Source organism: Zosterops lateralis, assembly GCF_965231275.1.
Source record: "Zosterops lateralis genome assembly, chromosome: W".
Classification (NCBI taxonomy): Eukaryota; Metazoa; Chordata; class Aves; order Passeriformes; family Zosteropidae; genus Zosterops; species Zosterops lateralis.
Window position 1 is genome coordinate 3,098,255 of NC_139801.1, and position 144,179 is coordinate 3,242,433.

The following is a 144,179-nucleotide window of genomic DNA, read 5'->3' on the forward strand; positions in this document are numbered from 1 at the left end:
CTTGCTGGCTGTATCCCCTCTCCCTAGCTGGGGACATCGAGCTCTGACTTTGGGGCCTGTGACTTGCACTGGTGCCACAATGTTTTTCCTTACCTCCTCCCTCACCTCCCTAATCTCCTCTTTAAACTCCTCTTTGAGGTCCTGTCCTAGTTTACGGCAAATCTGGGAGAAAACCCCCTAATAGGGTCCCTCTGGGAAGCAAACCCAAATGGCCCCACCCCCAACTGGTCCAGGGAAAACTTCCTCAGAGAAAAGTGGAAAGACCAATTTATTCAACAAACAAAGTGCCCACAAGCATAAAGAATTAATAATATGAAACAATAAAACCTCTCATTCTGGAGTGAGATGGCAAATTGAGAAAGTCCTTGCTGTGGGTGTAGGTTGGCTCTCTCAGTCTCTTATCTGTCCGGTGCTGCTGGAAAATGCCAAAGTCCAGGCCCCGGTGGGCTGCAGCTGCAAGCTCCCAGTGCTCCTCTGTGTTTTTTCAGTCCAGAGCAGGTTTAAACAGTCCCAAGAAAAAGAGAAAAAAACAGTCCAGGAAGCTTCTCTGCCTCAGCTAGCTAAACTAACTAAAAGCAAAAAGGATCTCTGTCCCGCAGTCTATCCGAGCCTCAGCCGAACACACGGTCCAGAGAAGGAATGCATAGGAGTCAGGCAGCTTTCTTAGAAACAAACTTGGTGCTTCTCCTTCTCCTCTGCTTCACCCTCAGAATCAGTCTTAAAGGCACAGAACTCAATATACAGCACAAACAGAATAGGCGATAGAGGATACAAGCATCATAAAGTCACCCTAGGACAGGTCCTTAACCACAGCAGAGACACGAGCATGCATCAGACCATTGACCATACTCTCATAACACCTGAGCCTGTTGGTGATGGAACCCGCTGTCTCTTGGTTGCCCTCGGCATAATTCATTGCAATGATGATGGTATATTGAGATGGCCCTAGATTTGCCAGGCTCCACAACATTTGGCCTGTGCACCTGACCTTGTCAGGGTCCTTATCATGCTGTCCATCCCTTCCAAAGAGTACCTGTAATACCACCACTTCTCTCAGCTGTTGGATCCCTTCCTCAAGTGTCTTCTGGTGCATTCTATGATGGTGCTTCTGAATTCTCTATTTGTGAACAAACCTCTCTCTTACACACATTAAAAGCCACTCCCAGAGAGAAAGGGGCCCTGGCTCCCTCATGAATACCTGATCAACACCCAGGTCCTGGGTCAAGGATCCCAAATACCTTGCCTCGCCACTATCCAGTTCCCCGCCTGTACCCATAAGGCCCCAAACCTGAAGTAACCAGGTTGCATAAGCCTTGTGCCCCTGTTGCACATCTTTTTGCAGATTATGGAGACTGTCATATGACAGGGACTTCGTGATGATTTCAGGCTCCGGCTCCCCTGCTGGTTGTGAGGGCCCTGGTTCCTCATCATCATTAACTGGATGTACTGATTTGGTCTTATACTTCCTCCTCTGCACAGGGGTGACTGCTGCTGGCTGTGGCTGCCCTTGTGGTTTAGCTGGAACCTGGGCGGTTGTAACATCTGTGTTCACTGCTGCACCATCACTCTCCCTCTCTGAGGCAGGGACAGGTTTTTCCTCCAGCTGGGGAGGTGTATTCCCTCAGCATCTGACACATCTCAAGCATCTCCTTCACCAGTATCCCCACCCAATCTGAGTGGTTCATTTTGTGGACAACTTTTTGTTGGAGGACAACTTTTGTCGCAGCTGGTGAGTGAGCCCACCAGGGGAGGGACTATGTTAGACCTGTTGTTCACAAATAGAGATAGGCTGGTGGGAGATGTAGTGTTTGGAGGCCACTTGGGGCACAGCAATCATCAAATTATAGAATTCTCAATATTTGGTGAAATCAGGAGGAACATCAATAAGAATTTTACACTGGACTTCCGGAGGGCAGATTTTGGCCTATTTAGGAGACTTATTCGGAGAGTTCCTTGGGAAGCAGCCCTTAAAAACAAAGGAGTCCAGGAAAGGTGGGTGTGCTTCAAAACAGAGATCTTGAAGGCACAGGAACAGACTGTCCCTGTGTGCCAAAAGAGGAGCTGAGGAAATAAACATCCAGCCTGGATGAGCAAGGAGGTTTTGAAGGAACTTAGGAATAAAAAGAGGATGTATCATATTTGGAAGGAGGGTCAGGTCTCACAGGAAGTATTTAAGGGGGCTGCTAGGGCATGTAAGAAAAAAATTAGGGAGGCCAAAACTCCGAACTAAAATTGGCAACTTTTGTGAAGGATAATAAAAAATGTTTTTACAAATATATTAATGGTAAAAGGAAGGGTAAGACCAACCTTTGTTCCTTATTGGAGGAGGGAGGGAATTTAGTAACTGCCGATGAGGAGAAGGCAAAAGTGCTTAATGCCTTCTTTGCCTCAGTCTTTAGTGGGAAGACGGCTTGCCCTCAGGACAACTGTCCTCTTGGATTGGTAGATGGTGTCAGGAAGCAGAATGGTCCCCCTGTTATCCAGGAGGATGCAGTCAGAGAACTGCTAAGATGCTTGGATATTCATAAATCTATGGGTCCAGATGGGATCCATCCCAGGGTGATGAGGGAGCTGGCAGATGAGCTTGCGAAGTCGGTCTCCATCATTTGCCAACAATCTTGGCTCACTGGTGAGGTTCCAGATGACTGGAAGCTGGCCAATGTGACACCCATTCACAAAAATGGTACGAAAGAAGATCCTGGTAATTATAGGCCAGTTAGCCTGACCTCAGTACTCAGTAAGGCAATGGAACAGTTTATATTGAGTGTCATCATGCAGCACCTTCAGGATGGCCAGGGTATTAGACCCAGCCAGCATGGGTTTAGGAGGAGTAGGTTGTGTTTGACCAACCCGATTTCCTTTTATGACCAGGTGACCCGTCTGGTGGATGCAGGAAAGGCTATGGATGTTGTCTATTTGGACTTCAGCAAAGCCTTTGACATTGTCTCCCACAGCATACTCCTGGAAAAGCTGGCAGTCGACAGCTTGGACAGGAGCACTCTTTTCTGGGTTAAGAACTGGCTGGATGGCTGGGCCCAGAGAGTGGTGGTGAACGGTGCTATATCCAGCTGGCAGCCAGTCACTATTGGTGCTCCTCAAGGATCTGTGCTTGGGCCAGTTCTGTTCAATATTTTTATTGATGACATGGATAAGGGTATTGAGTCTATCATTAGTAAATTTGTGGATAACACTAAGCTGGGAGCATGTGTCTATCTAGTGGAAGGGAGGAGGGCTCTGCAGAGGGACCTGGAACAGTTGGATGGATGGGCAGAATCCAATAGGGTGAAGTTTAATAAGTTCAAGGGCTGAGTCCTGCATTTTGGCCACAAAAACCCCCTGCAGTTTTACAGGCTGGGGACAGTGTGGTTGGACAGTGCCCAAGAGGAAAGGGACCTGGAGGTACTGGTGACAGCCAGCTGAACATGAGCCAGCAGTGTGCCCTGGTTGCCAAGAAGGCCAATGGCATCCTGGCCTTTATCAGGAACAGTGTGGCCAGCAGGAGCAGGGAGATCATTCTTCCCCTGTACTCTGCACTGGAGAAGCCAGGGATACTGATAATAATAAGAGTTGGACTGAAACAAACACAGGTCCGACCACTGTGGTTACTTCTACGTTGTCTGTTTATTACGTGCAGCATGGCAGTTTATATACAATTCCACATAGTTTATACATGTAATAACTTTTTCATTGGCACACAGCAGAGGAAAGAATGCAAACACACATTATTTGGTTTACTCTTAAGGTGGCTAACACGTGCTTACTAACAACTCTATTCAGTGACCTTCAACGCCCTATTATTTTTCCCGGACACCTTAACATTTAATTTTAACTGCGCCACAACTTACTAAGAAATTTAATCTGCGTCACAGGCTTCAAGGCCTCAGGTCAGGCCTCAGCTAGGGTAGTTCAAGGAGGTCTAAATACACATCATGCCCTCCTTTCCTGAGGAAATCTGTAACAAATCCCCCTTTTTCTTTTTAAACTATCCAGACTGAGTCAAAGGCGCGATTAATTGCATTTCGTACACACTATAACACTCAGGGCAAAACTATTAATATAACTATAATAACAATGAAAATAAAAATTCAAAAATGGATCAAATCTTTGATCCAACCAGCAAATCAGAATGAATCGATCCAGTCATCAAACGGAGTACTAACAACTACAATTTTTCCCATGTTACTTCTTAGCTGTTTAAGCTGTTCATAAATTGAATGAGAGTGATCTGACAAATTCATGCAGCACATGCCTTCAAATTCCTCGCATCCATGCCCTTGAGCAAGGAGAATGAAGTCAATGGCAGCTCTGTTTTGAAGCACTGCATGGTGGACAGTAGAAATATCTGTGGTGAGTTCACTCAACATATTAGATGTTATATTAATTTGTTTTGATGTCCAACAAGCTAACGTTCGTAAGTGGGTGAGAGCTTGCGATGTTCCAACACCTGGGGCAAAAATTGATGCTACTATTACAGTTGGGGGTCCCCACAACAATACTGAAGATTTACAAGTGGGATCTAACTCAAGAGCATTGTGTTTAGATCACCGGGGTGTTTGTGAAAATTTCGTAATTTGATGAACGGAAGGAGCAAACAGGGTTAACTTCCCAAAATAACATGGCCCCCCTGCAGCTCTCTGTGGTACTGCAGACCACGCTCGATCCCCACAGATGAGGAAAACTCCAGGTGGTAATTTTCTTGCAGCATCTTGTGGTGATGCTACAAGCTGTGTCCAATTGTTGCAGTACTCTGTATTGCTATAATACAATGGGGATTTAGGAAACAACCAAGTGTTGTCAACTTTGGATTGTCGTAGGTGAATAAACGTCAAGTAATAATTGCTTGGTACAGAACCAAGGAGATCAAATTCCTGTGTCTCAGTACTTATTATTTTAAAATCTTGTGTGATTGCAACAGCTTGTGCTCCTAAGTAATTTTTTGGAATTTTATGGATTTCACACCAAGTTTCAGAATGAATGGAAGTGGACTCAACAGGCTGACGGCACCATGCATTCCAAGCATCCGTCAAATGAGGATATATTTTGGCTTGACTCCAGTTTTTGAACACTGTCATCGAAAGCAATGGAACTCCAATTAGACAGGTGCGAAAAGGACTGGACAGTGTCGCTAAAGACAGACAGAATGAATCTTGTCCAGTTTGATTGGCCCATGTGGCCCACATGTTTCCCCGTTTGTCAATGTTGAGCACTCCAACCACACTTCCTGTCAAAACAATTTGGAGAACAAGTAGTTCAATCTGCAACATTTTGCTGGTACTTTTGGCCCTTACCTTCAATGTTCTATTAAAAACACTTATAACTTCTAACTTCTGTAACTATAACTATACAAACTACTAATTTCACGCACTTAAAGTTACTTTCAGTTAAATTCAGGATCGTCAGAAGGTGTTCCAGGCAAATTGTTGTTGTCCGGGTTGTCTTCACTGTCTGATGGTATTCTTTCTGGAGGACACGCACAGGTAAATCGACTCGGCACCCAGACAGGACCAGCGTCTGTGGACACACACATGTATCCTCGACCATTAAACAACACTTGACTCGGTCCTTGCCACTCACCCGTACGCATGTTTTTATGATAAAGTCCTGGAATTGCCTGCAGCCTTCCCTCTTTTACTGCCTGATGATGTATCACGATTGCAGGTTCTTCTTGACCTTCTGCCAGACATAAGTAATTTAAGGTAAACAATACTTTTGATAGTCTACTAACTACATCAATGTCATCGGTCTGTTTTTGTTTTGCAAGATATTCTTTCAGGGTGCGGTTTGCTCTTTCTAAAATAGCTTGACCTGTGGGAGAATGAGGAATCCCTGTGTTATGTTTCATCCCCCATTTCTGCAGAAATTTTGCGACTCGCTGACTGACATAGGCTGGACCGTTGTCGGTTTTATTTTCCACAGGCACACCCATGACTACAAAACAAACAGACAGATGCCTTTCTACATGTAAAGCTTTTTCCCCTGGCTGTGCTGTTGCCCAAATAAATTTAGAATATGTATCAATTGTGACATGGACGTATTTCAATCTTCCAAACTCTGGAATATGAGTTACATCCATTTGCCACAGTTCCAAAGCTTTCAGTCCCTTTGGGTTTGTACCTAGCCCTAATCCGGGCCCATGATGACTACATTGAGGGCAGGCACGCACAATTCCTTGTGCATCACTCAAAGGAATTTGAAATTGTCGGTGCAAGGCTCGTGCATTTTGATGGAATGTTTCATGACTGTTGTGAGCCTTTTCAAACTTGTTTTGAGGGGGAACATGGACAACACAGCTGACTGCAGCATCAGCTCGCGCGTTGCCTTCTCCCAAACCTCTGTTGCACTGATGGCTTTGGATGTGCATTACACAGAAGACATGATGGCGTTGGTTCAACACACTTCTCAGTTGCAAAAACAGTTCTCCAAGGTGTTGATTCTGGGCTTGTCTGAGGAGTGCATCTTCAATTCCCTGCACAATTCAACCACGTACAAAGAATCTGACACGACATTGAGTGGTTCTTTGTTCCAAGTCTTCAAAGCCCAACACACGGCTTTCAGCTCAAGGGTTTGAAGTGTATCTCCTGCTTCACCCTTAATTACATGTTGCAGCTATTCCCCTTGTTGCTGCCAAACACATGCAGCCTTTTTTGTGTTTCGACCAGCATCTGTAAACACTGTCCTGCCTTCCACTGGTTTCAGCAAACACAAAGGCTTTTCCAACCATCGATGACGTGTGATCAGATGCCACATTGAACGTTTTGGCTGCTTGTTGTGAACCACACCTGCAAAACCCAACAACGCCTCTTGCAATGCAACTGAGTGTCTCAACAGCCATTCCAAGTCCTCATCTTTCATGGGAATGCTGATGTCTGCTGGTTCTTTCCCGTCTATTTCTACAATTCTGTCTCTGCCTTTCCTTATCAGTGCGCAAAAGCGTCTGTTCTGCTCATGACACGACACTTTGGCTGCACAGGCAGAAACACCCACTCAAGTGCAATTGCTATGGAATCGAATTTTCGATCAGATCGGTTCTCCCCCTTTTTCTTTTGCCACTGAAAAACAATGGCAAGTGGGCAAGCTTCAGCGTTGGAAAGGGAGAGTGAAAATGGAAGATGTTCTACACAACGGGCACTCCATCCACGCTGAAGTTTCTCACGTGCATTAAAGCTTTCCGTTGTTTGGGGGGACCAACCCATGAACTGTTGGCATCACTACCACAAAGCCATGGCAGGAATGGTAGTAAGTCATCATTGGTAATGCCTACAATGGTCCGAACCCATTGCAGATCTCCAAAAAGTTTCTGAGCATCATGCAAAGTGGTGATACTGTCATGTAGGGTAACTTTTTTGGGGACTGATCTGCACATCCATGATCAGCCAACCTAAGTATTTCCAAGGGGCTGATTGCTGTATTTTTTCTGGCGCAACTGTCAGTCCTTGATGCTCTAGTTGTGAGATCAGCCAGTTTATTTTTGTTTTCGGCAGTGGTCGCTTTGTGGCAATGAGAATATCGTTCATGTAATGATAGATCAATGCATCAAAAAAGTGTTGACGAATTGGTTGTAAGACCCAGTCGACAAACAACTGACACATACTTGGAGAATTTCCCATGCCTTGTGGTAAAACAACCCACTCATATCTTTTTGTTGGAGCAGCTCTATTAATTGATGGCACTGTAAAAGCAAAGTGTTAAGTGTCCTGTGGGTGGAGTGGAATGGTAAAGAAACAGTCCTTTAAATCAATGACAACGATGCTCCACCCTTGTGGTACCATGGTTGGTGCTGGCAGGCCGGGTTGCAAGGCACCCATGGCCTGCATCTGTGCACTGACTTTTCGTAGGTGGTGCAACAGTCTCCATTTGCCTGATTTTTTCGGGATGACAAAAATTGGAGTGTTCCACGGACTGACAGATGGTTGAATGTGTCCAGCATCAAGTTATTCTTGAATCAGCTGATTTGCAATTTGCAACCTTGTTTCAGTCATGGGCCACTGCTCGACCCATACAGGGTTGTCGGTCAACCAAGTGATTTTTAAAAAGGGTGGCTGCTCTGCAGTGGCCATTAGTAAAAATGCTGATCTGTGGTTAAAACGAAGCCAAGCTGGGACAACACATCTCTGCCCAACAGTCCTGGAAGCTTGGCAGGCAAAGGCATGACATACAGTCATGCTGCAATAACTCGACCGTCTTTGAAACTGATGCAAATTGGATCTGCGCTGATCGCAGAAATTCTCATCCCACCAACTCTGACAATGTGGTTGGTCGGAGCCTGTAAAGGCCAATCCGAAGGCCAAAACAACTGGTTCAGAATAGAAACATAGGATCCTGTGTCTAGGAGCAGCTTTAGCTTAAATTGATGAGAACCACGCTGCAAGCGCACTGTTCTGATTGGGCGATTTGTCAAGTCCAAAGTTAAGATGACATCATGGCCAGTGGAACCAAAGCTTCTATTCATTCTGTGTTTTTCATGTGGCTCTTTTGGATGTTGGCAATATGGTAAAATATTTTCAAGGGCTACAATTTTAGCAATTCTGCTGCCTTTTGGAATTGTCACAGGTGGTTGCAAAGCATAAGCTAAAATTTGAACTTGCCCGGTAAAATCTGCATCAATGATTCCTGGGATCACAATCACACCTCGTTTGGTTGTGGAGGATCTGCCAAGGAGCAAACCTCCAATGAGAGACATGAGACAGTACATTGGGCCACATATGTTTGTAGGAATTAATGTAATTTCTTTATCTTGTAAAGTGACTTCCGCAGTTGTTTCCACATCCACACCAAGACTTCCCCATGTGGCAGGTTTGTTTTTAACTAAAAATCCATTGTCGGGGTCTTCTGGGTCAGGGCATCGATTTGTGTCTTCGTGCGGTGCCGCAACGCGCTGTGCCTGAAATTTCCTGATTTTCAGCAAACCTCAGTGGCATGGTTGTCAAGATGGCGCTTCTGGCACCACATGGGCTTTCGACATAACTGTCTAACATGACCTGTGTCGCCACATCGGTAACAAGTTACATCAGTTGATTTGTTGCAACGTGAAGACTTGTTCTCGGATTTATTATTTGTCAAAGCAGCAGCAATAACGTTTCCTTGATGTTTGATTGCATCGTGCATGGTTGCCATGAATGCTGCATTTTGATTATTTTGTTCTGCTCAAGTTGCTCTTACTAACATTTCATCAACAGGACTTCCTTGAGGAAGTGTGGCTAGAATGGTTCTGGTGTGTGAATTGGCATTTTCAAAAGCTAAAGAACGAAATAGCTGATCTTGCAGACTTGTTGTCAAATCTGTTGCATCCTTTAAAGCAGCTGCCAATCTGTCTATGAATTGTCCATAGGGTTCAGTGGGTCCTTGTTTTATAGTAGAGTAAGGTGGTGATTTCTTTTTATCTTGGACAAGCAGCATGGCTCTGAGAGCTAACGATTGAGCCAATTAATGCATCTCAACAGGGTAGGTGAGCTGCACAGCAGATGAAGCGTATGCTCCATGCCCAGTTAGCATGTCGGGCTGGACTGCATAAAATGGATCACCTACTTGTCGATGCTTGCTGGCTTCCTCTGCAGCCAGGCGCCTCCATTCTCACTCGAAAATGAGAAGCTGCAATGGTGTGAGAAGCAATGATGCAATGCTGGCACAGTCAGCTGGGCAAAGGAGGTCAGCGGTGTAAACATACTGAATAATGTTTTTTGCTGCCTCTGATCTAAGTCCATATGTTGTGACAGTCTCTTTGGCTTTTTGTAATATTTTCCATTCGCAAGGCTCCCATTTAGCTTGCCCATTAGTGAATAAAACAGGAGAGGACAGGGCGTTAGCAGCCTCCCAATCTCCATCCTTGAGTGCTGCTTTGGCAAGAGCAGCTTGGCGTTCATCAATGGGATTTGTTGTAAAAACTGGCATTGACACTGAAGAAGCAGGTGCTAGTGGAGATGGAAGGTCTCTCTGGGCTTTAATTTGAGAGCTTGCAGCTGTTTGTTGCTCTTGTTTGTCATGATGAGGTGACAGTTGAGCAAGTTTAGAAATAGTTTGATGCAATTCAGACGAGTACTGTTCAGGTTGTGCGAAAGTGACATGTCGTTTGCCACGAGCTGCAAAAGCAGCAACCTGACTGTCTGCAGTTTCTGAGTCAGTATCAGAATCAGAAGGAAAAGAATATTTCATTGAATTGGGGCTGCGCGACCACGCTGGTGTCTCTGGGCGCAGCCGCTGCAGCTGTCGTTGCCATGGACGCCATGGTTGCCAGGCGCTGTGGAGCCAGCATCACTCCCGCGGGGGAGAGCGAGGGTTTGGCATCGCTGCGCGCCGCCACGCGCTGGTGAGTGACGTATTCTCTCTGTTCCGGGTCGCTGTGCGCCTGCGCGCGCTGACGCTAGGTTTTCCCCGCTTGCAGCGCCACATCACCCTGGTCTCCGCCTTGCGCTCCGCCTTGCGTTCAGCCTCCGTGCCGCGTCACTTGGGACTGCCCATCTCCACCCTCAGCCCCGCCTGAGTCCCCGCCTGTCTCCACGCCCACAGACTTGGGCGGCCGAGCTAGTTCCGGTTCACTCAGACTGTCTCAGCGGCCGAGGAGAGGAGTCCTCCGCCTAAATCACCTGATCTAAAACATCTGGTGGGGTGGGGCTGACGGAAGCGCTCAAACTGCGAATCGGATGACTGCAAATGCCGAAAAGTTTCTTTTACTCTGGTGGGTTTTTGGGATGGAAAGGATGGATTTTCTGTATTTGCCTGCTCTGCCCCTTCTAAAGCCTTGATCGCTGCCGCAGCCGCTTTTTTCTCAGCTGTTACAACTTGCAAGGTATGATGTACTTTTTTCCACACAACACCAAGGTCGCGGGTGATTTTTCCGTCTTTCCTTCTGGCAATGGTCGCTTCCCAAAGCAAATCTCCAACCTCCTTCCATTCCGCGGCACTGAACAGCAAGGACAGCTTATTTAACTTCCCGTTTTTCCGAGCCCACAGGGCCAACTGCTCTATCTCACTCTCCTTCAGTTTTTCATCTCTCCTAGAGAGAATATTACAAAGCAGCTGCACTGCCGCACCGAGATCGGCATCCATCTTGTCTCTGAACTGTCTCTCCCCGCTGCGGCTTACCTTCTGCCACGGGATGGCACTGACGCTCTTCTGTGGTGTCAAATGGCCAGCCTCGCGACTCCAACCCCCGCTCCTTGTCGCTCAGTCCGTTCAGTCTTGGTCCGCTCTGCTTCCAAGCCGGTTCCAAGTCAGGTCCAAGCAAGGAGGCTTAATGAGTTCTTACTGCTTCTAAGCTAGAACTCTTGCAGGTTCTTCCTGCATGCAAGGTAGAATCCGCACGAGAACTCCCACCACTTAAAACAGAGTTCTCACACACACACGTCTTGACGATTTCTGTATTTAAGCAAACGCATTTAAGCGAAAGTGTCCCTGTTCGGGCACCATTAAGAAGCCAGGGATACCGATAGTAATAAGAGTTGGACTGAAACAAACGCAGGTCTGACCACTGTGGTTACTTCTATGTTGTCCATTTATTACATGCAGCACGGCAGTTTATATACAATTCCACATAGTTTATACATGTAATAACTTTTTCATTGGCACACAGCAGAGGAAAGAATGCAAACACACATTATTCGGTTTACTCTTAAGGTGGCTAACATGTGCTTACTAACAACTCTATTCAGTGACCTTCAACACCCTATTATTTTCCCGGACACCTTAATATCTAATTTTAACTGTGCCACAACTTACTAAGAAATTTAATCTGCATCACAGGCTTCAAGGCCTCAACAAGGCCTCAGGTGAGGCCTCAGGGTAGTTCAAGGAGGTCTAAATATACATCATGCCCTCCTTTCCTGAGGAAATCTGTAACACACTGGTGAGGCCGCACCTTGAGTACGGTGTCCAGTTCTGGGCCCCTCAGTTTAGGAAGGACATTGAGACGCTTGAGCGCATCCAGTAGAGGGAAACAAGGCTGCTGAGGGGCTTGGAGCACAAGCCCTATGAGGAACGACTGAGGGAGCTGGGGTTGTTTAGCCTGGAGAAAAGGAGACGCAGAGGTGACCTTATCACTCTCTATAACTTCCTGAAGGGTGGTTGTAGTCAGGTGGTAGTTGGTCTCTTTTTCCAGGCAGCAACTGACAGAACAAGAGGACACAGACTCAAGCTGTGCCAAGGGAAACCTAAGTTGGATATTAGGAAAAAGTTTTTCACAGAAAGAATAATAAAGTACTGGAATGGTCTGGCCAGGGAGATGGTGGAGTCACCATCCTTGGATGTGTTTAAAAAAGACTGAATGTGGCACTCAGTGCCATAGTCTTCTTGAGGTGTTAGGGTTGGGTTGGACTCGATGATCTTGGACTCTCGGGTTTAATCGGTTGTTTCTCACCCGAGATTCCAAGGCTGGTGGTTCGTGTGGGCTCCGAGGGAGTGATTTTCCCTCTTGACCTCTGAAGGATTTAGGGTCTGCTGTCTGACTCTGTGTCTCTGTGTTCTGTGCTGAGCTTGGTGCGGCGCGAGAATGAAGGGAGTCTCAAGGTCTTGGTTTTCTTGGCTTCTCACGTTCTTTATTAGTTCTTATCTTACAATTCTCTGTGTCCGGCCAAGATGTTCACAGCAGCCTGGACACGAGGCGACTCCCCCCATGTGATGGGATGTTGCTACCTCTTATACAGATAACTACGTACCCATTATTTACAATTCTATGCCAATGTCTATCACCTAAACTAACAGGGTCATTTCTACTCTGATCCAATCCACTGAAACTACTTTGTGCCCTGCAGAAGATGGATGCCAAGGGAGAAGAAGAAGAACCCAGGACACCACCCTAAATCCTCCATCTTGTCCCTTTGCATCTACATTCTAAAAATCCCAAAACTACAAAATCTTCTACACAGTGATAACTACACTACTCTCTGTCACACATTTGTCACTTGCAATTCTTCTCTCTGTTAGATGTTTTTCACATGGACCAAAATCAAAGACTGTGTCTTCCTGGGCCCAGTGCCAGGCAAACTCCCCTGCACAGACCCCAGACCCTCTTTTTTGGGTACCAGGCCTCTCTACCGAGGTTTGTGACTTTCCAGGGCACCCAGAGGGATGCCCCGGACTCCAACAACTCCCCCTTTTGTTTTCACCAAAAAACACCTCTTTGGCTGCTCTGTCCATGGCTTGCCGTATACAGTAAAGCAAACACGGCTCGATCATGAGAAGAATTACAAGTCTCAATAAAATACATGCAATTATTTTCAAAATTTCCTTCCACAACAGTGAAAGGTTGAAAAAATCAAACATGCCATTCATCTGTGATCCGATTTCTTCCCTGAATTTGTTCACTCCATTTTCCAACTGCTCTGTGCTTCCATGAATTGATTCAGAACCATCTGACAAATTCATACAATACAGAAAGAAAAGAAAACCCAAGCCATAAGTCCTTGCACGCAGAACAAAAGTTGTCTGCAGTCTTGACACTGGTTCACATCTGCATGCTTTCTTCTCCACTCTTGAAGCCATCAGAGCTTCTGCGCTTGACATGATTTCCACGTACTTTGCAGAAATTCACTTTTGTTTTGTATCTGCAGAAACACAAGCACGCTCATTGCCATAGGTTAGTAAAAAACTGTACTTTGATGGAAAATGCACAACTCTTGTTCAAACCTGAAATCTATCAGGAAAAGTTTCATATGCAACATCTGTGCTTGTTGATGAACACATCTCTCCTCTAGTTAAAGTCAAGGTGTGCCCAAAACCCTGGCCTTATCTAGAGTAATATTCTTTAATACATTTTTAGAACAAAGCTCTTAACAACAATAATTATGAAATGCTTAAACAACTAAAGAACATAAAAAGAATTCTGAAGTGTATCATGATACAATTCACAGTACTTATTACTTAAAACTTATTGTCTTAAACTTATTTTACCGACTTATCTTACTTATTATCTTATTATTTTAACTTATTTATTATCTTAACTTTAACTTACTTAACTTAAAACTTAATTTATTATCTTAAATCTTATTCTCTTATCTTATCTTAAAACTTAATATACTTAACTTATTTAACTTAACATAAAATACATTTAAAACCTACATACAATAAAACTTTAAATTTATAAAATATAAATCTATCACTTAAACTTTATAAATCCTTATCTTAAATTCAACTTTACTTACTTAACAAATCTTAAACTTAAAACCACATAGAAATCACTTCTAATATCAATATAATACTAAAACACAAATCAACTTGGATCCAAATACATCAACACTATAATCAAAAATCCTTTTCCATGTCATGACAATAAGTCTTTTACTTCTGATCATGCAGCTGCCTTGCAAACATCCAATGATTTCCAGATCTCTGCTTCTGAATTCATAAAACCTATAACTTTAATTGAATTATTATTTTGCCTGAATGCAGCCCCTCCTAACCCAAGGGTTACTGCCTTCCCCGGCATCCCTCCCTCTCCGGGATGAGGAGTGGAGACCTTAAAACTCCTGTGCAGCACATGATCCCTGTGCAGCACTGCCTAAGAAAAGGGTAAACCCAGCATGTAGCCGAAGGATAAATGAAGAAAGGGTGTGTGCAGTCGATTCAAGGGAAACTTGGCTACCTTTTGCTGAAAGGAAAACTTGAGGGAACTGGACTGACAATGTCAAAGTGCCGCTTGTGGGCGCGGTCAGGCTCACAGCACTCGCTCTGAGGGGGTGGCACCCCAGAGAAACTCTCCGCCCTGGCCACGCCTCCTCCCTGCTTGCTCTGCCTTTGCCTGTCCCGGTCCTGCCTGTGCTGGCACTGCCTGCCTCGACACTGCCTGTGCCGCCCCGGCGCTGCCCGCGTCTTGCTCTCAGTTGGGGTTTGTCCCGCCCAGAGCGATCCCGCAGCTTAAGCTGCATCCTGCTTGCTCTCTGCCTGCCGCAAGGCTTTCTGGGATTTGTAGTTTCCCGCTTTGCACTTGCGCCGTCCATCTTGGCTCTGTGTCTGCACATCCGCCAGTCGCAAGGCTTTCTGGGGTTTGTAGTTTCCAACTCTGTACTTTCTCTGCCTGACCCAGCTCCTCGCTCTCGACCCGCGACACAGGCACTGCTCCGCCCGCGCCATGCCTGGCTGCCGCCGCATGCTGTGCCTCCTTCCCCATCGTCTCAGTCCCGAATTCACGCCACTCGCCCGCGAATCGCCTCCCTCCGCGGTCTGCGCTGTCCCGACACGGGGCACTCCCCGGCCGCCCCCAGTCGCGATCGCTTTCGCGCGCACACGCCGCAGTGTTATCTCCCACCGCTGACGCGATCTGGGCTTGTTTTCCCTGTTTTCCCGGTGTCTCCTTCACTCCCCCTTCCCCCCTTTCTCTGTCCCTGTGTGGAAGGGGGAAGGGAAAACTTTCACGCTGTGTCTGAACGCGCTGTGTCTGAGGGGGGCTGCAAAGACTCCTGGATGCACTTTGTCTCACCTCTCCCTCCCCTACTGCTGCAGCAAGTGTCCCGTGCTCACGGAACATGCCTCGAAAACAAGCATGCCCTTATCTTGGGATGGATTAGAAGTTTTGACTTTCCCGAGACGAATTTCTGGGACTGAATTCCTGAGGATCGTGGCAAACCCAGGGAAAACTGGTGACTTTTCTGTGCTAAACTCAAGGAGATCTGCTGACTCTCCTGTCTCGAGGGTTTTTTGACCTCCCTGCGGTAATCCTGAGGGTGCTGGTATCTCTCCTTTCCTATTAAATCCCAGAGGAGGCTGATGGCTCTCCCCTTCCCCACCTCCTGTAAGAGGTGTATGAGACCCGTCTGCTGATAACAGACGACAGGACCTGCTTGGCTGCCGGCCAGCAAAAGAACCCGCTGCTGCTGCTGGTGATTTATTAAAAAACTATGGACATTGATCTAATACCAATATCCAACTATGACGGACAAAGACTCTCTAACAGTTTAAAGTTAGAAAGTGTATGTTTATTACGACGCCGGGCAGCGTGCGGGATAGCTCCCAGAAACACACGCGCAATTTACAGATCATCACAGGGTCTTTTATCTACAAGAATATTGAATACACAAACTACAAATGCATATTCATAGCTCTGATACCTCCCATTCCCCGCTTTGTATGGTAATTAGCCCAAAAAGCCATCAAGCATGAGTAGTTTGTTTTTTGAAATGGGTCAGTGGTCTTTTTATAGGGTGGGGTCCCAAAATGATGAAGTAAGTTTGTCTTCCTCAGCTCTGACTTTTTAACCTTCCCAGGACTGTTTGATTTATGATTGTATTGTGTTCATGGGGTCTATTGATTATTCAGGATGCAGAAGCCTAGTTTGACAGCTCCCATGATTTATCAGTTCCTTATCAGTTCCTTCAGTCTGGCTTCTGTTAGCAAAAGGGAAGTCCTAGCTACATTATCTCAGCACTATCTATTTTGACTACAGTCTTCAATGCCTCACTGGCAACAGACAAACCCGGTGCTGGCTGGAGGCCAGCTGATAAAGTGTTTCTTTCCTCCCTCCCTGCTACACTGCTGCTGCACGGAGAGGGTTTTCCCTTAGTGTTTCCAGGAGAGGTCTCCTCCCATGTTCTAAATTCAACTGTTCTTACCAAAATCGAAGAATGCAGTGCAGGTGTTCTCAAATTCGGTTCGGAGGTTTCCTGATCACCGACCTGCAGATTTCAGGAGACGAGTCCTGGGCCCTTGGAACTCGTCGGTCCGAAGCGAATTTGCCGCTTTCTCTCTGGGTAGAGATTTCTTCCCCTGTCTTCTCAGCTTGTCTTCTTTCCTTCAGAGGCCTTGCTGTGTCCACTGGAAGGCACCAAGGGATGCCAGTTCTCGGCCAGGCACCCAGGGACGGCAATTCTTGGGTTTAATCGGTTGTTTCTCACCCGAGATTCCAAGGCTGGTGGTTCGTGTGGGCTCCGAGGGAGTGATTTTCCCTCTTGACCTCTGAAGGATTTAGGGTCTGCTGTCTGACTCTGTGTCTCTGTGTTCTGTGCTGAGCTTGGTGCGGCGCGAGAATGAAGGGAGTCTCAAGGTCTTGGTTTTCTTGGTTTCTCGCGTTGTTTATTAGTTCTTATCTTACAATTCTCTGTGTCTGGCCAAGATGTTCACAGTAGTTCGGACACTATGTGATTCCCCCTGTGTCTGGCCAAGGTGTTCACAGCAGCCTGGACACGAGGTGACTCCCCCCATGTGATGGGAGGTCGCTACCTCTTATACAGATAACTACGTACCCATTATTTACAATTCTATGCCAATGTCTATCACCTATACTAACAGGGTCATTTCTACTCTGATCCAATCCACTGAAACTACTTTGTGCCCACGTCACTACAGAAGATGGATGCCAAGGGAGAAGAAGAAGAACCCAGGACACCACCCTAAAATCACCATCTTGTCCCTTTGCATCTACATTCTAAAAATCCAAAACTACAAAATCTTCTACACAGTGATAACTACACTACTCTCTGTCACACATTTGTCACTTGCAATTCTTCTCTCTGTTAGATGTTTTTCACATGGACCAAAATCAAAGACTGTGTCTTCCTGGGCCCAGTGCCAGGCAAACTCCCCTGCACAGACCCCAGACCCTCTTTTTTGGGTCCCAGGCCTCTCTACCGAGGTCTGTGACTTCCCAGGGCGCCCAGAGGGATGCCCTGGACTCCAACATTGGACATCTCTTCCGAACTAGTGATTCTGTGTGTGAGCTTCTGTGTGTGATTTTTGAGGTGGGCTGTCAGGCAGTGTCAGGGTCTGGGATAGTTTCAGGCTGTAGGGCAGCATCCCTATTCTCTGGGGTAGGTGTCAGGGTAGTTATCCAAGTCAATCTCACCTTATCTCTGAATGCTAAATAGAATAGGCATATTGGTAACACATGGTTAGCATCTAGAGGAAATTTGAATCCTTTGAAAGCTGGAGGGGTAGGCTGAAAGAAATGGGTGAAGGGCTGGGAGAAAACTTCTGGTATTACACCCCAGTATTACTTCCTCACAATAGGTACCATTATTAATGTAACCCCCAAAACACACTTAGTGTGTGATAGCCCTATATCCATGTGCCCACCTTTCACAGGAAATTAAAAATCCATTAATTCCTCACCTTACTGACCCACAGTGCAAACTGGATAACAGCCACAGTAGCCTTAGTCATAAAGCCCATGTTTAGATAAGGAGCTGCAAATAGGAAAAATGTTGCCACAACTGTAGCAGATAAGAAAAATCTTAAAGAATAAAGACCTTACAGGCCTCTGATCACTTCTGTTCATTCACAAAAAAACACTTTGGGAGATGTGCAGCTGGCATGAAGAAAAAATAAGTTGTGTAACCTCCTTGTAACCAGAATGCTGATTGGTTAAGGGAATGGGTGGATAACAACACAGGTGTTAGCATGCAGCCAATGTAGGTTTGTTTTGGTTAAGAAAAATGCTAACAGGTGTAATTTTAGCTAGTGTATTTTTAGGACAGTATAAAGCCTGCATGGTGTATTTTTAGCATAGTATAAAAGCCTAGCATACTTGTACAGTATACAAAGCCTTGTGTGAAGGCAATAAACATGATTGTCTTCAGAACAAGAACCAGGAGGGTCTGTGTCTTCATTTCTCATTGCTACACACAACCATGTGCCACCTGAACCTGGGTAAATGAGACCACATGGTGTTGCCTAATGAGGTTTTTATATTCAGCACACAAAAAATTAAGTTACACAGGAACTGGTTTGCCTTTTTCACCCTTTCCTCTCAATGCATTCAGGCCTCACATTGGGTGCCAAAATCTTTCTTGGTTTGAAAGACAGATGACTGCCAAGGGAGGCAGGAACCTCCCTTGGAATGGAGAGTATGACCCCCTTCCCTCCGAATTATTATAACTTTGAAATTAAGGGGCTTTCATGCAAGGATATGGGAAAAGGAAGAACAGTTCTTTACTAGTCTGTATATGGATAACAAGGCAAACAAACAACAATGGCAGCAACAACAAACAAAACCAGAAACACAGTAACAGCCTTCTTTCAGCTGTCAGGCAATTTCCCCTTTGGTGTAGGTATTGTTACAGGGCAGGGGCGCTGGTGGCTTCCTGGCTGGGCAGGGCAGGTGCAATGATTCTTCCGCAGCTGCAGGGGGCGCTGTGGTGTGTGTTTGATCATCTCTCTGCATGTGGAAGATGGTCGGTGTAGCTGGCGGAAGGGATGGAAAAGGGGCTTCCTTTACAAACCCCCAGGGGCAGCTGGTCCTGGTGCCTGTCCAAATAGCAAAAGAAGCTGTAGCAGGGACTTCAGAAGCAGCAAGTTGGAATGACAGGGACAAGCAAAATCCCGGAGTGGTGAGATTTATCAGAAACTTTGCAGCTGTAGCTGGAACCGCTACAACAGATGATTGACAAAGCTATCAAGGGAGTATTTTTGGTTCAAAAAGAAGGGGGAATTGTGGGAAACCCAGGCACAGAAAATTCTCGAAACCTCGTGCATGAAGGCCCAAACATAGAAATGAATACAGGGTTCGACCTGAGGCCTTGGAAAAGGCTTCCAGATATAGAGACCAGAAGCAAGAATGTGGATTTGTAGTTTGAGCAGAAACATGTTAAGCTAGGTAGTGGAAAGTTTTAAAGCTTTAAAGTGTAGCTATAGAACTAGTTACAGAAATAGTAAAAAGTTTTAAGGTGTAGCAAGTAGGTTTGTGTGTCGTTATATGATTGGTTAAGAAGGTCCACATTGCGGCAAAAACGTATAAGACAATTAGCTATTGGTCTGAAAGTAGAAACATTCTTTGTGGCAGTAGTTTATTGGCTAATTAACCTTCAAAAGACCTTGTAACCTGTGGTCTTGTGACCACTGGCCACAGACTACTGACCTCTATTTCATGCTGTGAAGACGTTCTCACTCCTTCATGAGACTGTAGCAATAAATCATGCTTTGAAACATATCTCAGTGGTCCCGTCTTTCTTGTGTAAGCCCAACAGTTTCTTAGCGACAGATGGGGAAAATTCCATGAGAGAAAGAAATAAAGGGAAAATTCCTGAACCGCAACACAATGTTAGCCAGCCATAGATTTATAGGGACCCCTCTGGAGCAGCAGAGGAGAGCTACAGGTCTCTATCATTGATTAGAAAGGGAGGAAGAAGAAGAAGCAGGAGAATCAGGAGACAAGGGGTCATTTTTTTTTTTAATGCCTCCAGCCTTCTAATTCCTTCAGTTGTCGTTCTTTGCAAAAAAAGTGATAAATGGAAAGGAGCTCAAATCTGAGATGGATGCTCTCACTCTGACCTGTGTCACTATACTTTTCTGTATGCTGTCTAAAACTGCATTGCCTGTTCCTGACTGCTGTGTCCTAACACCTGTGCAACAGCATGCCATCCTCCAGGTGTCTTTCAGGAGTTGTGCCTCCAAAGCACATCCTCCCCTGTAAATGCAGATTCTGGACATTTTTTTCCCAGAAATAGCCAGCTGGGTTGTTGAGGTCGATGTTATTTGTTTGCAGTGCATAACTAAAGTTACCTAAGAAATCAGAGCAGCAGGGTTACAGCCTCCAGCAGCCTCATGCAGGGCAGGTTTTATCTTTTCTTAAGTGGAGATTTCATTAGCACCTTGAGTGTTCCTGCTTATGCTGATACTGCCAATATTGCTTGCACCACTGATGCTGATGCTCTTGCAAAGGAAGTTTTTTACATGTTTGGTGAGAAGTCTTGCAAAGTAGTTTTAAAAAAGAATCATGAATTCCTGACTATGTAGCTCTACTTCTACCTTAATGTCTCTTATTTCTCCTAATATGATAAATTCTTCTGAGGTAGTATGTGATGTCTGTGTTTTCTAAGTCAATATATATGATTTGGATGGCAATGCAGGTAGATGCATGCACATGTTTCTATACTACCAACCCTATGACTGCTTCTGTGCCAGAAGCAGTGGCTGTGGAGGATCAGGATCCTCCAAGGGTGCCTCTGTTGTATGATGCATGTTTAACACTTGAATTTCCCAGACATTTGTAGGTCCAGATCAGGAATTAGGAACTATACTGAACTGATTGCTGCCACATGTTTTCAAATTGCAGAGCACTACTTACAATGTATTGTGCAGTTGTGCAGCATATATACCCCAGGGATGCAAAGCTAAATACCCTGATTAAGAAACATCAGAAGGATGTTTAATGTATGCATTACAATGTCGCCCTAATAGCACATCACCTTCCCCCACCCAGTCCCCGGGTCTCTGATCTCAGGGAGTGCAGAGGCAGGATCACCAGGATCAGTGTTGTAAGAAGAAGGAGCGTTGGACAAGAGACCAGGGAGAGCGTTTGCGGTGCCGGGATCCTGACGCCTTCACCTGCGTCTCCCCCTAGCTCAGCCCTCTTCGTCGCCCGGCCCCTGCGCCAGGGAAAGACGTTTTTCTTCTTGTTTCCTTCAGCTTCCTCCTCAGCACTTTTCCTTTGGTGAGTCGCTCCGACTACTGTGCTTGCATTACAGACTCTACTTCACCACTGGCGAACCCCCACCCTCCGCTAGGGGAGGGAGGGGACGGGGCATCAGCCGCTCTGCGCCGTGGGGTAGTGCTGATGGGCTCGGAAGCTACTCTGCGCGGCGCTCAGTTGTTCCGGCGGTGGCGGAAAAAGGAAGTGATGCCACATGCAGAGCCCTGTGGCCTCCAGTGACATTCTCTCTAGCGCTGAGGGCGCGGAGAGGCGTCCGCGCGGCTGAGACTCAGCTCCTTCCGGCCGCCCATGCCTCAGCTGCTACCCCTCGGGTGGAGGGTAGGAGAGGCCTTGCGGTATCCAGGTGAGTGGGGCTGGCGCGGCCGAAGCTCACCCACTCCACGCTTCTGTAGGGCCGGGCCGCCGGAGCCGTTGCCGTTAGTTCGGCTGCGCGTGGGCGGGAGAAGGCGAGGAGCCACGGGAGAGGCGGATACTGGCCTCGCACTCCCCCCACCCTCCCCCGGGGCTGGCGGAGGCGGGAGGGCACACTTCAGGGGCCCAGTCGGGAAGGCTTGTGCCGTGTATCATCCGCGCCGGCCGAGGGCTTTTCAGGGAAACGTGGAAGTCTGTTGGGAGCTTTCAGTACTGACCGCCTCGGTAATATTGATCTCCATCACGGCCCGGCCCAGTACTGGGACCACGGGATCCAGCCTAGCCGCCGCTTTTCAGCTCTAACCTTGCCTGGAGTCACTTAGTCTTTCCTTGGACATCTGTAAAGTGCCGTGAGATCGTGTTAGCTGTTTGGAGAAAAAACTCTTTGAAAAACAAGGCGTGTAAATTGCTTCAGTTTTATGCTTCTCTAGGTTTTTTTGCTTCTTTGTTTACCTTGTGGGAAGCTATATTTTATGTGGAAAAAAGTTCCAAATTGTTCGTTGCTTATCTAGCCTGAGTTCTCATTGAGCTCCTAATATCTAGGCTGCAGTTGTGGCTTTGAGCAACAGTCATCCGTGGAGAATGTAAAATTTAACTGTGCTACATTTTTCTTTTTAGAAGGAAAAAGACAGTCTGAGGAGACTTGGAATAATTTAACTATTACCCCAATTCCACTATTGAAACTTTCTTTGCCTTTATTTTTAATTGTATTTTAGTATTAGTTTGTTAATAGCAGAACAAGGCAAATTGTCTTAAAGTTTGTAGGTACCTTTGTGAAACCATAACTAATAATTTGGTTAAACAAGGTCTTGGTTGTAACTAGTTACACACTTTAAACCAGCACAAAATACCTAACTGTTTTAAAGGCTGGGAAAAAATCTTGTGTATAGAGATTCTATGGCATAAGTCAGTCCTGTTTGGTATTGTGGTTTGGTTGTTTGTTTTTTTTTCACTGTCAGGTAATTCTAGCTTTCAAAAATGAATGAGTAGTAAACATTTGAACCTTTGAGCGTCTCTTTAAAAATGTAAAATTTCTCTTAATTCCCACTCCCAAAGATTTTATTTGGTTTTAAGTCTCCTCTGGTACTTGTCAAGATCATATGACCAAATAATCGTTTCACTTATAGGCAAGGGCTAGCCTATTTTCAGTTTTCAAGCTAAAGTTTTAAGTCCAAACAGTAATAGCTCTCCTCTTAGAACAGCAAGCAAACATTAAATTTAAAATGTTTCTCTTAAAGTATCCTACATTGCTAAAGTCTATTAAAAATGTAATGTTTGACCTTGAGATGGAAACTGAGTATGGTACTCTTTTGAGGTCTTCATCTTGTGGTTCTTCTGCATTAGTGACCGCTTCTATAAGAGCTGAAAGCCATACAGTCACAACAGTGCAGCTTCTCCCGTTACCCTGGAAGAGGGTAACATCGCTTTTGCGGAGCAATAGATTTGTAACAAGCTCTAAGGAAATAAGTTACTTGTTATGTGTTTTCTAAGCTCAAATATCTTGCCTCTCCCCCTTCCCCCCCCCCCCCCCCCCCCCTTCATGTATGATACCAAAACAGTGAGATGAAGTGTGGAGAACTCAGCTGTCTGACAGCAATCATTTTTAAGCATAATTTTCTGAATATTTCTTACCTCTAGTCATCCAGCATAGTTCGATGCTGGCAAAAGAAGCTCCAAAGGGGGTGATTATGTGGCTGCTAAAGGCTAATAAAATAGTGCTTTTTGTGGTTCATATATACCAGTAACACTGGTATTCTGTGTAGGGAATTAGGAGGAGGGACTGTGGGGGTAATGGAAGATAGTATGTGAGTTTGGGCAGCTGGTTATTTATGCCCAAGTATGAGGATAACAGTTCTGACTCATTTTTAAGCACTTTATTTTTTAATTATAATGTGTCAACTATTTCTGTTTGCTCTTTAGCCTAATTACTGGTTGACATGAAGAGATGCAATGAAATTCCTGAGAAATCAGGAAGAGGAAAGTGACTGTAGTCTTACGCATTTAAGTGTATTATGTGTATTGCAGTACAGCCTGGGCATTTATGCTTTCGCTCGATAAGTGCATGCAGTCTGCCTGCCTGGTAGAAATTAAAGTGCACAAACAACCTGGAAAATGAGTGGATACATTAAACTGAGTACTGTGAAGGGAGGGGAAAAGGTAAGGAACCTGATGCCAACCACAAGGCAGTTAAGGTTAATAGAGTGATCACAAAACACAGAAACTAAGCCCTGCTCTAACTGATAAAAGAGAAATAGGAAGGATGTTTGTATGCATTTCACAAATGAGCAGATCACACTGGCAGCTGACAGTGTGGAGGAGGTGGGGATTAATCAGGTAAAATAAGATTGAATTACCAAGAATAAATAATGAAGAATCATGAAGGGCTTTGAATACTAAATGTTAGAGAGATAAGTGGATACAACTTGATCTTGTTATAACAAGACAAAGTTATATACTGAGATCTCATTGATATAACTCGGTCTTGTGAGTGAACTGGTGATTGGTGGCCATCTTGACCACAGTGACCACGAAGCAATCAAGTTTAAAATCTCTGTTGCCAGGAGGAAAAGTGCCAGCAAAACCTCAACCCTAGATGTGAGGAGAGCAGATTTCAGGCTGCTCAGGGAACTAGTGAGTAAGGTCCCCTGGGAAAACACTTTTGCAAGTTCTGGGGTCCATCAGTGCTGGTCACTTTTTAAACATTTCCTCCTAAGGGCACAGGAGCAGGCAATTCCTAAATGTCAGAAGTCCAGCAGGCAAGGCAGAAAGCTAGCTTGGCTGAACAGGGACCTTCTTCTGGAGCTAAGGCAAAAGAAAAAATACTTGTATTTGAAGACTCTTTCAGGCTAACATTTTTATTTCGATGTATGTGGATTGTGGATTTGATGTTACAGTGACTTATGTAGCATCCTGCACAATGCTCTTCTCCTTTGATGCTTAAAAATTTCCTGGAAATGAGCAGAAAAAACCAGACCTCGATTGGATAAGTGGTTTTTCTATGTTTCTGCTCTAATGTCTTGTTTCATTGTGCTTGTTCATTAGCATTTCAAGACTTATTTAAGAGAAGGCAGATTTTGCTTCCATTCATCCAAAATGGGTAGAGGCCAAGAGACTCAGTAGCAGAGCTGGAAATAACTAAGTGCCAGACTTTATAATATGAGCTGTCTGCATGATGAAGCAATTTCGATAATTTGTTTTTCATTGGAAATAATTGCATTTCCATTATACCAGTTTGAGGTTGGTGCTGTATGTACTGTACTGTATTACTATGTAATAGTACTGTCAAACTTTCTGAAGTAAAAAGAAGCAACTTGACATGATAGCCAGGTAAGGTTAAGACAATGCTGTTCTTTTGTATTGAGGCTTTCTTATCAGCTGGTAATTCTCCTGACTCTTCAGCACTCTCCCGATTCTTGCTCTCTTGGAATGCTAGCTCTGGCCAGAGGCAGTTCTAAGAAATCAGGCAAAAGAAAAATTTTAGGGAGAAAATGTTAGTAAAGAGTAGGTCAGGAAGCTGTTTATGAATTCTGTGTACTTGTGGCTGGAAATAAATGTAAGAAAAGGGGAGTTTAGAGGCTGTCTCCTAATGAAGTTGAATAAAATGCTGGTAGCTTGAGGCTTCCTCCTGTTTAATAAGATGTCTTTTGGAAATGAAGTTGCCATTGTGGGAAAGAATGGGCTTATGGGTAGCAGTGCCCATGAGCTGAATTACTGATAAATACAATTTGAGTTGTCAGTAGCTGTGGTTCCTCCAGACCTGGTAACACCTTTTGATCAGCACTATACAAAATCTGTGAGGAGTTATAAAATATATTTATTCAAGTATTGTTTTTAGAAAGCCTTAAAGGTGAAGGGTTTTTTTTCCATGTTTCCATTTACTGTTATTAATAAGTCATCTTAAAGGCAATTCACAGGCTTTTGATCCGCTCACTGTAATAAAGAAAATCCAGAAATTGTTGAATAGCATAAAACTCAAGTAGGGAAATACATTGAGTATCTTGCCAGAGTTAATTTCATAAGCCCTCAATAATTAGCTATAGACCTCACTTCAGTTTAAAGTTGGATTGATAACAGACACTTGATTTCCTTTTTTTTTTTTTTTTTTTTTTTACAAGATGTAAATGTTTCTTCTGCTTTTTTAAGACCTGTAGTGGATTACACTGTTTATATGGAACTCATCAAGCTACAGCAATAATAACACTGTTGAATGGAATGGGATGGAATCAATACTCGACTTGATGCTCTTTTTTCTTTTATCTCCCCTTCTGCTGGGGAAGTTGTATTTATTGTTTATGTCTCCTGTTGCTAATTATTATTTTTATTAATAAGAAAACTCTTCCAGCTGAGCCACTTTTCCCTAAATCAAGACCAATAGTGCAAAAAGTAATTTGGGGGTAATTGGTGCTTTTATTTAAGGATAAGTAAGGGTTTTTTTGGTAGTTTTTTTTTTTTCTTTGTTTCAGTTTTTTTCTTCCTATCAGTACTTGCATGGTACTGCTGAAAACTACCTTTTAATTTTCTTTTCCTCTTCTTGTAGCTAGTAGCTTGGTATCCTCTTACATACTGTGATTTAATTTCTGTAGTCAAATATATGCAAAGTCTTCTGTATGTCGTGGGAAAGAAATGTCTGTTTCCTGGTCTGTTATCTTCTTGAAGTAGAGGTTGAATTTTTTCACCTCTGCCAACTGGGAATAAATACTGTAGAAAGTATCTGATAGTAAAACCCATGTTAGAGGCATTATTCATAACGCACATGCAACTGGCTTTTGGCCTAGTCAGTTCTGGTTTTTTTAAATACAAAAAGTAGCTTTTGATCATTTGTTGAACCAACTTGTGTTTGCTTCATACTGTTTTTTCACCTGTTTGTCAAAAGCTTATTCTAAATTAACCCTCTTCTGCACTGTCCTTTTTCTCTACCAGGCTTCCTTCTTCTTCCATGACAGACCGTGCCACAGTCTCTATTATTCTTCCAGTGCTCACGGACATTTGTCTATGGCTGTGGCGTCCTACAAGAATTTTATCTTTTTTGTTTGTGTGGGTTTCAGCTGGGGTAGAGTTAATTTTCTTCACAGTGGCTGGTATGGGGCTGTGTTTTGTGTTTGTGCTGAACACAGGGTTCATCATATAGAGATGTTTTTGTTATTGCTGAGCAGGGCTTGCACAGAGCCAAAGCCTTTTCTACTTATCATACCACCACGCTGGCAAGGGGGCTGGGAGTGCATGGGAGACTGGGAGGAGACACATCTGGGACAGGTGACCCCAACTGACCAAAGGGATATTCCAGACCATATGACATCATGCTCAGTATATAAAGTGGGGAGATGAAGGAGGATGGGGGGGACATTTGGAGTGATGGTATTTGTCTTCCCAAGTGACTTAAGCGTGATGGGGCCCTGCTCTCCTGGAGATGGCTGAACACCTGCCTGCTCATGGGAAGCACTGAATTAATTGCTTGTTTTGCTTTGCTTGTGTACGTGGCTTTTGGTTTCCCTATTAAACTGTCTTTGTCTCAACCCAGGAGTTTTCTAACTTTTGCCCTTCTGATCCTCTCCCCAGTCCCATGAGTGAGAGAGCAGCTGTGTGGGACTTGGTTGATGGCTTAGCTGAAACCATGACATTGTTGCATTAGTTTCTTAGGAAAGCTCAACTAAGGAGGAGAATTTTAGGATTTGTAAAGATATAAACTCAAAGGTTAGGTATCTTGAGCTAGCTGTGCTCTTGAGTATGGTTCAGGGTTACAGGTGAGCTTTCTTGGTGAGAAGGTAGCATGTTGCTTCCAGTTAAGCTATAGTTCTTGCTTACTGAGTCCCGAGACCATTGTCTCAAGTGCTTTCTTCTTTAGGAGCACTTTGGACATGTAAAGATTGTGGTATTGATTGTTAGCATTCTGGTGGATGCTGAAATCAATTGGTACCTCTTATTATTGGTCAGAAAAGATCAAGGGTTTGGTGGCAAGAGCAGCCCAACAGCACTTGGTATCTTGCTGTCAAATTTTCATAATATGAATGCAATATGACTTTGCCTTTAGTGTATTGATATAATTTATTTTTCAGTAGTATGCTACTGCAAATCCATGTTGCAATATTTAGATTTTATTCTACGAGCTTAATAATTAAAGAAACAAATAAATAATGTTAGTGGCTTGTGGATGAGAAAATGACTTGAGGTGAGGGTTTGGTTGGCTTACAGCTTCTTTACAGCCTTTCTGTAGAATTTGGGCATGTCACCTGTTCTCTCAGTTGGCCAGACCATATGTCCTGGTGATAAAGGTAATTTCTTCTCAGTACCTGTAACAGTGCTGTGTTTTGGGTTCAGTATGAGAATAATGTTGATAACACACTGATGTTTTGATTGTTGCTGAGTAGTGCTTACCCAGGTCAAGGACTTTTCAGCATCTCATGCTCTGCCAGTAAGGAGGTGCACAAAAAGCTGAGAGGGAGTATAGCTGGGACAGGTGACCCGAACTGGCCAAAGAGAGATTCCACACCATAGAATGTCATGTCCAGTATATTAACTGGGGCAGTTACCTGGAAGGGGAGGTAATCACAGTTTGGGGATGGGATTTGGCTTCAGTCAGTGGATGGTAATTGTATTGTGCATCACTTGTTTTTCTTGGGTTTTCTCATTTTTAATTTACTATTATTATTCTTATATTTAACTTTGTTTCAATTATTAAACTTTTCCTATCTCAACCCACAAGTTTTACTTTGGATTCTCCTCTACTGGGGTGGGAGGGTGGTGAGCAAGTGGCTGCATGGTGCTTAGTTGCCAGCTAGACTTAAACTGTTGTCTTTTTCTCAACTTGGAAATGAAAATCAAGATAATTTTAGTAAGGAGGTAATATAAAAGTGGATCTTTATTTGAAGGCTTTCAGGGGCAGTTATAGAAAGATGTCCACAAAAGCCCACCCACACGGGGTGAATACAGTTTTTATAAGTTCACCAAATCGGCATAATTGACAAAAAAGCACCAATTAGGGGGACAAGTGATGATGCAATTCCCCCCTCAGGTAAAGCCCCTTCTCTGGAGCCCCCCCTTCAGCACTAGCTGTACTTTGTCCACAAAAATGTATCTCGAAGAGTTGTTCTCAACCTTGGTAGCCAGGAAGGACTAAGATAGCATAGGGGTCTTGTACCCCCCCCCAGGGTTTGGAGCTCTGGAATTTGTCTTTCTGCTTAAGGAAAGGCCATGGAAAAGTACTGGAAAAACTAGTCACTAATAGAATAGGCTACAGAGCTACAAATATATGTGTGAAGAATACAGAGAACATAAAAAAATAAAAAAAAGCCAAAAACTAAAACGGCATCAAAACCACACACTATAAAATGAGCAAGTTACTGCTACATGCAAGGAAGATACTGGCTTAAAGCTAAGATATCAATTGGAATTGAATGAAAGTATTTTAAGCTTTAAAATACCTGAGAGTTTGCTTTGTTTATTTCCTGTGTTTATATGCATAAAAAGGTCTGATCATAAAACATTTACAAACTGTAGTGGCTTAATATCTTGTAACTCTTCTTCACCAAATGGCTGTCATAAGTCCATATCACTTCTAGTTCAGTGCCTTGAACTCTTAGATAGCTGTAAGAGATGGAGAGATGCTGGTGAGTTGCTGTATGAGCTACAGAAGTGCCCATAGGACAGCCAGGGTGGTTGTAGTGTCAGTTAAGTAGGCAGCATTGTTACTGAAAAGGAGCATTGCAGAGAACCTGACAAAACAGCTCTCTTATCTGCTGAGAGTCAGATGTCAAGGGTTGTGCAATTTCAGTGAGCTGTTTTGCAAGATCAGGTGAATCGCCAATGCTCTCCCTTGCTGTAGGCCCGTGTCTGCTGTCTGTTGGGCAAAATGCTCACCTTGCTGTCCTGGACCCTGACTGATCTCATTCAGTCAACTAGCCAAGGTGCACAGCTTTCTTCTGTGAAGTTGAATAAGAAAAGGAGTTGAATGGAGACTCACTGCCCCAGCACTTAGGCAGTTGTCTCTTTACAGTGTCAGTGAACTTGGAGATGAACTTAAGGGCTCCTGTAACTGCATCCTGTACCTCATGGCACTCATTTCTGTTTCAATATTTCCAAATAATAGCAATAGCAAGGCATATATGTGCCTGTCCATGCTGGACTAGCTTTGATTTTTTTGAGAGACAGCACAAGACCTTCTCACATGAATACTACAGTACTGAGATAGCTTTACTACTTTGAAGTTAGATTGCAGTTGTCCTGATCTGCTAACTGGAGTTATTAATGAATGTTTGATTATTTTCAGGATATTTCAGGTAAATGTTCTTAATCTGAGAAGTATGATTAATTTATTAGCATTATGCTCAAGCAATTTAAAATATGGCTTTTTTGTGAACATTACTTTATTGACCACGGTAGAACAATACATAAACATTTCTTGAAAAGAGGTTTATTTATATAGAACAGCATGAACAGAATGCATTTCCTTTGAGTAACAGAAATGGATAGGTAAAGTGCAAAAATTTGTTAAAATTTTAGAAAAACATGGCACATTCTTATGATGATCCTCTGTAGTGTGATCTTCTGCAAACTAATATATAGCAGAGAGAAAAAGAAACAAAGCATGGCTCTCCTAGCATTGATTTCTGCCACTGGTTTTGTTGATAGAATAATGAAAAATCTAAGTGTGAGTCACTTAAATTTTTAGGAACAGATAGTTATAAAGATATGACCCCTCTGATTTATAGAGTAGAGAGCCTTGTAGTCTTTAAATCGCTGTGCACTTGAGAAATATGGTTTCGCTGTGAAAAAGGAATGAGATTTTTAGAAGGCTAAGTGCAGCCAACCTTGTGTGCTTTTTATCTGTGTGCTAATGAATTTATTTTTACTAGGACTGTGATTTTTTTTTTTTTTCTATTATGAGATTCCAGCGCAGCTGGTGAATGGGTGAATGTTTCTGGAAGCCTGTGTGCAGACTTATGAACTAACCCATAGCTGGTACTTATCTTTCATTTGAACAGAATACATGCATTAGGCATTGCAATGCAAAAACCTGTATTTAAATGTAAAGTATTGCTTCCTATTTACAATGAAAAATGTTGCTTTTCAAGGTTGTAAAGCATGCTCTGCAAAGCTTTGTTTTAACACATATACTTGCAATTTTTATTCAGCCTTAGATATTTTGTATATGCAGCCTGTTGAGCACTTGGTAGGAGCAGCCTATTTTTAACCTTTGTTTATTTACGCAAAACCAGTTGAAACATAGCATTAGTTCAATCTTTTCTTTTGTTTTACTCTGCAATTCTTTGTTGTTCCAAAGGGTCCTATTCTTTAGGATTGCTAGCAGGCCTGATTTATGAATCATCTGATAAAGAACCAGCTCCACTCCCAGAGATATGCCTTAGGTAGAATCGTATGCTAGTGAGTCAGCTTTAGGGCAGAATTTTCAAAGAAGCACTATATAAATTATACAGTATCCCTGTGGGGATGTCTTAGTGTTATGAAAAATCTGCTCTAGAACATTGTGCACACACATTCACGCAGAGCTGAGTCAGCTGTCTTGAGTTCAGTTAAATGAGTGCTGGTCACACTTCTGTCGTTTTAAGTGCATGAGTATGTGTGACACTTATGAGAAAATAAAAAAGAATGTATGCTATTTTGGGGAGGATATGAACAAGTCCAAAAGACAGCATTTAAGAGGTCCAGAGAGTGTTTTTATTTCTACATTTGTTTGGATGCCGATTAGTTTTTTCTGATAGAGGTCTAATTATTTGGATTGATTAGTTTTTAGTTATTTAGACATTTTGCTGTTTGGCATAGGGTGATGGCTTTAAACTGAAAGAGGAGAGGCTCTTTTTTCATTTGATCAGTTGCTAGAATGGGCATAAGAAGATGATACAGTTCTAAGCAGGGAAAAGAAGTGGTCTGTTGGACTCTGGTTATGAGGAAATATGTTGGTAATAAGCTTCTGAAAAAAAGAGCTGGTTTGCATCATATAAGCTAGGCATTCTTTATTATTAATCAGTTCAGTAACACCTAAAACAACAATGTACAATTAAGTTTAGGCTGCCTTGGTTTTTATTAAGTATTTCAGGCTGTTGAGAGATATTAGTTGTCTAGCTTAAATGAGTAGGTTTTAAGTAGAATGACTTACATAGAAATATAATACTGTGTGATTTAGCATATTGTTTGCTTAGCTTTACTTGTTTAGCACGAGTAGCTGTATTTGATGAAGCCTTCAGCTGCAAGCTGTGAACTTACACCTAGACATGTTTTCAACTGGAATTGAGTTAATTTTCTTAGTAATTTTCCTAATAGCTGGTACAGTGCTGTGTTTCGTCTTTAGTATGAGAAGAATATTGATAACACACTCATGTTTTAGTCATTGCTAAGTAATGTTTGTCCTTAGTCTAGGGCTTTTTTTAGTTTCCTGTGCTCTACAGGTGAGCAGATGCACCAGAAGATCAGGAGACTTAACAGTCAGCAGAAGCTGCAACTCCACAAGATTTGAACAGTTAATGGCCTGTCTGCATGGACGCAGAAAAAGAACCCAATAAAGTGTTAGAAGATCCCAGACCAAAAATTACCATTGGACCAAGAGGTGTGTCAAGAACACCTGAGGGGCAGGTACAAGTCATAAGGGCATAATTGATCTGGGGATCTCTTTATTCTGGGTCCCTCTCCAGAGACACACAGCTCAAGCTGACCTGCTGCTTTGCCACTCTATTAAGTTATTTTTTTTATAAATCCAGTGCCTGAGACTCTTCTACAGGAAGCCTAAGGTTGAGCCCAAAGAAGGAGGAAGTGTGCCCTAGAGTTTGTGTGTGTGTGAGCAAGGAGTCAAAAGGGGCCCTTGTTGGCCCACTGAAGCTGCCCACTGCGAAGGGACTCTGAGCCCAGCAGTTAGTCTCAGGTGGTGTGTGTACGACTCCTTGAACACTGTGAGAATACTCAGTCAGTGGCTTGTCCTTTAACACAGGCCTTTTAATTTGTTTGGATGAAACTAATTTATTTCTGACATTGTAGGAAATATAACTATAAAGAACATTTATTGAGAGCAAACCAAACAAAAATGTTATGAAGTATGTATAAATAGCCAATTATTGATAGATGAAGGGCACACATGCCATTTTCTATATAACTCTTTGTGCAGTAGTATATATTACATATAGTTGTACTTTAGGAAGCTACTAACACCTCTGTTTGAATTTTTTTGTTTGTTTGTTTTGTAATAATTTTTATCTTCAAAAGTCTCAGAGCAAACAATGGTGTGAAAGAAACACTCAGTACTCTCTCCTGTGTCTAGTCGGAACCTGTGAGTTTAAGGTATGATGAGACCAAATAGCAGGTACTTTATCAGATTTGGATTTTTTTTTTCTAAAGGGATGGTTTGTTCTTGCCCTCCTTTCCCTGCTTCCTGCCAGCTCTGGCAAAAATAATTACACTTATTTTCTTGTTTTGTTTTCTGCTGACTTATTGAAATGAATCTATCCACGAAAGGATGAACCAGTTTCTGGTGCAAAGGAGGGACTATGACTGTGCAGTGACAATTAGGGTAGTAAATGACTAGGGAATAAAGCCCATCCCTGTTAGTGGCAATGAGAGAGGCTGGACTGTCTCTGCTAATCTGACCTTCAAAATCCTTCTGGATTTCTTTAGTGAAGTGGAGGTTTTATAGTGTACAAATCATATGACTTTACAAATGACTCCACAATTTAAAAATATTTCCCAGATAGGCTACAGTTAGATGTTTAATGGCTTCTGCATACTGCTGTGTTCTATGTGTGCCTGGAAGATGAAATAATTTCTGTTGGAAAAATCTAGCACAAGTTTTTTACAGAATTGCCTTTTCAAATAAGTGCAGTATTTGTGCATCAATGGAAGGAGAATGACATTTCTAAGCAATGTCTGATTAAGTATCCATCTGTGTAGGTAAGCATCACAACATTTTTCAGTGCTGTGTTCTCATTTAAGTAAAAAACCCCTGGTCTTTCTCTAGCAAAAACCTCAAGATTACTTTTTCAAGTACTGTTACTAGAAAAGTGAGTGGCAAGAAAGGAATGTGAATTTTTCAGTATAGCCTTTTCTTCTCTCTGATCTATAAATTTCTCAAGTAGAACTAAATGAGGACATTAGTTTTTCTTTCTTTGAGACAAGGCTTTTCTTGGCATAGATATTTTCCCCTGAACTGTGTTCTTCCCTGCATCAAACTGAGTCACAGTAGACGTTTTTTCCACTGAGATAAAGACAAAGTACTATTTTATTTATGTACTAATAATCAAATTTTTGATGTCTAAATAGCCAGCTCAAGGGTCCTGGAGAGTACAAATATCACCAGAGCAAGTATTTTTTCCATGCACACAGAAACACAGGTTGATGTTGACCAGATATAGTGTTGTGAAATTACTAGTCCCTGTGCTGCCATCTCACTGAAAATATACTTCACTGATCACTATGAGAGATCAAACCAGCATGGTTTGAGTAAAGTTCCTACTTAATAATGAAAAAAAACCTTATAAAAACATTGTAATTAGACTGTTAGCAAGGTGGCAACATGTAGATGAAACATTTTTTTCTGACTGATAGGCCAGAGAGATGGAAAAGCAAGTATAGGTATTCTTATAGTCCCTTTGGAAGCTGCTATGTAGATGATATTTCCAAGTAGGATATTTCGGAAAAGTCTCTAGTTCACTTTGACTGCCCTTTAGTTTCTTGTCAAGCTCTGTTTTTTGTTCTCTGGGCTAAAAGTCAGAATAGTGCAGAAACTGTTCTGCAGTTATTAGTATGGATATTTAAATATATTTCTTTTGGCGAGACTAGTACTCTTTTGATGTGTTTGAGCAACCAAATTTTTCCTTGCATGTACATTTTAAAATTCTTAAAAAAGCTGGGAGTTGCTCTAACAGGTACAGTGTAGCAATGTGCTTTTTAGATGGTGTAGCTGCTACCTGTATACCAATAAGCATCTCCTATGGAAAAGCGGCTTGGGAGGAATTCAGGCAAAGAAATCAAGCTCACACATCCACACACGCCACGGCTACGCTCAGCAAAGAGAGGCAAGAAGGGCCTTTTGTATGATAAAGTTCCAGTGAGGTTTATTTCGGGTGCTGAAAGGGAATCAGGAACAAAAGACCAGGCCATGTGCTGTGCACAGGCTTAAGTAAGGGGTCAGCAGCCAATGACCTGAGCGCACAGGGGCGGTACAAAGGCAGGGGAAGGGGCAGCAAGTCTATAGGGGGAACAGGGCTGGCCACCCAGGATGCCACCACCAATAGGGAGACAAGGAAAGGAGAAACCACAAGAAACAGGGGCATGGAGAGAGGAGAGACCGGGGCAGACCACCATGTGCAAAGCAGTATGGGGAAGGTCCTCTCTTTCAGGCTAGGCAGGTGTCAGGGTCCGCAAACATATGCGGGGAACCTGATGGTTCGTTTTGGAGATCTCAAAGCGCAAAAGACACAACAGGGGACAAACCAGTTTGCTTAAACAAAAAAAAATGCACTTTTATTTAGTGCCCACAATGCGATAGTAGGGAGAGAAAATAGAGAATAGTGAGAAAGATAGAGAAAGAGGGGAAGGGGGATTATAGCTACCACGTGGAGAGTCGGAGGTCCTCAAGACGTAGAGATGCCCATAGACGCGATCTTCTCCAGTGGGGTGTACACAAAGGGTGCACGGGATCCGCAGAGTCTTTATAGGGTGGTCAGGAAGAGGACCAAGGCGAGTGGAATGGAGCCAAAGAGGGCACTGGGCCAGTGCAGGCACCTGCGTCAAAGTTGGGTGCTCAGGAACAAGCGGCAAGCTGTACCCTTCTAGCACGGTCAGTATAGTCAGCTCAGTCCACTGTAACGAGCTGCTATTGTTCTTGCATTCCATTCTCGTGGAGATGCGTATCAGTCCTCGGCAGGTGCCCCACCTCAGCCAGGCCAGGGGCTCTCCCCAGTCTCTCCGGGGGTCTTGGTCTTCAACCATCGGAGACAGTTGTGAGGCATAACACATCCTCGGACAGACTCTGACAGCAGGGAAGACTATGATCTATCCTGTTGTAATTCTCTGGGGAATGGTTTTTCCCTTCCTGACCCCTGGAGTCTCTTACCATATAGTTTAACCCTTCCTTCCTTCCTTGACCTCATTGGCTGTGGTCCAGCCATCCTTTTCCTGAGCAGGAGGCTACATAATGCCTTGCTCTTCCTTGTTCTCTCTCTTTCCCCCCTGGAAACCTTGAAGAATAAATGGCTTGGACAAAGGTCCTGGGAGAAGAGCCTCTTTTGATATCTTTTGTCTTGTCCCTGGTATATTTCCTTCCAAAGCCTCTCAAGGACAGACCCAGCCAAAGCCCCCCAGGAGGTGGGCGGAGGGTTAAATATACCAGTTGGTGTCCAACGTGGGGCTCGAACCCATGACCCTGAGATTAAGACTATCCTTCCAAGGCAAGACCCTGGGAATTGTCCCGAGGGGTTTCAGGGACTCCACAACTCCCCCTTTTTTTTTCCTTACTATGAAGACCTCCCCAATAGATATCTGCAGACACTTAACTATGCAGGGAAACATAAGTAAGATGATAAAAACAATGATTACAACCAAAAAAATCCCTTTAACAAAGGATGAAACCCATCCTGTCAATCCCCATTGTCTGAAAAGTTCATGGATCCAGTCTGAGTTCTCAACCTTTAGTTCCTTCACTTGCTCCCTCAGCTTCTGGATGTTTGCGTGGACAGATTGAGTGCGAAGAAAGGTTGAAGCAGCACATCCCTTCAAAGTCCTGGCAGCCATGTCCATGAGCAAGAAGCAAATTGTCGATTGCTGCTCAGTTTTGCAGTGTTGCGTGCCTGGTAATCTTAGTGTCACTAAGCAGGTCACTGAGTGCAGAGGAGGTAGTGTTTGCCTGCTTACTAAGCCAACATTCCAGGTGAGAAAGCTCATCCGAGAGCCTTAGCTGCGGCCACCCAAAGTAAAAATATTGAGACCACAACTCTCCTTTATTCCAATTAAAAACTTGGCTATCACAATTTTTATCAAATTCAGTATATGATCTCTTTTGGCATGCCAATTTTCCTTTTTGTTTCCAATTCTGAAGTAAAGTTATGTTTGGGGTAAGGGAAGTAAGCTGGCCAAGGCTACAGGGACCCCCTTGTGAAGGCGTGAGGGGATCCCGGCCCATACTCAGTCTCCACAGATCAGAAACACTCCCCGAGGCAGAGCTTTGGGATGGAGTGAGGACACAGAAAGTGTAGGGCTGGTGTAATTGCACTAATTTAGGAGGGTATAATTTTTGTTAAATGAGGTTACATCTTTCCTATGGCCAGACCTAATAAGTTCAGAGCAGGTCAAGAGTTTGTTAGGAGGTTGATATTGAAATTGAATGCAGTAATGAGCTTTAGAGGACCCTAACCACTCTAATTCTTGGGGTTCCTCCGGTGCTTGCAGTAGGGTCCTTGTCCACTTGTCCCAAGCATCTACTGGATTTGGTTTCTTATCTGCATATGGGTATTCATTTGCTGCTAAGGGAACCCCTACCAGACACGTAGACAGCGGATTGTCTACACTGCCCATGGACAGGCATAGATTGTCTTGTAAAGTCTTGGCTAGTGTGACCCAGATGTTCTGGTTGGGCTGAGGGACAATCCATGCACTAGCTGATGGGAAGGTAAGGAGCATCCAAAATCCTATTTGGAGTAGCTGGAGATTCCCTGCCACAGGAGACATGGCAGGATGCTTGGGGATGTTGAATTGATCTGTGAGTCTGAAAAAATGAATTTTTAGACTTATATAATTTTAACAGCCCCTCATATCTTCTCATCCTAACCCCTCAGTTTATACTGAATAGAAAGGATGTGGGAAAACAAGAGGGGATAACAGTGCAACAAACTAAAGAGAGGTAGCAGTAAGATGAACAAAAAAAAAAAGGTAACAGTGCAAAACAATTTGAGGATGAAGTTAATCAGAGAGTCTTATAATCTTTTGAAGTACTGGAGGGTCGTATTTTTCGGTGACGAACATCTCCATTTATACTCCTTTTCCTTCTTCTCCATGCCACCCAAGCTTGATCTCTTTGCTGTCTCTGAGGTTTAGAAGTGTCTCTGGATGCTGCCTTTAGCGGTTCGATGTACGGCTTGACATTCCTTCCTGGAATCCATCTTGGGCCAGATTCTGTAGATATGCAAGAATAGCCTCTCCCTCAAGTTATTAATTGAAATGGACCCATTATTTGTTTGGCTTCAGGGTCTTTGATCAGCATAGGGGGTTTCTCCGAGAGCTGAGCTCTGCTTGTGTTGGAGATGTGCTTGACAATGGGGGGGTTTGGCTCCATAAATTAATTATTAAGAAAGTTGATGATGTAAAGAGCCTTACATAATCTTTCTACATTTGACAGCATTTTGACACCCCCATGCTGCTGATCAAGGACTCTCTTGAGAGTGCAGTGAGCCCCTTCTACAATGGATTGCCCTGCTGGGGACTGGGGTATGCCCGTGTTGTGTTTCACCCCCCACTGGCTTAGGAACTGTTTGAGAATTTTGGAGCCGTAGGCAAGACCGTTACCTGTTTTGATGGCTTGGGGAATGCCCAGGGTGGAAAACACTAGGAGGAAGTGTCGGATGACACCTTTTGTCTTTTCTCCTGAGTGTGCTGATGCACATATAGCCCCAGAAAATGTATCTATGGACACGTGAATGTATTTCTGTCTCCCAAAGGGTGCATAATGTGTTATATGTTTGCCACAACTATAAACTTTCGAGGCCTTGGGGGTTAACCCCAGCCCCCATGAAGGGTAAGGCAAAATCCTGGCAATTGGGGCAGGAACCCCCAATTGCTCTTGCCTGTTCTCTTGTGATTTTAAATATACAGACTAGGGCTGGTACATTTTGATGAAAAAACTGATGGCTCAGTTTAGCCTGATTAAAGATATCTGGTAAGGTAGTTTGCACTGCCATGGCTAAAATGTCAGCTCTCCGGTTGCCTTCTGTAATGGGTCCAGGGAGGTCAGTGTGTGATCTCACATGCATAACATGATATGGTTGCTCCCAGTGGGAGAGGAGGTATACTAACTTCGAAAGCAAGCTGTATAAATCTGGATTTGACACTTCCTTTAATAAGGAATGTTCTGCCCTCTCAACTATCCCGACAACATAGTCTGAATCAGTAACTAAATTTAAAGGTTGTTTGAACTTCTCAAAGGCTCTGACAACAGCTGCCAATTCTGCTGTTTGTGGGGATCCTTGAACAATCTGAACATCACACTCCCACTCTTGAGTGTCAGGATTTTTCCAAGTCATAACTGACTTGTGGGATCTCCCTGAACCATCAGTAAATACAGTCAATGCCTTTAGAGGAGTTCTACTTTTCAATAACTTTGGGACCAAATTAAAACAAGCCCTAAATAGTTTATGCTTTGGTACATGGATTGAGATTTTGCCTGGGTAGCTGTCAAGGGTGAACTGGAGGTGCTCATTGGTTTGGAGCAAAGGTTCCAGACTGTTTAATGTCACTGGAAGATATATGCATGTGAATTCACACCCTGCTAATGTTCTGAGGCAAGCTCTGACCTTTATGATAAGTTGAGCCATAAGCTCCTGAGATGTTGTGATGTTGCTGTTAGGGACATGAAGAACCACACACTCACCGGTCAGGTTGAAGTGAGGAAAAGTAGGGGCAGTTTATTATGATTTAGCGTTTAAATAGGATTTGGAATTTGGTCAAGGATTGGTAGATGAGAGGAACACCTCTCTGACCCCAATGGTCAATTCAGAAGTCCATCACCGAGAAATATGAAAACAATCTACATTGTTTTGAGAGACTCCAGAAGAAGTATGTAAACAATCATCAGAAGGCTAAAGAATCAGGACAACATTGTGATGGTCTTGTTTGGTTTGTGTGATTTGAACACCCAGTCTATGATTAAGAGCTGATCTTTCAGAGTGAGGTCCCACTGAAAAATGAGCCCATGAAACCTGGATGTCCTACCCAAAATGACAAATTGGAAAGGCAGGGCAGGATCAACATGGTGGGCTTATCTTGTGGACAATGCCTCCAATACCTTTCAGATCACTTCCTGGGCCTCCGGTGTGATGGTTCATGGGGAGTCGAGGTCATCAGGGCCTCTCAGGAGGTTGAAAAGGGGTCCTCAATCCTCAGTCATGATCCCTATCAGGGTGTGCACCCAGTTTATGCTGCCACAGAGCTGTTGGAAGTCTCTCAGGGTCCTTGGATTGTCCCTGATGGTGAGCTGCTGGGGTATGATCATCTGCTTGCTGATCCAGAATCCAAGGTAAGTCCACGGGCAGGTGCGCTGAATCTTCTCCGTGGCAATTTCAAATCCTGCTCCCTCAATGGCTTGGATAGCCTTTGCAAGGACAGTCTCTAGATAATAGTCAGTCTCAGTGCAAATTAGAATATCATCCATATAGTGGAAAATTATGGCATCAAGGAATTTTTCTCAAGTGGATGAGAGAATACGAGCAACATGCATTTGGCAAATAGCTGGGGAGCATTTTAGACCTTGGGGAAGGACTTGCCATTGATACTCTTTTAAAGGGGCTTGTCTATTAATTGTTGGCACTGAAAATGCAAATCTTGGAGCATCTCTTGGATGGAGGGGGATGTTAAAACAATCCTTAATACCAATTACTGCCAATTTCCAACCTCTCGGGAGCATTTAAGGTGAGGGCAGGCCAGGCTGTAGGGAGCCTATGTCCTCCAGGATTTCATTGACCTTCCTGAGGTCTTGTAGGAGCTTCCACTTGTCCTTGCGTGGTTTGCAAATGACAAAGACAGGAGTGTTCCAAGGGCTAGTGGATGGTACTATGTGGCCCTTGGATAGTTGCTCCTTCACCAGGGATTCAAGTGCCTTTAATTTGACTTCATTTAAGGGCCACTGTTCTATATAAATGGGATCATCAGATTTCTATATGAGCGGTGGTGTTAGGTGCTCAACAGTGGTCCCACCTAAAAATCCCATGGTGGTGAAGGGATTTCTAGTCTGGCTCCCTACTGTGATAATAGATCTCTGCCCCGTAAAATGACAGGTGCTTTTATTATGAAAGGTCTTACTGTGGCAATCTGACCCTCAGGGCCTTCAATAATGATTGACCTCTTGCTCCGCATAGAGGTGGCAGCTCCTCCAATCCCAGAGATGACTCCATTGGCTGGCACTAGTTCCCAGCCCTGTGACCACTTGGCATGAGTAATGCTGGTTACATCTGACCCAGTGTCAGCCGTGCCTGGAAGAGAAACCTTGATACCTTTGTTAGACAAGCTACACTCTATAATAGGTCTGTCTTGGCCTAACATCTCTGCCCAAAAAACCATAGGATTTTCTGGCAAAACATCAGTCCATGTAGGTATAAGGAAGGCTTGGGCAATAGGCGTGCCCTTAGTCAAATGCCAAGATGGGTCTATACACATTACAGTCACAGTGATCTCATCCCTTTGCCCCACAGTCTGTACTTCTGGGAGTACATGTAACCCGTCAGGTCCATTAATAGCATCTCCTATGATTAAAACATCTCCTGGCCCATCAGGAGGTCCATATTTGCCAGTTGGAATTTGATAATCTGCTTCATCATCAAAATCAATGGAAAGGGCACTTACCAGCATTCTCTTTGTCCCTGCCTGAACCTGTTGGTAGGCCTCAGAGTCAGCATCCTTCCTCATAGTAGGTGTCATCAAAGATGATTTCTCGGGGCCTCAATGCTCTGAAATTGTGGGAAAAGAGGGGTGAAATGACTTGGCATTTGGTGTCATTGTGTGATGCCATCCCGTGCTCAGCTGGAAGTTTTTTTGCTGCTGTTGGTGAGAGGGTTGGTGCTATACCTGCTGGTGATATTGCAACTGGGGACAGTGTTTAAAATGTTCTTTATAGTCCAAGCATGCAGGGCAGTGACAGTCATTGGAGAGGTGTTTCTGCAAAAAGTCTTTAGTTTATTCCATCTTGAGGTGGCCCAGTTCACCGCACTTAAAACATCTCATATTTTGTTTATTTTGTGCTACAAAGGCTTCAGCTACCCCTTTACTGACTGCCATAGCTACCATATGTTCTGTGGTTGTAAGATGGGTACAGGCTTCTATCATTTGCTGTATGGTAGATTCAGGTTCTAAGGGCAGTCCTCTGATGATTTTCTTACACTCAGTATTTGCATTGGAAACTGCTAGCTTGTTGAGCAGTTCCTCTCTTGTCCGTGGGCTCTCAACTTGTTTATCAATAGAGTCCTTTAATCTATCTATAAATATAATAAATGTTTCATCTGCCCCTTGCTGAATATCAGAAAAACTTTGTTGTGGGGTAGTACCATCTGGTGCTAGGAAAAGAGCACTTTGAGCAGCATTTATAATGTCTTCTAAAACAGCTCTGGGTAGATGTTGGGCCTGCTCCTGAGGTTTTTCAAATTGTCCTTCGCTCAGGTGCTCTACTGTGAAATGAGCTCGGCTATCTTCACTTTTGTAATTTTTTAATAATGCTTTTAGTTGTTTTTTCCAAATCGATTCCCACAGAATAAGCTCTGTAGGTGATAGGAGGAGGGACATAACATGACAAAGGTCATTGGGGATGAGCACATGAGCTGAGAAAGTAACTTGTAATAGTCTTAAAATATGGCAACTTTCTTCCATAGTCTTTTGAAATTTTACATAATTCCTTGAGTTCTCCCTAAGGGATGGACTTCCATTTGGGGTTTCTACCTCTTTTATATATAACTGTAGCTGCCAGGATTTGTAATTTTTGAGCAAAATCCCAATTACTATCCAGAGCTGCTTCCCTTTGAACCTTTGCCCAGTGATCCTGGTACTCATTGTCTGAATCTGAAAAATCACTGTCCTCCTCTGGGGAGGAGGAGGATCTGCTAATAGAAGCACGAGAGCTTAAGTGCCCACTCCGGTGCTTGGAGCTTTTGGTGTTTAACCTGCATGGTCTGTGATTAAGTTGAATCTCAGCTTCCATGCTGGAAGCGTGGAGACTGTGACTGTCTGGATAGGGAAAGGTGAAGGTCCTGCAGGGGTAGGGAGCCCCGGTGAGGTGGGGAGGGGTGTGGGGTGTTGGGTGAGACCTGGGGGAGCAGCCGCGGGACTCAGGGAGGGGAGGGGAAGACCTGCGGGGGACCTGTGGGACCGAGCAGGCAGAGAACCGCAGGACTGGGTAGGGGAGTGAAGGGGACCCAGGAGGAGGGGAAACCGCAGAGACGAGGGGGCTCAGTGCTGCCGCGGGAGGAACTGCTGCAGCCACAGGGCAACTCGCTGTCCCCAAGGTGGGAGCTGGCGCTGGCATGGGAGGACCCAGTGCTGCCGGAGCTGCTTGGAAACTGCTGCTGTTTGCACAGGAGGGAACCGCAGGGTACCTTGGCGCTGGGGGAGGGAGGAGTGAAGCGGCCGACATGGGGACTGTGGCCGGTGGCAGCATAGGGGGCTGCCCCAGCAGGGAGGGGGTGAGCCAAGATGAAGGCGGGTGCCATGGCCAGGGCTGACAGGGGAACCACAGCCAGCGGGGGGGGGGAGGGGGGGGGGGGGGCGGCAGGAGAGAAAGGGCACCGAAGCGCTAGAAGAGCTGGGAGGGGTCGGCAGGGGTAACGATAGTGGTTGCTGCTGAAACAGCTTGCACAGCAGGAAAGTCCAGCACAGGAGAAAAGCAAGGTGCAGGTGGGGAGGCACCGGGGAAGGGACTGACTGGGATTGGCAGGCCTGGAGTACCCAGCATGGGACCTGGGTCGGGTGTGGGCAGGGCAGAGTAGGGTGTAGGGGTAGGGAAACCAGACATGGGCAAGGGTGGCCACAGGAGGAGGAGTGACCATGGGAACAGGGAAACCTGAGACAGGGGTGGGACTGGGAGTGGCACCCCCTGTAGAGGGGGTGGGTACGGGAGGAGGGGCCACTGCAGGGGTGGGGAGACTCGGTGCAGAGGCGGTGATGGGGTGGCGCCTGCCTCAGAGGGAGGGAAGTCCCAATGCAGAGGCAGGACTTGCTGCAGGGGTGGGGCCCCAAGGTGGAGAGGAGGAAGGGAAGGGAGGAGGAGGATCCCAGATGCCATTTTGAGTGCCTGAGGCAGAAAATTTTAGCACCAAAGCATTCAAAATGGCAGATTTGTCCATGTGCTTGGCGCCATTTTGACCCAGAGAAGTGATTGGGGATCTAGGGAAAATGGAGTTAGTGAAATGGTCTGGTTAGAATCCAGGCTGATATGGCCAGTATCAGGCTGGAAAGGGGATGAGAGAGAACTGGAAATGGCAGAAGGTAGGTGGCACTCCTGCACCATAATTTGGCGGGCTCCATCTCCAAACCTGTCCCGAGGAGACGAGGGTGCAGGGACAGGGGGGTAGGGGCACGATAACTGGGGTACAGAACTTCTAATATTTTTAAGAACCCTCTCCCAAACTCACAATCACCGCATAGAATGAAAAAGAGGAAAGGATTTCACAACCTGAAAATCTTGAGTTTGCTGACTATATAAGCCTTTCCAACCTTATGCCAAAATTCTACAGACAGGACAGACTCAGATGTAACACCCAGAAAATATTTGAAAATCCAACAAAAAAGAACCTTTAAATCCCCTTAGAGAAAATAACATTATTTCTAATAAGGGCATTATATACATGGGAATGAAGTTCTTTCTGCTTGATGGTTAATTTCCCACCCATGAGCTCTTTCCCTCCCACGAGATTTAAAACAAGAAGAAAAAAAAAAATAAAAAAGTGACCTTCACCAGAGCATACTCACCACACCAGTGGGTCAAAAGAAAAAATCTCAAAGGAGTTTAGCTGAATTGACCAGTCCTCACCATCCAGAGGGTTGTTGGTCAGCCCCAGAGAAACTGCCCAGAAAATTGAAGTTTTTCTCTCTGGGTAGTGGTACCTAAAAGCAACTTAATAGCCAGCCCTGGGGGTACTGGAGACGTTCCCAAAGGAGTTACCAAGGCACTCCAAGGTTTAGGCCACCACGTTTTGTGCCATTTGTGGCAATGTGCTTTTTAGATGGTGTAGCTGCTACCTGTATACCAATAAGCATCTCCTGTGGAAAAGCGGCTTGGGAGGAATTCAGGCAAAGAAATCAAGCTCACACATCCACACACGCCACGGCTACGCTCAGCAAAGAGAGGCAAGAAGGGCCTTTTGTATGATAAAGTTCCAGTGAGGTTTATTTCGGGTGCTGAAAGGGAATCAGGAACAAAAGACCAGGCCATGTGCTGTGCACAGGCTTAAGTAAGGGGTCAGCAGCCAATGACCTGAGCGCACAGGGGCGGTACAAAGGCAGGGGAAGGGGCAGCAAGTCTATAGGGGGAACAGGGCTGGCCACCCAGGATGCCACCACCAATAGGGAGACAAGGAAAGGAGAAACCATGAGAAACAGGGGCATGGAGAGAGGAGAGACCGGGGCAGACCACCATGTGCAAAGCACCTTAGGGAAGGTCCTCTCTTTCAGGCTAGGCAGGGAAGACTCTATGATCTATCCTTCCAAGACAAGACCCTGGGAATTGTCCCGAGGAGTTCCAGGGACTCCACAGTAGAGTACAAACCTCATTGTTTATAACTCTTGGTTAGTCATTCAGTCATCAAATCTGTGTTTTACTTACCCATGTAATAGAAGAATTATTTGATAATGAAGATTTGTAGGTGAAATACATAGAAATAGTGGTTTTATTACAGTGTAGGGATGCATTTATGTCACAGAACATGTGTACTCATTTGGGTTATTTGATGCTGTGCTGTGGCCTTGGAAATAAATTGGTTCTTACATTAAATTACTATCTCTGAAAATTATTTTTTAAGTTGCTTTCAAGAGAGTTTTACTCAGTATTCAGAAACATTTTTTCTTTATATGTATTTTCCTGTATTTTACAGTACGTATTTTATACCTCTTTTTGTTTTTTTTGGAAATAAAATGCTTTGCTGTGTGTTAGGGTTATTTTTTTTTCCTCATTTAGCAGACCTGAACTTATCTTTCTTGTGTTGTCTGAGACTAACCTTTTTTTCCTTAACACTAGTGTTTCTCTCCCATAAGTATTTTCATCATTCCCTTGCACCATACATAATTTCATTCATTAGCCCAAAGGAAGCATGAACTCTATTTTAATATTCTTTAAAAATGAAGTTTCAAAGTGGGTTAGGGTGAGCAGGGCAACACTGAGTTTTTCAAAGCACCTTTTAGAATCAGGGAAATAGCCTCATATTGTGCTGCAGCTGGAGGGGGGGAAACAGCATGCTGTTACATACATACAGTTGCAGGAAGCTTGGAATGGATCAGGAAACTGATGAAGGATTGTCAGGGTACTGAAAAATCTTTCTCAGCCATCCATGCTTTCTCAGACTCTTCAAGTACTAATTGCCCTTGTCTGCAGAAATGCATTTTAAAAAGCAGTAGATTAAATATTACTACTGCTTTTTCTCATCTTCACTTTTTTGAAGTGCTGTAAATTTATCGTTTCTATACTTCTAAACCCATAAATGATTTGTTCCATACCATTCATCTGTAAGCAAATGTGCTGAATGAAAGATCTTTATTATTAGTTGAATTACAAGTGAAAATTTAGGTGGAAGGCAAAGCGTGACTAATGAAAGTAAAATGATAACTATTGATCTCTAAAAATTTTCCTGAAGATTCTTCAGGTACTCTTGGGTTGATAGCATACAAGTTATCAATCAGATAAACAGCTTGGTTTTTGTATTTGCACTGAAGCAATGAAATTTATTAAATTATAACTTGATGTAAAATGTAGGATACTGGCGTGGGTGGATACTGATTGTTGCTTGCAACTCATACCATTTGATGCTGTTTTCCTGGAAGATTTGAGAAAAATGAGGTCATCCTGTAGATTCTCATATAACCAGGACTTGTATGGGAGACACTCAAGGAGCACTTGAATGGTGTATTGGGTACTCCTAAAAAGTCTTTCCATGACTCACTGGCATCTGTGCTTGTTCTCTGCTGAGAGCAAATCTGTGTTATACATAGCTAATGCTTCTAAAAGCAATGCTTATAGATATTGTAAACTCTGTGTCTCTGATGATTTAGTAGCACTTCATGGCACTTTTTATAAATAAGTATTTGGTACATAGTCTATTGGCAGACTGGTTCCACTGGAAAAGAAAGGTGTTTGTAGTCTTGCTCTGTAATCACAGAATCACTAGGTTGGAAGAGACCTCCAGGATCATCAAGTCCAACCCAACCCTAAGCTCAACTAAACCATGGCACCAAGTGCCATATCTAGTCTTTTCTTAAACACATCCAGAGATGGTGAATCCACCACGTCCCCAGGTAGACCATTCCAATACTTTTTTAGCCTTTCTGTAAAAAACTTTTTCCTGATATCCAGCTTATATTTCCATTGGCGCAACTTAAGACCATGTTCTCTTGTTCTGTTAGTTGCTGCCTGAAGAAAGACCAACTACCACCTGACTACAACCACCTTTCAGGAAGTTGTAGACACTGATAAGGTCACCTCTGAGTCTCCTTTTCTCCAGGCTAAACAACCCCAGCTCCCTCAGTCATTCCTCATAGGGCTTGTGCTCCAAGCCCCTCACCAACCTTGTTGCCCTCTGCTGGACGTGCTCAAGCATCTCAATGTCCTTCCTAAACTGAGGGGCCCAGAACTGGACACAATACTCAAGGTGCGGCCTCACCAATGCCAAGTACAAGGAAAGAATGGCCTCCCTGATCCTGCTGGACACACTATTCCTGATACAGGTCAGGATGCCGTTGGCCTTGGCAACCAGGGCACACTGCTGGCTCATGTTCAGTTGGCTGTCGACCAGAACTCCCAGGTCCCTTTCCTCCTGGGCACTGTCCAGCCACACCGTCCCCAGCCTATAATGTTGCATAGGATTATTGTCGCCAAAATGCAGGACTCGGCACTTGGACTTATTAAGCTTCATCTATTGGCTTTTGCCCATCCATCCAATTGTTCCAGGTCTCTCTGTAATGTTCAGCAACTGCTTAGTTTCTCTGCAAAGTGACAGGATTTCTCCTATGTCACATTGGTACTGTAAGTTTTCAAATTGCCATTAAAACTTGGTAATATAATTTATAAGGTTGAGGTCCTGTTCATCTAAAAGTAGATTTATCATAGATATGGAAACAACTATATTCTGGTCTGTCCAGGTGGATGACTACCAAGTCTAGGAATTTCAGACTGACATTGTTCATAATGACTAAAATTCTGCATTAAAGTATATTTCCAGTTCTAGATAAAGAAGGTTAGCATATGTTGCTTAGGATATATTAAATTTTATAAAGTAAGACTTGGGAAATATTTTTATTTTCTGATCTGTAGTGATTCACCTCACTAGAATAATCAAATTTAATGTGACTCCAGTACCATCTTTCATGGGTGTGTAAAAGGAAGAATAGTTAGGTGTAACACAATGAGTTCACCAGGAAAAATAAATGAAAAAAACAATGATACTTTCCTATGAAGACAGGCTGAGAGAGTTAGGGTTGTTAAGCCTGGAGAAGAGAAGCCTCTGGGGAGACCTTAGAGCACTTTCCAGTAGCTAAAGGGGCTACAAGAAAGCTGGAGAGAGAGTTTGGCAAGGGGGGATGGCTTCAAACTGACAGAGGGCAGGTTTAGATTAGATATTGGGAATAAAGTTTTGACTAAGGATGGTGAGGCACTTGGAACAGGTTGCCCAAGGAATTAATGGATGTCCCATCTCTGGAAGTATTCAAGGCCAGGATGGGACTTTGAGCAACTTGATCTAGTGGAAGTTGTCCCTGTCCATGGCAGGGGGTTTGGAATGAGATGACCTTAAAGGTCCCTTCCAACCCAAACCATTCTAAGATTCTATGAACATACTGGCTGTAACTGAAAGCAATTTGTTGTTTAGGTAATACTGTGAAGAGCAGAACTGAGTTATTTGGGTAAATTATTCTTCCTCTTCTGTTCTTGCTAGGCTACTGTATTGCTGAAGACCTTATCTAGTTCACCCAGTCTTCCAGACCATGTGTTCCATGCTTTGAGACCAGGAGGACCTTGGTATTCTGAAATGAAGATGGAGACAGTGGGCAAAGCAGAACTTGTTGATTCAGAAGTTCCACCAAAGACTTCTGAAAAGCAAGAAACTGTTCCTGATGAAGATGGACCTATAGAACTCGAGACACAAACTCAGAAAGACAACATGCACGCTGCAGCAGACTCAGCAGTGCTTTCTTCAATGCCATGCTTACTGATGGAACTGAGGCGAGACTCTTCAGAGTCTCAGTTGGCATCTACAGAGAGCGATAGGCCAATAGGTGGTCGAGTTTATGAGAGTGACTCTTCTAATCACTGCATGCTTTCCCCTTCCTCCAGCGGGCATTTGGCTGACTCAGACACGTTGTCTTCTGCAGAAGAGAATGAGCCCTGTCAAGCTGAAGCTGCTGTAGAGGGAGACCCTTCTGCGGTGTCTGGGGCTGCAGTTGGGAGGAAATCCAGGAGATCCAGGTCTGAAAGTGAAACTTCAACAATGGCTGCCAAGAAAAATCGACAGTCTAGTGATAAGCAGAATGATCGAGCTACCAAGGTAAAAGGTCATCGAAGTCAAAAGCACAAAGAAAGAATCCGGCTCTTGAGACAGAAGCGGGAGGCAGCTGCTCGCAAGAAGTACAATCTGCTGCAGGACAGCAGTACCAGTGACAGTGACCTGACGTGTGACTCAAGCACGAGCTCATCAGATGATGATGAAGAGGTTTCAGGGAGCAGCAAGACAATCACTGCAGAGATACCAGGTAGAGGATGTTTTTTAAACTGAACTGTAACACGTCTGACATCGTTTTTCAGCTGTCGTGCTAAATTAAATGAGTGACACTTGAGAAAAACCAGGAGAACTGCAGCTCTGTGTAAATTTGAAGACTGCAGTGTATTAAGACATGGGCAAATTTTAAAATCTATCCTGAGATTTCAGATCACTTTTGCACACCAACAAAACATAGAAATGGTAAATTGGAGGAAGGACTATCTTTGAATTCTGGAATTTTCAGATCTTTTCATTTGTAAGCCTAGATAAGCTCGTCAGTGCTGTCAAATCCCATTAGATGGTGATAATCTAATAAATACATTCTGAAGATAAATAGCCAGCTTTGCTTTAATATCTTAAGACCACAGATTGGCAACTGTGTTAGAAATAAGACAGCATACCTCTTGCCTGTGTTACAGTAAGGCCCTGTTCAGTATTGCACTGTGCTTTCAGCTCTGTTTCAATGCATGACAAACCTGCTTAGCCTTATTGTAAGTTCTTGCAGATTGCAGCTGGTCACCTATTTTAGGATATAAATATGAATTTGTTTACATGGGTGCCCAAGCTATATCCACACCTAAATTTTCAACATCCTTAGACAAAGCTGTTACCATTTTCCTATGTCATAAGAATCTATAATTTCTATATTTTTAATTTTCTGACACATCTGTGTTAAGATTATAGGCAGCAAATTATAGGGGCCTTCTCATCATTTTATTAGTAAAAGAAACATTAATTCAAGTTTTTTGTTTGCTGAGTCTTTGTTGTTTTATTAGCTCAAGTGCTGTGGACAGGATTTTGTATGAAAAATTATTTCAGCATAATATACCACAGAACCATCATCATATGGCAATCAAAAATAAAATCAAATAAAAATAAACTTTGGTTTGCCAATTTTTACTAGATTACATGCCTTTTTGCCTCTTGTGTTAGAAGTTGGGGTATTTTTGGAGATAAATATCAGCTTACATAGGGCAAGGAGATTTAAAGGAAAACCACAATAATTAGTCTTAAGTTGCTGAACTAATGTTTGCTAGATGAATTAAAATATTTGCAGCAGATTTTACAAATAACTGTTTTAACTGACTTGGTTATGGTGAATGATTCTGTCATGATGAGAACTGGGATTTTTCTCACATATTGCTAGGAAGCAGGTTGCACAAAGTAAATGTTTATTATTAGAAAGTCTGGGAAAGGCATAGTCTATAATTATTGTGTAGTTAACTTTTAATAGAGATCTAAAAATATTTATTAATTTAATAGTTACTCAGACTTCTGGCTTTTATAATTTTATGCCTTTTTCTTTGCTATATTTATACTTTGCTGGGCAATTAAAGCCTCATTTAAAGCCTCTTGAAGAAGACTATTTCACTGAGTTTTGGGACAGGTTTCTCCCCACCTCACAAGTCCCACCAAACTTACACAATAAATCCCCCAGGTTATATTCTTTTCTTTCTTTTTTTTTTTTTTTTTTTTTTTTTTTTTTTTTTTTAAAGTCATAAAAGGATCTCGTGACCCAGGAAGGCACCACAGGGTATTTTCACATCTGCTTAGATTTCTGACTTCCATTGCAGAGACCTGAAACCACTCTAGGGTACTTTGTGTAACTAGACTCTTCTGTATTTGAGTTCTTGGTCTTAACCACAAGATGCTTGCAGTCAAAAGGTCCCATTGTAGTACACAGAAGAACTTGATTATTTAGTGATGTTTATACTAAAGCCCAGTTTTGCCTGTGATGCAAGACATGGGAGTGCACAAATCATCCTGAAGACCAATCATGCTTATTCATAGCACATATCATTTGCTTTATGCTGAATTCCACTTATGACATTCAAATGTTTGAGCTGTCCTTTTGCTGCATTTAGGTGCAATGTGGACTGACCACATTGTGGTTTTCCTTTAAATAGAAATTACTTTGGTTTGTGGGAAATGTTTTCCAAGTGCAAGAGAAAAACATTCTCTATAGACATAAGGACGAGGTTGGTCAAAAACGCATCCTATGCAACTTGTGGTTAATGAAATATTGTGGTCTTAACAGATGCAGTGGAGCTGTGAGTGTGAGTAGGACTCCCAGCTCTCCATCACAGTGGTAGGTTCACATGCCATTTGCGATCCCTCTTATTGGAATTTGCAAAGTACTTAAATTCTTTTTCTAAACTAGAAAGCTGCTTTAGTGCACTTGGCATTACACTGTGAATATCTTCAAAATTTAGGAAATGAACACAGTTAGAAATTATTACAAGGTATCAAAAAACATTACTGGAAATTCAGTGCATGAATGTCCTCTGCACACAGTCAAAAGAGGTTTAACTTGATGCTTGAACTTGAGTATCGGGACATAAGCATGAAAAAGCTTTTGCAGTTACTTTTGAAAGTCTGTATGCATTGATGCAGAAGAGTCTAACAGGTAGTCTGTGTTCGCCTCAGTCTTAGTGTATTTGGACACTTCAGTTGTAGCACTGGTTACTGTCTCAACATCACTTATTATTGGGACTGATTTTCAACCAGTCTGAAAAATAGCTTTGCCAACAGAGATGCTCTAAAATTTTTAGTGACAGTTAATGTGGCCTTCATGTATGAAGGTTATGCATACTCTAGCTCTTAACCATCTCTCAGTGCATGTATTGTAACAGCCAACAGTTTGCTTGTGTGTGGTCTGAAAAGTGAAGCGCCACATTTGAGAATACAGTAGTCTTTCATGTTGTGTAACTAAACTTCATCCGTTTAAATAGCATGGGTTTGGCTAAACTAGTAAGGTAAGGAAAATGCTTAGTGAATACATAATGTAATGAAGTTACAAACAGAGCAGTTATGATGTAGAGTCACTTCTCTCTGCTGAACTCAAATGTCATGTGCATTAAAATACTGTCAGGCTTGGTTTTCTTCTCAAGAACGATTGAAGAGTAAAGAGTTGAGATCTTACTGGTGATACTTCTATACAAGTATTGTGAGCTCCATAGGACCTAAGCACAATATAAGTTATGTTATTTTGAAAGCTTTTTGTGGTGTTGATTTACACCTGAAAATACATGTTCAGTCTAAACTTCAAGAGTCCTACTGAGAATCTTCTCACTGACCTAAGCAGTCATAATCTCAGACTCTTTAATTCAAGGGAATGCCAGGATTTTTGAGTTACTGCAGACAAAGAGCAATTTCTTATCTTTTAATGACTGAGTCTCTCTGGTGGCATTTAAGATTTTGCCATTCCTAAACACTAGATAGCATTCACAGCCCAAGAGGATGATCTTTGAATCCTTGAATAGGTTCTGCTAGATCTGCTGCTGTTGAAAGTTTTTCCTTTAAACAATTTGAAATTTGACCATGCAAATTAACTCTGAATGAAATTGGTATGAGAGCAAGTCAGGGAATCAATATTTATTTCTATGTAAACACTTTTTTTGAAAGAAGAAAAGGATTTTTTAAAAATTCAAATATAATTAGAAAAATAGTGGCATTTCACCATGATTGTGCTTTTTACAACTCAGAAAACTCTGAATTGAAATAAGGGTGACTCATGTTTTAGGCTTTCGGAAGAATCTGTTGAAAATTTTGAGTGTTGATGTTGAAAATGTGTTGCAGCTCACTTTGTTAAAAAACAAGGAAAAAAAAGGGGGTTTTCTAATATGAAGAAATCCAAAGGGGGAGGCACAGTGTGTATGTATGAGGGACTCTCAACCAGGTTACTTCCTCTCAATAACTGTACATAGACCTTGGAAAAAGCATCTTGCAAGGGATAAATTTGGTTCAAGTAACTCAGGATGACGCTTATATAAGAACAGGGGAAAAATAATATGTTAAAAAAGATTTGCTGTAAGATACTCATTTGGAAATGTCAGTAAGCATAACAACATGGAGGAATACACCATTGCTGGTTAGAATGACGATGTAACATATCTCCTTAAATTGTTATCTTGTCAGACTTCCTAAATTAAATAATTGTAGATTTGGTTATTATTTAGATGATACTTAATAGATCACATAAAGAGACAGTGTTGGGGCATTCCTTAAATGTTGTTTTGCAGGAGGTAGTTTTGAAAATAAGATACGAATCTTGGTTTCAGGCCCCTTTTGTAATTGCAAATTTCTTCGCGTTTTAACTTAGCATAACTTCAAAAAAACTATAGAGTTGTAAGTTTACAGATAGGAAAGAGACCAGTTAGATAAATGTTAATATTTTTAATATAAAAATGCATTTTTATTAGGCTTGGGTTTTTTTAACCCTGAAAGCCACAAATAAAGAAATGATTAAATAAGACTCGTTATAAGAACTGCAAGGGAAGCATTTGAAACACTGATTTGCTGCTACTGTAAATTGTAGATGTACTATGAATGATGCCTTTTAAAAATAGTATTGCAGGGTACTATATATTTCAATACCTAGTTTCTTCAGTTTGCAAAACAGTTTTATCAACTTTGACCATGCTAGTTCATTCTTAACTTTAAAAACCTGGCTAGGTTGTCTCACATGCCATCATCAATAGTTTTTATTTAAATTGCAATTAAAAGTTACTCAATGTTACTTAGAGGTGTCTGTTCATAAGCCTGTAGAAATCAGAAAGACTGTCATTTAGTTACTTGATTTTAGGATAAGATCCCTGACTAAAGACGAACAGTATCATATTGGATGTTCAATATTAGGAGTATATGAATGGAAAGAATATTTTTTTTTCAGGGAGGAAAAAGACATTGAATATATAAAAGGAACCACATTTTAGGAAAAAGGTACCATTTTATGTAATTACTTTAGTTAAAATGCAGTCAGAGGGATGTTAATTAGTTACTATAAAGTATATATTTATTTTTGAGTAGAAGACATGAATGCTGAATTCCCAGCCTGTCTGATAGGTAAACAGATGGGGGTTTAATATTTTTGGTCCCTGATGGGTAGTATTGCTTCTGCTCAGAAAAAAGATGATAATCCTGGCCTTTGTTTAGCTGTTACTGAAGGCCTTATATATACCTCATTTATATAGCTCCAAAAAAAGAATGTGTTGTTTAAGCAATACTGTAATTTAATGTACACAGTAAAATCATCAAAAAGACTTAGTGCCTTATATTTTTATTAGTAAATATTTGGTTAGGTTGTGCAATGATTTCTCTCATTCTTAGGATATTTTCTATTATTCTTAAGCTAGAGGATCCCACAAGTTTCATATTTACATATTAAATTGTCAGGTTCTGTAGCTGCTTTGTGTAGTTTAATGTGATGCTTGTCTTGTTTCAGAATTGCCTTAGGTAATGTTTTGTGTGTTTGGATGGCATGCACATATCGTTTATTATTCCCCAAACAGATACAAAGCCTCTGGTGGATTTTTTTTGGTTTTATTGCTTCTTAGATGATTCCTGTGTGAACTCTAAACATAAAAGTATAGATACTGCTGCCTTTTGTTACTGATATCTAGAGTAAGGTAATGAGCATGGCCTTTTCTTCTTGCTGCTAAAGTTCTTTCTTATAATCCCAAAGCCAGACATTTTAGCCATCATTTTCATGGATAGAAGGAAGGAGAACAATTTCCTCCCAACTATGCCCTGTTTTCTGCCTTGCCTAGGATTAATGCTAGAAATGCTGCACAGCTAGTGGCTCGTGTGAGGAAGGACACATTTCTAGTTGGTGTGAGGTTGATCACTCCTACATGTCATGTGTATTAACCCTGTGATGGAGCTGTGTCCATCAGACCTAACAGAGGTTGCTTTTACCTCATATATTAGCATAGCATTCACCTATCTTTTAATGCTTTTGTGTTTTTGTTGTTTATTTTCTTCATTGGTGTTTATTGTGTTTTCCAAAATTAGACCAAGAGCTTTGGGGTTAGCTACTTTGGATTCTGCAGTCACTATATCAGCCTTTATCTCTGCCTCATGTAGAATTTTGTCTGTGTTTAACAATCTGTTATAAAAGGGTTCAAGTATGTAAGTAAAATATGCATAATTATTCAGATTTACAATTAATAGTATTTTGGATCGCAGCTTAACAGAACTACTAAACATGTTACTGTATGATGTTTTTTGACACCTTCAGTTGAGTTAAAAACAGAAATTGCAAGGGAATTAGACTAATTTAGTTTATTTATAAAATAAAACCTTTGACAGAGTTGTCTGAGAATTCTAGAATAAAAATAATTCTGAAGCCAAAATGTCTATTATAATCTCAGTGAGTGTAATTTTTTTTAATAGTAATACTGTTGGCTGATATTTGCTAATTCCTCCCCAGTTGTCATATCTAAGGGACAGCATTAGAAAAGTTGTTTTCTTGAGTTAGCATGCCTTAATAAGCAATAATATGTTCTTACTTAATGATATCTTATCAACTGGCCTCAATGTCTTTAAAGCTGGCTTCAGTCGTGCTGGGGGATCTGGAGGAGCGACCAGGGAAATTCCAGGATTGCTTGACAGGGGCACCATATGGGATAGGAACTGCATAGGCAATGTCCTGGAAGAGGCCATGAACTGCTTTGCTGAGATGCAGAGGCAGACAGAGGAGAAATTTCGCATGTGGATAGAAAAACTAACTCATCTTGACATGGACGAAGAAAGCAAGCAACAACTGGAGCCCAGGGAACCTAAAATTCAACTAGTTGGCCAAATAACCCCCCCTACCACACAGTCAGGGGCTTTCATACAGATGCCTGATAGCCAAGTACTTCCACAGCAGTTGTTTAACTTTGACATGGGCTATCAAAATGTCAATGCTACATTAGAGTTTCCAACGACTTTTAATAACAGTTTTCTACCGATCTTTCAGAAAATGGGAATATTGCAGAGCCTGATCTGAATCAATTATAAACTTCAAAAAAAAATCTCATCTTCGCTATCTTGATGTTACTTTGAATTATGCTAAAAACAAGGTTTCCTTTTCTCTTCATATGTTTGTTTTGTTTTCTCTTTTGGGTTTTAATACCATGGTATTTTTTTTTTTTTTTTATTTTTCATTTTATAGAGAATATATATGTTCTTTAAGAAAACCCTCAGTGTACTCACATGCATGTGTCAGCACACACATATAAATAGCTTTAAGGATGTGTAGGGGGTACCACCCTAAGCTTTCATCACCAAACTTGAGAAAATATAACTTAAAATCCTTGTTTAGATACCCCAAAATCAGTAGAGCTATGTTTGCTACAGTAGGAGCATTCATCCAGATGCTCTTTTTGCATGTTAAAACATTTATATAAGTCCCAGACTAGATACAAACTCATAACATTTCCTTAACTATGTTTACTTCAGAGTTTTTCAGCATGAACATGTCATACGTTAGTGGGTTTTTTTCTTCATTTTAGGCAGAAATAATAAATAAGCTTACCTTTAAGATTTAGCTATATATAACAAATGTGCACAACTGATTTTTTTTGTCTCCCATTTAGTAGTTCATTTTTTGTCCAGAGTTTTTATTAATGTCTCTGCTGTGTTGCACATGGCATATTTATGGAAGGAGCTGTCTTATATTGTGTGCACAAACAGGCACACGTACACATATATATGTATTTGGTTTGGGTGGAAGTAATCTCTCATTTTAGGTGTTTAGTTTGCTGCTCCCTGAATCTCCTCCTGAATCAATGGGAAGAGAGAAGCACCTACAGAGGATACCTTCTGGCAGTCTTTCTCTTGCATTAGTTGTCTAAACCTTCCTTATCAACAGTTTAGAATAGATAACTTCTGGCTGAAATGAGGTGAGATGAATCACATCCAACTGCATGTGCATGCATGACCTGTGCACACAAAGTACTTCTGCTTTCTTTCTGTTTATACAATCAAACTGCATCCTTCATGCTAGAATAAAAAATCTTGTCACTCCTAAAATAAGCAGCTATCAGTGGATGGATTGAGCCTTGTTAAAAACCCCTGACAGAGTCAGAAATACAACCTGTTGGTCAGGGCATTGGAAACAGTCTGAAGTCAGCCCTCCTGGAGTGGCAGATGTGGTCCTGTTGGAAGCAGAGATGGTCCTGTGGAGCCAGGGGTCCTGAAGTAGGTCTGGTCTTCCTTTCGGAGTCCCGTGGCACAGGATGTTAGAGGAAGGCTTGACAGTCAGATAAATAAACTGCAGTGGTCTAGAGATTGCTGGTCTAGGTCAGACAGCAAGAGCTTCTTCTGAACCATATTTGAATGCCACTGAAATAATTATTTATTAGTGATGAGGAATGCCAGAACATTAGTTTCATTTAATTAATGCAAAAACTTGCTATTGTATGGTTCTTTTTATACTGATAGTTATCCTGAATAGACAGGCTTGAAACTGTGATGTTTAAAGTAGGATTAATTTAAACTATATATTAGAAATCTCTATTTAATTCTTACTGTTATCACTATACACTGGGATTTTATTGGTTACCTTTCCATTGAGATGTATCTTCATGTCAAATAACTTCTCTGTAGCTGCCAAAAATGTACATTTCTCATCAGTTAAACTTGCTAAAAGTTTCAAATGCAAATTAAATCAGAATTTCAGTAATGGAAATTGAAAGTCTTTATAGGTATAGTTTAAGTAAAGAGGGTGCTATATGTCTCCATAAGCTGTTATTTTGCTTTTTAAAACAGACACTTTTTTCCTAATTGTTTTAGTGTAATTCCTTTTCTTCCTGTTGGAGATATCCACTGTATCTTCTGTAGGTCTGATTTTTTATTTTTTTTAATCTCCCTGAAGTCAGTGGGAGTTTTTTCATCAATTTATATGGGGGTTTGGATCAAACATGTAACAGAAACAGAAGAGATGCTTTTTTTTTAAATTAGTATTTTAACACTGATGTTTTTACATTATTTTTGGCCTAGACTTGCTTTTATTTTAAGTATGTGTTGCCTTCATTAAAAAAAATGAGGTTAGAGAGCTATATTATTTTCAGAGCAATTGTTTAAAAGACTATGCAGGAGATAATTTTTAAGTACTGGAATTATTTCTTGCCAGATTACCTTCATGTATAATTTTGATACAAAGATTTTGATATGAGCTTGCTAGAGAAATCCCTTGTCTAAAATTGTGTATATTTCAGGTAAAAGTTAAAGAAGTTATTCTATGTTTGATTGCAATTTAATAAACTTGACCTCATCTGTTTAAAATTTAAGATCTTTCAGGGTAGATTATTTGCTGATATATATGGAAAAAATAATTCCTTCTGGTGTTCAAAGATTATATATATAATTTATTTTTCGCGTAACAGTGAACATGGAAAGCCACGATAAAAGGACAGCCTCGATCCTGGGATCGACACTGGGTGAATGTATGGACAGGCCTCTATCACATCAGTCCTCCCCCCCCCCCCCTCCCGTTCACAAATCCCGCCACCATGAGTCCAGTTTTTATACTGTTTATTTTCCCCCAGGCAGGGTTCCTTTGTCCACCTTTGCTCAGATTGTATCTTAATGTGTCCTCTTTTGGGACTGTATTCCTTCTGAATAGATTTCCGAGCAGAGATGGTGAATTGATGAGGGAAGGCAACATTGGGTGCGCCCGGTCGTTGAGGCATATCTGATTTGGGGTATCCTTGATTAATCACAGTTAATGGTCCATCTCTGAGGTTGTGACTAACTCCCTTTTCAGTTGTTGATTTCTTTTCTCTCTCTGCTGGAGCCACCCATCTCTGAATGCAAACCCAGCCTTCCCGGAATCAGCTTCTGCTTTCTTATTTTTATACTACTTTATTTCAGCACGAATTATTTAATACAGTACGTTCCCCATAACATAATCTTCCAATTTTCTAACAAGTTTTCCCTTATACCCATAGTGCTCCCTACACCTTATCTTGACAACAAACATCTATAGAAACTTCCCTAATCATCTTCCCACCTGTTTGAATTATCCCATTCCTCTTGGGACATTTCACAGTATTCCTGATAGGCTATGTTTTCTTCCTTTACTTTCTCTTCAAGTTTAGCTAAAGCCTCGGCAGCTTTGCTTCTCTTTCCCCTCTCCCCTAGTGCCATTATCTTTGATACTTTAGAGGTTTGGCCACCTCTTTCTACTGCGAGTTCTGGATCTGTAGGCAGGATTGCTATTTGCATGCCTTGCACTACAGAATGTATCAATCAAATAAAGCAAGGCATCAAACAGGGCAGAAATATAACCCCAGCTATGGAACATAAGATGAACAATGCTACCTTTTCCCACCAAACTCCTTCCCCAAACAACTGATCCCACCATGAAGCTTGGAGGATAGAGTTCCATTTCTGAATCAGTGCATGGGCCACCTTTTTTATTTCAGCTGCCAGACCCCTGATGGTCTCCCCATAATCATTAATTTCTATGCAGCACTCAGACTCATTGAATTTTCCACACACACCTCCCTCTTCAGCTAACAGGTAGTCTAATGCTATGCGGTTTTGATACACATAAGCCCACATTTGGGAATGTTGTCTGGCTAATAATTCAAGAGCATCCGATGTATGGTTTGACACAATTTCCACTACAACCTGAAGTCTTATTAACCTATTCAACAGGTAGATGGGGATCCTGTATCCCCAACTCCCATCATGGGCCCAAGTTGCTGGGCCATAATATTCTATTATTTTTTCTGCTGGCCATTCTTCCTCTCCCCACCTTTGACTCCTTCCTGCTACAGGAAGTTCTTTCTTCAATCCCCTTTTCTTCCTGTTTAATGTCTCATACAGGGGGACTCCCAATAAACCACTCTCTGACCTGGGTAGTGTAAAGAAGAAAGGCCGGATCATCCCCAGAGTGCAAGATCTTTTCCACCTGCAGGGTAACTCACTATAAGCTTTCTTACCGCATATCCACTATATTCCATCTGGAGCCTTCCACTTTATATTCACATTCCCTGGGTCCTTCCAGTAATCTCTTAAATTTTCCAAAGATTGGTAAGGGTTAGCTCCAGAACTTTTATGCCAACACAATCCAATTGAGTCAATCCACTCACACCCCTCTATTTTCATCTGACTCCAATACCCCATCGGGGGTTCAGGTTGCCAAATTTTGGTTTTGTTGTTTGAATTCACTGCCAAAGTGGATATACAGGGAGTGTACCCCACTACTTCAGTGTACTCTCCCAAATACAAATTATCCCAATTATTCTCTGATCTATAATCCACTTTTCAGGTGTCTGCATTATTTTGGAAATTTGATTGTTATCCTATTTTAGCAGTTGTTTTGGAGACTCTTACCTTTCCATGGCCACTTTTCAGCTGACTTAAGTCCACCACAAATCCAACAATTAGACAAACCTAGTTCAGTTGCAATCTCCTGCATTAAGTCTGTGAACAGATTCTGATTAGAAGCAGGCAGACACCAGCCACTATATTGTTTTTCTAATTGCTCATAATGTTCGCCTAATGTCTTTAACCTTTCCTGCTCCATCCTCTTTTTCCTGGTTTCTGATTCTTGTCTTTTCCTGAGATATCTGCTTCATTTTATTCTCTGGGTCTAATCCCTCTTTGTTCCTTGAAAAGCAAAGAGTTTTGTTGTACTGCAAGCATATCCTGTCATTATCATTTCTTAGGAGATCAAGCATTATGGACTCATTGTTTAGTGAAGACTTTTCATTGTGTTTCAAATTCTTTCCTACCCAATATGTCCTTCCCCCCATTATACACATTTCCAGCTGACTGCTGTCATAACATGTCATTAGCTTGAAAGTATCCCACAAAGGTTGATTTAGTTTTACCTCCTGTCCATAAAGTCCGATTACATTGGTTACAAATGGGAATAGTAGTGATTCCTCCTGCATCTCTCTTGTGTATTGTATGGGTGAAAGAAGCTTCTGACTGCCTGTTCTTAGATTTTACCTTTGGGTTGTGGCATACTATCCCCCCTTCCAATTTACACATTTTATATCGAGTGCCATTATAGGTGCAGTACCCTCTCTCTGTGTCACTCTGACAGTCATATTTGGCTTGGTTTGTTATGCCTTTTGGAGCCTCTTGCTTCATCAGGATCATCTGCGAGCACTGCTTACACTCATCAGTCAGGCTCTGCTTTGCAGTGCCGAATTGATCCTCTGTGTGCACCCTGGATATCTCACAGATGACTAGGCTCAGGACTATCAGGATTCCCCACAGGCATACCCCTCTGCCTTTGCCTTCGCCCACGGGGTTGCCACCAATGGCGAGGTAAACCATCTTCTCGGCAGCAAGTGTATTCTTCAGGGGTCCCATAGCTGGTCCGAACCGCAAACCTCCTTTTAAAAGTGCCCCACCTTGATAATTTGACAGGATCAGTCCTGCAGGGTACTTTATTTGACCTTTGGCACTCGACTTCAAGGACTTCTGCCTTTGCATCCAATTCTTCCCTTACTCCCTTTTGGTATAATAGATACCACTCCGGAGAGTCTAATTCCAATATACCCACGTTTGTGGCAAGCACTAAGGCACGGCTAGTCAGGCTTTTTTCATCTTCTAAACACTTGAAACACAGACCCCTAGGCCTATCTGCCCCTCTGCAGTGGGTGACCCAAACCTTGTCACAATATACATACTTGAAATGGATAAAAGGAAAGCATTCACACCCAGGCACCAAACAACTTATCTGGTCCCTGTTGGTCACTTACTGTTGTTGTCTCTGAATTTCTTAGTTTCAAAGTGTTTGAGTCTTTGCAGCAGCTTCTCACGCTGCTTCATGTAAACAATATTATATTCTTAGAATTTATCTCTATGTTTTGCATTCTTGTTCTCTGAGAGAGAACTTGACTGATGGTCATATTGACCAATGGAGTCAGGAGGTTGTAACCTCCTTGGGCCAATCTTGGCCCTCTGTACAAAATGTATATAAGCCTATTGAAGTCAGATAATAAAAAGCTTTCCATGATTCACCAAGCTGCTGCCTGCTGTCCTCTGTAAAAGTCCACTCCCACGTCACAACGTGTTGCCCCTCTAAAGGCAAGGGTAACATACTGTGATGTTGTAGTTTTATCTTTAAATCCCCTGGGGAAGAAGTCACTTTCCACTCAGGTGTCTCTTCTCGATGTTCAACCTTCTTCACTCAAAATGCATGCATCCAGCCTTTTTCTGCAGTCCGAATGGCTGTATCTGTGGTGAGAAGGACAAGAAAGGGACCCTCCCAGTGAGGTGCCAGCGGGATTTCTCTTCAGGTTTTGATCAGTACTTCATCACCAGGCCGTATCTTGTGGATAGCAATCCCTAATGAGGTGCTTTGAGTTACCAGCCCCTGCTTTCGTAGTTCTTGCAGGTTCTTATTTGTGGCTATTAAATAGGGTTGAATTTGGCCATCTTCTATAAGGGGGTGCCCCACAGGCATCCCATGTTCATATGGCATCCCATAAAGCATTTCAAAAGATGAAATTCCAGTCTCAGAGTGAGGCATCGTTCTAATATTCAATAGTGCTAGACGGAGGCACTTTACTCAGAACATCTTGGTCTCTAACATCAATTTTGATAGCTGTGCTTTTAGTGTCTGATTCATTCTTTGCACCTGTCCTGAGCTCTGAGGGTGTCATGGGGTATGAAATTTCCACCAAATCCCTAGAGCATCTGCTAACTGTTTGATGATTTTTGAGGTGAAATGTGTCCCCTGATCAGAATCTATATGTTCCACTTCCCCCTATCGAGGTACAATTTCTTCCAATAATATTTTTGACACGGTCTGGGCTGTAGCCCTTGCACTTGGAAACGCCTTTACCCAATGGGTCAATTTATCCACTATAACTAACAGATATTTGTACCTACCTACCTTAGGTAACTCGGTGAAGTCTATCTGAACCCTTTCAAATGAGCGATAGGCGAGGGGGCGTACCCCCATGTGGTTTGAAAGCAAAATGAATGAGAGGCTCCAAGTCAGAGATATAATTTAATAAGAAGAAAGGTAAAAAGGTAAAAGTAAAATAAAATAAATACAATAACACAAAGGATCACTGACAGAGTCAGAATACAACCTGAGCAGGATGGTGGAAGCAGTCCAAGTGAGGTGCTCTTCCTGAAGCAGTGATCCTGTAGAAAGGTCTGGGAGCTCTGGTCCTCTGGGAATCCAGTGGATAAGTGCCCTTGCACTGTCCCACATACCAGCTTATATCCAGGTGAGAATGCTTGGCTCCTCCCCCTGGGCAGAGCATCTCACAATAGCATGAGAAGTGTGAAATGGGTCCTTGATGGCCCATTAACAGAGATAACCCCTGGAGGGAGTTACCTGTGACTCATGGGTCATTAGCAGAAGACACCCCCAAAGGCGTTAATGGGCCATTAGCAGAAAAAGCAGGGGGCTTGGGAAAACACTAGCCCACCTGGTTTGAACAGTTCATGAAGATGGTGATAGAATAAATACTTTGTGTACATCCTACACTGCAACCCAGGACACCCCAAAAGTATTTACCTCTACCTAGCTTGAGTAATCTTTTGACCAGTCATGCATCCTTGTACCTCCTGTTTGGCTAATTCATAAATCCCTTTACACCCAAAAAAATTTGAGAAATTGTTCCGTGTTACCCCTGCCTTTAGAGGGGCAACACGTTGTGACGTGGGAGCGGACCTTGACAGAGGACAGCAGGCAGCAGCTTGGTGAATCATGGAAAGCTCTTTATTATCTGACTCCAATAGGCTTATATACATTTTGTACAGAGGGCCAAGATTGGCCCAAGGAGGTTACAACCTCCTGACTCCATTGGTCAATATGACCATCAGTCAAGTTCTCTGTCAGAGAACAAAAACATACAGATAATTTCTAAGAATACTTATTGTTTACATGAAGCAGCGAGAGAAAGCTCCTGCAAAGACTCAAACACTTGAAACCAAGAAATGCAGGGACGACATCTCACCCTTTTTACCTTTAAAAAAAGAAAAAAGGAAAAAAGAAAATGAACTACAGTTCAATTTCTGTTCCCATGGGAGGACCAGTGGTTCCTCCTCTGTTGACCTTCATTCGGTCACGGTTTCTTGCTTTTCACATTGCAGGGTTAGTGAAATTCTGTGGCACCTGTAAGGTGCTGCATGGCATGCAAAGCCTTTGCCAATTGAATTTGTGGGGTTTCACCCTGCGTTCCCCATTTTTGTTTTTGAAGAACCAGGCCTCTGTGGCACAACAAAAGGTTCTTCAGCAAACGGAACAAGCAACATTGCTGACTCCCTTTAAATTGAACAACCCATCTGTGTGCCATGTCGACCACAGAAGTTAAATCCGTGACTAAATGAAAAAGTTTCTGGGAAAACTGTGAAAATACCATGACAGCAGCCCCAAACAACCAAATGGGCTGCCCATCCTCAGGGGCTTCCAAAACTTGCCCTCAAAATCATCCTTCCAAGGAACACTGGCCTACTTCATCCTCCCAAATCGTCTGTAAAGACAGTGGGCCCTTGCACTAAATTTCTGAATATTTTTTGGGCCGCAAAAAGAAATCCAAAGGATTCTTGCCACTCACAATAGCTCATGGCTCCAGAGCATTTGGCAGAAAAACACTGCTTGCAAAGCTCCATTCAAATTCCTCCCATAATACTGAGAGTATGAATTTTACAAAAATCTGCACCCATCAAATTTACAAGCATTGTTGCCTGCATTATCAATCGAGCAATGAGTTCATACAAAAATGATTGATTGCCATTTTTGCGGCTGAAATCGAGCAATAATTAGCTCAAACAAAAAAAAATAATATTTTCATTGTTTGTTTTTTCAAACAATATTTTGCCGCCTTGTGGCAGATGGGGCAAAAATGACCCATTCCAGAACGTGCAAGGAATTGGACATTCATCAGCCAGTGATACCTGCAGGATACAAATGAATCACAGAAAACAATCATTCAGATTCACAATTGAGGATTGGCTTTTTGGAGGACTTATAAAAAACCTCCAGTCCCCAGAGTTGTGTTTTGATGCAGAACACAGGAACGTCCCAGGACTGGTTGAAATTTCCAGATGATCCTGGTCCAACAGCTCCCAAACCACATCACGAAGGGCGATGAATGGATCTTGAAAGACAGTCCATTCCAGCTGTCAAACAGCAAAGGAAAAATTCGCAATGTCCGTTCCAAATTGTTCCAGGACAGTCTCTGATCAGAGCAACAGTCCAGTGAAATCCAGGCAGGTCAGAACTTCAGAGCAACTGCCTTCTCACCACCGACTCTTTGTCCTGTGAACAGAAAACTCAAACACAAATTAAACAATTTTGGTCCCTTCAGGGACACTGACAGGGAGAGGTGGGCGTGGGATTAAACCTTCCCACAGACCTCCATCGGCTGTGGGGACTGGGAAGACTCTTCTGTCCGAGCACGCTTCCTCTTTGCACCCCACTGCCCTTTTGACAGAGGTTGGCCTTTCACATGGCTTGCCTTGCAAACATCTGCCATGTGATTTGGCCGTCCACACCTTCCACAAAGAAACAAGGGAGTGATTCCTCTTTTTTGCACTCTCTTTCTTTGTTTCTTGTTGGCCTTAGCTTTAGTCTTGCTGGCCTGAGCATTAGATGAGGCATCATGGGCCTCTGATTCCTGTCCCGTGTGTTTCACAGAGACAGGGGTGAGAGTTTTTCTCACCGCACCCACAGAGCTGGGGAATCCATCCCTGCCCTGCAGGGGGCGCCGTGCTGACCCACGGCCGCCCACAGCATCAGCCTCGGCTGGGACATCACCCAAGACTGGGGGGGATCCGGCATCCTGGGACCCTCTGCAACGGGGGAACAGCCGCTTGTGGCCGCGCTGTTCCTTTAAAATTGACAGATCGGCTGCAGCTGCCTCCACAGGCGCGGGGGGAGTGCCCCGATCGGCATGGGGAGGAGCGGGGGGGCCGGGAGGCTGTCCCGGCCCTGCTTTCCCAAGCGGAGCCGTGGCTGTGGCTTCTGCGCTGCCCAGCTGCACCGCGCGGCGCCTGGCCGGCCCGCCCTTTCTGACCGGCAGCACCGGCCCGTGCGGGGGGGTTTTCTCCCGCCCCAGGGCCGTGCGGGGTGGCCCTGGGCTGGCCCCTTCACTCCTTGGGGCCGCCCCCTCCCGCGGGGGTTGGGCAGGCTGCATTGCCTGCCCCGGGCCGGCCCCGCCGCTTTTCGGGGCTGCCCCGCCCCTCACAGGCTGGGCAAGGCCCCACCCCCGCTCCGGCGGGGCACTTGGCCTGTCACCAAACTGCGGGGACCTGTGTGTGCCCTGCAAGTCCCCGCCCCGGGGGGAAACGGCCGCCCTGCCCGGCGCCCCGAGACGGCACAGCCCCGCGCCTTCCTGCCGCACGGAACATTCCACCGATGCCCCACAGTGCGGACAATCCACAAAAACCACCCCGACCCCCCGATCCAAGAGTGCTCCCGGCGCTTCCAAGGCCAGGAAAGCACGGTGGGGGAGGGAAGTGGGGGAGGCGATTTTTCGCCTCTGTCGCTGCTTTTTCAGCTGCGGCTCGGGACTGGGAGGGGGGGGCCGATCCCAAGGGGCTTTCAGAAGCCCCGAGTTTTTCCACACTCCATCGTCGATAAGGCGTGGGTGGGAATGGGGTCTGCTCTGCAGGAGACCCCGTGTCCGCCTCAGCTGGTGCGCTGAGTGCAGGCAGGCTTCCCACCATGCTGCTGCGAGGAAGGGGAGTCGGCTGTCCCACCTGTCTCCGTGGAGCCGGGACAGGAGGAATGACTCCATCGTCTTCCCTGGAACCCAGCCCGATGAGGCTGGAGCTGTCCTCAGAGCTGGAAGGCTGTACTTTAGGCAGCACTTTCTCCAGCCTGCTCCAGGTGGCTATCAGTTTCAAAAGTTTCACACTGCAATTTGCAAAGAAAACCTGGAGCAGATAGTCGCCCAAAGACTTCCACTCTGCTGTAGAAAAAACTTCTTCAAGGCTGCAAAAAAACCCATGAGTTCTAGCATAACAGAACAATTTCTGGAGAGCATCTCCAGGAAAGGAGACTTCTTTTCTCCTCAGGACCTCAAGGCAAAGGTCCACCATGAGGGTTTCCTCATCTGAGGAGGGTTTAGAGATCATTATCTCTTACCACGATACCTCAGGCAGAGCAGCTCAGTCTCTCACTGGGCAGACAGGTCCATCGACGTGCAGTCTCTCTTGCAGTTGGAGGTCACCGGTGTGACCTGTTCTCCCACGTCAGGAGTCCGTTCAGACACAGACAGTGTCCAGATGTGCCGTTCAGACACAAAGGGTCAGCAGATGCGACCCAGCTGCAGTCCAGACACGGAGGGGTCACCAGATGTTACCCCAAGCCTTTAGAGGGGCAACACGTTGTGACGTGGGAGCGGACCTTGACAGAGGACAGCAGGCAGCAGCTTGGTGAATCATGGAAAGCTCTTTATTATCTGACTCCAATAGGCTTATATACATTTTGTACAGAGGGCCAAGATTGGCCCAAGGAGGTTACAACCTCCTGACTCCATTGGTCAATATGACCATCAGTCAAGTTCTCTGTCAGAGAACAAAAACATACAGATAATTTCTAAGAATACTTATTGTTTACATGAAGCAGCGTGAGAAAGCTGCTGCAAAGACTCAAACACTTGAAACCAAGAAATGCAGGGACGACAGTTCCGCAAGAGCTTGTACTCCCTAGTGAGTCTGCTGATGGAGTCTTTTTAAGATTTCTCTAGTATACTCCTTAGATAATAGCTCTCTCCCATCTGGTAACTTCCACCTGCCTTCCTCCATTCTTCCCCCTATTTTCTCATATCCTTCAATTTCCTTTTGGGAGAGGCGAGGGGAGTATTCCTGAACCCCATTCCCCTGAACTTCCGGTGTACTTACCACCAGTAATGCTGCATTTTTGGCTTCTCTATCTGCCAGGTTATTTCCTCGAGTTCTAAACTGCATTCCTACCTGGTGTCCCCTCACATGCACAATGGAAATAGCTTCTGGCTCTCTGATAGCCTCCAGGATTTGTTTTATGATTTCCCCATGAACCAACCCCCGCCCACGAGTACTAATTAGACCTGTCTCCTCCCAAATTTTCCCAAAGGTATGAACCACCCTGAAAGCATATTTTGAGTCCATGAAAATGGTTCCTTTCTTTCCTTTCAGCCTTTTAAGTGCTCATAACACTGCATATAGCTTACAAGCCTGAGCAGGCCAACTGGCACTGAGAGGCCCTGACTCCACCACTTTTCCTGACTTGCCATCCACTATTGCATATCCAGGTTTTCTTTTACCTTCCACCACCCTTGCTGACCCATCCACAAACCATTTCTCTCCCTCTTCTAATTCTTCCTCTTCCAAATCTGGCCGTATTCTTGTCTGAAGTTCTACCACCTCTGCACAATTGTGAGTAGGCTCCTCTAATGCTTCACCAAATAAAAACTGAGCTGGATTTCGAGCCGTGGTTGTCCGTAATTCCAAATCCTGTGAATGAATCAATATAGCCTCATACTTAAGGAGTCTAGCGTCTGTGAGCCACTTGTCTGCTTTTTGTTGTAAAATGCTCCTTACATTATGGGGAGTGTATACCACCAGCGGAGCTCCAAAAGTGACTTTCTTAGCCTAATCTACTAATAATGCAACTGCTACAATTGCTTGCAAACAAGTAGGCCATCCTCTGCTTACTGGATCCAAAAGCTTTGATACATATCCTACAGTCTTCCTAGCCCCTGCCCAATCCTGGGTTGGCACTCCATGAGCAGTATGGTTACTGACATTCACAAATAGCTGAAATTGCCTTTTTACATTTGGGAGGCTTAATACTGGGGCTGCTATAAGTGTCTCTTTTAGTTCTTTGAATCCCTCTTCATCCTGCTCTGTCCATTTCAACCTATCACTAGTTAGTTTCTCATATAGAACTTTTACTTTCTCACTGTACCCCTCAATTCACTGCCTGCAGTATTCCAAAAGCCCCAATAATTGCCTGATTTCTCTTTTTGTCCGAGGAGAAGGTAATGCAATAATACCTGCTATCCTCTCAGGATCCAATTTCTTCTTACCCTTTGTAATCCAATGTCCCAAATATTTTACCTCTGGTTCTGTAAACTGCACTTGGATTTAGAGACCTTCAATCCCTTATCTCCTAAGAAATTCAGTAATGCTATGGTACTTGTTCTCACATCTTCCTCCTTTGGACCTGCCACCTATAAATCATCAACATATTGTAATAATTTTGTTCCCTCTATTAGCACGAATTGACTTAATTGCTCTAGAGCTTGGCCAAATAGATTCGGTGAGTCAACGAAACCCTGAGGCAGAGATGTCCACCTGAATTGCTGTTTTCTATTTGTCTCAGGGTCCTCCCATTGGAAAGCAAAATAATCCCGGCTTTCCTCTGCTAGGGGGCAGGTCCAAAAGGCATCCTTTAGGTCTATAACACTGCACCAAACATCCTCAGGGGAAACTCGACTTAAAAGGGTATATGGATTTGCTACTACAGGAAACCGGGTTCTGGTTCTTTCATTTACAGCTCGAAGATCTTGGACCAACCTGTAACTTCCATCCGTTTTCCTCACTGCTAGGATGGGAGTGTTGTGTCTTGACATACACGGCTCCAAAGTTCCCTTTTTCACCAGGTCATCTATTACAGGTTTTAATCCCCTCCTTCCCTCCATGGAGATAGGATATTGTTTAATTCTAATTGGCTCTTCAGGTCTTTCTATCTCAATGCAAATGGGTTCTAATTCCAGCCTTCCTGCTTCTCCTTGAGTATGCCAAACCTTAGAATCTATCTTATTTTCATCTTCTGTGGTCAATCTATACAAACTCACCACCAGCTGGGATTCTTTCACAATTAGATTTATACCAAGAGCTATAATCATATCTCTTCCCAAGAGATTATAATCTGCTTCTTCCACTAACAACATATTTCCCAAGCAAATCTTAGTTTCTGATTCTATTTCTACATCTTTAATCACGGGCACTTTGAACGGCTCGCCCTTTGCGCCTATGACCAACATGGTTTCCTTGCTTTTAGCGCACCCTGGTGGTAACATCTACAAGGTACTCCTCTGTGCTCCCATGTCAACCAAAAAGGTGGTAAGTTGTTTCTGGGGACCTACTCTTAATTTTATCAAGGGCTCATTAGATGTTCTGGTCCCCAAAATAAAAAGCCTCTGACACCCCTAGTTTTCTTGAAAGATCTGTTCATCTTTCATCCTTTTTCTACAGTCCCTTTTAAGATGTCCCTTCTTTTTACAATAGTAGCATTCCAGGACTTCCCTCTGGCTATTTGAGTTCTTCCTTGAGGGGGCAGACTGCCTCCTCTGAGCATCATGGGTTTGGGTCGGTTTCACCGGGTCCCGGGTGTGCTCCTGTTTCTGGACTTCTCTGACAGCTGCCACCAGTACCTTTGCCTGTATTTTCTGTTTTTCTTCATCCCTCCTCATATAAGCCTTCTGAGCCTCCCTTAGTAACTCCTATAACCCTTTTTCCTGCCAGTTTTCTAATTTCTCAAGCTTCCTTCGTATATCCTCCCATGACTTGGCTACAAACTGGGTTTTTAACAATACTTCCCCTATTGGGGAGTTAGGATCTGTTCCTGAATATACCTGCAAGCTCTTTTGCAATCGGTCCAGCCACTCAGTTGGAGTTTCGTCCCTCCCTTGGCATTCTCCAAATACCTTACTGATGTTTTTTCCCCTTGGTACCGCTTCCTGTATTCCCTGTATCACAATATTCCTTAAATCTATCATATTACGCCTACCTTCCTCAGTTTGAGCATTCCATCCTGGGTTCTGGATTGGCCATTTCTGTTCCCCTGACACCCCTTGCGGATTCTGGCGTCCCCAATCCCGTATTCCCGCTTGTCTAATCATTTCCCTTTCCTCATTATTGAATAGTGATCTTAATATTGAGCTAATATCCTCAAAACTGAATATACTAGTCCCAAGGAATTCATCCAGTCTGTCAATACTAGTCCCAAGGAATTCATCCAGTCTGTCAGCAACTCCAAAAGGATCATCCATCAGTCTCCCCATTTCCTTTTTAAAAGCTCTCACATCCCCTGTATTAATAGGTACATTCACATAGCCTATGACCCTTAGTGCCGTTGGCACTTCCCTTAAGGGGAGAAGATGGTGACTATCTTCTTCACTCTCACTATCCTCCTCATTAGCCTTCTTGACTTTACGCCGAGTTCTCAGGGGAGACTATGTTACCTCAGTGCGTGTGGTTTGCTTTTTGGCTCCGACTGGCTGCGGTGCATGTAGGGGGCTGAGGCTGAGAATAGAGCTGTGGGAGTTGGGACACGGGGGCCTGTGCCAGCAGAGGCAGAGACTCTCTGAGTTGGGAAGGTAGTGGGGGCGGAGGCTGAGGTCTTACCTGTGTTTATGGTGATCCAAGAACCTGCGGGGGCTGTACCACAGAAGCCTGTGGTGGCTGGAGATTTAGGGGCTGTGATGGAGGGGGAGGTGGGAACAACGGAACAGCCTGCGCCGCCTGTGGAGGGAGCAATATGGAGGCTTGCGCTGGCATGGATGCTGAAACCTCCAATGGAGGGGCTTGAGCCTGCACGGGCTGAGGCATGGGTTCTGGAGGCACAGGCGGGGGCGCCTGGGCTTGGGCGGGCATGGATACCAGATATGGGGGCAGGAGATTGTCTAGGGGTTCGCACGTTTCACTCTGGGTCTCGGTTCCCTTCTTAGTTTTCATCGGGAATAACCCTACCCTTGGTTCCTCCCATATCCTTGCATAGTCTTTTTCCTCCAGATCCTCCAGCATTTTGCTATCCACATAATTATTTAAGGCTCAGCAAGTCCATGTCTCAAATCTGCCATACACGGGCCAGATCAGATGATTTCTAATTTCCTTACCCCTTCATACTTTATACAGTAATATGTCATTTTCTCCTTAGACATTCTCCTTCTTTTAGGACAATTTCCCCAATTTTCCGACATCCATCCCAACAGGCTATCCCTTGGGATTTTGAGAGCACCGCTCTCTTTACCTGACCCATGTTTTTCCGGGGTCTTTTTCTGGACCTTGCTCTTTTTCTGTCCCATTTTGTTAAGGATTTCAGTCCTTCTCACTTACCAGTAACTCCTTCTCGCAGTCCGGTGTTAGATCTCTGCACACAAACCTCTAATTTCTATCAGTACCTAAATGTGCCTACCTTTAAAAATTATTGCCAGAGTACTGACCCTGCAATGAACTGATCTGCGGGCTTTCAGCTGGAAATGAGCTCTTTGACTTACTAAGTCCTAAGCTAAAAGGTTTACCAGTTATTGAACTCAAAAGAACATACCTTCCCTTTTAGCTTCCTGTGACTGATCCCCAAAAACTCCCCGAGTTTCAGGTTTTACGTGTGAAAGGAGTTTATCCCGTTATGTTCGCTTTCCTATTGGCCGACCATGTTCCTCACGGGAGAATGGAACTGCAGCCTCATGGTTTGCAATCACTTCATGATATCATGTTTCAGACACTCGCTCAGTCACTCCCACTCAACCACGTGATACTTACAGTTTCTTTTCTCGCATGGGCTCTTTGTGCACGTAGAATTTTATGAGTGAAAAAAATTGCCGCGGCTTCCGAAGACCCCCTCTCCTGGGTCTCCTCTGAGTTCTCAGAGAGCTCTGAACTCATATCCCCTTTTATTGTGGCTCTGGCCTGAATTTGTTCGAGATACAATCGGTTCCATGAGGTTTCCCACCCCATGAGGCCGCTAAAAATCAGTAGGGTGCCTCCTGAGCGGGAAGGGGAGCCCGTGAACCCCAAAATTGCATCACGTCGGGGTCACCATAAATGTTATAAATGAAATAGCCAGATTAATAATCAAAAATAAATTTTATTTTGCTAAAAACAGCGATCGTGGGAAGCCACAATAAAAGCACAATACCAATCCTGGGATCGGTATTGGGTGAACCTGCGTTCGGCCTCTATCGCACCGAACCTTCCCTGTTCACAAATCCGGTCGCTGAAGGGCCAGTTTATATACAGTTTATTTCCCCTAATGCAGGGTTCTTTGTCCACTTTTGCTCAGTTCGCACATTCATGTGTCTTCTTTTGGGACTTCTGTGCTCTGAAACTGCTTTCTGGGCAGGGATGAGAGCTTGATTAGATTTTTGAGAAGTCTGCATTGGGATGCACAGTCATGATGACTCCGATTGTCTTATCCCAGATGCATATCGGGTATCAATCACCCAGGTGTGGCCCAACCCAGCCCTAGTAATGACTCATCTCCATCTGCAGCAGTTCTTTTCTGTTGTAAATTTGTATTTCTTCCTCGGAACCACCTGTGCTTCACAGTTGCAAATCAGCTCTTCCTGGTCGCCGTTTGCAAACCTCCAATTTTAGATTCTTTAATTTATGTAGTTGAATATCCCGTCCATTAATTTGTTTTCCATATGAAGCAGTATGTTTCTCCCTCTTCGAACTGAGAGGGGAACCCCACCTTTCTGTTGTTCTTCAGGTGTAGTATAATCTACCTGATGAAGGATTTGGCAAGCTGTGCCATTAAACAGGAACATCCCTTTTCTTGCTTTGTATTGTGCATTTCAGAGATTCAGAGCCCTGAAGAAACCAACCATCAGTTGCCAATAGTAGTGATGAGTCTGTATTTTCAATAAGTGTGCAACAGACTTTAGCATCTCTTTGAGAAAACAGATTCTCAATATATATTTTCAGATAATGGAGTTTTTTCTTCTGGGAATTCTTTTGCTATATTAAATGCAGCCATATGTTTGTCATGATTTCCATTATCTTATTTTTAAAGGACTTGGACTATGAATTTTTGGGAAGTTAAAATTGCTTCAGCTGAAATTTTAATATAAATTTTAACCTCATCCATTCTGTAGTTCATTAAATCAGTCTGACTTATTTTAAGATTATCAGAAGGAAACTCTCCTACTTTCCAACTCAGTTACATTTTGAATGTATGTTTATGCTCACATCTCAAGAAATTACATGAAAACCACCAAATGTAACAAACAAGTAGAGGAGAAATCAGTAGTTTTTCCCAGATGTAGAGAATCACAGACGATAATTTAAAGTTTCTCTAATTTCCCTAGGTTTTATACTTCAGAATGGAGTAAAGAAACACTATTTTCTCTAAAGAATTTTACTTATGGTTTCAAAGATTAAATACATTGAGTCAGATCACCTGGTGTAAACTGGTGTAATTTCAGGAAGATGGTGCCAGTTTAAACCTGACTGGCCTATTCAGAGAGATCAGAGAATCATAGAATGGTTTGGGTTGGAAGGGACCTTAAAGACCATCTAGTTCCAAACCCTCTGCCATGGACATGGACACTTTCCACTAGACCAGGTGGTTCCAAGCCCCATCCAACCTGGCCTTGAACACTTCCTGGGATGGGGATTCACAACTTCTCTGGGCAACCTGTTCCTATGTTGTAATTTTTAATATTGAATTACATGTTTTCTAATGTGGCAGCTATTTCAGAATAGGAGTAATGGAACACCCATACCGCTGTAGAGTTGGGATTTAGCAGCAGGTGAAACAGTTTCCTGTGCAAAAGAAAAAAGCCTTTATATAAAGGCTTCATTTAAATGTCTCTAAATGTCAAACTGACAGCTCAGTAAATGAAAAATTAAAGGATTTTCTCCTAGAATTTGACTCTTTTTAGAAATCCTTGAAAGTCCAGGGGCTTTAATGTGCAGTGGTTTTGCAGGCTTGGCTGCATGTTCTTTCCCAGGCATTTGTGCTGCTTCCCTCCCTCAAGTGGTGTTTGGCAAGCAAGGTCTTTAGGAAGTTCCACCCTTCACACTTTTTTAAAATCTGAATATTTGGGATTTTGCTTCAAACATCTGAATTCTCAGGTTTTATTTTAAAAAAACCATTGAAATAAGGGCAATGACACTTTTTTTAGTTTTTCTATTGCAAAAAATAACTGAGCAAGGAAAAAAAAAGAAAAAAAAACCTTAAACCTTTCATATATACGACACTTCAGTATTATGATAAAATAATTGAGGCAGAAATATACATCTATTTTTTTAAGTTCACAGTGTCTTTTAGTGTTTTTGCAGGATAGTTAGGTTATTTTATCTGAGCTTCCAGAGTTAAGACTGGAGGACCAATTTTAACTTCAATGAAACAGGATTATATTTGGTAGTTATTTTACAAATTGAAATGTGTTTACTTTCACTGATTTCTCATTAATATATTTCATCTCTTCCTATATCCACATACTGTAAATCTCTTTTTTTTTAAAGTAATATTTCGAGTGTGGTAAGAAATAAAATTCTAGCCGTATTGATATTAGTAGAAGTTTTCTATTGGTTTTAATGGGGCTAGCATTTAATCTCGTTAGAAACTAAACTTAGTCTGTCGTTTTTGGTCAGGTCCTTCAGATGAATTTCAGGGGAGTCTTTTCTTGATGAGGGTGTGTAAATCAGACCAGTTGAGTAGATGTTTCTAAAATAATTGGAGTCTGCACTGTGACCACTGCAGTTACATTTGGAAGCAGTAGAACAAATGCACTGTGTAATTAGTACTGTAAAAGCTAAAATATTTGGGCTGATTGATAGAGATGGACAGTACCTTGAAAACATGAAGCTAGAAACCAGTCTTTCTCACAAATTTTGTTAGTCTCATAGTGTTAGATCATCAAAATGAAGGCACGTGGAAAATAGACTTATTAAGTTAGAAGCAATTTCAAGCACTCTGTTAAATCTCAGACTGATGGGAGCAATGGATTAGTCTGGAACATCAAAAGCTTTGAATCAAGACTGTATCAGTCCTTCCATGGGAAAGTGCAGTTTTTATTTGCAAAAATGCAATGTTTTCTGGAGGGGTGTGTATGGGGTGTGTGCTTGCTGCCTTTCTTAATGTAAGTTGTATTTACATATGGAATTTTTTTAACTGTCATGACTATGTAAAAGTGTAGGGTGTGATGGTTTCCAAAAGCCTCCTGATAGACTTTTGCAAGTAAAACTGGAGAAGAGATCTGTCTAATATATCTGTTTCTATAATTAATGAATCATTAGATGGCATCAGGGTAAATAAATCCTATAATGAGAAATAGAGGCCACTTTCCAATAATTTCAATGCACAGCCATATTCCATGTGCCTTTGCTTAACACAAAATTACAAAGACTTTATTATATCTTTATATATAATTTGATAAAACAAATCCAAGATATCTTCCATCTTGTCATCAAAAAGCCTGAAAGAATGAATGTTGATCAGCAAGACTTGAATTTTTGATGTGATATATTAAAAATGATCCAGTCTGAGAACAGATACTCATTTGATAATGTTGTTTTGATTTTATTATTTTAATATGGTTAAAAAAAAACAAACAAAAACTTGACTGTGTGAAATTAAGGAAAATGGGATGAAAGTGGGTTCACCAATAAAGTTCACTTTATGATTTTGGAGGGAATGCTGCTACACTATTTTTTAATGTATTTACAATGTATTTGCCTAACTCTGTAAATTTTGAAATGTAACTACTGTAACCTCAAATAAATAAATAAACATAGTAATGAAGTGTTTCATGTTGCTAAACAACATTAAAAAAAGCACAGATCCTTCCCTCCATCCCCTCATGAGAATTGTTTTAGGATTCAGCTAGTTTATGCCATTTGAACTTTATGAAACAGCAGCTCTAGGTCACGTTTTAAATAATAACAGGGTTGTAGTCTTGTATATGAAGCCTTTCTGTTTGGATCAAAGTTACTGATGTGTCTACTGTAAAAATATTTTGGCAAGTCATCTAAGATGAATATTCTAGGTTTTGACACATGTATTTGTTCAATTACTGTAATGATCATCTGATCTTAAAATTTATTTAGGTCTTAGACTCCATTACATGTTTTGTGTAATCTTGAAGTAAATGGAGTTCTCTCTTAAATTTAAATGTCAAGTGTAATTGAGGGCATTCTTAACTCCTATTATTTTAAAATGTTTCAGTATTTCCTTTTGGTTTATAAAAATACATCCAATTTAGTTTGAGAGATTGAGACAAAGCAGTACATATATTCACAGTAAAGATGTAGAGGTGAGGCTGGAAGAAGCTGTCTCTCCTTGGGCTTTCAATTACTTAGGTGCCTGTGTGTCACCTTATAGCTTTTGCACATTTCATGGAAGCATTCCTAAACACTGTTTTTAAACTCCTCTGTTATTTGAGGGGAGTATTGTTTTCACCAAAGCTGAGCTCTTCTGCTTGTTAGCCTTGAGCAAACTGTGAATCTCTGCTCGCCTCAGTTTCCCCCATAGGCAAAAGGAGGTTAATAAGCACCTCAGAGCTCTTTGAGATCCTCTAATGGAAAGCTTTCTATGAGAGTAAAGTGCTGTAATTATTATTGCTAATATTATTGTACCTGTTATGTGTGTTTTAAAGCTTAGTGTGATATTTACACCTAAATAAGGTGTCTTATTTAGACAATGAATGTCTTTTTCATTGTAAACACACTGACAACTCCAGAGGGCAATTCAGACCACCAAAATTAGACTTTTATTTTGAAATTATTTTAATCTCAATAGTCTTCTGGAGATATCAGTAATTTTCCTCTACTTGTAGAGAAAACATAGCGAAGTTTAAATCCTATCCTTAAAGCTGGAATTAATCTTGCTGAACTTCAGAGATGTAAAAGTTAGGTGCCTTGGCTAAGGTGGCTGCCTAAGGTCTTTGTGTTTACTGAGGAAGGAGGGGAGATGGTGATGCTTCAGGCTGCAATTTCCAGACTGGGATTACCTTACTCTGAACAACTTGTCTGACTACAGTGGGAGGGAGTTTAGGTGATGATGAGCTTGGCAGAACATGCTTAAATTTAAGAAAGCTAAAGTAATGAATTAGAGTCTGTCTCATGGGATGGTTTGGGTTGGAAAGGAACTTAAAGACCATCTAGTTCCAAACCCTCTGCCATGGGCAGGGACACCTTCCACTAGAACAGGTTGTTCAAAGCCCCATCCAACCTGGCCTTGAACACTGCCAGGGATGGGGAATCCACAGCTTCCCTGGGCAACCTCTGCCAGTGCCTCACCACCCTCAAAGTCAATTCCTGTTCAATATCTAATCTAACCCTGCCCTCTGTCATTTTTAAGCCATTCCTCCTTTTCCTATCCCTCCATGGCCTTGTCCAAAGTCCCTCTCCAGGTCTCTTGTAATCCCTTTAGATACTGGAAGGTGCTCCAAGGTCTCCCTGGAGCCTTCTCCAGGCTGAACAACCCCAATTCTCTCAGCCTGTCTACATAGATTTAAAGGTCTAAATTCCCCATTCAGGTTCTGCTAGCTAATATCTTTTTGTTTCCTGTGCATTGATACACAGCTGTTGCAGTGCAAAAGTATGATGCTTATGGAATCACTGCTTTTAACCTATAGCTGAGATTTGACTGTTGATTCTCCCTTTTTGCTCGTGCTGCCATTATAATGAAATAGGGGATAATAGGAGCATGGATCTTACAGCACAGTTTAGATCATTGAATGTTGAGATGTGGCTCTATGAAAAACATGGCAGCAGATAGCAGATAAGAAATTATTGACTTTTCTATGTTGCAAGCTTAAAGTGAAGGTTGATATGTGTAGACATGGATTTTTGTGCATGTGACTTCTGATTTAGTTGTCCTGAGTGGAGTTAGTTTTGATGTGTAAATTAAGGGAGAATTGGACACTTGGAAACATTGACCCCATGCTAACCTCTGCCTCTGAAATATTTAAAAATAAAAATGCAGTCTTTCCCTCCCCCTATTAACATTAAATATCAACAGCTATATTTTGCTGCTGGTATTTACTAACTTTCATCTTTGCCTTTTTCAAGCATTTATTGTTTTAGAAATGAATTATAGCTTATCACCAGGGATATGTACATCTTCCGGCTACCTTTGTTGTCTATTTCCCAATCTGGAAATGAAACTTGAGATATTTTTAGTAAGGAGGTAATATAAGAGCAGATCTTTATTTGAAGGCTTTCAGGGGCAGTTATAGAAAGATGTCCACAAAAGCCCAACCCCTCCAGGGATGAATACATATTTACAGGTTTTAGGAAATTAGCATAATTGTTAAAAAGCACCAATTAGGAGAACGAGTGGTGATGCAATTTCCCCCCAGGTCAAGCCCCTTCTCTGGAGTCCCCCCCCCCTCGGCACTGGCTGTACTTTGTCCATGAAAATGTATCTCAAAGAATTGTTCTCAACCTTGATTCCCAGGAAGAACCAAGACAGTATAGGGGCCTTGTACCTCCCGGGGCTTGGAGCTCTGGAATTTGTTGTCTTTCTGCTTAAGGAAAGGCCATGGAAAAGTACTGGGAAAACAAGTGACTAATACAATAGACTACAGAGCTACTAATATATGTGCGAAGAATATAGAAACCATAATAAAAGAAAAAAAGGCAAAACTCAAACCAGCATCACCGTGGCTTCTCAAAAGACATAATTTTTCTTAAATAGATTGTTTAAATTACTGATCGGGGAACCTCCTAATTGTGCTACATTAAGTTTTGATTTTGGCATGGTTTGTTTTGGTGTGTTTTTCTATCTGTTGAAATCCCATTACAGTAAGTAATTGCAAGGAGTGCATCTATTGCAAAGAAAAGATGATAAAGTTCCATTTTGCTTGTAGTTAATCCTTTTACCTTTTCAACCTGAAAGCATTTTTTCACTTTATTTCCTAGCTGAAGCCAATTGTCCTTATTTCTTGGTACTACACATAAACTTAGCATCACATCACCAGGTGATCACGTAGGTGGCTAGGGAAGTATTATTTCTTTCCAAATTTAACAGCTCCTGTCCTATCCTTATAGCACTGAAAAGGAAACAGGCTTTTGGGAACAGAAGAATTTTTTTTATATGCCTTTGCTGCATCTTTTATCTAGTTGTAGTTCTCTACAACTTATTGTTTGGACATTTTTAAACCCACATAGGCATTTATTACTTATTTCTTCTTTTATACATGCTGACAATCCAGGGATTTCTTGCAGCATCGTGGCTATTATCTTGTCTTTGTCGGTTGTTTACTGGTGACAGATATGGTTAAAACTGGTGTCGGGCCCTTTTGTTTTCAAGTCTGATTCTGTAAGGCAAGGTTGAGAAAAAAATAGATCTCTGCTGTGATTGCTTTTTAAATAAGCAGCTTGTTTTTTCCCAGATTGTTAAATTGGTGGCTCTTACACTGGTAAATGTAATTACAGTATGCAAATTATGTTGAAAATATTTTTGTCTGTTTGATGTATACTAAATTGAAGCGAAGTTATACGGTGTTCTGTTTGGAAGTGTGGAAGATACAAGAGTGGAGCTACAGATAACAAGTTTTTGCTTGTATTTCCTACTGATGAAGACTTTCACACAAGTTATTTATATGGGTAGGTGATGAGAATATCACTCTGCATGTATATACATTTATTATACATTTTTGCATGATTATACATGTAGGAGTGGTACAATTTTGACTTGAGACTATTGGTGCCTTTTGTCCCAATGCAATTTTATTTGTGTAGACATGTCTATCAAAAAAACAAATTTCACTTCTGCTTTTGGAGATCTGAATAAGAAGCGAGAGAAACAAAGACCTGAAGGAACAGTACATAGCTCCTGAAATTTTAGATGACCTACTGAAAAAATGGGCAAATAGTCAATATTGTACTTGACCCTCGTATCTTCTCCACTCAACTGTTTATTTTTATAGGTCACATTATATATGTTCACGTTGAACTAAATGATAATACTGAAAGACAACATGCCTCTCTATGAATCAGTCCAGTTGTAGCCTATGCATGTAATTTAATCATCAGCTGTCACAAATAATTAACTGAACATCAGCCAGCTTGATTTTGAACTTGGTCTTCTTTTATTTTGTAGTTGTCTTTTAAAAAGGCAAAGATTGCCTTTCAGTTAATTATCATGACTTCTTTTCCAGTCATAATCATCGGCTTTTCATGTTGCAAACAGTTTGATCTTTAATACATTGGCATTTAACTACCCATTTATTTTTGTCAGGTCTGTTTTAAGTTTCTAATATAACATCATTTTATGAAATTGTTGTTTTGGAGGCAGGTCTGATTGGAAATATTTTGTGAATTTCTTCATACCTTCTTGCAATACTGATCTTTAGTATGACTTAAGCAATATGGTCACTCTTCAACAAAGTGTGTTGTTAATCACAAAATAGGCACTTCTGAAAATAGTGAGCTGAATTATGTTTCAGGCACCAAGGTACAAAAAACCCAAACCAGAACAAACAAAAAAAAACCCACCCTAAAAACCTCAGGAGAAATAGCTTTCAAGAGAATTAAATTTGAAACTTTTTTCTATTTTGTCCTCAATTTTGTTGATGAAGTCTTGACCCAAAGAGAGTTTTGATTCTCTCATTTAGGGAGTGGGAACTCTAAACACTTACATCCACTATGACTCAATAAGCTATAGCTGGGATGAACCATTTGAGTTAAACTGCACATCCTTTCAGAATTATTTTTTCATTCTCTCTGCTTCCACATTGATCTTTTTTTTGATTTTGACTTTTTTTTCTGAGCATCTTCTGTTTCTAGCATGCTTTTTAATTATAAGTGATTTTCATTTATCACAAAGAATATAGTTGGTCCTAACAAAATAGACCAAAAATAGCTTTTTGTTATTCCTCAAGAACAGATTTCAGAATCACGTAAGCTATTTTCTCTCCCCCTTTCCTTCTTAACATTGGTCGCCAAAAATGCATATGGCAATCATATTGAATTAGAAGCATATTTATCACTGCACGATAGTTTTGTTTCTTGTTATCCTCGATTTTAAAAGAACAACACCAAAAAACATTGCCACTTTGAAAAATTTCCCTTCCCTTGACATGTAAATGTTATGAAAGGAAAGTTGCCTAATGTTAAATTTATTGTAACTGGATCAGTTATATCAAAAAATTAGTTTTATTCAATCAATGATAATGTAATGTAAGCTCTCATTTGACTTTTGTAAAATTCTCTAAATAAATATTTTGTCTTGCCAAATTTAATGTCCTGTATCTTATTTTTTTTATTTTAAACTGAAGTTTATCCTTTTAAGATCGCAAATATAATGTCATCAGATATGGAAATGTTGATGTGTTAATGTAAAAGATAATACACAAATAAGTGATAATTTCATAAATGTGTTTTTCTTACATTTGTGTTTTTCTGTGTATGCAAAGGTTGAAGTGTCTCTAATCTCAGACTATGTTCATTAACTGAAGTTTAATGGTTCATATAATGTGTCACTATAAACTATAACTATAAGCTTCATGTAGGAGATTGTATTAACCCTTAAATTATTGTACTTTGTACTTTTAAAGGGGGTTTTCACAGTATGCAGACTTCTAATCTGTGTTGCTTTTCTCTCCTTCTGCAGATGGACCTCCAGTTATAGCTCACTATGATATATCAGACACAAACTCAGACCCAGAAGTTGTAAACGTGGACAATCTGTTGGCAGCTGCAGTAGTTCAAGAGCACAATAATTCTTTAGGAAATCAAGACTCAGGATCTACCTGGAGAATTGGAGGGCTGCTAGATGAACTGAGTGCTGATACAGGTTTGGTTAAATTCTCTTCCTCTGACATTTGTTCCAACATCTCAGTAGGTGTCTCTCCCTTTCTTGCTTTCAGTATTTTTATAGTTTATACAGCTTTAAAAGCTTCCTAAGTGGATTTTGCAAAAAAAACCCAGTACCCATGCTTATTAAAAAGATCTGACATTTATTCCAAAATATAACTGATAAAAATCGACCAAGATTCCTGCAATGTATTTTTGACACTAATTTTCTCTTTTAATTTTTCTCCTTTGTTTTCTTCTAATTACTACTTGGAACTTAGGTCTGGGGTTTTGTTGTTGTTTGTTTTTTTCTTTTTTAATGAAAATGAGCTAAGCTTGTTACTGAATGATTGATTATGACAACCCATGCCACCAGCTAGTAAACTGGTCTGCTAAAGAAGAGATCAGAGCCTGGGTTCTAAGGCAGAGTTAGTTTATTTCAGCTCGAGCTGGGTGTCTCCAGAGATGGACCCTGAACAAATAAATTCCTGGACCTTTATTCCCTTACAGTCTGTGCAAAAGATCTTCACGCACTCTGCACGCATCTCCTGGTCCAATGGCGATTTATGGTCTGGGGTCTTCTAACGCATCACTGGATTTTTTCCCCATGTCCACATAGGCAGGCCATTAACTGCTTTAATCTTCCACCTTGAGCCAGCCTTGGGAGCCTCCAGGGTCTCAACCCTTATCTGAATGTATTCAGCCTTTCTCTGTTTCCTCCCCTGTTTAGCCATCCATGCTAACAGAGTTCACTTAAAGTTCACTGATCCTAAGCTTTGATCAGGGCCCACTCATGCCAAGCTGTAAGCAAGATACAATTAAACTTAAACCTATACAATTAATTTCTGATATTTCATATTTAAATGTAAACTTAATTTGATCCTCAACAGGTCATAATCTAAGTATTGGAATTGTCTGTGTGTATATTTTTTCTTTCTCTCTTTATTTCTTTAAAATACAAACAGTAATTCTTCCCATATTCCATCTGTACCTTAGAATATTGGAAAGACCAGCATCAGATAAACATGAAGGGTAAAAAGGTGCTGGTAAGTGAGCTTAGCATTTTATTGGTTTTGCATGGCCTGGTTTTGGTAGCTGGAGGCTACAGGGGTGGCTTCTGTGAGGAGCTACTAGAAGCTTTCCCCATGTCTGGCAGAGTCAATCCCTGGCATCTCCAAAGACAGATGTGCCTGTGGTCAAGGCTGGGCCAATTAGAAATGGTGGTAACACCTCTGTAATAACATATTTAAGAAGAAAGAAAAAAGTTATTGTGCAGTTGTAATTGTGGCCAGAGAAGAGCAGAGTGAGAATATGTGAGAGGAGCAACTATGTAGACACCAAGGTCAATGGAAAAGAAGGGAGAGGAGCTGCTCCAGGCACCGGAGCTGAGATTGCCCTGCAGCCCATGGTGAAGACCATGGCAAAGTAGCTGTCCCCCTGCAACCCATGGAGGAGACCCACGCCAGAGCAGGTGGATGCCTGAGAGGAGGTTGTGACCCCATGGGAGGCCTGTGGAGAGAGGAGACCCCTCTGGAGCAGTCTGTTCTTGATGGACTGCACCCTGTGGAAGAGGGATCCATGTTTGAGGGGTACTGTTGCCTGTGGGATGGACTCATGTTGCAGGAATTTGCAAAGAACTGTTGCTCGTGAGATGGAGCCATGTTGGAGAAGTTCGCAGAGAGCTGTCTCCTGTGGGAGGGACCCCACAGTGGAGCAGGGTAATGACTCCTCTCCCTGAGCAGCGGGAGAAGTCACAAGTGATGAACTGACCATAACCCCCACTCCCTGTCTCCCTGCACCACTGGGGTAGGAGGTAGAGCTGGGAAGGAGGGAGGGGTGAGGGGAAGGTGTTTTTAAGGTTTTATTTTACTTCTCATTATCCTGCTCTGAGTTTGTTAGTAATAAATTCAATTAATATCTCCAATTTTAGCCTGTTTTGCCTGTGACATTTGGTGAATGATCTCTCCTGGTCCTTATCTCAACATATGAACCCTTTGTTCTATTTTCTCTCCCCTGTCCAGCTGCAGCAGGGGAGTATTAGAGAGAAGCTTTGGTGGGTGCCTGGAATCCAGCCAGCATCAACCCACACTTCCACGGGGTGCAGTCCTTCAAGGACAGACTGCTCCAGCGAAGGCTCCTCTCTCCACAGGCCTCCCATGGTGTCACAGCCTCCTCTCAGGCATCCACCTGCTCTGGCGTGAGTCTCCTCCATGGGCTGCAGGTGGATCTCTGCATCCTGGTGGGCCTCCATGGGCTGCAGGGGGACAGCTGCTTTACCATGATCTTCACCACAGGCTGCAAGGCAATCTCAGCTCTGGTGTCTGGAGCACCTCCTCTCCCTCCTTCTTCACTGACCTTGGTGTCTGCATAAAGCCAGGGATACCACTAATAATTATAGAGGGTTGGACTGAAACATACGCAGATCCGACCAGTGTGGTTAATTCTAAGTTGTTCCTCTATTACGTCCTCTACATAGTTTATACATGTAATAACTTTTTCATTGGCACACAGCAGAGGAAAGAATGCAAACACACATTATTTAATTTACTCTTAAGGTGGCTAACACATGCCTATTAACAACTCTATTCAGTGACCTTCAACACCCTATTATGTTTCCCAAACACCTTAATATCTAATTCTAACTGCACCACAAACTTTACTAGGTAATTTTAGCTGCGTCACAGGCCTGAGGCCTCAACAAGGCCTCAGGTCAGGCCTCAGTCAGGGTAGTTCAATATCTAGATATAAATCATGTCCTCCTTCCCTGAGGAATTCTGCAACATCTGCATAGTTGTTCCTCTCACATATTCACATATTCTCACTCCACTCTTTGGCTGCAATTACAACTGCACAATAATTTTTTTTCTTTCTTCTTAAATATGTTATCGCAGAGGCATTACCACCATTGCTAATTTGCCCAGCCTTGACCAGAGGCAGATCTGTCTTTGGAGCCACCAGGGATTGGCTCTGCCAGACATGGAGGAAGCTTCTATCAGCTTCTCACAGAAGCCACCCTTGTAGCCTCCAGCTACCAAAGCTTGGCCACACAAACCCAATAAATTCCACCCTTTGCCTCTGTGAATCACATATTTAAGAATTATCATTGAAATTCGGCCATCTAGCTCAGTTGATAGATCATAAGACTCTTAGGGTCATGGATTTGGGCTCAACATTGAGTACCAAAAAGGACTGTATGGGGTTGACCCTGACTGGACACCAGGTGCCCAGCAAGCCACTCTATAAGTCCCCTTCCCAGTGAGACAGGGGATAGAAAATAAGATGGAAAACAGCTAGTAGATTGAGGTAAGGCAGTTTACTAAAGAAAAAAAAATTGCCCACGCATAAGCAATGCGGAAAAAACATTAATTCTCCACTTCCTATTGACAAGCGTTGTTCAGCCACTTCCCAGGAAGCAGGGTTTCAGCATGCATAGCAGTGGCTCTAGAAGGCAAACATTGTAAATAACAAATGCTCTCCCATCTGACACTGTGCTGGAGTCTTTTAGCTAGCTCAGCCACCACGGCATGGCGTCGAGAGTGGGACACATCTCCCGAGCGGGCGATGAGACATGTGGCTTAGAGCTTCTTGCTCTACGGCACGAAGGTCTTTAGATCAGCGTAGGTTGGGGACAAGGAATGAGAGGGAGGTCTTCTGTTTGTAATCCAGTAGGGTTTATTCTTCTGAGCAGTCAGTGACAGAAAAGACACAGAATACAGTCTGCAGCAGCTTATAAATGGGGGACATCCCGGGGAGGGTACTGAATTCTAACCAATAGGGAAAGGATGTGGAAGGAAAACAAGGAGGAGTTTCATACTTCAGGAACCAATGGGAAAACAGTGGGAGGAGAACAGGTCACTTGGGCCAATAAGGTGTTGAGGATTAGGGGAATCCCTGGGATGGATTGCGACAAGGGTTGGCCCAAGGGAAGGATTGACTTAGAACATTCAGGAAAAAGGGGTTGGGTTAGGTGCTACTGACAGCTCCCGGGGGTGGAAACAACTTTCAGGACAAAGCCATTAATTCAGGGAAACAGGGATATAGAACAGTCCATTAACAATGGAACTTAAACAAATTACAACATCTTCCCCTTTTTTGTTTAAAAGTAGAGAGTGCAGTGTAGGAGAGCTTTTGGAACCGTTTCTCAACCTCAGGGTAGACTTCTTTCCACCATAGTTGCTCTCTCGGGGCTACCATGTTGTTCAACACGAGTGGGAGAAGCTACCTTCTTTAGACCTTTTATTATCATCGCTTTTAAGATTCCGAAAGCAACTAGGATAAGAAATACAACCACCAGAAACCATACAACTGATTTAACAATAGAACCCGCTCATCCCAAAAGTCCCCAGTTCTTAAAGCTATTGCTCATCCAGTCTTCAGTTTCTTGTTTGATGTTTCCAATTAGGGTCCTCATTTTTCCAGTGGAAGCATGGATGCTTTCATTCTTGGAGGATAAGTTAAAACAGCAGAGACCCTCAAATTCCTCACACCTGTGGCCACGTGCGAGAAGAAGGAAGTCAATGGCAGCTCTATTTGTAATGTAGCTTTCCTGGAAATCTCCTCATCTTTAAGGAGGTCACTAAGTGCAGTTGACATTAAGTTGGCCTGTTTCGTATCTCAGCACTCTAGGTGGCCCAATTCACCCAGAGCTTTGGCTGCTGCCACCCACGGCAAAAACACTGAGACAGCAACCCTTTTGGACTTTGACCAATGAAAAATTTAGGGGTCACAGTTCTCATCCAATTGTTTCACACTATGTTTTTGGATGGTCAAATTTTTCTTTTGGCTCCAATTCAAAATTTTGGTCTGCTTAGGCAAAAACAGGGACCACTGACCTATGGTGCATAGGCCTCCGTAAAGGTGAGAGGGGATGCCTGCCCACACTCGGTCCCCACAAATAAAAAAGTTCCCTTTGGACTGTTGTTTGGGAACATCAGTAGATAAGGTGGCAACTTTGTCTACTGAAGCACACCACTTGGAAGCCATGAATTCTTTTTTATATTGTACTACTTTAATAAATCTTTTTGGCCAATAACTAGGTGAATAATCTAAATGAATACAGAAGGTGGCCCGAGCAGAGCCAAGGAATTCAAACTCCTGAGGCTCTTGATCTGCATCTAGTAATTCTTTCATCCACGGCATCCATAGACTGAGAGGGTTGTGTGACAGAGGACTTAGCACTGGGCATTCTTGGAGCACTAGAGAGTGGCATGGGTTAGAAGATAAATTCAGAAAACTTTCAGGAAACTGAATTGGTTTAAAAGGAATCCCCACCAGGCAAGTCGACAAATGGTTGTCAAAGGCTGCCATCAACATGCACAGATGGTCTTATGGTCACCCATATGTTTTTTTGGGGTTGAGGGACGATCCACGCTTCCAAAGACTGGATGATGATTGTCAGGAGCCACAAGATGCACGTCTGCATTCTTAGGGGTAAAATTACCTCAAAAAAGAGAAAAGAATTACACACTAATAACTTGAAAACAACTGACAAATGGTACTGGGATTAAGACTTAGGTTATTCCATTTCTTCCCGTCGGCGTCTCCTTAAGGAAGCCACTGTCACATCCTTTGGTTGATTTGCTGACCCTTTAGGTGTCTTGGGTAGATAGGGTTTTATCCATTTTTGAGGGACCCATTTCAGGCCAGAGGGCGTGGACATGCATGCATATTCACATCCTCAGGTTATCAGTTCATATGTGCTCTCTACCTCCCATGTCTCTGGGTTTTTTACCATGACTGGAAGGTGTTCTCTCAGTCACAAGGAAACATTCTGATTAAAGTGCTGGACCACTGGAGGGTTTAAGGTTTTGGAGGAGCAGTTCAAAAAGTTGATAGTAAAGAGGGCTTTACACAACCGCAATTGTGGTGTTAACACTCTACTGTCTCCTCTCTGCTGTTCAAGGATTCTTTTCAGGGACTGATGGGTCCTTTCAGTTACGGCCTGACCCATGGGCGAGTAGGGGATACCCGTTTTATGCTCTGCTCCCCATTGCTGCAGGAACTCATCAAATGCCTTGGAGGCATACGTGGGCCCATTATCGGTTTTGATGACCTTGGGGATCTCCAGCACGGACAAGGCCTGTACCAGGTGTTCTTGTGCATCTGTGGGCTTCTCCCCTGTGTGGGGGGAGGCATGGACTGCTCCAGAGAAGGTATCAACAGATACATGCACGTACTTTAATCTACCAAATTGACTGGCTTCCCCTATGAAAAAAATTAAATTTTCCTTGGTGTGTGATATTTATGTCCAGCCTGTAGGCTTTATTTGTCACAGTATCATTGAGTTTGATTTATTTGCATTAGATGGTCTTGTTTCTTTATTTCAAAGGGGATAAAGGCACAGTCTAACTCAGCATTGTAATAAAATAACAGCTGGAAATCCTAGTTACATTGGATGTTCTTGATGCAACAATCGGACTTGGTTCACATTTGTGTGATGACACCATCACTGGAGCTATTGAGACTGGATAAATTCAGTGGTCATCCTGTATTAGGTGATAAACAGAAAGTTGGATAACTTAATCTAAAAAGATTTTCCATTTGCAGTGTTTCAGTCTTTTTTTTTTTTTTGTTCACTTGGGAAATTCCTGTCAGCTGATTTCTGAGTTATGTAAGTTGTTAAACATTGGCTGTATTTGCATTTTCCCCATCTATAGGTCATTTGGATCCAGGCTTCCTTGCAGGTGACAAAATATCTTTAAGTAATGCCCAGATCAATGAAGAAATTAATATCGCCTCTTCTGATAGTGAAGTAGAGATTGTTGGAGTTCAGGAACATGCCAGGTATGAATTCCTTTTTCTTGTTCTAATATTTATTTCATTTTATCAGAATATCTGTATTGCCAAAATTGATTTTAAAAAATGCTGACTTTCACTGCTGTAGTTATCCATCCATGACTGATGCCCAAAAGGTAGCAAATGTTGCACTCAGTTTTTCTATTTCTCTGGTGACAGTGATATCAGAATGTATTTTTCTTTAGAACATTACCAACTTGATAAGTATTCTTATTAAGCTTGTGATTCGATATCAAACATTAACAGGCTAAAGATATGTAGTATTAAAGTACCAAATATTGAGATACCAAATGTATAGACATCAGGAATTCAGATTTTAAAGGCATAGTGTGAATGTGCAAATAATGAAACTAAAATATTTATATAGGTTCTTGTTTCCTTTCAAAATATTAGCTTTAGCATTTAATCAGCTTCTACTTTAATTAATCAGTAATTGTAAAAATGCTATTAAATTTTCAATAGCTTATATCTTAAGATAACCCCTTTAGAATGAAAATCATATCTTTATGAATCTTGGTTTTATTTCAAGATACAAGAGAGTTCAAATCCCCAAAGTAGAGGAGGGTAAGGAGACCAGAGGTTTCTCTCAAGCTCAGATAGAAAGCTGTCCATCTGTGCTTCAGGTGTTATTCTTACTAGGCTTTTTTTTTTTGATGTTACTCTTAATCTTTAGTCTATGATCTTTCCTCAGCTTAAGAGATTACGAGGCAGTTGGACAAGACTGCCATTTGCATATAGTATGGACTGTTAATTTGATGGAATAAAAGCAAGTTAAAACAGTATACAGACAAGCTCCCTCTAAAACTAGTCTTCTGCCTGGTGGATGTGGTGGATGCTTGGAGTCAGAAAAGGCATGTGAGGGACAAAGCGGAGCTGTTCCTTGTTGTCCCTTCACCACATCTTTTTTGGTGAAAGGAAGAAGGAAGGTGTGTAGGACCCAGTTTCCCAGGCAGGAAACTGTACAGATAGTGTGGGCACAGTCCAGTGCTATTGAATATGAAAGAAAGGAAATTTTAAGGTCCCGAAGTAAGAGATTTAGTCTTTGCTTTTAGAATAATGAAAGCCCTTGCATGGTTAACTCTTTTGGAAGATACTAATTCCTTAGGAAGTAGCACTCCTGACTGTTTATCCAGCAGACCCAGGACTTGGAGGATCTTTGTGCCAATAATAAGCAGTGTGGACTTGTCCTCCAATACTAGTTTGTGTAAATCTGTCTAGCACTATGTATGCACAGCCCTTCTGTTTGAGGTCCCCTATTCAAAAACTTTCCATGCTGCTTGCCTCAATAATATTTACTGTGTAAAAGAATGGAAATGCAAAGTAAATGCAGAATTGCCACTTAAAATCATTTTAGTAGATATGGACTGAAATAATTTCAACAAAGACAGACTTAAAGAACACTTTTGTGCTTTCCTTTGTTCATGCAACCATCTATCATCTCCCATAGACTAGTTTGTACTGTCTGTTGAATACTCACGTTTCAGTTGTTTAAATCCTATTTAGAATTGTATTTCTCTTGCAGTTATGAAGTATTGATGGGCTTCTTTCAGGGTTCTCTTTTGGAAAAGGTTTAGGTTTTGATCAGTATTTTTACATGCTTAGCTAGTACGGTGTTTGGATTCTGTTCTCTTGCTCACGCTGGTTTTTATCATGCTCCATATTCCATGCCATTATTGGACTGGTGTGAGTTGTGACACACTGGAGTTTGTCCATCATTTGTAGTTTTTCAGATTATTAATGTATTGGTGCAGTTTTTCATAATTAGAATATTACTTGACATCTACTTAATACACCAAGACATTTTTTTTAGTTTGTTTAATTTTTCCAGTTATGCTTAAAAATATTTCTTCTTAAAAGAAAGAAATCAGATACATTTGTTAGAGTTCCAGTCTCTTATTGCTAATTCTTTGTAGATATGTACTTTAAGTAAGTATCTTTAAGACTGAAGAAGTAATGAAAAAGTCATTCTAAACATCAAAACATCACATCCAAAACTAAATAGTATACCTGAGAAGGCAATGAGACATTTATATTCAGAGAACTTACAGCTCAGAGAATGAGATTTTTCATTCTATTTCATGAAACTAACAAGAACCAAGAGAGATGAGCATAACCTAAGTAGTTCTGGAGAAAATAAATTGCATTACCTCAAATTTAAATAAATAAATAAAATGTAAATGTCAGGGATATTTGAGCAACGCATAAAATTTGGGTTCCTGAAAAACAGTACATGCACATTTACAAAGAAATGGGAAAAGCTTACCCCAGCAGCCAAAACACCTACTTACGTGTGCAGCCACCATCAGTGCTTATAAGAGGCAAACCAATTTTTGGAGGTATCAAGTTTTCCTAGTGTGTGCTTAAGACTAACAGATGAAAATTATCATCTTAAAGACTCCAGTAAATTCTTGTCATCACTTCATCATATAACAAAATTGGTCTTTCATTGTGTTGGGTTTTTTTACTAATTATTATTAGCTTGTACTTCAATCATAACATATCTACTATGAATGTAATAGGTAAAAATACTGTGCAAATAAATAGATATGTACCTCGCTTCAGTAAGGCACTTGAGTGTGTGTTAATGAGACTAAATCATGTATTTAAAGATAGACTATAATCACTGAATGTTTCATTGTTTTGCTGAAGTCAGGCTGTACTGTTATCAGTGAGCATTTCTCAACATTATTGTAATTTTTAGTTAAGAAGACCAAAAGAAATATCAAATATAATGGCTGTAATAATGTAATTGACAAGCTTTGTTTTTAAATTATTGTAATGAAAGTATCATTACTTCCTTATTTTAACATGGGTTTGATTTCATATAGCTTTTCTTTGTCTCATCCAGCCTCACTTAAAATTTTTACTTTTTAAGTCCAGCTGGTAAAAGTGCTAGCAGGAAACTATACTTCTTAATGCATGGTATTACACAAGATGGAGTAGACTTCTTCAAGATCCTTGGGATCCATGCACATATTTTGTAAGGAATATCACTTTATACCCACTGACAGAATTCAGTTCTTAAAAATAATTTAATCACCACTACCAAGTTTAAATTTAGTCTCAGCTTTGTTTACTGAGTATTTGTTATGGACTCTAAAAATGGAAAAACCATGAGGACATTTTAGAGATGGGCATGTTAATAAGATGCCTAAGTGATAAAACACTGCAGCTAAGAATCTTGCTCCTGAATTCAATAGTAGCTTTAATCCTTTGTGGTTTTTGCCTTGCTACAGGTATGTGCATCCCAGGGAAGGTGTGATTCAGAGTGTGTCTTCTTGGAAGCATGGCTCAGGCTCACAATACATTAACACTCAGGAAACACAATCATGGACAGCAGTGACTCCCCAGCAGAACTGGTCTTCACCCCCAGAAGTAGTAGACCTCACTTTGGATGAGGATACAAGACGCAAATATCTACTGTAATGCAGTGTCCTTTTGTTTCTGTTCCCACCCCTTCTCCCCTTTGTGGCATAGAAGTTCATTGTTAAAGCTTCAGCTTCAGAAGCTCCCTTTTTGACACTATGAAATTAAAACTCATGATCTTTTTCATTTCCATAAGAAAGCAGTATGATTTCAATATAATTTAAAATGATTTTGCCTTCTCAAAGAAGGATTCCTCCCAGAATTAAAACCTAATAGCACCAAATTTAAAACACATCTACAATTAATAACGGATGCATGTTAATCTGAAAAAATAACTGTGTGCAGACTTATGTCCACCCATCCTTTCCTACCTCCAACCTCAGAACATTTTTAATTTATCAGTATATTGAGCTTGTTAGTGGAAGTTAGTGTTTTGCTGTGTGAGCATCAGTGTTTTTGAGAAATGCTGTCTTCACTGTTTTCAGTGGAACTGGGGAAATTCAATACTTCTGAAAATTGGGCCAAGAGTATTTTTACCCAAGCTCATTTGGTTATTTTACCAGCAGGAGGGACTGTCTTTAATGTAAATGGCCCATAACATATGCACTGAACAGCTTTTATTTTAAGCATTTTTATTTTCAATATAATTTATAATTTACACTCTTCAGTTCTGAGTATTCTATTTGACTACTGTGTTCCACTGATCATTTCCCATGGCTTGTTATGGTTTAAAATAGTAATAGTAGTGACTTAGTAGCAGATGATTATGACAAAAGCACAGGAAAAAGAAAAGTTATAAAAAGGCCCAGCATCCCTCTCTTTTTTAAATAGAGATGATTTTTTTTGCCTAAATCTGAGTCTTGCCTGGAGTAGAAGGAGAGAAACAAAACAATTTGCTTGCTGTCCTCATTTATACTGTTGCTTATTTTCTTCATTCATCATCTCAAAAAAAACCAAACACCAAACAAATTCCAAAACCCCAGTCTGGCAAAGCACTTTAGCAGCTTTGTAGCATTCAGCAGGGACAGTTTGCTGAAACTAGATGGATCATTCAAGTGCTTAAAACTCTGTCCTAAAAGGTGTTGCAGGATCAGAACTTAAGGTTGTGATTTTTAAAATTATTATTATTATTTAAAATAGATCTGTACTTTTTTCCTGGCTTTAGGTCATGTCTCATACTAGTTTTGGAATTGTTTTTTCAGGTATGATTCAGGAAACACGTTCTACCAGAATATTTACTGAAATCAGTGGAAGTACTTACTTTAGCAGGCTGTAGTTTCTGTAGTGTATATGAAAATTCCTGCCACTCACCTGTCATTTTGAGCCTTTCTCAAGGCAAAAACCAAAGATTAGACTTTACAAGATTATATTCACTTAAAACGTTTATTGTGCAATTAAAACATCCATTTGTATTCCAGGTGTTTCTAGTGTGAAATTTGTACAGCTCTATCATCAGATTTTCTGCCATTTGAGGCTGAACAGGCAGTAATGAGGACATGGAAAGTTCTGTTTTCTTTTTGTGTTGGCTGGTTTCTAAATTTTATTTGACTTCAAATAATTTTATCTGCAGGCAAAAAAAAAAAAAAAACAAACAAACAAAAAACAAAAAAAACAGAACAGTTCAAACTGCACTTTAAAGAACAATTAGGTAAGGGACTGATATTCCAATTTCAAGTTTTCTAAAACAATGAATATAAGTATATTGCATGGCCAGAAAAATGCATGTGGTGCTTCTAGTGACGAATTTCTTTCTCTGGAGGAGGGAATGAGGGAGGAAGGGGAGTGTGGATGGAACCCATTCACACTGAAGTAGGAAAAAGCCCCATGCTATTTGGGCACTATAATCAGTAGTGGCTGTCAATCTTTTCTCCTTGTATTTTAATCACGCAAGTCAGCCATTGTTTTAGTGGGCTAGCACACATTTTGCAACAGTAACTTTGAAACAGTGACATACTGTGGGTGCTTTTTCCTCTTTCAGTCTTTTGAACATCAGTTGTGAAGAAAGTTGCAGAGACTCATTTGTAGTCCTATGAAAAATGCAAACTCTTGTTTTTCAGTTTGTGTATGATGTGACTTCCATGTATATATAAAAACAACTGCGTCCTAACCAAGCTTACTCCAATTGTGCACTGTGTTTGTTTAAACAATTCATATATTGTAGTCTGATGCAGGTTTTCTTTTATTTAAAACACTACATATTTTTTCTTATTCTTAACAAATTTGAAAGGGTGATGACTAATCTGAAAATTGCAATCACTGGATAGCTAGGAAGTGGTTTGGTTTTAATTTTTTTTAAATTTTTTTTTAATAAGAGCAAAAGGTGCCTGTGTGATTTTTCTCTTCTCAGCAGGAAAGAGAAATGATAGTCATTGTATGGCTAAGAACCAATGCACTTGGCCCTGATCCAGAACCCATTGGAGTTGATGCAGGGCTTTCCATGAACTTTAGTATGCATTGGCTCAAGCCTTTCAGGGTTTAGCAGTTCCTGAATTGCTGGAGTGTGAACTTGGAATCTTCTATAGTGAAAATAAATCATCACTTATAATATAAATGTTTAAAATGTGCAACTCTAGTTAAAAATTCTAGATTGTTCTTGATAGTCATTTAGTTCTTGTTTTTCCATCTAGTATTTAATGGTCTTTGAAGAAAAAATAATAACAAAACAGAGTGGGTTTTATATATATATATATATATATATATATATAAAATATATATTATTTTTTTGTGCGCGAGATAAGACCTGTTTTTTGAAACAAGTCTGTAGCATAAAGGTTAAACTATTTTAAGACAAAATAAAATAGCGTATTATTTAAATAATATAAATTTGTTTGGGATTTCTTTCCACTTTCATCAATCTGCTTTGTCACATCTCCAAACTAAAGCCCTACAGTCTGGGTTACAGCTGTCCAAATTCAGCACTGTTCTCCACTGTAATGCATATGATTTTGCGTATTCAGAATGTAAAAGTGATTTCCTGACCACAAAAGCTTGCTTTTATCTGTCAAACCAGGGCAGGGCCATCACTTCTCCCTGTAACACTGGTGGGGGATGCCAGGGGATGTGCAGGTACCAGTAACAAGCAGCTGCTGCCCATCATAGAATCATACAATGATTTGGGTTGAAAGGGGCCTTAAAGACAGCTGGCAGAGACACCTTCCACTAGACTGGGTGGCTTCAAGCCCCATCCAACCTGGCCTTGAACACTGCCAGGGATGAGGCAGCCACAGCTTCTCTGGGCAACCTATGCCAGTGCCTCACCACCCTCACAGTAAAGAATTTCTGTCTAATATATCTAATATAAACTTGGCCTCTGTCAGTTTGAAGCCATTCTTCCTTGTCCTGTTCCTCCATGCTCTTGTCCAAAGTCTCTCTCCAGCTCTCTTGTAGCCCCTTTAGGTACTGGAAAGTGCTCTAAGGTCTTCCCAAATCCACCTTCTCCAGGCTGAGCAACCACAACTCTCTCAGCCTGTCTCCATAGCAGAGGTGCTCCAGCCCTCTGAGAATCTTTGTGACCTCCTCTGGACTTGCACCAACAGGTCCACATCCTCCTTCTTAGGAGCCCATCATGCTCTGCAGGATCTCTTCTAGGCATGTGGTTTCTGCATAACCTCCATCTCCCCACACATGGCAGTCCTTCAGGTGTCTGAGCAACCTTCACACCAGTATTTCTCTGACTGTATTTCCTTGTCCCATTCTCCCAGCTTTCTATGAGCCCCCAGCTGGTCAATGAGACCAGTGTCACACTCAGATTTTCTCACACAGCCAGATAGTGCTGACAAGCTCAGACCTACTGCCATTTGAAATGGATGTGTAGACTAGCTATGAAGCTCTGGGCAGGTCCTTGCAGACCACAAGAGGTGGTACCAGGCTGAACAGCATTTGGTAACCACTAAATTATACCAGGGAATTTACAGCCACAAGTAAAGAGAAGGATTGTCAGAGTCCAGGGCATTCCTTCAGTTGCCCTGGAAGGTCAGGGACCTTGGCGGAGATGCCTGGGACCCGAGAAAGAGAGTCTGGGGTCTGTCCAGGAGAGTTTGACACCCTGGCACAGAGCCCAGGAAGACACAGGCTTTGATTTCAGTCCATGAGAAAAACTTCCAACACAGAGAGGAATTACAAGTCACAAAGGTGTGACAGACAGTAGTGTAGTTAATCACCGGGTGGAAAATTTTGTAGTTTTGGGGTTCTTAGAATAGAAGTGAGTGGGGAGACAAAATGGAGGATTTAGGGTGGTGCCCTAGATTCTTCTCCTTCTTCCTCGTCCTCCGTCTTCTGATGCGATGATGGCACAAAGTACTTTAAGGGGATTGGGTCAAAGTAGAAATGACCCCTTTAGTATAGGTAATAGACATTAGCACAGAATTGTAAATAAGTCACACATAATTATCTGTATAAGAAGGTAGCTCTCGGGTTGGTTTTCTCACCCGAGATTCAAGTTGTTTAAAGTCCTTGGCCCTCTAAAAGCCCCGAGTCGCGTTGGTACAAAGAAGCGGAGTCTTCAAGGCCTTGCTTTCTGGTTTCTCAAGTTGTTTATTATTTGATATCACAAAGTTTTTCTCCGCTCCCAGCCGAGGTCCGGACAGCGGCTGGGACACGAGGCGACTGCCCACCGATGGGACGTCACCTTACATTTATACAGATAATTACGTATAGGATATTTACTATTTCACACCAATGCCTAGTGCTTACACTAAGAGGGTCACTTCTGCTTTGACCCAATCCACTCTAACTATCTTATTTCATCACCACCCCAGAAGATGGAGGACGAGGAAGAAGGAGAGGGACACGAGGTACCACCCAAATTCCACCATCTTGTCCCCCATTTACCTCTATTCTAAGAATCCTAAAACTACTGAATTTTGTATGTTCTACTGTGCTAAACTACTATTTTCACTTCCTGGTGATTTGCAATTCCTCTCCTAATGCTGGAAGTTTCTCCCATGGGCTAAGATCAAACTCAGTGTCTTCCTGGGCTCTGTGCCAAGGTTTCCAACCCCCCTGGACCGGTTCCACATCCCCCTGTCCAGGGCTCAAATTCTCTTTCCCAGGTCTCAGGTCATCCAAGGGGATGTCCTGGACTCCAACATCTCCCCCTCCTGTTTGCACCAAAAAGACCTCTTTTGCAGCCTTGTGCATGAGTCGCCGTATGCATTGAAAGAAGCATGGCACGACCATGAGAAGAATTACAAATCCCAACAGGATGCAAAAACCTGTTTTTGAAATTTCCTTCCACATAGGTGAAAGGTCTAAAAAATTGAACATGCCATCCAACCACGACCCTGTTTCCTTTCCAATTTTGTTCACACTTTCCCGCAATTGTTTGATGTTCTCATGGATTGATTTAGAATGATCTGACAAGTTCATGCAACACATTCCTTCAAATTCCTCACACCCGTGCCCATGTGACAGCAAAAGATAATCAATTGCTGCCCTGTTTTGGATAGTTGCTCGTCTTACACTATTGGTGTCCATTAACATGTCACTCAGTGTAAGAGAAATGGCTCGGGCATGTTTACTCAGCCAACAAGCCATATGATCCAATTGTGTCAAGGCTATTCCTGATGCTGTCTGCGGTGAAAAAATTGCAGCTGCAATTCTCTGTGCCTTAGACCAAGTATGAACATCATCATCACATTTTGGATCATATTGCTGGATAGATCTTTTCTCTTTGGGATTTCGCTCTCTCAGTAACGTTATGTTGGGTGTTAACAATGAAAGTCTTCCAATGCTGCATGGACCGCCTTTGACATTTGCGGGGATTGCGGGCCAAACTCTGTCCCCACAAATAAAAAAGATTCCTCTTGGCAATTGCACTGGATCATGGTTGGATTGTCTGCTCACCATCTTAGTGTAGTTACACCAAGACGATGCTTTTCTATAAATTATGTGATTTGGAGTGACATCTATTGTTTTGTTTTCCGCCACTCCAGAGTGATCAAATTTCACACAAAATTTCATTCTGACCGATCCAAGAATTTCCAATTCCTGAGGTTCAAAAGGAGCCACAGGAAGGAACTTTGTCCAAACGTCCCATTTGTCCACTGGATTTGAAATGATCTTTAAGATTGCTGGAGGGACGTTTTTTGGAATCGGCCATTTGCTCACTGGCAACCCTACCAAACATGTTGAAAAAGGCTTCCCTGGTTTTGAGTGTGTCAAACAAATGGTGTCCAGCCCTGATGCATTGGCCAGAGTTTCCCAAACATTTTCCTTTGGTTGAGCCATGGGCCAATCTGCCGCGTTGCTCAAGGCAACCAATGAGAAAATGAGGCAAATGTGTGCTATCAGAGGCCTCCTTCCCCTAGGAACTCCTAAAATGCACCACCACTCAAGTCCCAAGGGAAACCCAAATCCCAAAGTCTCTCTTGCACGTAGAACAAGGGGATGTCCGCTGTCTTGACATCTGCTCATGTCTGCGTGCCTGTGTTCCTGCTTCCTGTCTTGGGGTCCACGTCTGCTTGCGTTTGGACTCGGTAGGGCTTCACGTTCTTTGCAGCCACCCATCTTGGTCCAGCTCCTGTGGAGACACAAGCATAACCCTTGCCCCAATTTACTAATTTGAATGGTCCTTCAATTTGTCCTGTGTCTGGGTTCCTGACCAAAACTAAAGGATTCTCCTTCAGTTTTGCTTTTGTATTATTTGAAAAGTGTCTGATGATTGGCAGAGTGGGCTCTGTAAAAGAGCCATTTAGAAAATTCAACACATACAAGGCTTTGTTCAAGCGCATGTGTGGTGTTGCATCCGCCTCCCCTCTTTTCTGTTTTTCCAAAAGGGCTTTTAGTGTTTGGTGTGTCCTTTCAATGATTGCTTGACCTGTTGGAGAATGTGGGATACCAAAAGTGTGATGGACGCCCCACCTTTTCAGAAATTTGTCAAGCACTTTCCCTGTATAGGTTGGACCATTGTCTGTTTTGATTTCTTGCGGCACACCTAATGATGCAAACGCTTGTAAAAAGTGTCGACAAGCGTGTTGTGCCGTCTCGCCTGTGTGCAACGATGCAAAAGTTGCACCTGAAAATGTGTCTACTGAGACATGGATGTTTTTAAGTTTGCCAAAAGATGGGTATTTGGTGACATCTGTCTGCCACAGTTGCAGACTGTGCAATCCTCTTGGATTGACTGCTCCCATGGATGCAGGAGGCTGTACACGCTGACAGTCTGGACAGGTATTGATGATTTCTTTTGCCTGGCTTTTGGAAATGCGAAAGGCTTCCATCAATGCCTGAGCATTCTGATGAAAAAATGCATGACTCAACTTTGCCTGCTCAAAGATGTTTGGCAAAGTGTTTGAAATTGGCATAGCCAATTCATCTGCGTGTGCATTGCCCTCTGCTAAGAATCCTGGAAGGGAAGAGTGTGCCCTAATGTGAGAAACAAAATATTCATGTTTTCTCTCTTGTAATAGAGTCCTCATACAAAGTAAGTATGAATACAAATCTTCATTGTCAACTTCCTTTAAAAGTGAATTTTCAAGCCTTCTGACCACATTTGCTACATATGCTGAATCTGTGATCAGATTGAGAGGTTGAGAAAACAGTTCGAAGACTCGAACCACTGCTGCCAACTCCACTATCTGTGGTGATCCTTGCGCTGTTTCTATGTTTGATTCCCACTTTCCTGTTGTTGCATTTTGCCATGTGATTACTGATTTGTGAGTTTTTCCTGAGCCGTCAGTAAATATGGTTATTGCATCCAACGGCACCTCACTTATTTTTGGCTTTTCTCTAAAACTTATTTTTGCTTTCAACAATTTGTGGCTTGGAAAGTGGATCGTGCAAGTGCCGGGATAATCTAACAATGCAATTTGCAAGTCTTCTGACTTTTGCAATGCCCAGTCAAAATAATCTTTTTTCAAAGGCAGGTAAATTGTTGTAAAATCTTTGCCTGCCATTGTCAACAGTCTGGACCTAGCTTTGATGATGATCTGAGCTATCATTTCCAGACTTGTGAGAATTGTTCTTGGAGACCTGTAAGATAAAAAGATCCATTCTAAAATCAGCAATGGGTCTGTGTGAGATGCATCCCATTGAAAAATCAAACCATACAGTTGTATTTTCTCTCCCAACACTGCAAGGAAGAATGGTAATGATTCTACAAAACGATGTGCCTGTCTCTGTTGAAGAGCTTCTGCAATCCTTTCGAGGGCTTTCTGAGCTTCTAGCGTGAGAGTTCTGGGAGACTTTATATTGCAGTCTCCTTTCAAAAGGTTAAACAATGATGTAAGTTCATCATTTGTGATTCCTAAGACTGGTCTCATCCAGTTGATTTCTCCCAAAAGCTGTTGCAAGTCTTGCAGATTGTTGACTTCTGCTTTGATTTGAATTTTCTGAGGTTTTATGGTCTGTTCTGAGATCCTCCATCCTAAGTATTTCCAAGGTGCAACTTCTTGAATTTTCGAAGTAGAAATTTCCAATCCTGCATTTTGCACTTCTGCAATCACGCAGTCACGAGCTTTCTGCAGCTCCTGTTGTGTCGATGCTGCGATGAGCAGATCGTCCATGTAGTGAACGATTCTTGCCTCCGGATATTTCTTTCACGCTGGAGACAAAGCTCGTGCCACAAACCATTGGCAAATCGTTGGAGAATTTTTGAGTCCTTGGGGTAAAACCACCCAATGGTATCTTTCCAGAGGTTCTTGTCTGTTGATGCTTGGGATGGAGAATGCAAATCGAGGAGCATCATCTGGATGAAGTGGAATGTTAAAGAAACAATCCTTGAGATCGATGATCACAAGTGGCCAGTCTCTCGGAATCATTGAGAGAGCTGGAAGTCCTAATTGAAGTGGACCCATTTCTTCAATGACCTCATTGATTTTTCTGAGATCATGAAGCAGTCTCCATGAACCTGAGGCTTTCTTGTGGATCACAAACACCGGAGAATTCCAGGGACTATTGGTTGGTTTGATGTGTCCCTTTTCTAACTGTTCTTTAACTAAAAGCTTACGTGCACTCAACTTTTTCCGCTCAAGGGGCCACTGATCCACCCAGACAGGATCGTCTGTTTTCCAGGTCAGTTTCAAAGTGGTGAGTGCCACAGTGACCCCCACTAAAAATCCAGTTCCAATCTCGCACCCCATTGTGCCAAAATGTCTCTTCCCCACGCTGTGATGGGTTATTGTATGATGAATGGACGAATGACTGCCGTCTTTTTTCCTGGTCCTGAGATGAGAATTGCATTTTCACTCTGTGGACAAACAGAACTTCCTCCAATGCCTGAAAGTGAGCTCAAAGGTGCAATCAGGCTCCATTCTCTGGGCCAAAAAATATATGAAATTACCGTGACATCGGCCCCTGTGTCAATCATTCCTTGGAGCGTGATTGTCTTCTGGCCGTAGGTCAAAGAACATGTAATGATGGGTCGATCTCGACCTAGGTGCTTTACCCATGAGGCATGAACCTCCACGTGCTCACTCGAAGGGGAATCCTGTTGACGCAACACTGGCATGACCTGTTCCGTGGTGTGAGATGGCAATGCAATGGCTTTGGCAATGGAAGTGTTCTCAGGAATGACCAACGGTGGTCGAAGAGCCTTGGCTAAGATTGTCAATTCTTCATTGCAGTTTGCCCAAACGAGTGTTGGATAAATGATGAGACCTAAAATACTACTTCTGTCTTTACCTATAATTAAAAATTCTTGGCTTTTCAATGAAGTTCCAGTGACCCCGGTGGGTATCACTGCATGGCTCTCATTCATGAAACATGTCATTTTGGAAGCTGCCAAGTCACATTGTGCCCCTGGTGGCAGCAAGTCTGGATCGCTGGGGATCCTGTAGATTGTCCTGCTGAGGGTATCACATTGACGTTCCCCGACAACTGTCCTGTTTGTGGAATTTGATTTTGAGTCATCGCCATCACTTGTGTCGTCGCGCGTTGACGATTCGCACTCTTCTTGGAGTTTCCCGAGAGAGGCAGAGGTCTTCCATCCACATCTGTTTTTGCATGGCAATGGCTTGCTTGATGCTTCCCTCTTCTGCATCTTGGACAAACACCTGATGAACTTGCATTTTTTGCACGTTCTGGACAGTTTCTCTTGAGGTGCCCTTGTTTGCCGCACTTATAGCATTGTGCTCCTGAAAGTTTTGCTGTCATTACTGTTGTGGAATTATTTTGTCGAAGAGCTGCCAAAGCCTCCTTAAGGTTTTCAGTCTGGGCTTTGATGATTTTTTCCATCTGTTCTCCCCAGATGCTTGCTTGAATGGATGCAACATGCTGTGGTGTTCCTACTTTGCTGCATGCTTCCAACATTTCTGCCAAGGACGGCTGGCCTGGCATTGCACTGATGATGCGTTTGCAGTCTGCGTTGGCATTTGCAAAAGCAAGACTTCGAAGCAGATGTGGCTTCGCTCCCTCATCATTGACTTGCTTGTCTATTGCTTGTGTTAGACGATCAATGAATGAGGAGAAAGATTCTGTTGGGCTTTGCTTTACCTCTGTGTAAATGCTTTCTGGAATTCCTGCTGGTGGAATTTGCACAATTGCTTTTCTTGCTGCTTCTTTTATATCTGTCAACACCTCTCGTGGCAAATTCCTTGTTTGACAACCTGGGTCATCATTTGGTGGATCACCTGCCATTTCTGCCACAGTGATGCTTGCATTTGGTCCTCCTTGATATCTTCTCCTGAGCTCTTCAAGGGCTCTTTTCCATTTTGCTTCCCAGATAAGGACTTGCGAATCTGTTAGAATCATTGATGCGATAGATCCGAGATCAAAAGGCGTTAGATCATATATGTTGAATGTTGCCTTCAAAAGCTGCTTGAAGTACGGGGATCCCAATCCATTATCACGGATGGCTTTCACTAATTCCTTGATGACGTCACGATCCAATCGCTCCCATCTCGGATTCTGACCTTGTGCATCGTATGCCACTGGCATTGCTAGACTTCTTGCACCTGTTAAATTGAATTCTTTCAATGCTTTTTTCTTTATCTCAGTCCAATCTGTTGCACTGGGTACCTGTGCATCAGATATCTGTGAATCTTCCAAAAATGGAATTAATTGCTGCGATTTCCATGATGATGCTGCTCCTGTCATTCCGGAGTCTTCTTGTGTTTGGTGTTTGTTCACATCTTCTTGAGATGTGATCCCTTCATCCCTGAGGGATATGTCTCTTCTTGAGATTTCTTTTCCTCCTAATTGAGGAGTAGGAAGCTGGGATTTCTGTGCAGCACGTGATCCCTGTGCAGCACTACCAAAGGAGAGGGTTGATCCATCGGGTAGCCGGAGGATAAATGGAGAATGCGTCTGTGCAGTTGATTGAAGAGGAGCTTGATTGGCTTTTGGTGAAAGGAACACTTGAGGGAATTGAGTGTTTGAATCTGGGTTGAGCTCCAAAGCTGTTTCTTTAAATTGCAGGAGAAATTGCTTCATGAAATCTTTGGATAATAAAATTGAAGGAGCTTGAGATGAAGAATCTGCAGTTGCTGTTGTTATTGATATGAAAGGAATGCCTTGCGAAGCAGTGATATGAATCATGCTTTCATCCGTGCTGACTGCTTGTTGTTGTAGTTGAATTGCTTCGTGATCCTCTAAAGTTGACACAGGCTGTGTTTGTTCCTGTTGAAATTGCTGCTTTGGAGAATAAATCTGTTTTTTGTATGTAATTGGGAAAAAATGATGTAATGTGGGTGTTCCGCCACTAGCTGGCGCTGTTGCTGGACTGGCTGAGTATGGAAGTTGCCGTGTTTGCTGTAATTGTACAGTCCCGCCACTAGGTGGCGCTGTCATCGAGACAGCTGGCCCCTGTCCGGCACTAGGTATTTTTTCTGGGATCTGTTCCATCAGCTCCGACAAAAGATGCTGTGCTTGTAACAAATTCTCCGTTTCTGGATCTCTGGAAACTGTTGTAATATTTTTTGGACATGTGCCCATGCATATGAACGAGCTAGCTGATTTTGAATCACTGAGCGCCTGCTGTGCTGGTATCAAGGTGCCGCTCGTGGGCGGGGTCATGGTCTGCGGCTGCCGTGAGGAGGCGGCTCCCTGGAGAAATTCTCCGCCCTGGCCACTCTCCATCCCCGCCTGCGCCACCCCCGCCTGCTCCGATCCTGCTTGCGCTGTCCCGGCACCCCCCTGGGAGGCGTTCCCTCTCGGCCCGCCCCCAGAGACCGCCCCGTCCCGCTCGCCATCGGCGTTTACCCCGCCCCGAGCAAGACTGCGGCTTGGAATCCACCCCACTCCCACCGCGCCTGCGCCAAAATCTGCCGCAAGCGCCTCTGGGGTTTGCAGTGCATGGCTCTGTGCCTGCGCCTGCGCCGCCCTTTCTGGCTCTTTGCCCATGCTTTGCGATGCGGACGCAACTTGGTCCACATTGCTCCCCGTAGCTTGCGTCATCAACCTGCGCTCAGCTACCGGCATGGACTTTCCCCCCGTTACTGTCCCGGTCCCGCGGTTTGCAAAATCCCGACGATCGCCCGCGAGTTCTTTTTCCCCGCGATCCGCGCCCCCTTGACACGGTATGTTTTCCCACTGCCCCCCGTTACGTTCCCCGTCACCGCCGTGTGATTGTTCCCGGCGCGCCTGACTCTGATCGCTTTAGCGCGCATGCGCTGTGGTCTTATCTCCTGCGGCTGACGCGATTTGGGGTTGTTTTCCCTGCTGTTCTGGTGTTTGGCGCCCTCCCCCTCCCCCCTGCTGTGTCTGTCCTTGCTCTGCTGGAGGGAGAGGCAGCGAAGCTATTTCGTGTGATATCTGCGGGGGGGTAAACGGGCTTCTAGATGGAATATGTTCTAAATCTCCCTGTTTCCCCCCCTGGGGCAATTGTCCCATGTCCAGGGGACATGTCTCAGAAGAACGCATGTCTCTATCTTGATCGCTGGGATAAAGTACAAGTTTTTGCCTTCCCGGGACTGGCTTTGGGGAATCAGGTTTTGGGGTTTGAGGCACCGAGACAAGCTGCTGTGCATCATGTGCCTCACCTCGGGGAAGCTGCTGGCTTTCCCCTGATGTTGCCTGGGTGAGCTGATGGCTCTCCCCTCCCACATCCCCACTAGGAGATTTGGGATCCGCCTGCTGCTGAGAGGCAGTACAAGTCGCTGCTGGCTGCTGCTCAGCGGAAGAAACCTTGCTTTGTCCCTCTTGCGCAGTCCTCTGCTGTTGTAAAGAAGGAGGAACTGCTTTTCTGTTACGTGAAATGGACTCTAGCATGGTTCTCGCTGCGGGCAAAAGCTTCGCAGCTGCTTTATCTTTCTTAGTTGCTCTGTTGTAAAGTTCCCTGTTTGCCTCTTGCCAAAATGCAGGCTCAAATACAACGTGGGTCTCACAATGTGGAAAGTTACACCGAGCCCACAAAAGAAGAGCTTGAAGCTCCTTCTCAAAAAGGCCTGCAGGATGTGCAGACACAACTACCCTTAATTTTGCTAGGATCCTAAGCTGTTCCTGGGAGATTCCCACCCCCATGTGTTCTAAATTCGACCGGTCTTACCAAAGCCGAAAAACAGGGTGCAGGTGTTCTCAAATTCATCCCGGGGGTGTCCTGATCACCGACCAGCAGATCTCAGGGTGACGACTTCAGGGCCCTTGAAGTTCGTCTGTCCAAGGCGAATTTGAAGGCAGCTGCTTTGGCCAAAAAATCTTCCCCTGTCTTCTCTGGCTGTTTTCCTGGCTTCAGAGGGCTTGGTGTGTCCACTGGAAAGTACCCAGGGACGCCAATTCTCGGGTTGGTTTTCTCACCCGAGTGTGGGGGTGCTGAAATGCTATCATAAGTTTCTTAGTTGTAGGTTTGATGTGATTTGGACTTTAACCCTAGCCTGGCAAAGTTCCTGTCTTGGATTGTGCTTATCAAAGGTTGATAAGAGTTGCCAAGACAACTCTAATCCTCTGCCCTGGGTTTCGATCATCCTATTGTATTTTCCCCCATCCCATTGTATTTCTCCCCCACATGTCCAGCATACCCCAGACCCCAAAACCTTCAGGAGAGGTGTCTGACAGGGATTGGTGGGTCTCACAAGACCACGTCCCAAATTCACCTGATTTGTTAATGTTGTGTATTGCATTTTGACCTTACCCACCTGGCTTTGTGTGATTGGTCTTGTAACTTGTATCCACCCCTGAGATTTTGGGGGAACAAAAACCCCCTGTAACTGAGGCCAGGGGTCACTCCCCAGAGGCACAGGCCTAGAACCAGGGGCTGCCCCTGAGTTACCCGAATAAAACCTTTCTCCCTGAGCCTCCGGAGTGTCCCCTCTTTCGAACCACGGCCGAGACAGCTAAGGCAAAAGCGCTGCGGAGCCAAAGACCCACGCAAAGGTACTGTTGGGCGTATCACAGCTAGCAGGGTGGCCCAGCTGACGCTGAGCTGACCTGAGAGACAGATACGCGAAGCAACACCCGAGATTCAAGTTGTTTAAAGTCCTTGGCCCTCTAAAAGCCCCGAGTCGCGTTGGTACAAAGAAGCAGAGTCTTCAAGGCCTTGCTTTCTGGTTTCTCAAGTTGTTTATTATTTGATATCACAAAGTTTTTCTCCGCTCCCAGCCGAGGTCCGGACAGCGGCTGGGACACGAGGCGACTGCCCACCGATGGGACGTCACCTTACATTTATACAGATAATTACGTATAGGATATTTACTATTTCACACCAATGCCTAGTGCTTACACTAAGAGGGTCACTTCTGCTTTGACCCAATCCACTCTAACTATCTTATTTCATCACCACCCCAGAAGATGGAGGACGAGGAAGAAGGAGAGGGACACGAGGTACCACCCAAATTCCACCATCTTGTCCCCCATTTACCTCTATTCTAAGAATCCTAAAACTACTGAATTTTGTATGTTCTACTGTGCTAAACTACTATTTTCACTTCCTGGTGATTTGCAATTCCTCTCCTAATGCTGGAAGTTTCTCCCATGGGCTAAGATCAAACTCAGTGTCTTCCTGGGCTCTGTGCCAAGGTTTCCAACCCCCCTGGACCGGTTCCACACCCCCCTGTCCAGGGCTCAAATTCTCTTTCCCAGGTCTCAGGTCATCCAAGGGGATGTCCTGGACTCCAACAGGTAGCAACCTCCCATCACGGGGAAAGTCGTCCTGTGTCCAAGCTGCTGTGAACATCTTGGCCGGGCACAGAGAAACTTGTAAGATAAGAAACAATAAACATACCAGAAACCAAGAAAAACAAGACCTTGAAGACTCAGTTTCATTCTCATGTCTGGCACAAAGCCTTCAGAGGGCAAAAGACTCACTTGAACCACCACCTGATTCTCAGGCGAAAAAGGATGGTAAGTATAACTTCTGTGCTAAACTTAGGGTCCCACTGCCTGCCAGTCTTCTCATAGGCAATATGGAAATAGCAATAATAATAATAATAATAATAATAACAACTCATTACATTTCCAGCTAAATAGGGAGTTTTTATCCTGTGAGAAGGCTCTCAATGGTGAGAGGAGAGACATTTATCCATGTATTTTAAATATCAAGATGGGTAATGAGAGTGAATTGAGTTGGTTTTCAGCCCCACTGAGTTCTTGGCTTTTGTGAAGCTTGAAAATACAAATTCTGGGTCTGGTGGTGGTTGTGGAGGTGGACACCAGACTCGGATATTATTTCATGTATATCACCAGCTGAGGGAAAACTTTGCTGTGGAGTTTGGTGCAGATGTGGGAAGAGGAGAGATGACACATCTAATTTTTTTTTCCACCATCAAGACATAGTCAGTGTCTTTAGACTTAAGGATAATTTGAATGTAAAGTTTAAAATTATCTCTTAGACTTAAGGATAATTTGAATGTAAAGTTTAAAATTATCTCATACCGTTCATGACACCTTGACACCTTGTGGCTCAGGCCACTTTGCTTTTATGTAGGAGCCCACATGGCTTTGTGGGAATTGTCATTTCAGGGGCAAAATAAGAACTGATAAAAACTACCCAAAGAAGTTAAATTTTGTATTGTTTTCCCCAGTTAATCTGTTGCAATGCAGATTAATTTTGTGGCTGAAAATTTAGTTTGTCTGCCTTGAAATGGGGACTGAAAGCTTTTTATTAAGTGGATTCGTTCCCCAGTTCCCTGAAGAATCTGTAAATGATGTCCTTTGCTGAGTGCATCACCTCCATTTGCTGAAATACTACTTGGCTTTGCCTCTCCTTTTTAGGATCTTAATCTATGAATGTCAGCTGCTGTGGCTTTCTCTCCAGAGCATCCCAGGGATGCAGCTTCCCTTCTGTCTGTAAAGGAAAGGAGCAGCATGCCTGCAAAATGCAAACTTGTGATGGACAAACCCCGCATTACTTTTGTCTTTGGTGCAACGAAGGTGAATGTCTTCCTTTTACTAAAACTGAACAGCAGATGAGTATCCAGCCCTCCCCAGTCTATATTTTGATACCAAGAACTTTATGAAAAGTAAATGAGTCCTTACGACTACTGATTCATAAATGCCGCTTGGAAGTTTTTTCTTGGAGCTGGTTAGTCTTCTGGATTTGTAATTCAGTTTAAAATTAAATTGATTGACAGCTACTGGGAAGGAAGCATTTTTCAGACAGTAAATCTCAGGGCAAAGATGGAGTGGACAAGGGAAAACTGCAAGTTTAATTTCAAATAATTTTCTACATTTACTAGCTGTGTTGGCAGCTTTGGGTGAATCCAGAGCAACCACATCAGAGCTGGGAAAAGAAACAAGTAAGAGTCTCCTGTCAAATTCATTTTTCAGTGCTGTAAGCCATGCAAATTGAATGTAGAACTCATGTACCCTGACTGATGCCTTTTCCAGGGGGGTTTCTATGTGAGCCTCGGACAAAATGCCATCTTGTATATCTGAGGATCGCATTTGCTTTATCCATGGCTTAATAGCATTGACACCTTCTGGCTGGTCCACGATCAAGGACACCCAGATCTCCCATTTCCATTCTGACAGGTCTTTGTGTCTACCTCAGACTTGACATCACTGAACTCATGTCACGCCCATCACTCCAGTTCATGCAACCTCATCCACATCTTCCAGTATTGACAGTACTGCTGCACTGCTCAGTGTGATCAGCAGTTTTTAGTAGAAATCTCCAACTCTATATGCCTAAATCACAGATCGCAGAATATTCTGAGTTGAAAGGGACCCAGAAGGATCATCAACTCACTCATAAAAATAGTGACTTGCCATTGCTTCCTTGGAAATGCATCTTTTTGAATGTTACCACTGGCAAATTTAACTATTTGCATCCTAAAATACTCTTTAATCCTCTCATACTTACAACTATAGACCTCTGGATGCACCACTGTTTGGCCACATGGATCTCCAAGAGAGGCTGCCATTTCGAAGCAGGGTACATTCAAATCCTCCCTCTGAGATTGTAGATACATAGGAAATATTTATCCATGGTGTTATGAGCTGGCAGTGGTCCTGTAAATCCCAAGAGGAGCTTTCATGTTTGAGGTGGTTGGGCTGGAGTGATGTTTTTAATATCCTAATGGGAAATGTGTCACTTGTGTTATGTATTTTTGCTCAAAGCTCATCTTACTTGGCACAGGATATGACAGATTAATGTCACAGCAATTTTTTTGCTTTTCCACATGATTACACTTCCCATTTAAGTCCATTTATTTACACTATCCCTGAACTGCATGTGACAAAACCACTGAATAAAAATACCCCTTGCAGAAGCTCTGCCAGGTTGAAATCACTGGCTGAGTGCCTCAGATCTATATTCTGACATTTCATTAGCACCTCCCTTCTGCTAAAATTTTACAGCTCTAATGGGATCTGTCATCTGTACAAAGAGCCAAGGTGAAGATCTCCATGATGCACTGGAAACCACCTCCTTGGCTGGGCTTTCCTTCTTCTCTTGGTCCTCATCTCTGTATTGCTCAGAGCAACAAGGGGAAAGGACACCTTCAGAAAATTGTTTTGCATTTAAATAAAGTGGTGATGTGGATTAATGAATATATTTGGACAAAGCAGTGGTTCTTCTGAGCATTCGAGGCTGAGTCTTGAAGGTGAAGGACTACACTTGCTCAGCTTCTTATCTTGGTTGCATGGTAGTAGGGAATAATGAAGGCATCCTCACAATGTGGGGTACCAACAAGGATGAGACCCACCAGAGTGGGATGTCATCAAGGGCAGCTGATGAGTGACTCCTTAATGGCTCCTCCAGCTTTGCCTCTTGCTTCTGGAAAAAATTCCCAATCCCTGGACAGAAAGATCATCTCCAGTACAATGGAAAGATTTGACCAAAACTTCAGCTTCTAAACACATCCCTGGTGGAGATGGTGTCTGAATTTCTCAGTGAATGTGGGAGACAGGCCCTACCTGTATATGAGATGAATCCCAAGGAGGAAAAAATGCAGGTTGGGGTATTTTGTTAAATAATTTTTGTTTCTCATGGTTGTCACAGTTTAGGAATGGCATTTGCCAATTTAATGTTCCCACTGAAACCACTCCAAAACATGTGCCACTCGGTCACTCCCTCTTCCCACTCCCACTCCCTGTCTGTTGGCTGGAGAGGAGAAATGGAGGCTATACTAGTTTTAAAGCAAACCAGCGGGAGATTCCAAGTCAGAACTATAATTTAATAGGAAAATTAAAACAAAGGCTACAGTACAGAAACACTGGCTTAAACTGACAGAGTCAGAATACGACCTGACACCCTGTTGATCAGGGTGCTGGTAGCAGTCCAATTAAATGGTGGCTTCAGTCCTGTTGTAATAATGGATGTGGTTTTGTCAAAGCAGTGATCCTGTAGAAAGATCTGGTCTTTCTCTGGAGGTCCAGTGGTGGATATTGAGCTCTTGTTCTCTGGAAATCCAGTGGGTGGTGCCCCAGTTGTGTTCCAAACCTCAGATTATATACAGGTAGGAATGCTTGGTTCCTCCCCCTGGGTGGGGCATCTCACAATGGGATGATGTAATTTTATGAGTCATGCTGTGAGACCTTGACAGCCCATTAGTGGAGATAGCCCCTGGAGGGAATAATCAGGGCTAAGTCATGGAGAAGATAAAGAACACTGCCCCACATATCTCAACAGCTTACATAGATGGTAGTAGAATACATACTTTTGGTTACAACTTACATTGCAACCTAAAAAAGAGGCATAAAAGGTAAAGATCACGGGTTGAGATAAAAAATATTTACTGGAAACAGCAATGAAATAAGAAAATGAACAGTAACAGCAACAATATTAATGACAGAGGTCTACAAGAAGAGAAACATTATTGCTCACCTCCCTGAGGAAACCCCTGACAATAGCCAGCCACTTCCTTTACCATGCTACCCCAACCTGGAAGTGAGCCATTCTCCCCTTCCTGGAAAATGATGTGAGGTGGTTTAGAATAACCTATGGGTCCTACCCTTGCTCCCTCCTGGCTGCTGCAAAAAATAACCCTGTCTTGGATGAAACCAGGATATTATCCACCTCTTATCATATACCATCTATGTCATGCCCAAATCCTACACCTTCCAACTATATAAATATGTATATATATATATATATACACAAGCATACCTATCATTTCCAGAGTCAGTGACCATCCCTCCAAGATGTCTGTTGAGTTTATTTAGTCCATGACTGTGGATTCTATCCATCCTAGATGTCTTCCAGACCAGGAGAGCTGGTGTGCTGTTGGCTTTCAATGAGCTTTTTAACAGTTCATTGTACCATTCAATTTTCCCAGAGGCTGGTGCATAATAGGGACTATGATATACCCATTCAATACCATGCTCTCTGGCCCAGGTGTCTAAGAGGCTATTTCTGACATGTGTCCTGTTGTCTGACTCAAATCTTTCTGGGGTGCCATGATACCACAGGAATTTTTCAGTTTGCAGGAGTGTGATGTAATCAATCTGACAGCCCCCCCCCCACTTATATTTGGACCATGGTCCCCCATACCACAGAGGCTTTACCCACTTGGCCTGCTTGATTGCAGCACATTTCACAGTTATGAATAACTGTCAGAGTCTGTCCAAGGATGTGATATGCCTCACGACTGTCTCCGATGGTTGGGGACTGGGACCCCGAACTCTGAAGGGAGCCCCTGGCCTGGCTGAGGTGGAACGTTTGCCAAGTCTCGGAGGACTGGTATGCATCTCCATGAGAACGGAGTGCAAGAACAATGGAACTGGTCACAGTGGACTGAGCCGAGGCTGCTTGTCCAAACTGGTCTGTCCGTACCAGAGGCACGGCTTGCAGCTTGTTCCTGAGCATCCAACCTCAACACAGGTGGTTCCTGCCTTGGCTCTGTGCCCCTTGCTTTGGTTCCCTTTGGCTCTGTGCCCCTTGCTTTGGTCCTCGCCTTGACCAACCTATAAAAACTCTGGAGACCCCCGCTCACTTTTGTGATCACCCCACTGGAGAAGATCGCATCTATAGGCATCTCTAAGCCTTGAGGACTCGTCCCTCCATGTTAGTAGCTATAATCCCCTTCCCCTCTTTCTCTATCTTTCTCACTATTCTCCATTTTCTCTCCCCACTATCGCATTTGTTGGCACTAAATAAAGGTGCATTTTTTGTTTAAGTAAACTGAGTTGTCCCCTGCTGTGTCTTTTGCGCTTTGAGATCCCCAAAACGAACCATCAGGTTCCCCGCATATGTTTGCAGACCTTGACAATAACCTGGGAGATAGTCTCCATGGTTAAGTCCACCCCTTGGTAAGGAGTCCATCTCTATGTTACATCTCTTCCCCGATGACCTGAGGTGTCATGGGCCCACTGAGCCAGAAATAACTCACCCTTATGTTGCCAGTCCAGATCTACCTCAGACACTAATCTTGGCAGCTTGATCTGTCTGATGTTGTGATGCTCTTTGTTAGCTTGACTCTTAGGTACGTGTGCATCTATATGATATACTTTCACAGTCAACTTCTTTACCTAGGCAATGATGTTTTGTCACAGTTCAGAAGCCGAGATGGGTTTTCCTCTATGCTGCCAATTGGCCTTCTTCTATCGGTCCACTCATCCCCACAAGGTGCTTGCTATTATCCAGGAGTCAGCGTAGAGGTAGACTGTTGGCCATCTCTCTCTTTCAGCTATATATAAACCCAGCTGGACATCTTTCAGCTCTGCAACCTGACTTGATACACCTTGTCCCTCAATAGTTTCTGTGACTCATTGTGTGGGACTATGTAGGGCAGCTTTCCAGTTTTGATGTATCCCTGCAATACATCAGGAACCATCAGTGAAAAGTGTTGGGCAATTGAAGAGATGGGGTCTCCATGGTTTGCATCATGAAGCCAATTTTATTGAACACACTGCTGGTTTATATACCTTTCAAGCACAAGCTGAAAAAACCTACCTGCTTAAACAATAACAACCATAACAACAATATCTATGTTTCTTAGTAACATTGCTAACTATGCTTAACTATGGGCTAGCACAGACTTGTTTAGGCCTGTACTGTCTTGCATACATACATTCACCCTTATCTCTTCCTCCTTCAGGGTCGTGCCTTGTTGCAGTGTGCTGGTGGCGCAGAGTGGAGGAGGGCGCAGTTCGACTCCTGCTGGGTGCGGGCGGGACGGCATCGGGAGAGGCTCTGGCGGCCCGGGGCTGCTGCGCTCTGCAGCACCAGCGGCAGCAGCGAGTGGGATGGAGAAGCGGCGGACGCCATTGCCCCAGCACTGTCCCATGCCGGAGACAGCTGTGAGAACAGCGCTGGCGGTGGCAGAGGCGGCGGTGCCGGCAGTGGCAGATGTAGCCCCGCACTGCCACCGAGAACGCGAACTTGCCGTGACGCCAGAAGGCAAGGAGCGAGGCAGCCGCACCCCGGTCTCCTCCGGGGAGCGTGAATGCGGAGAGCAAGCCCCTTGCCCCCCCCCCCCGGATGGCAACTGTGGCTCGGGCGCCACCGCTTCTCTCTTGCGAGGAGTGGCCAGCGGTGCCTGTGCAGACTGCGCGCAGCCAGCCCCCATTCCGATTTGCCGCAGCTGCCCCGGGGAGAGACCCTGCTCCCTCGCGGTGCCCAAAGAGCAAACGCACTTTTTGCCTCCGCCAGGAGACCACAGAGGTCGCTCCCCACCCCCACACCGCAGCAGTAAGTGCCCGGAGCGGCCGATTCCTATGCCCCACCAAAGCACGTGCACTTCCAAAGATTACGCAGACCATGTGTGGGACCCTTCTTCTCCCCAGCATTCCTCACGTCCCCAAACTCCTTCCTCGCCTTCTCCTCAACCCTTTTCACCTCGCCCTGCCCCGAGGTCGGTCTTTCGGCTGAAGCCACCGAAGGATGAAATCCTCCCTCCTGAAGCTCAGCAGCCCCATCCTGCCTCGGACAGTCGCCACACCCCCTTCCCCCATCCCCTCGGGGGAAGTCAACACGCCCCTTTGCTGAAATCTGATGTTTCTCTCAATCTCTCCAGTACTCCTTCTGCTCACTCGGTTCTGCAAAATTTCTACAATATAGTAGAAAGTGAAATAGACTCAAAAAATTCTAATTATGATTTGGCTTCAACACAAAGTCCAAATACTCCCCAAAATACAAAGAAAGAAATATTTAAATTACTTGAACAATCTGGTATAAGTAAAATTGCAATCAAAATAAAACATTTAAATAACCAAGAGCAATGGGAGTTCAGGAGTCCTGTACCCTTTTCAAATATCCCTTTATCTGTTCTGGAAAAAAATTAAAAGGCAGCTGAACAAGCATTTTACAATATGCAAACTGTTAACCTTTTAAAGTTTTTCAGAATTTTCATTAATCTAGTGTTCCAGTTGTTGAAAATGTGTGAGCAAAAAGCTGCCGGAATAAACCCATTAGAGAATCTACAAAGAAGGCAAACTACTGCCCAAGCTGCTGCCATGGACATTGAAATGTCTACTACTCTGGCTGCTTTGCACACGTCAGCCCAGAGAATCCAGAACCTGTGTCCTTTGTGTGGATCCAACAGACAGCAGAGCCCTGACAAAAAGGACTTTAGCCAACTTGAAGAACAGAAAAGAGGGAATGGAAAAGAGGAGGAGGGAGGGACAAAGGGGGAGGGTGAGGGGAGGAACCCCAGAAAGCCCCTCAAAAAAACTGATGACAGAGCACTACACAGCGTGAAGATAAAAATAGAGTGACTCCAAACAGATAAAAGGTCAGAGGGGAAGGGAAAAAGGGAAAAAATAAAAGAGAAATTGACATCATATCTCCTTGCAAATCAAATGTAAATAAAGTTTCTGTCTCAGAATTGACTTTTCCACAAAAATCACAGGTGACTTTCGCTGCATGGAGAAGAAGAAAGAAAAAAAGAGAAAAACCAAAAAACAAAAATTCCTAAAAAAACTCTTTTGCCTTTTTCCTCACTGTTTCTGTAATAATGTTGTTTTAAGTTTGTCTTTACAGCCCCAAGCTGCATTGTGCCCAAAATAAGAATCCCCAAAGCTGTCAAAATACTACAGCTGCAGCTCTCTCTGCCTGCCAGCACCAGAAGTCAGCTGGTTGATGAGCCACAGTGTGTCCGAAGTGAGCCTCACCTGTTGCTGTGATTCAAGCATCATCAACAAAGCTGAAAAGAATTTAAAGACTGTATTTGTTTCTGGACTGAGGATTCCCTAAGTGGGATGAATTTCTAGTCAAAAGCTGAACTGCTGATTTTGTTTGTTGTTGTTTTGATTGAATAGTTTTTGTCTTATTAAGTGTAAAATTTCAAAAATACTTTGTAAACCATTCCCTAATGACACTGCACTCTCTGAAATAAGTAGCCTTGCATGCAGATCCTGAAGAAGATGAAGAGCCAACAGAAAAACAGTTTTCTGGTCCTGAACAAGATGCAATTTTGGACTTCAAGTATGAGGATCCACCTCATCAAATTACAAAGCATTCCATTTTAAAAAATACAAAAGGAGGAGTTGTTGCAGTGTGCATTTTGGGTTTTCTAAAGTTCTGTATGATTTTTATTATTGAATTTCTGTAATGGTTCATTCCTACCCCCACCCCTTTCCCTAATCCCTGTCATTATCCCCCTTGCCCTCCCCATTGTACCTCCTCAATAGCCCTGTCCCAGTCTATTGTATCCCCTATTGTATCTTATCAATAGACACTCCCTAGTATTTGATGGCCCTGGCTAAGCCAGAGGCTTCAGCCAAGGCTTCAGGTATCCCCACACCCCTTTTGCCCAAAAATGGCAATGTCAATGCCCCCTGTTTCTTAGTCACTCTCCCTCATTTCCATCAGTAATGCCCCTGTACTTAAAGGCAGGGGAGAGACCAAATCGGGACTCATGCTCTCTGCCAGGGCCTTCGCCCTGAATAAACACCTTCCTTACCACTCAGTGTGAGCCGCTCCTTCTTCTAAGCTAAGTCACGTCTCTGTCTGAAATCTGGACCCAAAGGAATAACTCGTTCATATGGTATCAGAAGAGCAGAGCTAGCCGGGGAAACAAGCTCTGAAGAACCATACTGCCTCAACTTGCCAGGGCTTGTGGCCCTCTAGCACATCTACTTCTGTAATTATTTCAGCAGTACTTTGAGTCCTACTTCTTAGCTTAGCTGTTTTCCCACACAAGAGAACATATTGCTTTTCCTTTTTGGGTAGCCGATTACGTGGTGGGGCCTCCTTACCACGTCACCTTCTCCTCCTGCTCTTGTAATGATAATTTGAAATTATCATCTTCAGCCCAGTTTGTGATGACTTCCAAAACTCCTCGGTGATTGGTGTTTCCTATTCAAACTTGCTGTGTGATCAGAGCCATCCACTTAATCCACAAAGTACCAGTGGCATGATGTGTGGAAGGGACTTTCCCTTTGAACATCGAGTCCATCTGTGGCAGTCACGGTGCCAGGAGGAGCTGTGCTTTGGTGCCAATCACTTCTGAAGCAGCTTGAACCCCTTCATAAACTGTCAGTATCTCTCTTTCAGTTGGAGTGTAGCTGGCCTCAGATCCTTTCTATCCCCAACCCCAGAATTCCAGGGGTTGTCCTTGAGTGTCCCCAGGTACTTTGTGCCAGAGGTTCCAGGAAGGACCATTCTCCCCAGCTGTGGATTAGAGCGCACCTCACATCCTGTCCTGACTGGCCCAAGGGCTACTGTGTGAACAATTTCCTGTTTAATTTGTTCAAAAGCTTGTTGCTGTTCAGGATCCCACTTGAAATTGGTCTTATTCTGGGTCACATGATAGAGAGGTCTTACAATATGACTGTACTGAAATTCCAGCATGCCCAGCACAGCAACACTCAGTGATGATGTGAGTTTGTTCAGGTCACGATAGTCCACTGTCAGCCTCCACTCTCCATTATACTTATGCACTGGCCATATAGGACTATTAAAAGGTGAATGAGTCTTGCTGACCACTCCCTGGCTCTCCAGTTCACAGATCACCTCATGGATGAGAGTCCAAATTAGTGTGGTGGTGTCAACAGTGCATTGTTGTGGTAGTGATTGGTGCCTGTTGTTCTTGGAGCCTTAGCAGTCCCACAGCAGAAGGGTCCTTTGAGAGACCAGGCAAAGTATTCAGCTCTCTAATTTCCTCTGTCTCCACAGCAGCTATCCCAAAACCCCCACAATACCCTTTTGGGTCTTTGAAATACACTCTCCTGAGGTAATCTATGCCAAAGATGCACAGGGCCTCTGGGCCAGTCACAATGGGGTGTTTTTGCCATTCATTCCCTGCCAGGCTTACTTCAGTTCCAGTACAGTCAGCTGTTGGGACCCCCCATCACCTCAGAAATGAAGATGGATTCTGTCCCTACATATTTCGATGGTACCAGGGTACATTGTACGCCAGTGTTAACTGAAGCCTTATACTTCTGTTGGTCTGATGTGCCAGGCTATCAGATTCACACAGTCCAATAGATCTGAGTGTCCCTTTTGTCCACCTGGCCAGAGGCAGGCCCCCTCTTGTTCTGGTCATAGTACTTGTTGCTCGCTTCATGTAAATACACACTGGAGGTCCCTTCAAGAGGATCTGAAGTAATATCAGACCTTTTTTCTGTCTGAGGACTTGCCCACTGGAAACTGGAGAGGCATTTATCCTTGAAGAATTTCCTGTGGTGGTTGTTCTTCCTCTCATTTCATATCCCTGTGCTTCTAGGCCAGAGGTGGATTTCCATCCCACTTCCTCATGTCCTCTTCATGGTCATGCAGGTAAAACCACAGGTTACCTGGTGGTGTATACCCTTTCTAGCAGGGGAGTGCTTGCCCCCAACAGCAGAGACTCTGGTCTGTACTGGCAGGGCATGGGACATTTCCTCTCTAATTTGCTTGAGTCTTTTAAGTCTGTCCACAGTCTTGGACAGTTGTTACAGAGCTGAGGTGCAGGTTGGTAGGGAGGAAAAGAGATGATGATGCCGGAGTCAAGTAGTCAGCAAAAGCACTAATTGTTCTCCTTCTTTCATTGACGTCAATGTCAATGAGTTGGCGTACGATGATGACACGCTTCCTATAAACTTCCACCACATGGATTGTGTACACTAGACCTCATCTGTATCATTGCTTGAATCCTGTTACGAATGGAGACAAGCTTAGACAAGTCCTGACTGACTCAGATTTCTGGCAGTAGCTCTGTTTGGGGCAGTCTGCACCCCAAATGTCTCTCGTTCACAAGTTCTTAATAATGGCCGATTAGGTCTATTACAAAATGAATTATTTATTGAATAGACACAAGATTAACAGACATAGGACTTTAAACCGACTACTTACTACACAGAAATAAAAAGAACTACTAGTAGATAAAATACAGTGCACCATAAAGGTACCTATATTACAGCTAGCAAAGAAATAGTATAGATTAGATTTCAATGTATCTTACTGTTACACTTCTGCCTGCTTTATCTCTGCCAAGGTCAGGATGAAAGACACAGGAAATGTAGAGGTGAGTTCAGTCTTGGTTGTTTATTATATCTTATCTATTTACAGTATTTACAGTCACACGAAGTGTGGGCTCCAACTTGCCAGTTAGAGAAATGAGACAAAATGGAGCACTTCTAACTCTTACCAAAGCTATTTATGACATAATTACCCAATACCAAACTGACACTTATATTATTTATGTTTTTGACCCAGTAATGACCATTCTTGTATGCAATGAGGGCATCTTTCACTCAATTAGAGAAAACCACCCAAATCCATGAAGAAGAAAGAAGAAGGTGAAGAAGAACTCAGACAACACCCTGAATCCTCCATCTTGGCCCATACACATGACTGTATACTAAAACTCCAAATCCAAGTTTTCACTCTGAGATCACACAATACCATTCAAATTACACACTCACAATCCCCATGCTATCACACAATCTCGTGAGCCTATTCCAAAGCCTCAAATCAAATGCCGTGCCTGCCTGAGGGTCAGCATCCTTCATCTCAGAAAGCCTGAAATTTTCAGCCTCCAGGATTCCAACATCTTACCACCAAATTGGTGATAGACTACACATAGAATTCCTTCACTCACTCTTCCCAGGAAAGTATCTGTGGAATTTGCATCCAATCTCTGCAGGAGAAGTCCTACACATTTCCAAGGTGTGTGTAGGAGGCTTCTGCTTCCATGAAAGTTTGTGTAGCTTTTATAGTTTTTAGTGTATCTCAGTCAGGAATTCCAGCTTATCTCCCACCATCCTGTTCTCATGGCTAGTTGTTTATTGGAAATTCTACCCCTGGCACCAGAGAGAGAAATAACTCACTAGCCAGTGATGACTTACTAGTCAGACAAGCTGGCCTGGGTTATCTCATCAATTCACGTGAGGAGGAGAATCATAGCAGCTGATGGACAGAGCAGATAAGCTCTTCAGTGGTAGGGGCAAAGTCCTGCCACAGTAGGGGTATCGTGAGGCAGTTGGGTATTGTCAGGCTCTATTGGTGGTACAGAGGTGAGCACTTACATGTGAATTACTGGCCTCTCTTGAACACTTTTGTTATTAATATTGTTGCTGCTACTGTTCATTTTCTTATCTCGTTGCTGTTTCCAGTAAATTGTTCTTATCTTAACCTGTGATCTTTACCTTTTATGCCTCCAATTGTCTTCTGCAGACTGCAGCAGGGAAGGGGGAGGGGGGAGTGAGAGAGCAGCATGTAGCTGGGAGTGATTTCAGTGGGAACACAAAACTGGAGAATATAATTCCTAAACTATGACAGCCTTATTTAGTGCCCAATGTATGGCACAAAGGGTTGAGAGAAAAGATATGCCCAGAGTGGGTTGGAAACAAATTTGATCTAAGCGTTTGTTGTAATAGCTATAGAGCCACTGGTCATTATGTTGCTTGGTCTGTTTATATAGGTGTGGTATCTATCCCTGTATATGTTTCTGTACATGCACTATGTGCCCATCATGGTGGTCTGTTTCAGAGCAGGGAGAAGGGATCAGGATTGCTTTGTTGCTGTACTGAGGGATATCAGTTTATGACATGATAACATCAAGGGCAATGAGGGTCATTTGGGATGTGTATTCAGTGTTGCTCTCCTACCCTTGCCTCAGGTGCTACTTTTGGGAGTGCATCAATAACCATACCCAATGTGTGGAGGGAACAGGGAAGGATGATTTTCCCCCACTTTTCACACTTTTTTCCTCCTTCAGGCCTGTTACAACAGGTTCTGATAATTTTGAATTTCCTTTATGAAAAGCACATTCTCGTTGCTATGTCTCCTCAGCACGGTCTGCACCATGTTAAGAGCCAGAACAGAGATTTCTACGAAGGTCATTCAGCGCTCTGTCCTGAGGGTGGATAGTCATGAGTGGCATTGGATGTGGGAAGACATGGGCCATTATTTGGAGGATTTCTCTCCTCTGATAATCTGGAAATTCACCCCTGAACAACTACAAGGCCCTGTTGGTTAAATAAAAAATGAAAAAGAAAAATAAGTTTCCTTAGTAAGGGATGAAGAGTAAGCACAGCCCTCACAACAGGACGAAGAAGTAAGGCCAGAGATAATCAAAAGAGCCTCTGGGGATCTTGTTGCTCCAATGCTGGGATATCACAGCCCACAATATGAAAGTAGATGGTAGTACAGCTAAGAAACTGAGATCCCTGTCATGGGATATGGGCATTGACAAGGAGATTGGGAAGAGAACAGATATTCTTAGTTTCTGGAGGCAACACCTTTCAAGTGTGAGGGAAACGTATTCTCTCAAGGATGATGGAGTAGTTTGCACAAGCAGGTGGAATGCCATGGAGCAAGGTGTCCAGTACCTGAGAGAATTAGCTATGCTGGAGGTAATCTATAGGAATTTGTGGCTGGACGTTCCCCCTACCACAGAAGAGCTTATCTGTTCTGTCCATCAGCTGGTGCAATAGCTCCGGACATTCTTCCCCCACACAAGAATTGATGAGACTGCTGCCCGTTCCGGAGAGAAAACACAAACCAACAGAGTGTCAGTTTATGCGGTGCTTTATTCAGGGCCCGGGGACCTGAGGACTAATGTCTCAAAGTCAGGGTCCCAAGTTGGTTACAAAAGATGCTTATCTTTTATACCTTTGTTACAAGTCTTACTTCATCAGCCTACGTGCAGTCTCCTACGTATTTTACTTTATTCATCTTACAGGTAACCTTTCTAAAGGCTATAAATTTTGCACGCTTGCTCTAGCTAAAATAAAGGTTAATTCTCTAAGCTTAGCTCCCACCATAGAAAACATTTTATTGGTAACCATGTAATCATATTTCACAAGTAATTTGTATACCTATATGTACTACATGCTCTACTAAGTCCTTTAAACGTTGTTCCTTACATCAGCAGATTCTCAGGCCTCATTTCTCAGGTTTGGTTCCCATGGGCCTGTACCAGGAACCAACTCCTTAGCCTAACTACTGCTAACGGAGGCCTTATGGCAACAACTCCTCCCTTTTGAGCATTCTTCAACCAGTTGCAAGGATGCTCAATTCTCTTCTTCATGCAGCAGTCTCTATATAAGATGGTGGTGGAGTAATTCTTGTCATGACTTCATTTCGGGTCATGGCCTTCATGACTCTTCTCGTATGCATCCTTTCCCTAAAGATCATTCCTAAGAAACAACAATATGCTACAAAAATAATCACAACCAAGATTATAATCATTATTACATATTGAATAACAGAGGATATCCAACCAGAAACCTGGATCCCTAAGGAGCTAAATATTGCTCCAATCCAATTGTGTTCAGCATCTTCTTTGGTTTCCTGTATTTTAGACTCTATATCGTCCAATTGACTTATGTCTTTTTCTACTTCCTTTGTAACGTTTGGGATATGGATACAGCAATGATCTGTTCTATCATGTAGGTACCCGCAGACACCATGTTCCTTTAATAACAACATATCCAATGCCATTCGATTCTGTATAGCCATCCTACTAGTTGCTTGTAGCTGCAAATTCAAATCCTTAAACCCCTTTTTAGTGGCTGATGCTAATCTCTCAGTTTGTCCCAAAAGCCGGTAGAGCATTTCCCTATTTCTATAGGTCGATATGGGAGCAAATAATGATTCTAACATCCAACCTAATTTGACCCCTCCTGATGGTTCATGCCATTCATCTTCTGGATCTATTCCCTCGATGACCTCTCTTTTATTCCTCCTTCCTATGTCCAAATCTGTCAATCTTGATTGTTTCCAGAATGGGCATAATGTGGGCACTCCCAACGTTATTTGGGTTACCAATCCATCTATAGGTATATGTGTGGTCCACATTCCATGTCCCATGACCCATACTAAATTCCCTGGACTCCTTATGGTAATAGTTTGGCAATTCACCTACTTTTGTCCTTTTAATTCTCCTTTTATAGAGTGGTTGTATCCTCTACATTCACATCCCCATTTCAGCAAAATCTTCACTGGTACCAGCCCTATCTGCTCTCCTGGTGTATCACACGTAATTACCCTTGTGCAATTCCATGACTCTACTTTCTTTGTTATTTTCCTATGACTTGTTTCTGCTGTTAGGACATGGGCATGTGTCTGGTTCTTTCTACCAGTCCATTGTATACACCATCCAATTTTCCCTAGATAACTATATGTTTCCAGCAAGCTTGGCCCCCAGATTGCTTGCCATGTAGTCCACTCTTCCTTGCCATCCTGGCAAACTACTTCATAGTAATATTTTGTAGTGGGCATTTTATGCGATTGTACCTCATCATATTCACACCATCCTACATTTTTGAATCGTCCAATCGTGATGAATTTGGAATTGGGTAAGGCTTCACAATCCCCTCTGCTTCCAGGTGATGACCACTGTTTGCGGAGAATTGTTGTTTTAACTGTCCACTCAGTACGGTTATGCAACTCTTTCCTACATTCCTTTGTCCCATTTTTTGGTGATCGGAGGCATTTCAGTGATAGGAATAATTCCCCAGGGTATGGGATCCCCTGCTGCATGGGGTAAAGGTAGACAAGCAGTTATGGATGACACATTCTGGGTTTTTCCAAAGTCTCGTATCAGTCCTACTACCAGATTTTCCTGTTTAGAGTTTCTTGGTAACCCTACCTCATTATCTACCTGCCGAGTCACTCTCATCTCATCTAGGTACATCATCATTCTTGCATGTGCCCACCAATCATCCTGTGCTATCCAACACCAGTAAATGCCTTCATCTTTTCCTGGCTGCACATTCCTTACTATCAGGATAATTGATTCTCCTAATCTTCTTTCTATCTGATACTTCCCTCCAGATGTTAATTTTTTCCCAAACCACCATCCATACTCGGAAAAATGCTGGCCTTCTTTAACTTCACAAGTAAAAATCACATCCTTCCCTTTGGTTACTTGATATTCTCCATGTTGGGCCTTAATTTCAGAGCCTAAGTGGGCCCTTGCCTCCACCTTTCGTAACCCAAAATTCCCTTTCCCTCCACAGGACACTATGCACAGATATATACCTTCTGTCTCTCCTATCTTTGGATCAGTGTAATTCAGCCACCCCTTCCCATAAGTTCCCAGAGTCCACCAACTTATATTCCCCAGCTGTCTTTCCCATTGCTGATGTTTATTCTGTTTCCACCACTTGACTTGGATATCCTGATAACATTTCTTTTCCAATTGGAAGGTACAATTTATTCTCAAAGGAGGTCCATCCCACATATCCACCTGAGTTGAGACTGGAGTTACATTTACAGCTACAGTTTTTTTTTCACTTATTTTCCCAGTATCCCATGGTAAAACCTTCAATTTGAAATTCCCATAATCAAAGCTTTCTCTTATCCAGACTACGCAATGATAAACGTCGCTGTCAGTTATCGTGACATTGGATAATTGCAGGGTGGTATTTCCTTTTTGCTCATCCTTATCCCAAACCATAATTATACCTTTATGAATTTGTTCTGCCTCGTCTCCTCCACTTTATATTGATTTCTTCGGATCCAACTTTCTGGTTGTCCGTGAACAGACAGGTCATAGACACATTCATTCCTTCCATCATCACTATCTTGGGTTCGAGTTCTGTAATAACTAAAAATTCATTGGATAAAGGTAATAAACAGATCAGCAAGAACCCAACTGTCAGAATCCGACCTTGGGCCGGAACACCATTCGAGTGGGGGTTAACGGTTGAACTTCCCAACGGGTTGGCACCTTCTTGACTCGGGTGTAATGTATCCAGTTGTCGATCCCCTCGACTTTTACTGCGGTGGTCATGATCACTTGTCGCGGGCCTTCCCATGTTTCTTTCAAGGGGTCTGTGTTCCAGTTCTTCACATAGACCTGGTCTCCCGGCTGGATGTCATGGACAGGATTTTCCAGCAGCAGGGGGTCTGTTCCATTGCAGGGCTCCTTTTAGGGCAGTAAGTACCTTATTCAAAGACAACACATAATTAAAGAGCACATCATTCCCTACTACATGAGGGTCTCCCTTTAATACTGTAGCATGATATGGTCTGCCATACAGTATCTTGTATGGACTTACTCCTATCCTCTCCTGGGGTTTAATCCTAATTCTTAACAAGGCTAATGGCAGGGCCTGAAACCACTGGATTTTGGCCTCCTGACAGATTTTCTTAATCTATCCTTTCAGGGTTTGATTCATCCTCTCTACTTGCCTGCTGGATTGAGGCCTCTATGGGGTATGCAAATTCCAGGTAACATCTAACAGTCGGGCGACTCTCTGTACCACTCCTGCCACAAAATGAGGTCCCCTGTCAGAAGAGATCCCTAATGGAACCCCAAATCTCGGAATGATTTCTCTCATTAATGTTTTCACTACTTCTTTGGCCTGATTAGTTCTGCAAGGGAAAGCCTCTGGCCATCCCGAAAACGTGCAGACATACACCAGCAGATACTTGTATCCTTGTGATCGGGGCAATTCGGAAAAATCTATCTGCCAATAATCTCCTGGCTCTGCCCCTACCTGTAATTTCCCTAGATGTATCTGCTTCCTCACTATTGGATTATTTTTAAGGCACACTGGGCACATGGCATTCACTCGTTTAGCCATTGTTAACATCTGGTTAGAGATAATTTCCCTCTTCAGAAATTTTACCAATACCTCTGCTCCCAAGTGGCATTTATTATGCTCAGTTTCTAAAATCACCTTCATCAATTTGGTAGGGACCACTACTTGGCCAGTCCCAGTCACATACCATCCCATTGCATTCTTCTGGGCCTGGACCAGCTGTGCCAATTTCTCATCCTCAGCGGAATAACTGGGTTTTTGTCCCATATAAGGTTGTACCGGTCCTACCTTCGTTGGAATCAGAGCCATTTCAGTCCAGACCTTTCTAGCAGCTTTTCGTGCGATTAAATCAGCCAGCCGATTCCCTCGAAAAATCTTTCCCTCATCTTTCTGGTGTCCTTTCACATGCATCACAGCCACTTCCACTGGCTTATACACAGCTTCCAGTAGCAGCAGGATCTCATTCCGATGTCGAATGGATGTCCCCTGTGAACTTAACAGTCCTCTCTCTTTCCATGAAGCCCCATGTACGTGCAGAACTCCAAATGCATATTTTGAATCTGTCCATATATTTACCTTTTTCCCACTGCTCAGGACCAGGGCTCTGGTTTATGCTATAATTTCAGCCTTCTGTGCAGATGTTCCTGGGGTGAGGGCCTTAGCTTCCACCACCTGCGTGAGGGTCACCACCGCATACCCGGCATACCTGGTTCCATTCTCTACGAAGCTGGATCCATCGGTATACAGTTCCCAGTCTGGCACCTCCAGGGGCACATCTCTCAGGTCCGGTCGGCTAGCGTATACCTGTTCGATAGTTTCCATACAGTCATGTGTTAATTTGCCCTCATTCTGCTCACTACGGAGGAACTCTGCTGGATTGATGCAATTAGTCACTTTGAGCTCAACATCATCCTGTTCTCTGAGCAATGCATGGTATTGTAACAATCTGCTAGAGGACATCCAATGCCCCCCTTTTTGTTCCAAAACTGCCAGTACCATATGGGGCACAAACACCTCCATCTTTCTCCCCAGAGTCAATTTTCGGGCCTCCTGGATCAGTATCACTGTGGCTGACACTGCCCGCAAGCATGCCGGCCATCCTGCGCTCACAGTGTCCAGTTGTTTAGAGAAATACCCAACAGGCCTCTTCCACGATCTGAGGGTTTGGGTTAGTACGCCCAGGGCTAGTCGCTGCCTCTCATTGACGTATAGCTGAAAGTCTTTATTTAAATCTGGTAGGCCGAGTGCAGGTGCCTCTTTCAAGGCTCGTTTCAGATCTAGGAAGGCCTTCTCCTGTGGTTTGTTCCACTGCAGTTGAGACTCCTTTAAAGCTTCATAAAGGGGTTTAGCCATTAACCCAAAGTTTGGTATCCAGAGTCTACACCAACCCACCATTCCTAAAAAGGATCTTAGTTCTTGGTGGTTTCGGGGTGTGGGTATTGCACAGATAGCTTCAACTCTATTGATTCCCAATTTCCTTACCCCCTTTGAGATTTCACAGCCTAGGTATATCACACTCTCTTGGACTAATTGGGCCTTTTCCTTCGAAACCCGATATCCTCCTTGTCCCAGCATATTCAGCAGTTCTATGGTTAGGGTTAAACAGACCTCCCGTTGTTCTGTAGCCAGAAAGATGTCGTCCACATACTGGAGGAGAACGTAAGAGAAGGGTGATTCTCTTACCTGAGTCGTCTTCCATTCCTCCAGCTCTTTGGCTAATTGATTTCCAAAAATTGTAGGAGAATTCTTAAATCCTTGGGGAAGTCGTGTCCAAGTGAGCTGCCTTTTTCGTCCGGTATCCGGATTTTCCCATTCGAAGGCAAAATATTTCCTACTTTCTAATGCCAGTGGGATGCAGAAGAAGGCATCTTTTAAATCGATAACTGTAAACCATTGGAATTTCTCTGACACAGATGTTAACAAAGTATATGGATTGGCCACCACCGGGTGAATGTCTTTGACAATGTTATTTATTGCCCTTAAATCCTGCACTAGTCTATACTTATCATTTGTATATTTCTTTCACTGATGCTAGCAATGTATAAGGATTAGCAACTACTAAATGAATGTCTTTTTAGTTATCTCATTTATGCCCCTTAAATCTTGTACAAGTCTATACTCACCATTACATTTCTTTACTGGGAATATTGCAGTATTGTATTTTAATTCACATTCTTCTAGAATTTGGTACTTTAGGAATTTATCAATGGTCTTTACTATTCCCTATCGTGCTTCTGCCTTGATATGATATTGTTTAATTTGCATGGCACTTGACTTGCCCTTCCTTCAATTCTACCTGTACTGGCTGTGCCAATTTAGATTTCCTTAGTATATCCGTTTCCCACACAGAGGGAATCACTACTTCTTCTACCTTTTTAGGAATATTGGAGTTGGTTTCTCTTTTACTGTTAAAATCTTTCCTGGTTTAGACTCGGGTATCCTCATTACAAGTTCACCATTCTCAAAAGTAATCACTGCCTCTAGAGCTGCCAGAAAATCACATCCTAAAAGCAGAGCTGAACACCCAGGCATATATAAAAATTTATGTGTTAAAGTTTTATTTCCAAAGCTCAGATCTAGGGGTTGCAGGAATGGCCAGATCTCCTCTTTCCTTGTGGCTCCAATAATTACAGTACATTTTTTTTTTTTCCAATCTGCTCTTCTACATAATTTATTATGAAATATTTACAAGAAAAGTGACATCTTTCCCTTCTAAGCGCAGAGTGACCATCTGTTCCTTTGATCCTGGCTTCCCCTCACAGATGCATGACTCTGGCTATGCTATTCAACTGAGGCTGAACATACTGACTAAACCAGTTTGGGCACTCTCGCTTTCAATGTCCTTCTAATTTATTTATTCTTAATACTCCACAGCCTCTGCCAAAACCACTTCTATTACTGTCCCGACCGGTTCTGCCACTACGTCCTCACCACCTCTAAAAGCTTGTCCAAACTTCTTAACTTTCCGCTTTCCAGTTCTTGTAACTTTTCCTAATGTCCTCCTGTGACTGGTCTAGAAAAATAAAGGCGAGCTGAATCCCCGCTCGCCCACCATCCACCTGAAGACCAGTATACCTCCTGGCCGCATCCGAGCCATCCCCTCCACCACCACTGCTCTCCACCCTGTCCCTTCTGCATCTCCCTTCCCTTCATCCCCACCCCACAGTCAAATCCCGATCGCTGCCAGGGATAGAAGCAATGGGCAACTCCGGCAGAGGAGGACTGGGGATAGGGGACAGGAGCCGATGACATAGGCGTAGGTGGGAGAGGAGGGTCGGTAGAGGGATAAATCTTTGAGCAAGTGTCAGCAGAGAAGGAGGATAGCCAGGAGAAGCATTTTGGATAGGCGCAAGCAGGGGAGAGGAAACAGAATCAGGTGGGGTGAGAGTAAGTGGAGTAAAAATTAATGCTGAGGGAACATTGGTAGGGGCAGTGGGTCCTACAAATAAATCAGCTTCCAAATCATCTCCTCCCTTTTTTTTTTTTTTCCAAAACCAGGTGTTCTACACAACACTTATCTTGGACGCAAGCCAAACAATGATTATTTTCTAAGACCAGTGCTTGTATTCCACATTCCACTAACCATGCCGGTTTCTCTTTTAAATAAAAGAAAAGATCTATGTATGGCAATTCATCAAGTTTCGATTCTCGTTTACAATGTGTCATCAGTTGTGATATAAGTTCTGATTGTAAAGACCCATTTTCCGGCCATCTCTGGTTTGTTTTTGAGAGCATAAAACAAATCAAGATAAGGTATCTCATCCCATTTCTCATTATTCTGTAAAAAGCACATCAAGGGGGTTTTAACATCAGGGTTAACAGATCCATTCAAAGGCCACTCTGGGCCACCAGTTTCATATAGTGGCCACCGATGATTGCAATAATCAATCATTTTACTTTTATGAAACTCTTGGTGGAATCCTTCCTTTTTCCACCTTCCCAGTAAACATCCCAAGGGGGAATTCCCTGGGACCTTATCATTAGATTGTACCAAAGCCTTAAAGGTTTTAAACGGCATCATCTCTTTTTTTTTTTCTTTTTTTCTCTTTTTCTTTTTTTTTTCTTTTTTTTACACCTTAAGTTGCTCACACACACACACACACACACACACCAATACTAATACTAATACCAATACCAATACCAATACCAGTACCAGTACCAATACCAATACCAATACCAATCTTGCCACTTCTCGTCGCCGCGAGGGGCAAGTGCCGAGCCTGCGAGGCTTTCGCCTCGTCTGACGGTCGGCGCCTAGGCTCTCCAGACCATAGACGTCTTTAGCCCAACCCTGCGGGAATCGCCGTCCCGTCTTATTAGGCAGGCACCGAAACCTAAAGAATAAAGCACCTTTGGGCTTACCTTCTCACAGTTGTCCGTCAGGCGCGGGGTCGGGCGCGGGTCAATGACTCCCCAGAAATCACCTGGTGCCGGCGTGGAGTTGATCAGTTTGCGAACCGCCCCAGCCACCTCCAGAGTCCTGCTGCGGTCGACAGAAAACTGCTGCCCGTTCCGGAGAGAAAACACAAACCAACAGAGTGTCAGTTTATGTGGTGCTTTATTCAGGGCCCGGGGACCTGAGGACTAATGTCTCAAAGTCAGGGTCCCAAGTTGGTTACAAAAGATGCTTATCTTTTATACCTTTGTTACAAGTCTTACTTCATCAGCCTACGTGCAGTCTCCTACGTATTTTACTTTATTCATCTTACAGGTAACCCTTCTAAAGGCTATAAATTTTGCACGCTTGCTCTAGCTAAAATAAAGGTTAATTCTCTAAGCTTAACTCCCACCATAGAAAACATTTTATTGGTAACCATGTAATCATATTTCACAAGTAATTTGTATACCTATATGTACTACATGCTCTACTAAGTCCTTTAAACGTTGTTCCTTACATCAGCAGATTCTCAGGCCTCATTTCTCAGGTTTGGTTCCCATGGGCCTGCACAGGGACCAACTCCTTAGCCTAACTACTGCTAACGGAGGCCTTATGGCAACAAGACAACCCAGGCCCACCTGTCTGGCCAATGAGTTATCTCTTGCTAGTGAGTGTCTCAGTTTTGAGAGAAATTTCAGGAAAAAACGCCCTGGAATGAGTGTTTCCTCTAAGGAAAAAGGACTTCAATAACTCCCTTTTCTTCTGCCAATGAGAGAAATGGATACCAGGGGGTGTATATGAAAAAACTCTGCTTGTTAACAAAAAAAAAAAAAAAAAAAAAAAAAAAAATTGAATAAATGCTACATACAGAACTTGTGGAACCTTACTCCCCCCGAGAAACCCAGTAACAGTCTTCTCTTGGCTGCAGGTACTTTCCCCTTTGGTGTAGTAACGGTCGCAGCTGCCAGGGGCGCTGCTGGCTCCTCAGCCGGGCAGGGCAGGTGCGATGATTCTCCCACGACTGCAGGGGCCGCTGTGGTGCGAGTTTGGCCGTCTTTCTTCATGTGGACAATGGCGGATGCAGTTGGCGGAGAGGGATGGAGAAGAGGCTTCCTTTACATCTCACAGGGGCAGCCGATCCTGGTGCCCCTGCAGAGAATAAGTTGTTAGAAAGTTGATACTAAGTTATAAGTTAATGAGTGCTATAAACGAAATAGCCAGATTAATAATCAAAAATAACTTTTATTTCGCTACAAAAAACGATTGTGGAAAGCCACAATAAAAGTACAATACCAATCCCAGGATCGGTATTGGGTGAACCTGCGTTCGGCTTCTATCGCACCAAACCTTCCTTGTTCACAAATCCAGCTGCTGAGGGGCCGGTTTATATAAAGTTTATTTCCCGTAAGGCAGGGTTCTTTGTCCACTTTTGCTCAGTTCGCATATTCATGTATCTTCTTTTGGGACTTCTGTTTTCTGAGACTGTTTTCTGGGCAAGGGTGAGAGCTTGATTAGATTTCTGAGAAGTCGGCATTGGGATGCACAGTCATGATGACTCCGATTGTCTTATCCCAGATGCATATCAGGTATCAATCACCCAGGTGCGGCCCAACCCAGCCCTGGTAACGACTCATCTCCGACTGCAGCAGCTCTTTGTTGCAGTGTGCATTTTGGGTTTTCTAAAGTTCTGTATGTTTTGTTATTAAGTTTCTGTAATAGTTTATCCCTACCAACCCCCCTTTCCCAAATCCCTGTCGTTCCCCTTACAATAGCCCTCTCCCAGTCATTGTAATCTTCCCTGATAAGACCCATTGACACACCCTAGTGCTTGAGTGCTCTGGCAAAAGCTAGGTGACTAAGCCAGGCTTCAGGTTCCCCACTCCCCTTTTGCCCCAAAATGGCCATGCCAATGCCCCCTGTTCCTAAGTGACTCCCCTTCATTCCCAAAGGTAACGCCCCCTGTACTTAAGGGCAGGTAAGCCCCAGAAATCTTCACTTGCACCTGGGCTTCAGCCTGAATAAAACCTTCCTGGTCCCCAAGTGTGAGTCTACTCCTTCTTCCAGCCGGGAACACGTCTGTCTGGGATCTGGACCCACAAACAACTCATTTATATGGTTATCTGAAGAGCAGGGCTGGCCGGAGATCAGCTCGGAAGAAACCATAGCTCTTTTCTGTTGTAAATTTGTATTTCTTCCTCGGAGCGGCCCGTGCTTCACAGTTGCAAATCAGCTTTCCCTGGTCGCAGCTTGCAAACTTCCAATTTTAGATTCTTTAATTTCCAATCACAAATTACTTTATACATACATCACATATAACATGAGGATGGTGGTTTGTTTGGGTGAGTTGTGTAAATTCCCTTACTGTCGGGTATGGCCCCCGCTGCTCCTGTCCCCTCTGAGACAGTGAATCACCTGAGACCAAGAGAAGGAGGATGGCATCACCTAGTATTCAAATGTTGGATTCCTATGGGACTTAGGGGAGAGGGAATTCGTCTACTGGAGACCCCTAAAAACAACGAGCCACGACCCCCGTGCAAGTAAAGAGCTGAAGTAACACATCAAGGCTCTAGTCAGGACTCCTCGCCTTTGTCACCCTAACCAAAGTGAGTCAGGAGTGACATGGGGACCCTGAACCTGTAACCAGCAGCCGTCTCTGTGTGGACTCCCATGGGGAAGGAAGGCCCAAATCTGCCGGATGACAGAGCTGACATCCTCCTCCTCCACGCCGTATTGGGAGCAGCGATGGTGTGCGCACACCTTTTGGGCCCCCTTTCCCAGACTGTTTCCAATAAAGCTGAAATCACTAAGAAGCTGGTCTCCTAGCATTCATAACACCCCTTCTGGATAGCGAAAGGGGCTGTAGCAACAAGCCAGAACGGCAGGGCGGGCTCTTCCGGGGCAGCAAGCAAGAGGCAGCAGAAACTCTGCAGCTGTAGCTGAATCGCCCAGCAGGCGGTAGCAAAAAAACCCGGAGCAGCAGTAGAAGCACGGCGGGGGCTGGGCAGCAGTAGCCCGGCTCCCAAACACGGCAGAGATAGGGACCCCAGGATTTCTCACCAGCGCTGGCTGGTCCCTGGGGCCAGGCTGTGCAGAGGGTGGGGGAGCAGCCCCCCGGCGGGAAACGAGGGTGGTCCTGGGTCCTGGTGGGGCATGCACTTGCTCTGGGCTTCCTGAGAGCAGAGCAACAAAAGAAGCCAAGCCGGCAAGCTCAGTCACAGTGCCAAAGAAAGAAAAACAAAAAAAACCCCAAAAGAAGCAGGCAAAACCTACAGAAACAGCAAGACCCCTGGTCAGAGATACTGGCCGCGTGTGACCAGTAGACCAGCCCATGCCAAAAAGAGGAAGGGCTGCCTCTCGCCCCTCCCCCAACTCCCTCCAAATACCCCAGCTTGGCTTCCATTCATCATGATAGCCCCAGAACCAGGGAGGATGGGGGGGTGTGGGGGGTGGGGCAGGAACAGCAGTCACTCAGGGCACAAACAAAAAAAATCAAAACCCCAAAAAATGGTATGGGATAATAAGCCATCTCCAAGACAGTGAGTTATCTCTCTCTCTGGTTCCAGAGGTGGAACTCTCAGTTGACAATAAACATTTTGCCTTGAGAATAAGATGTAGGGAGATAAGCTGCTGGAATTTCTGATTGACAAACACTTTACAAACTATAAAAGCTACGCAAACTTTCTTGGAAGCAGAAGTCTGCTACACAAACCTTGGAAATGTGTAGAGCTTCTCCCCAGAGTTTGGATGCAAATTCCACGGATACTTTTATGGAAATTGAGGGAAAGAATTCTATGTGTACTCCATCATCAATTTGGTGGTGTTACATTGAATCCTAGTTTATACTATTTCTTTGCTAGCTGTAACATAGGTACCTTTATCGTGCACTGTATTTTATCTACTAATAGTTCTTTTTGTTTTATTCCTGTGCAGTAAGTAGTCTGTTTAAAGTCTTATGTCTGTTAATCTTGTGTGAAAAACAGAGTTCATTTTCTTGGTAAATTTTAAGAAATAGATTTAATAATAAAAAATAAGACAATTAAGAAACATTAAGCAAAAAGGAAGTATGGACAGCTGGATGACTTGGCATTCAGCCAAGTCTACATCCTGCTATTTCAGAGGCCTTCTTTAAATACCCTTTCTATTGCGTCAGTTCTGTTGAATATTCATATTTTTCTATAAACTGGTTTCCATATTCCAGGAACTGTTTTGCATGGTCCTTCCTTGGGTCTGCCTTTTTAGAGCATGCGTGTTTCTTGGTTGTGTCTTCATTATCACCTCCAGCTTGGGCCTTGGTTCATACTTTCTTCAAATGGTAGATGCTGATAGTTGGTATATTAATAGCAGGGTCTTCTTTATACGTTCACTGGATGTTACCCTGGCCAAACAGACAGTTAAAGCAATTACTATATCACTACTACTACTACTATGCCTAATTTTCTTTACGAATAGCAGAAATAAAAACTTATATTCTTACCACAAGGTTATTAATCATATAGCACACATCTTGCGAAAAGCCAACTTTATAATATACACATAACAATCTCCCCCTCTTTCTTTTTAACAATCATTTGGCTTGAGCCATTCTCCTTGTTTTATAGTCCTCATTATTTGCTCATTTTTTTCACAGATCCATTTCACTTCTTCAAAGGGGTTTTCTATATTATTTTGTTTCTTTAATACCATAGTCTTTTGTGCTGTTCTGGATGTAGTCAATTTTGGGTTTATAGGTATTGTTACTACTTGCATGCCTTGAACTACGCTTGTGATCAGCCAAATAAAACAAAGGATTAAACAAGGAAGAAATATTAGACTAGCAGTAGCACATAAAAGAAAAAAATCCTAGCTTTTTTCACCATTCACCATAAGTTATCTTATTAGTTGGGTTTTAGTATTGATTTTTACTTTTGAATTGGCACATGAGATATTTTTTTGATATCATTGACCATATTTAGAATGGCATCTCCGTTGTCATCTATTTTCAAACAACAATCTGATGTATTAAATTTTTTACAAACGCCCCCTTCTTCAGCTAGTAAATAATCTAAAGCTAACTTATTTTGATATACTGCAGCCTTGGTTTGGTGTTGTTGACTTGATATTAATTCTAATCCTTGTCTAGTTTTGTTTGTTATTTTTTTTTACAACAACTTGAAGTCTTATAATGCAATTCAGCATATAAATTGGGGTCCGATATCCTCAACTCCCATCTTGTGCTAAGGTGGCTGGCCCATATGTTTCCAATATGCGTTCAGGGGGCCATTCTTCCCCCTATTTTTGGAATCTTCCAATCAAATCCCTTTTATTTCTTTTTAAGTATTCATAAACTGGCACTCCTAATTGATTTCCATTTGATCTTGGTAAAAGAAAGAAACTTGGCTGTATAATTCTTAAAGTGCAACTCTCTTTCCACCTAGAGGGAAGTTTTGAGTATGGCCTTTTTCTACATGTCCAAAATAAGCCATCTGGTGCTTTCTAATAGTAATTTTCCTGTTGATTTATATTCTCCCAAAATTTGGATATTTCTGGGATTCCATAGTAAGGATTCTTGTCTGTATTGCTACATTGTAAAAGTTCAATTCCGTTATTATATTTACAATTTTTCACTTTTGTTTTTCCTTGAGTCCAATACTGAGTTGGTTCCTCTGGGATCCACCATGTGAAAGTTCCATTGCTAACTTTATATCTTTTACAAGGAGTATTTCTTACTTCATTAAGAAAGTTTTTTCCAGTGTGCCAGAGACATTCTTCCCCTATTACTGTTGAGCTTAAAATCTACCCTCTTGGCCAGTTTTCCCCTTTTATATTTGTCTGGTTCTACTTAAGAAGTTTAACTGGGCTTAAGCTACTGTCTTTCTACGGCTATTCTTGTGACATCAAAGCACCTCTACAGACCCAACAGTTGGTTATGATGAGTTCTTTATCCTTTCCCCCGATTCTACAGATTTTTTTCCAGTTTTGAGATATCTTTTTCTTTTTTTAGTTGTTCAAGTTTCGTATACAAATATCCAAGTGAAATTGTCCCAAAGTTAAGTTGCTGTGCTGGCTTTGTCTTTTTGTTTACTAGTTGTTTTTTTACTAAGTCTTGGTTTTTATTCTTAATAGCATATGTGAAATAAATCCTTCTCTCCCCTTTTGGACATTTACTTCCCAACCTGTTCTCACTTCTTCTTAAGTTTTCTGCAATCCAATATTTTTTCTTATTGTGTATACAATTACTTAATTTGGACAGGTTATAACAGTGACTGTTGATATGGGTATGTGTAATAAGAAAGGAACCTGTGTCTTTCTATATACAGCTTTTGGTAGCACTTGTGGCATGACTTTGCCAGTATCCTATAAGGGAAGGGACAGAAAATAAGTGACAGAAAAAGGAATAGCAGAGGTCTGGTATGGCTTATACCTCCACCCTCCATGCCCACAGCAGGAGTATATGAACTTGGTGGCAAGTACAGCTGCCAACCCGGTCTTGTCCTCTATTTCTTTGTCACTTTCTTTTTCCTAATTTTCAGGTATGGTCCTTCTGAGCTTGGCTGTCTGGCTAGCTCTGCTCTTCAGCTACCATACAAATGAGTTAATCCTTTGGGTCCAGATTTCAGACAGAGACGCGACCTTGCTTGGAAGAATGGAGCGGACTCACACTTGGTGTTACTTAGGAAGGTGTTTATTCAGGGCGAAGGCCCAGGTGGTCAAAGCGTGGGTGGTTGTGAAAGTTCTAGCTTGCTCTTATCAACATGGGCGTTGCAGATGGAAATGAAGGGGAGGGGTTTAGGTACAGGAGGGGGCTGGACTTTGACATGTAGGGGAAAAAGGGGTGTGGATGATACCGGAGGCCTGGCAGAGCCACCTGGCTTTCTAGAGCCATCAAGTACCTGGGAGTGTTCACAGATAACATACAAAGTTATACAATGGCCTAGCTAGGGCTATCAGAGACATACAATGGGGAAGGCCAGGCTTCATACAATGGAGAAGGCCAGGCTTATTATGTGAGTTGATTACAGTGATCAAGGGAAGCGGAGTGGGGGTGGATGAACACTTACAGAAACTTAATACCAAAATTACAGAAATTCTAGGAAAACCCGAAATGCACACCGCAACATTCAGGCAAATCGTTTTTGACACTTTTTAACTGTAGTTTCCTACTGTTCTTCAGGTATTTCCTATTCAACAGGCACAAAGCAAAGTTACTATTTCAGCTGTTCTTAGTTCTACTGGGATGGGGAATAGATTTGTCACTCGACACTTCATACAGTGAGAGTGTTGCTTTTGTGAACTACAATACTAATTTTTTCTACAATTTAAACATTTGCATTTAACCCAACTAGCATGTCCAGTATTGGGATGAATCAGACAGGGTATATGGTATGACTTTAATGGAAGCTGTAACTTCTCTTCTCCTTTGTATAAGTCACAAGCTAAGGCCAGAATATGAGGACTCTGACCGAAACAGTCCTGATTCTCTTGTTTGAAGTGGAAGTATTCCTCCCCAAGGTGGGTATTGTGCAGGGGGAAATGGGCCACTGAATAACAGAACCAATATGATTCCGACAGAAGCTGTTTATTGTTTACATTATATGGCAGATATAGATTCTAGGTCTACTGTCTACGTGGGCACGCATCTCTGGGTTGGCTAAGCTGCTTCTTCATGAGGCAGGCAAACATCCTTCAGGACATCCAATTGGTCAAGCGTCCATCCTCACGTTGTGCTTCCCCTATCTAGGGTTTACATTTTTTGCAGACATTTTCTCAGGCTCTCTTCTTATTTTTGATCCTGTTGTTTTCTCAGTAACCTTGATGAATTCCTGAGAGCTCTAACAACAAAACTGCAGGTGGTGTGATAATATTACTCACAACCAGTTTGGCTAGTGCATCAGAATGGCCTGTTATACAGATACATTGCTACAATTCCCCCTTCTTTTTTCTTGCACCAGCCAAACTCTACCGACTGCATTCTCAGCCAAGCAAGCCACCAACTCCACAATGCACGAAATAATACAAATCAACAAAACAATGACTACTAGTAACAACAAAGCTCCCTTTGTAATATACTCCAAATATCCAGTGATTCCCCACCCCTCAAACCATTCTTCCAAACTCCAGTCACCAACAGTCAACTTCTTCATGTTATCCTGTAGTTGCCCAAGTTTCCTGTGAATGGATGCAAAATGGTCAGAGAGGTTCATGCAACACATTCTTTCAAAATTTTTCACACCTGTGCCTGTGAGCTAATAGCAAAACTCTATAACAGCTCTATTTTGCAATGTGCTATGCTTAATACTATCTACATCAGTGAGCATCCAATCCAAAACAGCTGAAGTTATATTCAACTGCTCAGCTGTCCACCATCCCAACCCACCAAGTGAAGTCAAAGTTTGATCTGCAACAACACCTGGAGTGAAGATCAATGCCACCATTCATACTGGAGCGCCCTAAGACTTTATGTGGTTGCCACGATCAGGTCCCAAGCCTGGGATCACTCCTTTAGTTCTCCTGCCATGTTCCGCTCTCCAAATTTTCCGATCCAGCAACTTGCTCTTGCTAGGAGTAAACATAGCTAGTCTTTCCAAGCAACAGGGTCTACCAAATGCACCACTTGGGACCATGGGCCATGCCTCATCTCCACAGACCAAAAAGGAATACCCTGGAATGAAAGAATGTGGAAACATTCCCACAGCTGCACCCTCACCAGAACTTCCAGAACAAGTCCAACCGCAGCAATACTCAGCCATGTTCTGATACCATGGAAAACTGGGGTCAAGGATGACACTATTACCCCTGGGACATGGGACTAGGACATTGCCCATATGTTCTGCTGTTAAAACAATTTGCATCTTATTAAGGCTATTACCGGTTATCTATTAAATATGGGACAAGATACATAAAAACCAACTACAATCAACCAAACATTAAATCAAATCATGTCACTGACACAGGGTCTCACAGCATGAGAAAAATAAATTAATGTCCAAATAGTTGAGACTCAGGAAAAGGTCCATTAGCTGAAAATGCTGATTCTTGACATCACTACATGTCTTTTTGGGAACTTTTGCTCCTGTTCTGATTAAAAAGGCTGGGTGGTGGTGAAGTCACTTCTCTTCTCACTGGACCTCACTTTTCTCAGAGGCAATTGATGTCTGATCAAATGAATAGATGACTACTTTTAACCTCTTAATGATAAAAACACATGCACCTCTTCTCTTTAAGTTAATGCATAAATTGGAAAATATTCTGAAAAAACTTTCTATATTGATAAAGTGGATTTTCCCTTAAAAGCCTGGAAACTCTTTTAGGAAACTTCATGCAGCTAGGTTACAAAGTGTTTTTTCACTTACTTGTTTTCCAATTGCATGTAGATTACAACCAAAACTTGGTAGATCTGAACACATAGATCCTCTGGAAGATGTGATCTGAGCTCAAAATTTAAATTTAGATTTGATGACTCTTTTTCCAAATCTCTAACATAACTATTACATTATTCAAAATTATCTGTTGTCTAAAGTTCTGATGCAAATCTTGCATTATTCAACCTTCTTAAGGCACTAAATTTCCCCTTATTCCCCCTTTTAAAAAAATTTTTGATTTTTATTTTTGGTTTTGTTTTTTTGTGTCAAAAACAGCATGCATATCTCTTGCTAAGGACATAAAGGGAATAACAAACCAAAACTATATATGTAGTGAAACAAAAAACTGACAGCAATCAGGAAGAAGTCAGGTACAACCATTAGGAACATTTCAGATAACACATCGAATCATTAACACATGTGAAATTAGGTAATTAGCAATCTCTGAAATCCTGTACCATCATCCCAGAGTCTGCAGACAGCTGATAAACCTCAATTCAATTGAGATTTGGACAATCATTCTCCGGATAATGATTCTCCAAGCTCTTGTCAAAGATAGGTCCAGCTGTCATATCCATAGGGTCAAATTGCCAAGTCAAGGTGACTTGAATATTGTTTAAAGGCAGAAAACACCTGGGTTTGTTGGCAAATTTCCCATTCACATAGAGCTAAGGCCTGGCCACTGCCTGAGCTCTAACTGGAAGAGAATTCCCTAGACATATTTCAAAACAAGGCTCCTAAGAATCTTAGGGTGAAAGACTAATTGAACCATCTAATAACTGGTCTCCTCTGAAATTCCCTTGGGATAGGGATGCCTTAAACACAGCAAACTGTCAGAGCGCTTCTGTAACAATAACTAAACGTCACAATATTCTCAGTTCAAAGGAGGTTTTCAACGAAGCTCAGATATCGTTTCTTGGAACCCTGAAAAATACTTAAAAAACATGAGACAGCACTGAGTCAAACCACTGTGCTAGTGCAGAAACTAGCATAAACAGATAGAGAACAATGTAACACATTTAAAACAAAGTCCTTAACAATAGCAGTTATGAAATGCTTAAAGCAATTAAAGAAAAATAAAATCTTGAAACAACATGTGTTTTCTAAAAAGCCGGCTGTAACACAATATCAACCTCTGAATAATGCCTGTCATCATATCAGTAAGTTCACACCATACAATTAGTATTCAGACTTCACATTTGAGATAGAAATGGTCAAACTACAGACTCTTGTCTAAAAATGTGAAAAGGTCTTGGTTTGTTCTTCTTTACAAGTCAGACATCCTGACCCTAACTATTCACTGACCTTTGCAGTAAACTCCCACTGTAGGGTTCCTTTTGCAGACTCTAACTGCTGGTTATTTTTTACTAGAATATGGCTGTATTCTAGCAGGACTATGACAGTAGAATACAGTAAGTATTCCTTTGCTGCGTCTAACCATAGGCTTTCGCTTAGCTCGACTATGACTGCAAAACTCCTACTGCAGGGTCCAACTACAGACCCAGACTGACCTCACAGCAGTAAGTGTCTCTCCCATTTGGTCAGTCATCTAGTCTTCCCAAACCATTCTTGCACTACCTTCAATTCCTTCTTCCTCAGGATCTTCCTCTAACTAGCTATCCCATTCCTTTATCACACTCAAAACACAGCTGTGACTTATCAGGGGTGAAGTCCACGGTTCTTCAGATCATGGCCCACATCTCCTCAGATGCAATATACTTCCCCGCTCTCAGCCACTCCCCATGGCTCAAGGCTGTGCTCTCCCATGATTCAAGATTGTTTCCACCTGTAACCTTTTCTCTTAAAATTATCTAAGTCGTAACTATTTGCAAAAGTTGAGACAATGTATTCTAAACATTCATGTATTTATAACTGTAAAATGAAACAAAAAGGGAGGTAAAATTATGAGCTCTCACCAAATGAGTTGGAATCCAAAAACAGGATGGAAGCAAAAAGAGACTGCACTGATAAACCCAATCCAAAGCTGACGACACACAGCATCCCACAGCAAGGATGGACAACAACACTCCACGAAGAAAGACCAGAGAGTCTATCTACCACCCAGAACAAGGTCCTCAAAAGCTTCCACCTTCTGCCCAAGCTCAGACATCAAGAGGCCCAAAGAACCCCTAGAAAACACAGAAAAGCCCAAACAGTCCTGCCTTCTGCACAGCCCTTACAGCCACAACCCATGGGTATCAGGATGCATAAAAAAGTAAAACACTGAACAACTGACTAGGAAAAGCCATACTAACTCAGACTGAATAACACTCAAACCTGGAATCAAGGAATTTTGACAGCAATAAAGCTTAACAAGATGAACTCAATAGAACTCTGCCCTAAAAGGACTTCAAATTAATAAAATGTAGCTCAATTATTACTTCAGTAAACAGAAGGTACCCTGAAGAAAAGTCAACCATCATACTCATACTCAAAGTGTACCATCAATACAACTATAAATATGAAAAGATGTAGCTTATTCTACTATTCTTAACACAAAAATAAAATTAAAAAGTGAATAATCCATAAGTAGAATAACAGCATGATGGTATACTGGAGGGATAAAAGTCTCAACAAGCATAGTAAACTGATAAGTAAATCAGTTATGAGAAAAAACTCATGGCAACTGCAAATTTCACCAAAACAAGAATTTAGTAAAACTTCTTAAAATGCAGTGTTACTGAAAACAAATATAATAATGCGTAATTTGGCAGACTGTGGAACAGCTGAGTAGCTTCTCACAACTGTACCCTGTGTTTTCTCATCTGGCAAATTTGCCAACCTTCTCGTTTAAGAATTCAGATTATGTGGAAATCTTTGATAGGTAATAAGGTGCAGTGGTTCGGCTTCTCCAATGGGTGCAGCTCCGGCCAGCCCTGCCGCCACTACAACCAGGGGGCCACTTTGCCAGAGGCGTGGGCAAACCCGACCACGGTGCGGATAGTGCGCAGAATAGAAAGGCGGGACTCTCAGGATGTGCAACCAAGGGGTGCGTGGTCCCCAAGGCAGCGCTCCGAGGAGAGACGCTGACCTCGGAATGCCACGGCTCTTTATTGAGTGGGTTACAGGGGTGGGATTGCGTGGGACCAATCACAACCTTTTGCCAACGTATAATGAGGGAATGCACAACTTTTGAACCAATAATAAGTAACTTGGGGAGGAGGAATACATGATGAGGGGGTGGGGAAGTTATATAACTTAAAGATTGACACTTAACAGAAAAGTGGTAAACAACTATTATGGGATAGGGTTACCAGGACAACCAAGGTTTTGGCGGGAAAGTCTGGGGGAAGGAGAGAAGGGGAGAAGGAGAGGGAAGGAGAGAAGGAGAGGGAAGGAGAGGCCATCTTAAACAATAGTAATAATTACAAAATTATAAAACACAAATTATAAAACCAAACTGGAGCAGTGAAAACCCAATTGGAATTGAATTTAAGCACCACCACAATAAGGCATTGCATTTATTGCTTCTTATCTCTCCAGCAACCTTAAACTTGCAAAAAATTTAGAATTCATTCAAAAAACTAAATTAACTTAAAAAAACCCCCCTATATCAACGTTGTTTCAAGGCATACAAACAAACTGCATCCTCTTCCGCCTACAAATGTGTTCATTAGCAGGTCATCACAACTGCTTGAGGTGGAGTTGCCTTTTGTCTAAAAAAAATAACTATACTTTGAAATTTAAAGAAGCATCTTTTTACAAAACTTAGGAATTTTGAATTAAACAAATCTTAAACTTGATAAAAACTAATCTGAAGAGAACTTAGCATCTGGATAATAAAGTAATAACATATAACTTTACAGTCCTCTAACCAAAACATAGTGGAGCTTAATAATGCTTAGCTCTATCAACCCTTAATATATATTAAAATAGGAATACAACCTTGAGTATAACTCATAGTAACTGCAGCTTTACTAAAAAAGAAAACAACCTAAAGTTTGGTAAACTGCTATTCAACTTTGCAGCATTTTGCAAATGCCTGTACAATATATTCAAATTTCTTCTACTTTCTCCTGTGTTTCTTAGTAAGTTTTTGGGTTGTTGGATTGCTGTTACTCTCTTCTCTGAGATTTCTGACAAGGTCTTTTCATTTCCCTGCAAAGCTGTCTGTTCTTGGCCCTTTTCCACCTGCATTTGCCAAAACAGGATTAATTGTCTCCCAAGTTAGTTTTAGAGTGGTAAATGCATCCATGCCTACAACTAAAAATTTTACTTCTATTTTTACTATCCATTGTGATAGCATGTCTCTTCCTCACAGTAGTGATAGGTTTTTGCACTACAAGGGAATGAATTGCTACCATTTTCCTTTCTGGCCCTGTAACTGCAATTGTATATTTGTAGTAAAGCATCTCCTACACACCCAGCAGGTGCTTCCAAATAGGGAAAGAGTTTCAGTTTACCTCTGACATTTTAGGAAGTTTACCTAGAAACTTCCATAGCCTCCTAATAAGGATTGGCTCTGTGCCAACACAGGGGCATAGATTGGGCTCTGAGAGTGTAACTCAAAA

The 144,179-nt window shown here is 42.7% G+C and overlaps 1 protein-coding gene across 10 annotated transcripts; it reads left to right on the plus strand.

The window, feature by feature from the left end:
• Window positions 1-10,522: 10,522 nt before the first annotated feature.
• Window positions 10,523-116,924, plus strand: LOC310922169 (protein ARK2N-like). 10 transcript variants are annotated; one of them, XM_083882577.1, is made up of 5 exons: window positions 10,523-10,783; window positions 48,586-49,399; window positions 82,439-82,621; window positions 89,277-89,403; window positions 114,132-116,924. In XM_083882577.1, the coding sequence occupies exons 2-5, from the start codon at window positions 48,679-48,681 to the stop codon at window positions 115,315-115,317; spliced, it is 2,217 nt and encodes a 738-aa protein (XP_083738703.1). In that variant the 5' UTR covers window positions 10,523-10,783; window positions 48,586-48,678; the 3' UTR covers window positions 115,318-116,924. The 10 variants fall into 10 exon arrangements, with proteins under 10 accessions (XP_083738703.1, XP_083738704.1, XP_083738702.1 ...); XM_083882578.1 differs by having other exon boundaries at window positions 10,523-10,672; XM_083882576.1 differs by lacking the exon at window positions 114,132-116,924 and adding an exon at window positions 92,652-94,398 and having other exon boundaries at window positions 10,633-10,783.
• The last annotated feature ends 27,255 nt before the right edge of the window (window positions 116,925-144,179 follow it).

Bases quoted from the DNA above. Each gene is read 5' to 3' on its own strand.
- LOC310922169 (XM_083882577.1), top strand. From the start codon at position 48,679: ATGAAGATGGAGACAGTGGGCAAAGCAGAACTTGTTGATTCAGAAGTT. The intron at 82,622-89,276 runs GTTTGGTTAAAT...CCCCATCTATAG, and splicing joins TGAACTGAGTGCTGATACAG to GTCATTTGGATCCAGGCTTC. The intron at 89,404-114,131 runs GTATGAATTCCT...TTCCTCCTTCAG, and splicing joins GGAGTTCAGGAACATGCCAG to GGTCGTGCCTTGTTGCAGTG.